Source organism: Mustelus asterias, chromosome 10 (genome assembly GCF_964213995.1).
Source record: "Mustelus asterias chromosome 10, sMusAst1.hap1.1, whole genome shotgun sequence".
NCBI lineage: Eukaryota > Metazoa > Chordata > Chondrichthyes > Carcharhiniformes > Triakidae > Mustelus > Mustelus asterias.
Window position 1 is genome coordinate 122,492,892 of NC_135810.1, and position 115,090 is coordinate 122,607,981.

The 115,090-nt window shown below is 47.0% G+C and overlaps 1 protein-coding gene across 2 annotated transcripts; it reads left to right on the top strand.

Moving 5' to 3' along the window:
* Positions 1-13,255: 13,255 nt before the first annotated feature.
* On the top strand, positions 13,256-108,910 carry slco2b1 (solute carrier organic anion transporter family, member 2B1). Of its 2 annotated transcripts, none has more exons than XM_078222656.1 (15): positions 13,256-13,323; positions 61,168-61,280; positions 62,205-62,342; positions 65,185-65,347; positions 67,876-68,097; positions 68,929-69,027; positions 71,409-71,539; positions 77,287-77,395; positions 80,405-80,569; positions 85,311-85,515; positions 86,831-86,981; positions 90,362-90,522; positions 98,341-98,405; positions 99,863-99,983; positions 101,682-108,910. In XM_078222656.1, exons 2-15 carry the CDS (start codon positions 61,191-61,193, stop codon positions 101,887-101,889), a joined length of 2,028 nt encoding a protein of 675 aa, XP_078078782.1. In that variant the 5' UTR covers positions 13,256-13,323; positions 61,168-61,190; the 3' UTR covers positions 101,890-108,910. The 2 variants fall into 2 exon arrangements, with proteins under 2 accessions (XP_078078782.1, XP_078078781.1); XM_078222655.1 differs by having other exon boundaries at positions 13,268-13,323; positions 61,173-61,280.
* Positions 108,911-115,090: the final 6,180 nt, after the last annotated feature.

Sequence of the window (115,090 nt, forward strand, 5' to 3'; positions counted from 1 at the left end):
AGAAATACCCCGATTTTCAATCGAAACCTAACACTTCGCCATTATTTTGGTCAATTCTACCCATTCCTCCAGACCCTGTGGGAAAAGGAGATGGTGGATCCTGTTGGATGGTTCCCTGAGGAAACTGTCAAAATTATTTGGTAGAATGTCTCATTGACGGAAACCATTGAACAAGCACCAAGTTGTAGCTTGGCTGGTGATGAGATAGGCCCTCCCTCCCTGTCATGTCCTTGCGCACACTTGGAAGTCTCACCTCCCCCGCACTTTGCCCTTGAGGCAGCATTGTGGGAAAGAGACATTCGCCCACAACTCTCTGGAATGTTCCTTTGCGATAAAGGCCTGGAGGGAGCTGCAACCGTTTTTGTTGAGTTACATCCCCAGCAGTTCTGTGACACAGCTCTGTGTTCTATGGGCTGTTCCCAGGGAGGGGGACTCTGTGCTCTACGGGCTGTTCCCGGGGAGGGGGACTCTGTGCTCTACGGGCTGTTCCCAGGGACGGGGACTCTGTGCTCTACGGGTTGCTCCCAGGGACGGGGACTCTGTGCTCTATGGGCTGTTCCCAGGGACGGGGACTCTGTGCTCTATGGGCTGTTCCCAGGGATGGGGACTCTGCTCTATGGGCTGTTCCCAGGGACGGGGACTCTGTGCTCTATGGGTTGCTCCCAGGGACGGGGACTCTGTGCTCTATGGGTTGCTCCCAGGGACGGGGACTCTGTGCTCTACAGGCTGTTCCCAGGGACGGGGACTCTGTGCTCTACGGGCTGTTCCCAGGGACAGGGACTCTGTGCTCTACGGGCTGTTCCCAGGGACAGGGACTCTGTGCTCTATGGGTTGCTCCCAGGGACGGGGACTCTGTGCTCCATGGGCTGTTCCCAGGGACGGGGACTCTGTGCTCTATGGGCTGTTCCCAGGGACGGGGACTCTGTGCTGTACGGGTTGTCCCCAGGGACGGGGACACCGTGCTCTATGAGCTGTTCCTGGGGACGGGGACTCTGTGCTGTACGGGCTGTTCCCAGGGATGGGGACTCTGTGCTGTACGGGCTGTTCCCAGGGTTGCACTCTGAGGCTTTTCCCACTCCGAGGCAAGCATACTTGTGACGAATAAATAAACTTTAACTTTAACCTCCTCTGTGATTATCCTCAACACCAGTGCCCCACAAGACTGCGTCCTCAGCCCCTTACTATACTCCTTATACACCTATGACTGTGTGGCCAAATTCCGCTCCAACTCGATTTTCAAGTTTGTTGATGACACCACCATAGTGGGTTGGATCTCGAACAATGACGGGACAGAGTACAGGAATGAAATAGAGAATCTGGTGTGATGACAACAATCTCTCCCTCAATGCCAACAAAACGAAGGAGATTGTCATCAGCTTCAGGAAGCAGAAAGGAGAACATGCCCCTGTCTACATCAATGGGGATGAAGTGGAAATGGTCGAGAGGAATGTGCTTATCCTGAACCCTGGTTAACACACTTTTGAAAGCCTCCCACTTACCAGACATCCCTTTGCCTTCGCACAGACTCCCCCAATTAACTTTTTAAAGTCCCTGCCTGATACCATCAAAATTGGCCTTGCCCCAATTTAGAATATTAACTTTTGGACCAGACCGATCATTCTCCATAGCTATCTTGAAACTAATGGAATTATGGTCACTGGTCCCAAAGTGATCCCTCACTACCACTTCTGTCACCTGCCCCTCCTTATTTCCCAAGAGGAGGTCAAGTTTTGTCCTCTCTCTAGTCGGGCCATCCACAGACTGAATGAGTTTCGTAGGAATAATGGTGTTGAAGGTTGAGCTGCAGTCAATAAATAGGAGTCTGACATATGTGTCTTTGTTATCTAACAAATGGAGGCGCAATGGGGGAAGGTCGCTGAGTAAGACCCTCCTGTTAAAGGCTGGAAATCTTCTAAAACCGCTTAGGCTGTACATACCAGAGGACCTTTGACACAAAATCTAACTGTGCACTGTAAATATAGCTTGCAAGGTCGTGAATGTAGCCCAATCCATCGTGCGAACCAACCTCCCATTCATTGATCTGTCTACACTTCCCGCTGCCTCGGCAAAGCAGCCAGCATAATTAAGGACCCCAGGCGTCCCGGACATTCTCTTTTCCAACTTCTTCCGTCGGGAAAAAGATACAAAAGTCTGAGGTCACGTACCAACTGACTCAAGAACACCCTGCTGCCGACAGACGTTTGAATGGACCTACCTTGCATTAAGTTGATCTTTCTCTACACCCTAGCTATGACTGTGACACTACATTCTGCACTCTCTCCTTTCCTTCTTTATGAACGGTATGCTTTGTCTGTATAGCGCGCAAGAAACAATAATAAATCAAATCAAAATCAAATCAAAAGGAGGTGCAATGGGGGAAGGTCACTGAGTAAGACCCTCCTGTTAAAGGCTGGAAACCTTCTAAAACCGCTTAGGCTGTGTATACCAGGGACACAAAATCTAACTGTGCTCTGTAAATATAACCTGCAATGGAAATGAAATGAGGCCCCGCGTGTGCTGCATTGAAAGAAACTGCTCCAGTGTTGCAGTTCAGGTCATGTCAAATTTGAACTGTTATGTTTAACCTTACAAACTTCATGAATAAAGTATATTTTTGGGGAAAAAATCAGAGGGGCATTAAAATAAATAGTTTTTTACTTTCTTTAAACAAATTTGTCTGTTAGTTATAGAGCTAATGGAGATGGGAATCGAGCCCATTTGGCTGACACTCAAGCTTCATTCAATTTTGTCTCGAAGAGTTCATTTGTTTGCCGACTGGCATCGGGTAACCTCGGCTGGCCAAAGGCAGGGGGCATGGGGTGAGGCAGTCGGTGGCGAGAGATCACGTGATTTCTCAGTAACTTCATTGCAGTGTTAATGTAAGCCTTATTTGTGACTAATAAATAAACTTTGCTTTATATCGGCTCTTGGAATAGACTCAACCGTTGTTGGAATTTTATTCATCTCTCTCTGTAAGATTGCCGTATTCCCTAAAGACTTTGTTAAAGAAGAGGCTCTCATCTGTGCAACAATGACCTTATCTCAACTTGGTTTCAGCACTTGGAATGCCTCATAAATGAACTGCAGTCATTATCACCCTCTGAGCCCAGCCACTTCTGTTATGTGGGGGATTTCCAGGCACTATGTTCAGGGTCAGTGCAGGTTCTGAGACATACCATCATATTTTGAGACCCAAACATGGAACGTAATAAATTCTTAGTAGTTAACAGTTTATAAAGCGATACATGGGGTTTAGTCGAGTGCCCCATTGTTTTTTTAAGGCTAAAGTAACAGGAGGGGAAGCATTCTTATGTGGCGAATGATTAAGATCTGGAATACATTGATTGAGGGTGTTGGGGCAAAAGGCAGGTGAGTTGCTCTTGCAGAGAGCCAGAATGGATATGGCAGGCCGAGGGGAATTTCACAGTAACTTCATTGCAGTGTTAATGTAAGCCTTACTTGGGACTAATAAATAAACTTGAAACTTTACCCTTTCCTGTGCTGTAACCATCCTACGCTTCTGTGATTCTAGTCACATGGTGTGGAGAAGAGAGAATTGAAAGGAATCCCCATGTAGAATCATTGAACCATAGAATCCCACAGTGCAGAAGGAGGCCATTTGGCCCATTGAATCTGCACCGACAACAATCCCATCTATCCCCATAACCCCACATATTCACCCTGCTAATCCCCCTGACACTAAGGGGCAATTTATCATGGCCAGTCCACCTAACCCACACATCTTTGGACCATGGGAGGAAACCGGAGGAAACTCGCTCAGACGTGGGGAGAATGTGCAGACTCCACACAGACAGTGACCCGAGGCCGGAATTGAACCCGAATCCCTGGCGTTGTGAGGCAGCAGTGCCACCCTTTGTAGGTTCACAAGTGACCGACAGTGCTAGAATTGAGATCAAAGCAGGAAGGAAACCACTCGAAATCCACTGATGTTTGGGTGTGGGGGCACATTCTAGGCTGAGGTCAATGCATTCCCGGAAGCTAAAGAGATTCAAGGTGTATGGGGAGTGGGAGGGAATGTGGCGTTGAGACTGAAGATTGGCATGCTGTTATTGAATGGCAGAACAGGTCTGATGTGTCGAATGGTCTACTCCTGCTCCTATGTCTTAATGCTTATAATAGTGCTTTTAAAAAATATAGTCTTTCGCGGGATGTGGGTGTTGCTGGCTAGGCCAGCCTCCATTGCCCATCCTTAATTGCCCCTTGAGAAGGTGGTGGTGAGCTGCCACCTTCTTAAACCGCTGCAGTTCTCGTGGTGGAGGTTTCCAAATTTTCCAGCAATGTGAAAAATTGTTCAGTTATCGGGCTGCGTTTTATGGTTCCATCAAGGAGGGAGTGGGGCTGGAAAATGCAGCGAGCCACTCAGAACTCCATTGACTTCAGCGGGAGTGGAAAATCCCACGGACGGAAAATTCTACCCTTCCTGTCCACGAAAATCAAAACAAATCCAACCAGGCCAATCAGTCTACTCTCGATCATCGGTAAAGTGACGGAAGGGGTTATCGACAGTGCTATCAAGCGGCACCTGTTCAGCAATAACCTGCTCACTGGCACTCAGTTTGGGCTTCACCAGGATCACTCAGCTCCTAATCTTATTACAGTCTTGGTTCAAACATGGACAAAAGAGCTGAATTCAAGAGCTGAGGGGAGAGTAACTACCCTTGACACCAAGGCAGCATTTCACCGAGTGTGGCATCAAGGAGCCTTAACAAAGTAAATGGGAATCGGGGGGAAAACCCTCTGCTGGTTGGGGTCATTTCTGGCAAAGGAAGACAGTTGTGGTGGTTTGGAGGTCAATCATCTCAATCGCAGTGATATTCACTGCAGGAGTTCTTCAGGGTTTATCGACATCACATGGACTGCAGCAGTTCCAGAAGGCAGCTCACCGCCACCCTCTCAAGGGGCAATTAGGGATGGGCAATAAATGCTGGTCTGGCCTGCGATCCCATGAATGAATATAAAAGAAGTTACATCCACAGTGCTGTTAGGGCGGGAGTTCCAGGATTTTGACCCAATGACAGTGAAAGAACGGCGATACATTTCCAAATCAGGATGGTGTGTGACTTGGAGGGGATCTTGAAGGTGGTGGTGTTCCCATGTATCTGTTGCCCTTGACCTTTTAGGTGTTGATGTTGCTGGCATGGAAGGTGTTTTTTAAGGGGCCTTGGTGAGTTGCTGCAGTGCATTTTGTAGATGGTACACACGGCTGCCACCGTGTGCCAGTGGTGAAGGGAATGGATGTTGAAGGTGGTGGATGGAGTGCCAATCAAGCGGGCTGCTTTATCCTGGATGGTGTGGAGCTTCTTGAGTGTTGTTGGAGCTGCACCCATCCAGGCAAGTGGGGAGTATTCCATCACACTCCTGACTTGTGCCTTGTAGATGGTAGACAGGTTTTGGGGAGTCAGGAGGTGAGTTACTCGCCGCAGTATTCCTAGCCTCTGACCTTCTCTGGTAGCCACAGTATTTATATGGCTGGGTCCAGTTCAGTTTCTGGTCAATGGTAACTCCCAGAATGTTGATAGTGGGGGATTCAGCGATGGTAATGCCATTGAATGTCAAGAAGTGATAAGTCATATAACCCAGAGCAGTATGGGAATGATGGGAGAAGTGAGGCTTGAAGAACAACCATCATATTGGGCATCAAATTGGACAGGATTATTGGACATTGGAAAGGTAACACTGGAAATTCAACTGAATAACATTGGGTCTTAAAGAGCTGGAATGTGAAGCTAGGTTACAGGAACTTTGCTGGTATTTATTGCTAAAGTTCTTATCCCCACTTTGAAATTCTTTCATGATCTCAATCCTCTATATTTCTGTAACCTTAAGCTGGAAAATCCTTCGGGATAACTGTGCTCATCTAAATTCTGGCCTCACTACAGGCCAGTAAGCCTCATATCTGTGGTGGATAAATTGTTGGAAGGTATTTTGAGAGACAGGATCTACAGGCATTTAGAGACGCAAGGACTGATTAGGGACAGTCAGCATGGCTTTGTGAGTGGAAAATCATGCCTCACAAATTTGATTGAGTTTTTTGAAGGGGTAACCAAGAAGGTAGATGAGGGCAGTGCAGTTGATGTTGTCTACATGGACCTTAGCAAGGCCTTTGACAAGGTACCGCATGGTAGGTTGTTGCATAAGGTTAAATCTCACTGTATCCAGGGTGAAGTATCTAAATGGATATAAAATTGGCCAGAGGGTGGTTGTAGAGAATTGCTTTTCAAACTGGAGGCCTGTGACCAGCGGTGTGCCTCAGGGATCAGTGCTGGGTCCACTGTTATTTGTCATTTATATTAATGATTTGGATGAGAATATAGGAGGCATGGCTAGTAAGTTTGCAGATGATACTAAGATTGGTGGCATAGTGGACAGTGAAGAAAGTTATCTCCAATTGCAACGGGATCTTGATCAATTGGGCCAGTGGGCTGACGAATGGCAGATGGAGTTTAATTTAGACAAATGCGGGGTGGTGCATTTTGGTAGATTGAACCAGGGCAGGACTTACTCAGTTAATGGTAGGGCGTTGGGGAGAGTTACAGAACAAAGAGATCTATGGGTACATGTTCATAACTCCTTGAAAGTGGAGTCACAGGTGGACAGAGTGGTGAAGAAGGCATTCAGCATGCTTGGTTTCATTGAACATTGAATACAGGAATTGGAATGTCTTGTTAAAGTTCCACAAGACATTGGGAAGGCCACACTTGGAATACTATGTGCAATTCTGGTCACCCTATTATAGAAAGGATATTATTAAACTAGAAAGAGTGCAGAAAAGATTTACTAGGATGCTACCGGGACTTGATGGATTGAGTTATAAGGAGAGGCTTGATAGACTGGGACTTTTTTCTCAAGCGTAGGAGGTTGAGGGGTGACCTTATAGAGGTCTATAAAATAATGAGGGGCATAGATCAGCTAGATAGTCAATATCTTTTCCCAAGGGTAGGGGAGTCTAAAACTAGAGGGCATAGGTTTAAGGTGAGAGGGGAGAGATACAAAAGTGTCCAGAGGGACAATTTTTTCACACAGAGGGTGGTGAGTGCCTGGAACAAGCTGCCAGAGGTAGTAGTAGAGGCGGGTACAATTTTGTCTTTTAAAAAGCATTTAGATAGTTACATGGATACGATGGGTATAGAGGGATATGGGCCAAATGCGGGCAATTGGGACTAGCTTCGGGGTTTTTAAAAAAAAAGGGTGGCATGGACAAGTTGGGCCGAAGGGCCTGTTTCCATGTTGTAAACCTCTATGACTCTATGACCCTGTGACTCATGAACCTCCCTGATCTGATGTGACTGGGACATAGCACCTACTGGATGCACAGCAGCAACTCACTGAGGTTCCTCCTACAGCACCTTCGAAACTTGCGACCTCTACCACTGAGAAGGACAAGGGCAGCAGATACATGGGAATGCCATCACCTGCAAGTTCCCCTCCAAGTCACTCACCGTCCCAAATTGGAAATATATCGGCCATTCCTTCTCTGTTGCTGGATCAAATTCCTGGAACTCCCTCCCTAACAGCACTGTGGGTGCACCTACACCACATGGACTGCAGTGGTTCACGAAGGCAGCTCACCACCACCTTCTCAAGGGACAATTAGGGATGGGCAATAAATTTTGGGCCCAGCCAGTAATGCCCACATTCCATGAAAGAGTAAGACAAAAATGGATATCTCTATTTGAAGGAGCCAGCAGTTTCCCATTGGGCTGAATGGCCTCCTTCTGCATTGTATAATGAACTTGGAACATAGAACGGTACAGCACAGGAACAGGCCCTTTAGCCCATGGTGATGTGCCGAACCTGACACTAAATTAAACTAATCCCTTCTGCCTGACCTTGGTCCATATCCCTCTATTCCTTGCATGTTCATGTCCTTATCTAAAAGCCCCTTAAATGCCCCTATCATATCTGCTTGCACCACCACCCCTGGCAGCATGTTCCAGAATGGGTGTCAGAATAATTTAAAAGTTACTTTCCAACTCAAGAACTCAAGAGCATCTTGTGTTGTTGACGTTGGTCTCAGAATCAAAGAATTGCAGAAGGAGGCCCATCGAGTTGGCATTGGCTCTCTGAAAGAGCATTCTACTTTATCACACTTCCCTGCCTTATCCTGATGATCTTACACGGTCTTTTCAGATAATCCAATTCCCTTTCCAATACCTCGATCAAACCTGCCTCCACCACACTCACAAAATTGTTCCAGACTCCAACCACCCTTTAGGTGAAAATTCTTTTCACATGTCTTCAGCTCCTTGTGCCCATTATTTGAATCTGTGCCCTTCAGTTCTTGGTGCCTTCTTTGAGTTCATGAATTACTTTGCCCATACCCCTCAGAATGTTAAATATCTCTGTCAAGTCTTTTATCAGACTACTTTTCTTCAAGGAAAACAAACCCAACTGCCACCCCGACCGCCCCCCCCCCCCCTCCCCACACACACACAATCTATCCTCACAGCGACAGTTCTTCATTCCTGTGAATTTCGTCTGTATTCTCCCCAATGCCTTCACAACCTTTCTCGAGTACTGTGCCCAGAACTGGACTCAGTATTCCAGATAAGACTTATTTAGTGTCTTATACAAGTTCAACATGGCCTCCTTACTCCATGCCCCTATTAATAAAACAAAGGATACCATATCCTTTGTCCAAAGATGTGCGGGTTAGGTTGATTGGCCAAGCTAAATTGCCCCTTAGTGTCCCGGGATGCGTAGATTAGAGGGATTAGTGGGTAAATATGAGGGTTAGAGGGATTAGCAGGTAAATATGTAGGGATACGGGGATAAGGCCTGGGATTGTTGTCGGTGCAGACTCGATGGGCCGAATGGCCTCTTTCTGCACTGTAGGGTTTCTATTTCTATTTCTATTTCATATGCTCTATTAACTATTCTTTCATAAGACCATAAGACATGGGAGCAGAATTAGTCCACTTGGCCCATCAAGTCTGTTCCGCCATTCAATCATGGTTGATTTTTTTCTCATCCCCATTTGATATGCCCAGCCACCTTCAATGACTTGTATATATACACCGAGGTCGTTTTCTCTCTGCACCTCCCTTTACTATGCACTGTCTCTCCATATTCTTCCTGCCAAAATGAATCAGCTCACACTTGACATAGAAACCCTACAGGAAACCCATTCAGCCCATCAGGTCTGCACTGACCACAATCCCACACAGGCCCTATCCTCATTTAGTTACCATGCTAATCCTTCTATCCTATCACACCCTGGGACACTAAGGATTAATTTAGCATGTCCAACCAGCCTAACCTGCACATCTTTGGACTGTGGGAGGAAACGGGAGCACTCGAAGGAAACCCACACAAACACGGGGAGAATGTGCAAACTCCACACAGACTGTGACCCAAGTTGGAAATCGAATCCGGGTCTCTGGCGCTGTGAGGCAGCAGTGCTAACCACTGTGCCACCGTGCCGCCCCATTCTCTGCATTGAACTTCATCTGCCAGTTGTTCGCCCTTTCCACCAATATGTTGGTGACCTTTTGAAGTTCAAGGCTATTCTCATCATAGTTGACAGCATGTCCAATCTTCAGATCATCTGCAAATTTTGAAATGATCCCCTGCACACCACAGCCTGAATTACTAATGTATATCTGGAAGGGCAAGGTTCCCAACACTGAACCCTGGAGAACTCCACTGCAAACCTTCCGCCCATCTGAAAAACATCTGCTCTCTGTTTCCTATTACTCTGTAAATCTCTCAGCCAAGGGCGTCATTTCCCTTTTTATTCCACGAATTAGAATTTTGCTCTCAAGTCTGTCGTGTGGCTCTGTGTCAACTGCCTTATGGAAATCCATCAACAGCATTGTCCTCACTCACCCTAGCAAGCGGAGAATATTCCATCATGGTGCTGACTTCTACCTTAGAATCATAGAATCGACGGCACGGAGACAGGCACTTCGGCCCAAACTGGTCCATGCTGATCAAAAAGCCCATCTAAAGCTAACCCCATTTGCCTGCATTTGGCCCATATCCCTCTAAACCTTTCCTATCCATGTATCTGTCCAAATGCCTTTTAAATGCGATCAATGTCCCTGCCTCACCCACTTCCTCCGGCAGCTCATTCCACACACGTACCACCCTCTGTGGAAAAAGGTTGCTCCTCAGGTTCCCATTAATTCTTTCCCCTCTTACTAATTTGATTTGATTTATTATTGCCACTTCTTTTCGCATACAGTGAAAAGTATTGTTTCTTGCGAGCTATACAGACAAAGCATACCGTTCATACAGAAGAAAACGAGAGAGTGCAGAATGTAGTGTTACAGTCGTAGCTCGGGTGCAGAGAAAGATCAACTTAATGCAAGGTAGGTCCATTCAAAATTCTGACAGCAGCAGGGAAGAAGCTGTTCTTGAGTCGGTTGGTACGTGACCTCAGCCTTTTGTATCTTTTTCCCAACGGAAGAAGGTGGAAGAGAGAATGTCTGGGGTGCGTGGGGCCCTTAATTATGCTGGCTGCTTTTCCCCGAGGCAGCGGGAAGTGTAGACAGAGTCAATGGATGGGAGGCTGGTTTGCGTGATGGATTGGGCTTCATTCACGACCTTTTGTAGTTACTTGCGGTCTTGGGCAGAGCAGGAGCCATACCAAGCTGTGATACAACCAGAAAGAATGCTTTCTATGGTGCATCTGTAAAAATTAACTTAAACCTATGCCCTCTAGTTCTTGATTCCCCAACCCAGGGAAAAAGACTGAATGCATTCACCCTATCCATGCCTCTTATACACCTTTATAAGATCATCCCTCAGCCTCTTACACTCCAAAGAAAAAAGTCCTGCCTTGTAGATGATGACTTATTCGATGCAGGATTCTCCTGCTGAGCGCCAAATTCTCCGTCCACTCTTGCAGAGGCAGCGAGGCGTGAGCGGCCAGAGAATTCTGGCCCATGCCTCTGCCCTGTCTTTGGAGCCACTGTGATTATTTACGGGTGCAGTTCAGTTTCTAGGACATTGAGGGCAGGGGGATTAAGTGATGGTAATGCGGTTCCAGGATCAAGGGTTATGGGGAGAAGGCAGGAGAATGAGGATGAGAATCATATCAGCTATGAGTGGGGCGGCACGGTGGCACAGTGGTTAGAACTGCTGCCTCACAGCGCCAGGGACCTGGGTTCGATTCCCAGCTTGGGGCACTGTCTGTGTGAAGTTTGCACATTCTCCCCATGTCTGCGTGGGTTTTCTCTGGATGCTCTGGTTTCCTCCCACATTATAGAGTCATAGAGGTCTACAGCATGGAAACAGGCCCTTCAACCAACTTGTCCATGCCACCCTTTTTTTTAAACCCCTAAGCTTATCCCAATTGCCTGCATTTGGCCCATATCCCTCTATACCCATCTTACTCATGTAACTGTCTAAATGCTTTTTAAAATACAAAATTGTACCTGCTCAACTACTATCTCTGGCAGCTTGTTCCAGACACTCACCACCCTCTGTGTGAAAAAATTGCCCCTCTGGACACTTTTGTATCTCTCCCCTCTCACCTTAAACTATGCCCTTTGGTTTTAGACTCCCCTACCTTTGGGAAAAGATATTGACTATCCAGCTGATCTATGCCCCTCATTATTTTATAGATCTCTATAAGGTCACCCCTCAGCCTTCTACGGTCCAGAGTCAACGGATGGGAGGCTGGTTTGAGTGATGGACTGGGCTTCATTCACGACCTTTTGTAGTTCCTTGCAGTCTTGGGCAGAGCAGGAGCCATACGACGCTGTTATACAGCCAGAAATAATGTTTTCTATGGTGCATCTGTAAATATTTCTCCTTATAAACCCAGTCTATCCAACCTCCTCTTATAACTCAAACCATCAAGTCCCGGTAGCATCCTCGTAAATCTTTTCTGCACTCTTTCTCGTTTAATAATATCTTTTCTATAATAGGGTGACCAGAACTGTATGCAGTATTCCAAGTGTGGCCTTACCAATGTCTTGTACAACTTCAACAAGACGTCCCAACTCCTGTATTCAATGTTCTGACCGATGAAACCAAGCATGCCGAATGCCTTCTTCACCACTCTGTCCACCTGTGACTCCACTTTCAAGGAGCTATGAACATGTACCCTTCGATCTCTTTGTTCTGTAACTCTCCCCAATGCCCTACCATTAACCAGATGTGCTGGTTAGGTGCATTGGCCATGCTAAGATCTCCCTTGGTGTACCTGAACAGGCACTGGAGTGTGGCGACTAGGGGAATTTCACAGTAACTTCATTGCAGTGCTAATGTAAGCCTACTTGTGACTAATAAATAAACTTTATGATTGAATGGTGGAGCAGACTCGATGGGCCGAATGGCCTAATTCTGCTCCTATATCTTATGGTTTTATACCCAGGGTGATGGCTAAAAGTTTAACGTTTATTTATTTGTCACAAGTAAGGCTTACATTAACACTGCAATGAAGTTACTGTGAAATTCCCCTAGTCGCCACAGTCCAGCGCCTGTTCGGGTCAATGCACCCTAACCAGCACATCTTTCAGAATGTGGGAGGAAACCAGAGCACCCGGAGGAAACCCACGCAGACACGGGGAGAATGTGCAAACTTCACCAATTACCCAAGCTGGGAATTGAACCTGGGTACCTGGCGCTGTGAGGTAGCAGTGCTAACCATTGTGCCACCGTGCCATAGCCAAGACTTTCTCTTGCTGATCATTGCCTGGCATTTGAGTGAAGCACTGACCATTCCCTCACCGCAACAGCTCAGTAGACATGCCATTTCTGTTTGAGATGACCAAAATGAGTGAGCACATTGTCCAGTGACTGAAGTGTTAGCAATGTCCCTGTAAGTAGACAGTAATGGGTTCTTGTATTTTAAATTGTTAACCTGGCTATTATCACAGTCATGATGTGGAGATGCCGGCGTTGGACTGGGGTGAACACAGTAAGAAGTCTCACAACACCAGGTTAAAGTACAACAGGTTTATTTGGTAGCAAATACCATAAGCTTTCAGAGTGCTGCTCCTTCGTCAGATGGAGTGGAAATGTGCCACTCCATCTGACGAAGGAGCAGCGCTCCGAAAGCTTATGGTATTTGCTACCAAATAAACCTGTCGGACTTTAACCTGGTGTTGTGAGACTTCTTACCGTATTATCACAGTACCAAACATCTGTTTAAGTGTTTTGACAATAATATCCCGAAATCAATTTTCACATTCCTTGTGATTTTTTCCCTTCCTTGCCTCTTGTTCTCTGAATGGACAGAGTTTCTTTCACACACCCCTGACCCTCCTCCTGGGAATTTACAAACAAACCCGCAGTTCCTCCAGCCTGGCCATAACTCCGCAAGGTTCAGGGTAAAGCCGACTGGGAACCGTGAGTAAAAACTTTTACTAGAATTTGTGGAACTTGGGCTGGGCTCCTGGTGAGAAACTTTCGAACTTTCTTTCCAAAGTCTAAGGAAAGGAGAGAGAGAGAGAGGTGTGTGTGTGAGAGAAAGAAAGCACTCCGATCTGAATCCTACATTTCAATATCCAACTCTTCCGCTTTCCTTTAGAAGGTGGACTTTGATCTGTTCTGAGGAGTGAAGTGAGTTACGGGTTGACGCACTGTCTAAAATCCAACAACTCTCTCAAGACAGACAACGTGTCTCTTTAATTCTACCCTGAGACAATTTGCTCTCTTAAATTTAACAACAGATCCCCCAACAAGCTTAAATAATACGACAAGATTCTGTCAAATTCCTGCTTCTGAATCTGGCGGCTGCCTTTCTGCAGTTTGACATTTACTTAAATAACAAGCAAATAATAAGTCTTAAAAAAGAACTTGCAAAAGTTAGGGAAGTTTTTCCCCTGTGTGGTTTTAACAGATGATCTTATTCTAGCAGCACTACTTATGCAGGAAGCGTCGCGGCCAATAAGTTGCCAAACCCGTTTCCAAACAACTTTGGAGGCAAATATGCTTTCCTTTTAAAAAGTCCCCCTCCCCCACCCGCCGTCAAATATTGTTTCTGGGGCTTTTGTGAAGGTTTCCGATCCCAATCTGTGACCCCCCCCCCCCCCCATTCACTAAAAGATGCTTCAAAGTCGACACAAGGGTTTCCTGTAAGGGAGAGGACAATTCTTCCTTTCATTATCATTCGATTTATTATTGTCACATGTATTGGAATAAGGTGAAAAGTATTGTTTCTTGCACGCTATACAGACAAAGCATACCGTTCATAGAGTACATAGGGGAGAAGACAAGGAGAGGGGTGCAGAATGTAGTGTTACCATCATCGCTAGGGTGCAGAGAAAGATCAACTTAATGCAAGGTAGGTCCATTCAAAAGTCTGACAGCAGCAGGGAAGAAGCTGTTCTTGAGTCGGTTGGTACGTGACCTCAGACTTTTGTATCTTTTTCCCAACGGAAGAAGGTGGAAGAGAGAATGTCCGGGGTGCGTGGGTCCTTGATTATGCTGGCTGCTTTGCCGAGGCAGTAGGAAGTGTAGACAGACTCGATCCATGGGAGGCTGGTTTGAGTGATGGATTGGGCTACGTTAACAACCCTTTGTAGTTTCTTGTGGTCTTGGTTAGAGCAGGAGCCATACCAAGCTCTGATACATCCAGAAAGGATGCTTTCTATGGTGTATCTGTAAAAGTTGGTGTGAGTTGTAGCGGACATGCCAAATTTCTTTGGAGAAAGTAGAGGCATTGGTGGGCTTTCTTAACCATAGCATTGGTGTGGAGGGAAAAGGACAGGCTGTTGGTGATCTGGGCACCTTGAAACTTGAAGCTCTCGACCATTTCCACTTCATCACTGTTGATGTAGACAGGGGCATGTCCTCCACTACGCTTCCTGAAGCCGATGACAATCTCCTTCGTTTTATTGACATCGAGTGAGAGATTATTGTCCTCGCACCAGTTCATAAAGCCACACTTAATGACTGCCAGAGGTTCTAAACCAAATGGGTGCTTGCGGAATGTTGTCGCTGTTGCATCGGTTTCCTCCCACAGTCCAAAGATGTGCAGGTTAGGTTGACTGGCGATGCTAAATTGCCCCTTAGTGTCAGGGGGACTAGCAGAGTAAATACGTGGGGTTATGGGGATAGGACCTGGGTGGTATCGTTGTCAGTGCAGGCTCGATGGCCTGAATGGCCTCCTTGTGCACTAGGGATTCTATGAACCCACCAGAGGTGAATATTAGCCAGGGCACCAGGAAGGAGTTCCACTTCCTGTTCTTCTCCAAAATAATGGCAGTGGAATATTTTACATTTATCAGAGCAGCCAAATGTCGCCAGGGTTTCATATCCCACCTGAAAAACGGCACCTCTGACAGTGCAGCACTTCTCTCAATGGGTAGTGAATCTGTGGAATTCTTTAGCATAGAGAGCGGTCGGGGCTGTTCAAGGCTGATTGTTAATCAGTAAAGGAATCAAGGGTTACGGGGGTGAGACGGGAAAGTGGAGTTGAGGATTATTATATCAGTTCACTCATGATCTCATTGAATGGCAGAGCAGACTCGATGGACCGAATGGCCTATTTCTGCTCCTATGCTTTCTGGTCTTATGAAAGGGTGGTGGAGACAGAAACTGTTAATGAGTTTTTAAAAAGTTATTGGATATGCAGTTGAGGTGCCACAACCTATGGAGCTGGGAAGTGGGATTAGGCTGAATGGCTTGTTTCGGGCAGCACACACACGATGGGCTGAATGGCTGCCTGCTTCTGTGCTGTACATTTTCTCAGTGTCTATGTTTCCAACATCACTAAAAGCCAGACTCTCCATTAGTTGTCTCATTGCGGTTTGTGTGGGAACTCACTGCCATTGCATTGGCTATCACATTTCTTACATATACACTTCAATAAGTACTTCATTGGCTGGAGAACACTCATGGGGGCGATACAGTACCAGAATTCATAGGATTGTGGAATGGTTATAGTACAGAAAGAGAACAGTCAACCCATCAGGGTGGCACAGTGGTTAGCACTGCTGCCTCAGAGTGCCAGGGACCTGGGTTCGATTCCAGACTTGGGTCACTGTCTGTGTGGAGTTTGCATGTTCTCCCCGTGTCTGCGAGGGTTTCCTCCGGGTGCTCCGGTTTCCTCCCACACTCCAAAGATGGGTTAGATTGATTGGCCATGCTAAATTGAACCGAGTGTCAGGGGGATTAGCAGGGTAAATGTATGGGATTACGGGAATAGGGCCTGGGTGGAATTGTGGTCGGTACAGGTTCGATGGGCCGAATGGCCTCGTTCTGTACTGTAGGGATTCTACGATTCTATCATGTTCATGTTCAGGGAGTCCCATTCTCCACTGTCTCCCAGTAGCCCTGCAATCTTCAAATAACTCTCAATTCCCCTTTGAATGCTACAATTGAATCTGTCTCCACCACAGTCTCGGGCGGTGAATTCCAGATCCCTCACCACTCGCTGTGTTCAAGGAATTATGGACTGTTTAATGTTAAAATGATAGTGAGCCAGCATGTGGATGATTTTTTTTGCAGTTGATATATCTGTGGATCTATGAAATGTAATCTGTCCATCATTTGAATCAACATCTCAAATCAGATCGGCGATTCTTCTCACAGCTGAATGCAAACCCAGCAGCTGTTCTCAACATCATAGAATCATAGAATCCCTACAGTGCAGAAGGAGGCCATTCGGTTCATCGAGTCTGCACCAACCACAATCCCACCCAAGCCCTATCCCCATAACCCCATGCACTTACCCTAGTTAGTCCCCCTGATACTAAGGGGCAATTTAGCATGGCCAATCCACCTAACCTGCACATCTTTGGAGTGTGGGAGGAAACCGGAGCACCCAGAGGAAACCCACATGGGGAGAACGTGCAAACTTCACACAGACAGTGACTCAAGCCGGGAATCGAATCCAGGTCCCTGGCGCTATGAGGCAGCAGTGCTAACCACTGTGCCATCCCATCCTGATTTCAATTCCCACCAGGACATTTGGATAATATCAATTCAGTTGAAAACAAGTTGGGAATAAACTTGGGAGTAAAGGTGATCAAAGAACAGTTTGATTGTTGTTAAAACAAAACTGGTTCACCAGTCTTCCTTTAGGTAAGGCAGTCTGTCATCCCTATCTGGGTCTAGACCCTATGTGACTCAATGGGTGACACTGGTGCTGCTAGGTCTAAAGATTGTGAATTCAAGTCTGACTCAAGGCTGAAACCCCCAGGGCCAATCCACCTAACCCGCACATCTTTGGACTGTGGGAGGAAACTGGAGCACCCGGAGGAAACCCACACAGGGAGAATGTGCAAACTCCACACAGACAGTGACCCAAGCCGGGAATCGAAACTGGGTCCCTGGCGCTGTGAAGCAGCAATGCTAACCACTGTGCCACTGTGGATGGAACAGCAGTTAGGGATGAGGAATAAATGGTGGTCCACTGTCGTTCATGTCCCATAAAATTAATTTTTTAAAAATTGCCAATTAGTTTGATTTGATCTACCCAGCGAATCAACTGCGGTCTTTAGATGATGGCATTTAACTCTAAGATAGACAGTGTCATGTGGCTTTAACTTGATCTCAGGCTAACATTGATAAGCCTGTGAGACCTTCGCCATTGTCCACCACTGGAATGTATATAGGAAAGATGTAAAAAAACCTGTTCCAGGAACCATGTGGCAGCAGACAAAGAGAGAAGCTGATTGGTCAATGGAAGGAGTGCTACAGCCGAGGGAACTGTGATCATTGAAGGAGAAAGGCAGCCAAACGTGACTCACGCTCCGAACAACATCTGCTCTGTGCTCAGAATGGGATGATTGAAAGGGGATCTGACTCATCATTGGAAGAATCTTGAAGGAAGTCTGACCAATAGAAGGATATCTACAATCAAAAGGAGATTGACACTTTTTTGACCCTTTGCAGACGCTTGGTATCCTCCTCACAACTTGCTTTCCTTTTTATTTTTGTATCATGAACAAATTTGGCTACAATACAGTCAGTCCCTTCATCGTTAATATAGATTGTAAATAGTTAAGGCCCCAGCACTGATTCCTTTGGCACTCCACTAGTGACATGTTTGCCAAGTTAAAAATGGCCTATTTATCTTGATTCTGTTTCTTGTCAGTTCGCCAATCCTACATCCGTAGATTCCCTACAGTGCAGAAGGAGACTATTTCGCCCATTGAGCCTGAACCGACCACAATCCCACCCAGACCCTATCCCTGTAACCCCACGTATTTACCTGCTAGTCCCCCTGACACTGAGGGGCAATTTAGCACAGCCAATCAACCTAACCCGCGCATCTTTGGACTGTGGGAGGAGACCGGAGCACCTGGAGGAAACCCATGCAGACACAGGGAGAATGTGCAGTCACCCAAGGCAGTAATTGAACCCGGGTCCCTGGTGCTGTGAGGCAGCAGTACTAATCACGGTGCCACCGTTCCACCCATGCTAATGGATCATCACCAACAACATGAGCTCTTACCTTGTGCAGTAACTTATTATGTGGAACCTGATCAAATGCCTTTTGGAAATCTAAATACACCACATCTACAGGTTCCCCTTTATCCACCCTGCTTGTTACATCCTCAAAGAACTCTAATCAATTTGTCAGACAGGATTTCCCTTTCACAGAACGATGTTGACTCTGCCCGATTCTATTATGATTGTCTAAATATCCTGCTACTACCTCTTTAATAATGGATTTTAGAATTTTCCCAGTGACTGGTATTAGACTAACTGGCCTATATTTTCCTTTTTTCTGTCTCCCTCCTTTCCTGAATAGAGCTGTGACATTTGCACGGTGTTCCTTTGGGTAAGGCAGTCTGTCATCCCTATCTGGGTCAGGACCCTATGTGACTCAATGGGTGACGCTGGTGCTGCTAGGTCTAAAGATTGCGAGTTCAAGTCTGACTCAAGGCTAAAACCCCCAGGGCAGTACTGACAAAGTGTTGGAAATCTGTCTCTCAGTTTCTTCAGTCACCCTTTGATAGTTTCCAAATATTTCCCAATTGTAGCTGGGATTGTTCTGGAATCTAAGGTGTTTTGGAAGATTACCACAAATGCATCTGCTGTCTCCTCAGCCACTTGTTTCAAGGCCCGAGGACACAGGCCATCATGTCCCTGGGGGGGGGTTGTCAGCCTTTTGTCCAATTAGTTTTCCCAATAATCTTTCTGTCGGATTGTGATTGTTGAAAGTTCCTTCCTCCCTTTTGCCTCTTGGTTTTCCAATATTCCAGGCTCGTGTTTTGCATCTTCTATCAATTCTTCAATCTCTCCTAAGGGGCCAGCACTTATGATAACTACTCTTTTTCATTTTATAAGTCTGTAGAAGCGTCTGCAGTTATTTTCTATATTTCTTGCTAATGGTCTCTCAGTTTCTTCAGTCACCCTTTGATAGTTTCCAAATATTTCCCAATTGTCTGACCTACAGGGCAGCATGGTAGCACAGTGGTTAGCACTGCTGCCTCACGGCACCAGGATCTGAGTTCGATTCTCGGCTTGGGTCACTGTCTGTGCAGAGTCTGCACATTCTCCCCGTGTCTGCGTGGGTTTCCTCCGGGTGCTCCGGTTTCCTCCCACAGTCTGAAAGACGTGCTGGTTAGGTGCATTGGCCGTGCTAAATTCTCCACCAGTGTACCCGAGCAGGCGCCGGAGTGTGGCGACTGGGGGATTTTCACAGTAACTTCTTTGCATTGTTAATGTAAGCCTACTTGTGACACTAATAAATAAACTTAAAACTTTAACACTAAATGATGAACCATTGTTAACCTTTTCTTTCAATTTAATACCTTCCTTAACTTCCTTAGCCATGGACATTGTATCCTTCTTGTAGAGTCTATCATTTTCAATGGAATGCATCTTTGGGAGAGTTGGGAGATATCTCCTTAAATATCTGCACTTCTTCTCCTCTGTCTTACCCTTTTAACCTGTTTTCCTATTCCATCTTAGCCAACTGTGTCTTCATACCCTTGTAATTTAAGTTTAAGACACTAGTTTTAGACCCACATTTCTCACCCTCAGCCTGAATGTGAATTTCTGTCATGGTAGGATCCCTCTTGCCTCGAGGATCCTTTATTGGGTCATTAATTAAACCTGTCTCATTACACATTACCAGATCTAATGTACCCGGCTTCCTTGTTGCTTCCAAAAAGTATTATTCTAAGAATGAAAACAGTGAAAAAGTATAAGGAAGTGAAAGATGTTGCAGAAAACAGAGCAAAAAAGGGGAATTGGAACTCATAGAAACCCTACAGTGCAGAAGGAGGCCATTCGGCCCATCGGGTCTGCACCGACCACAATCCCACCCAGGCCCTACCCCCACACATTTTACCCACTAATCCCTCTAACCTACACATCTCAGGACTCTAAGGGGCAATTTTTAACCTGGCCAATCAACCTAACCGCACATCTTTGGACTGTGGGAGGAAACCGGAGCACCCAGAGGAAACCCACGCAGACACGAGGAGAATGTGCAAACTCCACACAGACAGTGATCCGAGCCGGGAATCGAACCCGGGACCCTGGAGCTGTGAAGCAGCAGTGCTAACCACTGCTCAATTTCTCTGTAGACCATGTGCAACAAGCTACCTTAAACCAAGTCCAGGTTTGTGTTATAACTCTCATCCTTGTTTTCAAGTCCCTCCACAGCCTCACCTCACTCACTGCTCTGTAACCTCCCCCAGCCCCATAATCCCACTGAGATCTCTGCGATGCTCCAATTATGGCCTCCTGTTCAGCCCCATTTTTCCACCATTGGTGGTAATGTCTTCAGTTTAAGAATATTCTCCCTTTAGCCTCTCTCTACCTTTCTCTCTCTCTCTCACACACACACACACTCTCACTCCTTTTCTCTCTCTGTGTCACTCTTTCTGTCTCACACACTCTGTCTCTCTCACACTCTCTCTCTTTCTCTCCCTCTCTCTCTCCCATGACCCACACACTGACCAAAGTGAAAAACCTCATTGGACGCACCTATACCCTTAATACCTCATACTGCTCTCACCGTCTTCTAGGCCTGAAAAGAAGCAGGCACTCCTGGAAGCGCAGGAAACGTGCAGGCCTGCAGGTGTGAGTGAAACAACGTGGTCCCAAGGCCCCCTCTCCCTGGCTTACTCCTGGCAAGTGTCCAATCCCTAGAAAACAAGCTAGACAAACTTAAAGGCAGACTCACTTTTAAAAGAGAACTGAGGGAGTGCTGTGCACTCTGTTACATGGAGACGTGGCTCACTCCGGCTTCACTGAACAGTGCCCTACACCCATAGGGCTTCTCAATCCATTGAATGGACCGTACAGCGGCCTCAAGCAAGGCTAGGAGAGGTGGGGTCTGCTTCCTAATCAACACCTCGTGGTACTAAGATGTAGCAACACTGGTGAGTTTTTGCTCCCCGGACCTAGAATACCTGACGCTAAAATGCCGCCCCTACTATCTTCCATGAGACTTCACCTCCGTTATCCTGACTGCAGTTTACATCCCACCCCACACAGACATGAAGACGTGCTGGACGAAATATACACCACTACGAATAGCCTTGAGATGAAACATCCCGAGGCCTTGTTCATCGTGGCCGGGGACTTCAATCAGACCAAGCTCAAGAGCGTCCGACCAAGTTACCACCAACATGTCTTCTGTTCCACCAGAGGCCCAAACATCCTAGACCACTGCTACACAAATATTAAACATGCCGACCGCTCTATCGCCCGCCCACACTTTGGCAAATCAGGCCACAAGGCTGTGCTCCCGCTCCCGGCTTACAAGCAAAAACTGAAGCAGGAGAATCCATCAAAGAGAGTCGTGCAATGTTGGTCTGAGGAATCGGATGATCTCCTACGGGGCTGCCAGGAGTCAGTGGACTGGTCAGTATTTAAAAACTCTGCGACCAGCCTGAACAAGTACGCCACTACAGTAACTGACTTCATTAGTAAGTTGTGGTGAACCATCATTGGTTCCCACTGGATAGTGCTGAGCCAGGGTCTGGCCGGTACTACAGGATGTACATATGTTACTGTTGGGTTGTGCTACTTGTTGCTGTTGGGGTTAGGGTGGGGTTGTTACACCTTTGTACTGTAGTGTTGTGGTACATCCCAGTCGGGCTCCGCCTCCTGGGAGAGGTATAAAAGTCCCTGCTCTGGCCTGGACCCCTTCTGTCTGGGATAGTGTATATAATTACTGGCTGCTTCATTACAGTAAATAAAAGCCTTTTATTTCCCGAGCATCTGGCCTCGTGTTTGAGTAGCGCATCATAAGTGTGTAGAAGGCTGTGAGCCAAAGAAGCAAATCCGTGTATTTCCCATACGGGAACCATGGATGAACAGGGATACCCACTGCTTGCTGAAGTCCAGGTCTGAGGCATTCAAGTAAGGCGACACTGACCTGTACAAGGAAGCCAGATACGATCTAAGGAGATCCATCAAAGATGCCAAAAGACAGTACTGGACCAAGCTAGAGTTCCAGGCTAGCCACACAGACCCCCGCTGACAGTGGCAAAGTCTGCAAGACATAACAGGCTACAATATGCAGGCATGTAAAATCTCCAGCTCCAACGCACCCCTCCCTGATGAGCTCAATGCATTCCACGCCCGGTTTGAGCAAGAAGTCAGTGAGAGCACGCCCTCCATCCCGGAGGACTCAGACGAACCTGTGTCTGAGGTCACCATTCCACATGTCAGAACAGCCTTCTCGAAGGTCAACCCACAGAAAGCGACTGGCCCGGATGCGGTACCTGGACGAGCACTCAGATCCTGCGCGGATCAGCTGGCGGGAGTATTCACAGACATCTTCAACCATTACAACAATCTGAGGTCCCTATCTGCTTCAAGAAGATGACCATCAGCCCAGTATCAAAGATAATGACTATCATCCGACGGCTCTGACATCCATCATTATGAAGTGCTTTGAGAGGTTACTCATGGCACGAATCAATTCCAGCCTCCCAGATTGCCTGGATCCACTACAGTTCACCTATCGTCGCAACAGGTCTACAGAAACGCTATCTCCCTGGCCCTACACGCAACCCTAGAACACCTAGATAACAAAGGCACTTATGTCAGACTTCTATTTATTGACTACAGCTCAGCCTTCAACACCATTATTCCTACAAAACTCATCTCCAAACTCCGTGGCCTCGACTCCGGCACCTCTCTCTGCGACTGGATCCTGAACTTCCTAACCCATAGACCACAATCAGTAAGGATAGGCAACAACACCTCCTCCATGATCATCCTCAACACTGGTGCCCCACAAGGCTGTGTTCTCAGCCCCCTACTATACTCCTTATACACCTATGACTGTGCGGCCAAATTCCCCTCTAACTCGATTTTCAAGTTTGCTGACGACACCACCATTGTGGCTTGGATCTCAAACAATGACAAGACAAGAATACAGGAATGAGATAGAGAATCTGGTGAACTGGTGCGGTGATAATAATCTCTCCCTCAATGTCAACAAAACAAAGGAGATCATCATCGACTTCAGGAAGCGTAGTGGAGAACACGCCCTTGGGTCAATGAGGACAAAGTAGAAATGGTCGAGAGCTTCAAGTGTTTAGGTGTCCAGATCACCAACAACCTGTCCTGGTCCCCCCATGCTGACACTATAGTTAAGAAAGCCCACCAACGCCGCTACTTTCTCAGAAGACTAAGAAAACTTGGCATGTCAGCTACGACTCTCACCAAATTTTACAGATGCACCATAGAAAGCATTCTTTCTGGTTGTATCACAGCTTGGTATGGCTCCTGCTCTGACCAAGACTGCAAGAAATTACAAAAGGTGGTGAATATAGCCCAATCCATCACGCAAACCAGCCTCCCATCCATTGACTCTGTCTACACTTCCTGCTGCCTCGGAAAAGCAGCCAGCAAAATTAAGGACCCCACGCACTCCGGAAATTCTCTCTTCCACCTTTTTCCGTTGGGAAACAGATACAACATTCTGAGGATACATACCAAACGACTCAAGAACCGATCCTTCCCTGCTGCCATCAGACTTTTGAATGGACCTACCTTGCATTAAGTTGATCTTTGACTGCACCCTAGCTATGACTGTGACACTGCATTCTGCACTCTCTCGTTTCCTTCTCGATGAATGGTATGCTTTGTCTGTATAGCATGCAAGAAACAATACTTTTCACTGTATACTAATACATGTAACAATAATAAATCAAATCAAATCCAATCGCTCACTCTCTCTCTTTCTCTTTCACTTTCTCTCTCACTGTTTCTTTCTCTTTCACTCTTCGTCTCTCTCACTCTCTCTCTATCACTCTTTCTCTCCCTCTCGCTCTCTCACTCACTTTCCCGCACACTCTCTCTCCCTCTTTCTCACTCTTTTTTTTCTCTCTCACACTCTGTCACTCTTTTTAACATAAGAACATAAGAAATAGGAGCAGGAGTAGGCCATCTAGCCCCTCGAGCCTGCCCCGACATTCAATAAGATCATGGCTGATCTGAAGTGGATCAGTTCCACTTACCCGCCTGATCCCTATAACCCCTAATTCCCTTACTTTTCTCTCACGCTGTCTTACTTTTTCTCTCACTCTCTCATTCACCCTCTCTCTCGCTCTCCCCTTCTCTCGTTCACTCTCTCTCTTCACATTTAAAATGCTCCTTAAAATCAACCTCTTCATCCAAGTTTTAGGTCACCTCTCCTCGCCTCTGCTTATGTCACTCAGTTTGAGAATCGCTTCTGTGATGTATTTTGGGACTGATCACTGTTTTACAGGTGCAATATAAATGTGAATTTCTTTTTCTGCATGGAAAGCCCTTTGTCAAATGACTCTCGATCGAAAATCATAAACTGGAGATTTGATGTTGACCTTTCACACTTGGAACAGTCAAACAACTGCAGACAAGCGATTGTTTGGGTTTCCTCACATTCTGTGTGTTATGGGGAAGATGCAAACACTACTTCCGGCCCTAAAAGCCAAGTGAGGAAGTTAACTATTTACAAAATAACTGGTCTGACCTCAGGCTGAAGTTTGGTGTCTAATCTTGACCACCGCACTTTTGGAAGGATGTCAAGGCCTTGATTTGATTTGAGTTGATTTATTATTGCCACGTGTATCGGGATACAGTGAAATGCATTGTTTCTTGCGCACTATACAGACAAAGCATACTGTTCATAGAAAACATAGAGGAGAAGGAAACGGGAGAGTACAGAATGTAGTGTCACCGTCATAGCTAGGCTGTAGAGAAAGATCAGCTTAAGATAAAGTAATTAGAGCATTTTTAGAGAGTAAAACAAATTATGAGCCTGCGCGTGTTAGGAAGATGCTCTGGCACATTGCAACATACTCAGCAGGAGTGATGAGGGTGCTGGTTGAAAGTAATTTGATGGTGTCCATGCGGACTAGATTATTCCGAGCGGCAATGGAAACAACAAGGAGGTGTCTCTAATCCTGAGGGTATGAATCTGATCCTTTAAGTAAAGGTGACTGAAAAATGTTTGAACTTGTGAAACATCTACTCCTCAATTCCACAGCCACCTCCGTTACCGAGGGAGCATATTTCATTTTCTAGACTAATGTATTATTAAGGTGTAGATTTTAGCGTTCACAGCTGAGCAAATACAGACACTAACAATGTAAAGTAACAACAAAAAGTGCTGGAAAATCTCCGCAGCTCTGGCAGGCTCTGTGGAGAGAGAGATACAGAGTTAACATTCCGAGCCTGGATGACAGTTCTCTGGAGCTCAGTCTGTACATAATCCTGTTTCATACGCAATCAAAACATTCGCCGGCAACCTCCGACCTCGCCCGTGGCTGGGATTTTCCGGTCCCGCTGCAGTGAATGGAGTTTTTGGCTGAGTGCCTAATTCTCCATTCTCACTGGCAGCCAGGCGGGAGCGTGCAAGATCGGAGAATCCTGCCCTGGAACTGTTTCAAGTTTAAGTTTATTTTATTTGTGTCACAAGTAAGGCTTACATTAACACTGCAATGAAGTTACTGTGAAAATCTCCTCGTCGCCACACTCCAATGCCTGTTCGGGTACACTGAGGAGAATTTAGCATGGCCAACGCACCCTAACCAGCACGTCTTTCGGACTGTGGGAGGAAACCGGAGCATCCGGAGGAAACCCACGCAGACACGGGGAGAACGTGGAAACTCCACACAGACAGTGACCCAAGCCGGGAATCAAACCCGGGTCCCTGGTGCTGTGAGGAAGCAGTGCTAACCACTGTGCCACCGTGATGCCCCTAGGAGCAGGAGTAGGCAATGCAGCCCCCTGAGCTTGCTCTGCCATTCAGTGCGATCATGGCTGATCTTGTATCGACCTCAACTCCACTTGCCTGCCCGTTCTCCATAATCCTTCAACCCAATTACTAATTAATTTCTCTTTTAATCCTTTGCATCCTCCCTGCAATGTTCTCCTGGGTGTTGCCTTCCTTTCAGCTGTTAGTAACCTCACCCAATACCAAATCTCCGCACTGACATTCTTCACATTCAGCCTGAGGTTTGAGGGATGCGACATACTTAAAATAAGCCAAGAAATGTGTTAAAAATATCACTGCATCCCGGGTTTGTGAACTGACTGAGTTACAAAGGAGATGGAGAGAGCTGAGATATAACAACAACTTGTATTCATATAGCACCTTTAATGCAATAAAATGTCCCAAGATGCTTCAGAGGAGCCCAATCAAACAAAATTAGTCACTGAGCCCCGTAAGGAGATAGTAAGCAAGTCAGGTGACCAATAGTTTGGCCAAGGTTGTAGGTTTTAAAGAGTGTCTTAAAGTAGGAAAGGGAGTTAGACGCTGCAAAGCTCCAGCCTCGCCTCGCCCATGGCTGTGATTCTCCAGTCCCGCTGCAGTGAATGGAGGTTTGGTTGGAGAATGGAGAGTGCCAAATTCTCCGTTCCCGCTGACAGCGGAGCTGGAATAGGCGAGGTGAATCGCAGAAAGTCGGTATGCAGGTGCAGCATGTGATTAAAAAAGGGCAAATGGGATGTTGGCAATTATTGCAAAGGGACTGGAGGATAAAAGTAGAGCAGGCAAGGGGTGGGCCATGGAAAGGTTCTGTTGACCTCGGGCGAGATTTTATGGTTTCGGGACGAGTGAGGCCTTAAAACCTGCCCCACATCTAGAGTATTGTGTCCAGTTTTGGTCTCCTTACTTGAGGAAGGATGTGGTGGCACTGGAGGCAGTTCAGAGGAGGTTCACCAGATTGATTCTGGGGATGAAAGAGTTGACGTATGAGGAGAGATTAAACAGTTTGGGTTTACAGAACATAGAACATAGAACATTACAGCGCAGTACAGGCCCTTCGGCCCTCGATGTTGCGCCGACCTGTGAAACCAATCTAAAGCCCATCTAACCTACTATTCCAATATCATCTATATGTTTATCCAATGACCATTTAAATGCCCTTAATGTTGGCGAGTCCACTACTGTTGCAGGCAGGGCATTCCAAGCCCTTACTACTCTCTGAGTAAAGAACCTACCTCTAACATCTGTCCTATATCCCTCACCCCTCAATTTAAAGCTATGTCCCCTCGTGCTAGCCATCACCATCCGAGGAAAAAGGCTCTCACTGTCCACCCTATCTAATCCTCTGATCATCTTATATGCCTCTATTAAGTCACCTCTTAACCTTCTTCTCTCTAACGAAAACAACCTCAAGCCCCTCAGCCTTTCCTCATAAGACCTTCCCACCATACCAGGCAACATCCTGGTAAATCTCCTCTGCACCCTTTCCAATACTTCCACATCCTTCCTATAATGCTTACTCGCTGGAGTTCAGAAGGATGAGAGGGGACCTGATCGAGGTATATAAAATTTTAAAAGGGAATGATAAAGTAAATGTAGACCAAGTGTTTCCCTTTATGGGACAATCTCGAACAAGAGGTCACAGGTATAGGGTGAGAGGCGGGAGATTTAAAACTGAGATGAGGAGAAACTACTTCTCGCAGAGGGTGGTGAACTTGTGGGACTCGCTGTCCCATAGCGCGGTGGAGTCTGAATCATTGAATGGTTTCAAGAAGGAGATAGATCTATTTCTAATAAAAAAGGGATAAGGGGATACGGGGAACAGGAGGGGAGGTGGATTTAAGACCAGGGAGAGATCAGCCATGATCTGACTGAATGGCGGAGCAGGCTCGAAGGGCTGAATTTGCCGACTTTTGCTCCTAACTCCTCTGTTCCTATGATATTGGAGAATCCCGCCCCAGAGGTGCAGAGGTTTAGGAAGGGAATTCCAGAGCTTGGGAACCAGGCAAAAAAGACAAAGCAATTGAAAGCAGGAATGAGCAGGAGGTCAGGTGTGGAAGAGCACAGATATCACGGAGCATGGTAGGGTTCCAGAAATGAGAAGGTTAAGGGATGATTCGATTGAAGTTTTTTAAGAGATTAAGGAGGATTGAGAAAGTAGATGGAGAGAAACGATTCCTGCCAGTTGGGGGAGTCCAGGACCGGGGGCAGAGTCTAAAGGCAGGACTTTCCTCCCCTCGCGTGTTTTGCGGCGGGAGGCAGTCTCGCTGGCGGTGGGATCCTATGGCCGTTGTCAACGGGGTCTCCCATTGAGCGCACCCCTTGCCGCCGGGAAGCCCATGGTGGGGGTGTGTCATTGGCAGGACCGTATGATCCTGCTGGCATAGACATCAGCAAGATTCCGTTGTAAGGCAATTTCAAGAGTAAAATTAATCAAAGAAACAAAGGGTGATGCAAATTTTGAATTCTCTTGTGCAAATATTAATTGATGCCCCATAACGATTTTAATCAGGTGATTGAGGTGGGCCTGCTTGAATATGAACTCCCTGATTAAGGGCCAAATTGATGGTCCAATCAGGGAGCCCCATGCTCTGCACTTAAACAGGAGTGGCAGTTCCTCTGGCACTCCGGGTGTAGACTGCAGACTGGGAGCACTCTGGATAGTATTGTTGCATCTTATAAATAAAGACATTTTGGTGAAGGGACTTCCGCTTTGGGGATTTATTACAGGCTCAATCAATTATTAATTTTCAATCTGAAATTGATAGATTTTTATTAACTCACATTATGAATGGATTTGGGGACTGCATGAAACTAGATAATAGAGCAGCCATGATCTGATTGACTGAAGGGGCTGAATAGCCTGCTCCTTCCCTATGTTCCTAGGGTTGAATGCTGAGTATGAGGGCAAGTTATGTGTGGAAAAATAAATTGCTGTTTACTGCTGTGTCCTTCTTAGAATCAGGTCTGTATTTATAGCTAAATGTGATGTTGCTACTAATTTCTAGTGTGTATAAGGCCTCATTTCATCTCGTGCCCTGTCATTTTAAAGCGGCTTCACATCCTCGGTTTAGTAGCCTGGTAATTCTATAACATTTTGACACCAGTTCTGACGATGTCAGCTCCCTGGCCCCATTCTTGCAACGTAGTCACTGATATAATGTACAAAACAAAAGCAAACAGTTTGGGTGGGATTTTCCACGTGTTTTGCCATGGCGGAGGCTGCCCGCCATTGGCCACAGGCGGAACATTCCGGTCCCACCATTGTCAACTGGTTTTCCCGATGAATGCACCGCTCATCATCGTGAAACATGTGGCAGTTGTGCGCCTTCGGCTGGGATCGGAAGATCCCACCAGTGTGAATGGCGGAAAGTTCCGGCCTTTGAAGTCCCGATAAATAGCAATGAGGTAAATGACCAGCCTTTGAATATCTTTAAGGCGGAGGTAGATAGATTCCTGATAAGCAAGGAGGTGGAAGGTTATCGGGGAGTCGGCAGGAATTTGGGATTGAGGTTAAAATGAGATCAGCTGTGATTTTTTATTTATTCATTCATGGGACATGGGCGTCGCTGGCTGGCCAGCATTTATTGCCCATCCCTAGTTGCCCTTGAGAAGGTGGTGGTGAGCTGCCTTCTTGAATCGCTGCAGTCCACGTGCTGTGGGTTGACCCACAATGCCGTTAGGGAGGGAATTCCAGGATTTTGACCCAGCGACAGTGAAGGAATAGCGATATATTTCCAAGTCAGGATTGTGAGTGGCTTGGAGGGGAACTTGCAGATGCTGGTGCTCCCAGGTCTCTGCTGCTCTTGCCCATGGGTTTGGACGGTGCTGTCTAAGGATCTTTGGTGAACTGTTGCAGTGCATCTTGTAGACAGTACACACTGCCACTGCTGAGCGTCAGTGGTGGAGGGATTGAATGTTTGTAGATATGGTGCCAATCAAGTGGGGCTGCTTTGTCTTGGATGGGGTCAAGCTTCTTGAGTGTTGTTGGAGCTGCACCCATCCAGACAAGTGGGGAGTATTCCATCACACTCCTGACTTGTGCCTTGTAGATGGTGGAGGCTTTGGGGAGTCAGGAGGTGAGTTACTCGCCGCAGTATTCTTAGCCTCTGACCTGCTCTTGTAGCCATGATGTGGCTTTTGCTACCAAATAAACCTGTTGGACTTTAACCTGGTGTTGTCAAACTTCTTACTCTGCTCTTGTAGCCACAGTGTTAATGTGGTGAGTCCAGTTGAATTTCTGGTCAATGGTAACCCCCAGGATGTTGATAGTGGGGGATTCAGTGATGGTAACACCCTTGAATGTCAAGGGGTGGTGGTTGTGGTTTATTTTATTTATTAGTCACAAGTAGGCTTACATTAACACTGTAATCATAATTCTATCTCCTTCACGATAGCATTGGAAAGAGATAGGATCAGGCAGGCTAGGAAAGTGTTTCTCTGGAGTAAAGGGAAATACAGTGTCATCAGGGAGGAAATTAGACGGGTAAATTGGAAGGAGGCATTCTTGGGGAAAAGTACCGAAGGAAAGTGGAGGATTTTCAAGGAATGTTTGTCGGGAGCTCTGCATGACAACGTTCCGATGAGACAGGGGGGTGTTGGTAGGGTACGGGAACCGTGGTGCACGAAGGTTGTGATGAACCTGGTGAATAAGAAAAGAGAGGCGTACAGAAGGTTCAGAGAGCTAGGAGGTGTTAAGGATTTAGAGGAGTATACGGGATGTAGGAAGGAGCTTAAGAAGGAAATTAGGAGAGCGAGAAGGGGTCATGAGAAGGCCTTGGCGGGTAAGATTAAGGAGAATCCCAAGGCTTTCTACAAATATGTCAAGAGTAAAAGGATGAGATGTGAAGGCATAGGACCCTTAAAAGGTGAAGGGGGAAAAGTTTGTGCGGAACCGTTAGAAATGGCGGAGCTGCTTAATGAATACTTTACCTCGGTATTCACGGTGGAAAGGGATCTGGGTGGTTGTACTGCTGGTTTGCGGTGGACAGAAAGGATCGAGCATGTGGACATAAAGAAAGAGGATGTGTTGGAACTATTGAATGGCATCAAGGTTGGTAAGTCGCCGGGACCGGATGGGATGTACCCCAGGTTACTGTGGGAGACGAGGGAGGAGATTGCGGAGCCTTTGGCGATGATCTTTGCATCGTCGATGGAGACGGGAGAGGTTCCGGAGGATTGGAGGATTGCAGATGTGGTCCCTATATTCAAGAAAGGGAACAGGGACAGCCCGGGAAATTACCGACCGGTGAGTCTAACCTCAGTGGTTGGTAAGTTGATGGAGAGGATCCTGAGAGACAGGATTTATGATCATCTAGAGAAGTTTAGTATGATCAAAAGTAGTCAGCACGGCTTTGTCAAGGGCAGGTCGTGCCTTACGAGCCTGGTTGAGTTCTTTGAAAATGTGACCAAACACATTGACGAAGGAAGAGCGGTGGATGTGGTCTATATGGACTTCAGCAAGGCGTTCGATAAGGTCCCCCATGCAAGACTTCTTGAGAAAGTGAGAGGGCATGGGATCCAAGGGGCTGTTGCCTTGTGGATCCAGAACTGGCTTGCCTGCAGAAGGCAGAGAGTGGCTGTGGAGGGGTCTTTCTCTGCATGGAGGTCAGTGACCAGTGGAGTGCCCCAGGGATCTGTTCTGGGACCCTTGCTGTTTGTCATTTTCATAAATGACCTGGATGAGGAAGTGGAGGGATGGGTTGGTAAGTTTGCTGACGACACCAAGGTAGGTGGTGTTGTGGATAGTTTGGAGGGATGTCAGAAGTTGCAGCGAGACATAGATAGAATGCAAGACTGGGCGGAGAAGTGGCAGATGGACTTCAACCCGGATAAGTGTGTGGTGATCCATTTTGGCAGATCCAATGGGATGAAGCAGCAGTATAATATGAAGGGTACCATTCTTAGCAGTGTAGAGGATCAGAAGGACCTTGGGGTCCGGGTCCATAGGACTCTTAAATCGGCCTCGCAGGTGGAGGATGCGGTCAAGAAGGCGTACGGCGTACTGGCCTTCATTAATCGAGGGATTGAGTTTAGGAGTCGGGAGATAATGCTGCAGCTTTATAGGACCCTGGTTAGACCCCACTTGGAGTACTGCGCGCAGTTCTGGTCACCTCATTACAGGAAAGATGTTGAAGCCATTGAAAGGGTGCAGCGGAGATTTACAAGGATGTTGCCTGGATTGGGGGGCATGCCTTATGAGGATAGGTTGAGGGAGCTTGGTCTCTTCTCCCTGGAGAGACGAAGGATGAGAGGTGACCTGATAGAGGTTTACAAGATGTTGAGAGGTCTGGATAGGGTAGACTCTCAGAGGCTATTTCCAAGGGCTGAAATGGTTGCTACGAGAGGACACAGGTTTAAGGTGCTGGGGGGTAGATACAGAGGAGATGTCAGGGGTAAGTTTTTCACTCAGAGGGTGGTGGGTGAGTGGAATCGGCTGACGTCGGTGGTGGTGGAGGCAAACTCGTTGGGGTCTTTTAAGAGACTTCTGGATGAGTACATGGGATTTAATGGGATTGAGGGCTATAGATAGGCCTAGAGGTGGGGATGTGATCGGCGCAACTTGTGGGCCGAAGGGCCTGTTTGTGCTGTGGCTTTCTATGTTCTATGTTCTATGTAATGAAGTTACTGTGAAAATCCCCGAGTCGCCACACTCCGGCGCCTGTTCGGGTACACTGAGGGAGAATTTAGCGTGGCCAATGCACCTAACCTGCGCATCTTTGGACTCTGGGAGGAAACCGGAGCACCCGGAGGAAACCCACGCAGACACGGGGAGAATGTGCAGACTAAACACAGACAGTGACCCAAGCCGGGAATCGAACCCGGGTCCCTGGTGCCGTGAGGCAGCAGTGCTAACCACTATGCCACCCTGCTGCCCCAATGAGAGTGTCTCTTATTGGTGATGGTCATTGTGTGGCGCGAATCTCACTTGCCACTTGTCAGCCCAAGCCTGGATATTGTCCAGATCTTGCTGCATTTGAACATGGACTGCTTCAGTATCTGAGGAGTCGCGAATGGTGCTGAACATTGTGTAATCATTGGCAAACATCCCCACTTCTGACTTTATGATGGAGGGAAGGTCATTGATGAAGCAGCTGAAGGTTGTTGGGCCAAGGACACTGCATCTTATTGAATGATGGGGCAGATTAGAGAGACTGAGTGGCTTGCTCCTGCTCCTAATTCGTATGCCCATATATAAGCTGCTTTCGGTGATGTTGTGTGAGGGATAAGCATTGACTCAGGGACAACTGCCTGGCCATTCTACAAAATAGTTGCTACATGATCAGAGTCTCATTCAAAACAAACCACCCCCCAGCACCATTGACAGCGTGGCACTCCCTCAGTACTGCACTGGGGACGTCAGCCTGAATTCTGGATGCTTGAGTCTCTAATGGGGGCTTGAACCTGTGACTCCCTGACCAAGAGGCAAGAGTACTAGCCGCTGAGCTACTGCTTCGGGTTGAGGAAACTGATGGCTGAGTCACCAGCGGGGGAAATCGGGAGACCGCGGCAAGGGGGCCAGAATCAGAGGGGTGCAGAGACCACTGCAACCTCACGGTGGGGAAGCACTCAACGTGGAGGCTGAGTGATCCTCGCAGCAAAGGGAGATTTTTCCTTCACTGGTGTTCCCTAACGCTCCTGATCTCCGTCAGGATCGCTGACCCTCGGCCGTGCAACTTCTCCACGCAACAGGCAACCTCACATCTGTATGTCAGCACAAGGTCATTAGCCTGAGGCTGATGCTTAAAGTCGGTGCTCAGCACCCCCACCCCCCAGTCCCCTCTTGTGGAGCTGACTAAAGACTGTTGTCTCAATGCAGCTTTGATCTGGCCTGACTCACACATGGAATCTGCAGCTGGGCGTGCCCCCTTTCCCAGATTACCATTGTTTACCATTGTCATTTACTCTAGCTTCAGCAAGACCACCCATGAAGAGACTGGTGTGATCTGTTAGCCTTCCATAGAATCCCTACAGTGCAGAAGGAGGCCATTCAATCCATCAAGTCTGCACCGACCACACTCCCACCCTGGCCCTATCCTCATAACCCCATGCATTTACCCTAGAAACATAGAAGATAAGAGCAGGAGGAGGCCATTCGGCCCTTCGAGCCTGCTCCACCATTCATCACGATCATCCAACTCAATAGCCTAATCCCACTTTCTCCCCATAACTTTTAATCCCATTTGCCCCAAGTGCTATATCCAGCCGCCTCTTGAATACATTCAGTGTTTTGGCATCAACTACTTCCTGTGGTAATGAATTCCACAGGCTCACCACTCTTTGGGGGAAGAAATATCTCCTCATCTCCGTCCTAAATGGTCTACCCTGAATTCTCAGACTCTGACCTCTGGTTCTGGACTCCCCCACCATCGGGAACATCCTCCCTGCATCTACCCTGTCTAGTCCTGTTAGAGTTTTATAAGTCTCTATGAGATCCCCCCCTCATTCATCTGAACTCCAGCGAAAACAATCCTAACCTAGTCAATCTCTCCTCATACATCAGTCCCGCCATCCCCGGAATCAGCCTGGTAGTCCCCCTGACACTAAGGGGCAATTTACCATGGCCAACCCACCTAACCCGCACATCTTTCAGACTGTGGGAGGAAACCGGAGCACCCGGAGGAAACCCATGCAGACACGGGGAGAATGTGTAGACTCCACACAGATAGTGACCCAAGCCGGGAATCGAACCCAGGTCCCTGGCACTGTGAAGCAGCAGTGCTAACCACTGTGCCACTGTGCCTACTAAACAAATTGGTATTTAGTACCCTTCTGCTCCAGATGTGAATCCCCAATTCCCTCCGGTTGTGCATGTCAATCTGGAGTCATTGAAGAGGAAGTTGATTGCTTTAGTTTAAGGCAGCTTGCCTTAATGGGCTCACTCATTCTTTATCTCTGAATAACATAGATTGCATTTATATTGCACCTTTAACACAATAAAATATCCTAAAGCATGGAGCAATCAGGAGCGATGGTCAAATAGAATTTGATACCAAGCCACCTGACGCGATCTAGTTTTCTCTTCAGTCCAAAGATGTCGGGTTAGGAGGATTGGCCATGGTAAATTGACCCTAGTATCAGGGGGAATAGCAGGGTAAATATGTGGGGTGACGGGAATAGGGCCTGGGTGGGATTGTGGTCGGTGCAGACTTGATGGGCCGAATGGTCTCTTTCTGCATTGTAGGGATTCTATGATTCACCTATGTCATTGTCCTCAACAACCCCAACTGACAACAAAGCTGCTTTTTCATGATTAGATGCAGATGTAGATGTCCAGACTATTAATCCAGAAATTTACCTAATGTTCTGGGGACCTGGGTTCGAATCCCGCCACAGCAGATGGTAGAATTTGAATTCAATAAAAAAAATATCTGGAATTAAGAATCTACTGATGACCATGAAACCATTGTCGATTGTCAGAAAAACCCATCTGGTTCACTAATGTCCTTTAGGGAAGGAAATCTACCGTCCTTACCTGGTCTGGCCTACATGGGGTGGCACGGTGGCACAGTGGTTAATGCTGCTTCCTCACAGCGCCAGGGACCTGGGTTCGATCCCTAGCTTGGGTCACTGTCTGTGTGGAGTTTGCACGTTCTCCCCATGTCTGCATGGGTTTCCTCCTGGTGCTCTGGTTTCCTCCCATATTCTGAAAGACGTGCTGGTTAGGGTGCATTGACCCGAACAGGTGCCAGAGTGTGGTGACTAGGGGAATTTCACAGTAACTTCATTGCAGTGTTAATGTAAACCTTACTTCTGACTAATAAATAAACTTTACTTTTTACATGTGACTCCAGAGCCACAGCAATGTGGTTGACTGTCAACTGCCCTCCAAGGGCAACTAGGGATGGGCAATAAATGCTGGCCCAGCCAGCGACACCCATGTCCCGCAAATGAATAAAACGTCTATATTAGAGGGGCAGCAGAGCAGATTTATGAGAATGGGACCAGTCGTGTTATAGGGAGTGACTTTGATTGTTACCCTTCGAACAGAGAAGGTCAAGAGGAGATTTACAGGACGGAATTTTCCAGCTGTTCACATCCCGCCACCGCTGCAAGTGAGGATGGGGAATTTGGCACTCAGCCAAATCTCCATTCACTGCAGCGGGACTGGAGAATCCCATTGGCATGAACGGCCAGAAAATTCCGTCCATAGAGTCCAAAGATGTGCGCGTTCGGCTAAATTGCCCCTTTAGTGTCAGGGAGACTAGCTAAGGTAAATGTATGGGGTTATGGGGATAGGGCTTGGGTGGGATTGTGCTCAGTGCAGACTCGATGGGCCGAATGGCCTCCTTCTGCACTGTATGGATTCTATGATTCTATGAGTCAAAATGTTCCTTCTTTTTCTTTAATCCTTTGCAGGATGTGGGTGTCGCTGGCTGGGCCAGCATTTGTTGCCTCTCCCTAATTGCCCCTTGATCTGAGTGGCTGGTTAGGCCATTCCAGAGCGGCAGTTGCGAGTCAACCACATTATTGTGGATAAAAGCAAATTACTGCGGATGCCGGAATCTGAAACCAAAAGAGAAAATGCTGGAAAATCTCAGCAGGTCTTGACAAAGGGTCACCTGGACCCGAAACGTCAGCTCTTTTCTCTCTTTACAGATGCCGCCAGACCTGCTCTCATTACTGTGGATCTGAAGTCACATGTGGGCCAGACCGGGAAAGAACAAAGAACAAAGAAAATTACAGCACAGGAACAGGCCCTTCGGTCCTCCAAACCTGCACTGACCATGCTGCTTGTCTGAACTTAAACCCTCTACCCTTCCGGGGACCATATCCCTCTATTTCCATCCTGTTCATACATTTGTCAAGGTGCCCCTTAAAAGTCACTATTGTATCTGCTTCCACTACCTCCCCCGGCAGCGAGTTCCAGGCACCCACCACCCTCTGTGTGAAAAGAATTGCCTCGTACATCTCCTTTAAACCTTGCCCCTCGCACCTTAAACCTAAGGATGGCAGATTTCTTTCCCAGAGAAAGGACTTTACAACAATCAATGATAACATCATGGCACCATTAATAAGACTAGCTTTACATTCCCGATTTATGTTTTGCTAATGAATTATTAACTGAATTCAGATTCTACTAAGTGCTGGAGTTTGAACCCACTGTATTAACCTGGGCCTCTGGGTGACTAATGCAGTGATGTTATCACGACGTTACCATCTCCCCCACAATTGGCCAAGAAGGAAAGTTTTCAGGAATATCTTGAAGTAGGAGAGAGTAAGACAGAGGGGTTTTTGGAAGGAAAGGCAGAGCCTAGGGCTCAGTAGGCTGAAGGCATGGCCGCCAATGATGGAGCGATTAAAGCAGGGTGGAGCAAGAGACCAGAATTAGAGGAACGCAGAGATCACCAAATCACAGAATTGTTACAACTCAGAAGGAGGCCATTTGGCCCATCATGTCTGTACTGGTTCTCTGAATGGGCCATTCCCCTTGCCTTCTCCCAGTAGCCCTGCAGATTTCAAATTGGATCTTGGAGGGTTGGAGGTCTGGAGGAGGTTACAGGTTGGTCAGTGCAGGCTTGGAGGGCCGAAGGGCCTGTTCCTGTGCTGTAATTTTCTTTGTCCTTTGTTACAGAGATGGGGCGTTGCTGGACCAGGGGCCATTTGTATGCTTGTGAACCCTGGGATGGTGGGTGAACAGAATTTGGTGCGTGCTAGGGTGCGGTAGCAGAGCTTTGGATGAGGCAAAGCTTATGCAGGAGAGAAGATAGGAGTCCGGCCAGGAGAGCAGCAGAATGGTCAATTCTTGTAGCAGTAAAGGCATAGGTAGTGTCAGAGGCAGAGTCACAGCAGAGATGGGGGAATGTTATAGTGGGGGTTGGGTTTGTAGCTGCTCGTGGTGATGGCATGGCATTGACGAAGACCATCTCGGGATCAAATTTTTTTAAACTCATTGGACATGGGCATCACTGGCTGGCCAGCATTTGTTGCCCACCCTTAGGTGCCCGATGGCAATTAAGGGTCAACCACATTTCTGTGGCTCTGGAGCCACATGTAGGTCAGACCGGTAAGGATGGCAGATTTCCTTCCCTAAAGGCAATTGAATTCTGAATGACACCCTGCAGACGTCTTGGCCCTTAGTCGATTAAAATTATTAAGTGGATTCCTCAAGTCTGGCACCATTCTTGTAAATCTCCTCGACACCCTCTCCACGATCTTGACATTAGCATCATTAATCTTAAATTGTGTAAAAAAAAGCGGTGAGAGATTGAACTTGGAAAACTACTTTCCCTGCTACGAGCAGTGGCTGAGGTAAAGATAGAAATGCATTTAAGGAGAAGCTAGGGACATGAAGGAGAAAGGAATAGAATGACATGTTGATGGACTAAGATGATGTCGAGATCCTGGCGTTGGACTGGGGTAAACACAGTAAGAAGTCTCACAACACCAGGTTAAAGTCCACCAGGTTTATTTGGAATCATGAGCTTTCGGAGCGCTGCTCCTTCATCAGGTGACTGCTTAGGCGGGGAATAGGCTCAGGACTCACCTAATGAAGGAGCAGCGCTCCGAAAGTTCGTGATTCCAAATAAAGCTGTTGGACTTTAACCTGGTGTTGTGGGACTTCTTACTGGGCTAAGATGAGGCAGAGATAGTTTAAGTTTAAATATTAGTGTCACTAGCAGTCTTACATTAACACTACAATGAAGTTACTGTGAAAATCCCCCAATTGCCACACTCCGGCGCCTGTTCGGGTACACTGAGGGAGAATTTAGCACGGCCAATCCACCTAACCAGCATGTCTTTCAGACTGTGGGAGGAAACCGGAGCACCCGGAGGAAACCCACGCAGACACGGGGTGAATGTGCAGACTCCGCACAGTCACCCAAGCCGAGAATTGAACCCAGGTCCCTGGCGCTGTGAGGCAGCAGTGTTAACCACTGTGCCACCGTGCCACCCACAGAGATGGGAGAAGGCTGGTAAGGAACATAAATATATAAATACAAGTTAGCACAAATGGCCTCTTGCTATGCTGTGGACTCAATATAAGGCATGATTAGCGGCTTGGTGCTGTGGAATGTTTTCTGTACACATTCGGTTAGAAAAAATATTTTGCAAGATATAAATGAAGCTGCCTCAGGAATTTTCCAAGGAAGAAAATGTATTCCATGTTAAAATTTCCTCTTGGCAGTGAGGTTTGGAACTTTTCCAGTTTTGGCTCAATGAAACATTCCCTTTTCCAGAGTTATTTAATTAGATGGTATGGAAATAGGAAGGGTTGGAAACGATGTTCTTTGAACTTCAAGATTGGAAACATAGATTTCAGTCATGAACCAAAATGTTTGTCAGAGAATTATACATTTTGGACTTTGTAGGTTCTGTCTGCACAACATGACTTGAGTTATTTAAATACCTTGTAGAGGGCAGCATGGTGGCACAGTGGTTAACGCTGCTGCCTCACAGCGCCAGAGACCCGGGTTCGATTCCCGGCTTGGGTCACTGTCTGTGCAGAGTCTGCACATTCTCCCCATGTCTGCGTGGGTTTCCTCTGGGTGCTCCAGTTTCCTCCCACAGTCTGTAAGTAGTCTCACAACACTAAGTTAAAGTCCAACAGGTTTATTTGGTAGCATGAGCTTTCGGAGCGCTGCCCCTTCATCAGGTGAGCCTGAAAGACATGCTGGTTAGGTGCATTGGCCATGCTAAATTCTCCCTCAGTGTACCCGAACAGGCGCTGGAGTGTGGCGACTGGGGGATTTTCACAGTAACTTCATTGCAGTGTTAATGTAAGCCTACCTGTATTAATAAATAATCTTTAAAAACTTTAACCTCAGTTAGCTAGCTGGATCATGTGGGATTCAGAATACCAACTGTGTACGGTTTGAACCCCATTCTGGCTGAGATAGTCTCAGGTCCTATCTCTTTGCCTTGCAGTATAATCAGGGAATAGGCGATGGTCTGGTTGCCCTCACATATGGGGGATGCTATCTGGAGACAATGAAGAAGTATCCGACTTGACTCATCTGAGGTCTAAATTGATATGTTCTGGGGGAATTTCTATCCCATTTGGTGCTTAGCAGTTTCTTTCCTCTGTACCCCCATCTGTGCCCATCTCTGGCTGAGGGAAGATGATGGCGGAGTGGTATTGCCACTGGACTACTAATCAAGAGACCCAGGGTAATGCTCTGGGGTCCTGGGTTCAAATCCCACCACCGCAGATGAAGAAACTTGAATCAATAAAAATCTAGAATTAAAACTCTACTGATGACCATGAAACCATTGTCAATTGTCATAAAAATCCATCTGGTTCATTAATGTCCTTCAGGGAAGGAAATCTGCCGTCCTTACCTGGTCTGGCCTACATGTGACTCCAGAGCCACAGCAATGTGGTTGATTCTTAACTGTCGCTTCAAGGGCATCTGGAGATGGGATGCCCACATCTCATGAAGAATAAAAAACATACACTTCCACATCCAGTACAACATCGATTAGTTCATATTAGATCTTTATTCATTTTTTAAAATTTATTCGTCAGTGTGAGGTGGGTGGCTGGCCAGCATTTATTACCCATGACTAATTGCCCCTTATGAAGGTGGTAGTGAGCTGCCTCCCTGAACCACTGCATTCCATGTGGTGTAGGTACATCCACACTGCTGTTAGGGAGGGTGTTCCAGGATTTTGACCCAGCGACAATGAAGGGACGGCGATATATTTCCAAGTCAGGATCGTGAGTGGCTTGGAGGGGAATCTCCAGGTGGTGGTGTTCCCATGTGTCTGCTGCCTTTGTCCTTCGAGGTGGTAGAGGTCGTGGGTTTGGAAGGTGCTGTCAAAGAAGCCTTGATGAGTTGCTGAAGTGTATCTTGTAGATGGTACACACTGCTGCCTCCTACTCACTGATCTATGGCTGACATTCCCAAAGGCTTCCAGGTCTTCTGTAACAGTTCTATTGAGCATGGAGATAATGCATTCCCTACTCTGCTGCACTGAAAGTTCCCAGGTCCAGAAAGCCCATAGATTGCATGCAGCATTTATCTTCATAGAACCATAGAATCCCCACAGTGCAGAAGGAAGCCATTCAGCCCATCGAGTCTGCACCGACTCTTTGAAAGAACATCTTACCCAGGCCCAACACCCTGCCCTATCCGCATAACCCTGCACATTTACCATGGCCAATCCATCTAACCTACATGTCTTTGGAGTGTGGGAGGAAACCGGTGCACCCAGAGGAAACCCACGCAGGCACGGGGAGAACGTGCAAACTTCTCATAGACAGTGACCCAAGCCGATAATCGAACCCGGGTCCCTTGGGCTGTGAGGCAGCAGTGTTAACCATTGTGCCACCGTGCCACCCTTACTCCGCATCACTCGCTCAGTTAGCTTGCTGTACTTGAATGGCTGTGTTGCTGGGCTGGTAGGAATGGATTTAACGGTGTGAGAAGAAGGGGGATAAAAGGCTGGAGGAACGGGAGGCCACAGAGAGTGAGAGTCCAATCAGAACTTGTGTTTGACACTGAGCGGGTCTGATATCTACAACATTAACCAGGTAGATGAGAATTAGTTTGATTACCAGGTTGGAATCATTCAGATTTGGAATGCACTGCGTAATGGTGTGGTCGAAAATGATTTAATAATGTCCTTCAAAGGGAATTAATCATCGAGTCATAGAGTCTAGCAGAAAAGGCCCTTTGGCCCATCGCTCCTGCATCAACAATGGCTACCACTGAAGTCACACTAATCCCATTTTCCAGACTTGTCCCATATCCTTGAATCTTATGTTTCAACATAGGAACAGAGGAATTAGGAACAGAAGTCGGCAAATTCAGTCCTTCGAGCCTGCTCCGCCATTCAATCAGATCATGGCTGATCTCCCCCTGGTCTCAAATCCACCTCCCCTCCTGTTCCCCATATCCCCTGAGCCCTTTTTTTATTAGAAATATATCTGCCTCCTTCTTGAAACCATTTAATGATTTAGACTCCACCGCGCTATCCCCATAACCCCACATATTTACCCTACTAATCCCCTGACACTAGGGTCAATTTAGCATGGCCAGTCAACCTAACCCACACATCCCTGGACTGTAGGAGGAAACTGGAGCGTCCGGAGGAAACCACACAGACACGGGGAGAATGTGCAGACTCCACACAGACAGTGACCCGAGGCCGGAATCGAACCCGGGTCCCTAGCGCTGTGAGGCAGCAGTGCTACCCACTGTGCCACCGTGCCGCCCTGAAAAAATGTCCCAACCTTCAGCCTTCTCTGCTGTAGAGAAAACAATCCCAGCCTGTCCAGTCTCTCCTTATGGCTCATATACTCCATCGCAGGCAACATCCTGATGAGTGTCCTCTGTACCCTCGCCAGTGCAATCACATCCTTCCTGTAGTGAGGTGAAGTGATGTGAGGTGAGGGGATTGGATAAATATTTGAAGGAGAAAAATAATAAACGGATCTGGGAAAAGAGTGAGGGGAGTGGGACTAACTGAAGGAAAGATACATTAAAAAAACACACACTGGGTGGGCCGAACAGTCTCTCTCTGTGCTATACTATCCAACGAAGGAGCCGTGCTCTGAAAGCTTATGGTATTTGCTACCAAATAAACCTGTTGGACTTTAACCTGGTGTTGTGAGACTTCTTACTGTGCTATACTATTCTATAACTGTAGTAACACAACCCCTTGCAGTATTGGTGCAGCAGTTCATGAATCTGCTTTGGCAATGTAATATGGAATGATCAGAAGATATAAATTCTAACGGGTGAGTGCGCACAAACACTGAAGACTTGTGATGCTTAAACAAAGGTATGCTGAGATTTGGTGTCCAGTTGGCTTCACTCCACAGTGCACATGAGGAGGCAAGTCTTAAGATGTGTTCTGTAAGAAAACCATCCCCAGTAACAGGAACATGGGGGCTGAAGGGGTGGGGGTCATTTCACCCGACTAGTATTCCAGAAGACCGGGCTAAAGGTCTGGGAATGTGGGCTTGAATCCCACCATGGATTTAATTTCAGTTAATAAGTCTGGAGTTTTTATATAAACAGCTTGTCTTGATAATGGAGCTTTGTCAATTGTTGTAACAGCCCAAGCCCTTTAGGGAAGGAAATCTGCCATCTTTACCTGGCCTATATGTGACATATAAATGACACAGATGACTATGTGGGGGGTAGGATCAGTAAGTTTGCCGATGACACAAAGATTGACCTGGTGGCTAACAGTGAGGTTGAGTGTCTTGGGTTATAGGATGATATAAAAGAGATGGTCAAATGGATGGATAAGTGGCAGGTGGAAATTAACCCTGAAAAGTGTGAGGTGATGCACTTTGAAAGGAGTAATTTGACAAGGAAGTATACAGTGAAAGGTCTGACACTGGGAAGTTCCAAAGAACAAAGGGACCTTGGCGTGTTTGTCCATAGGTCTCTGAAGGTGGAAGGGCAGGTTAATAGGGTGGTGAAAAAGGCATGTGGCACACTCACCTTTATCAATCGGGGTATAGATTACAAAAGCAGAGAGTTCATGATGGAGTTGTATAGAACTTTGGTGAGGCCACAGCTGGAGCACTGAGTGCAGTTCTGGTTGCCACATTATAGGAAGGATGTGATTGCACTGGAGGGGGTGCAGAGGAGATTCACCAGGATGCTGCCTGGGATGGAACATTTAACTTATAGAGAGGTTGGGTAGGCTTGGGTTGTTTTCTGTGGAGCAGAGAAGACTGAGGGGTGACCTGATTGAGGTGTTCAAGATTATGAGGGGCATGGACAGGGTGGATAGGGAGCAGCTGTTCCCCTTAGTTGAAGGGTCAGTTACGAGGGGGACACAAGTTAAAAGTGAGAGGTGGGAGATTTAGGGGGGATTTGAGGAAAAACTTTTTTACCCAGAGAGTGGTGAGGGTCTGGAATGCACTGCGTGGGAGGGTGGTGGAGGCGGGATGCCTCACATCCTTTAAAAAGTACCTGGATGAGTACTTGGCACATCATAACATTCAAGGCCAAGTGCTGGCAAGTGGGATTAGGTGGGCAGATCAGGCTCTTTCGTGCATCGGTGCAGACTCGATGGGCTGAAGGGCCTCTTCTGCACTGTAGAATTCTGTGATTCTGTGCCTACAGACCACCAGCAATGTGATGACTCTGAAGTGGCCTAGCAAGCCACTCAGGTGTGCCAAAAACCGCGACAAAACCTACAAAAAAGAAATGAAACCGGACGGATCGACCCAGGCTCTGCAAACGACAATGGCAAATCCAGCCCTGTCGACACTGTACAGTCCTCCAGCATCTGGGGGCTTGTGGCAAAATTTGGAGAGTTGCCTCGCAAATTAGTCAAGCAGCAGCCTGACATAGTCCCACTCACAGAATCATACCTTACAGGTAACGTCCCAGACACTACCATCACCATCCCTGGGTACATCATGTCCCACCAACGGGACAGTCCAAGCAGATAAGGCTGAAACATTCGCAACAATCTTCAGCCAGAAGTGCTAAGTGGATGATCCATCTCGGCCTCCTCCAGTGGTCCCCAGCATCTCAGATGCCAGTCTCCAGCCAATTCGATTCACTCCACGCGGTATCAAGAAACGGTTGGAGGCGTTGGATACTGCAAAGGCAATGGGCCCTGATAACATTCCGGCAATAGCATTGAAAACGTGTGCTCCAGAACTTGCTGCTCCCCTAGCCAAGCTCTTCCAGTACAGCTACAACACTGGCATCTACCCGACAATGTGGGAAATTGCCCAGGTGTGTCCTGTACACAAAAAGCAGGACAAATCCAACCCGGCCAATTACCGCCCAAAGGGGAAATGCTGGAAAATCTCAGCAGGTCTGGCAGCATCTGTAAGGAGAGAAAAGAGCTGATGTTTCTAGTCCAGACGATCCTTTGTCAAAGCCTCTCTGGGTCATCTGGACTCAAAACGTCAGCTCTTTTCTCTCCTTACTGATGCTGCCAGACCTGCTGAGATTTTCCAGCATTTTCTCTTTTGGTTTCAGATTCCAGCATCCGCAGTAATTTGCTTTTATCCAATTACCGCCCAATCAGTCTCCCCTCGAGCATCAGTAAAGAGATGGAAGGAGTCATCGACAGCACTGAGCCTGTTCAGTGACGCCCAGTTTGGGTTTCGCCAGGGTCACTCAGCTCCTGATCTCTTTACAGCCTTGGTTCAAACATGGACAAAAGAGCTGAACTCCAGAGATGAGGTGGGAGTGACTGCCCTTGACATCAAGGCCACATTTGACTCCTCAACTCCTCAGATACTGAAGCAATCCATATCCAAATGCAGCAAGACCTGGACAATATCCAGGGTTGGGCTGACAAGTGGCAAATAACATTCATGCCACATAAGTGCCAGGCAAAGACTATCTCCAACAAGAGAGAATCTAACCATCACCCCTTGAGATTCAATGGCATTACCGTCACTGAATCCCCCACTGTCAGCAGCTTGGGAGTTACCATTGACCAGAAACTGAACTGGACCCAGCCATATAAAGACTGTGGCTACCAGAGAAGGTCAAAGGCTGGAAATCCTGCAGTAAGTAACTCCTGGGTGGAACTTTCCTGTCCTATCCACCACGGGAATCGTAGCAGGCAGGACCAGGTCATGCAAACATCCGTTGACCTCTGGCAGGATTTTCCGGTCTTGGGGCGAATGAGACCGGAAAATCCCACCCATTGACTTCCCAAAGTCTGTCCACCATCTACACGGCACAAGTCAGGAGTGTGATGGAATACTCTCCACTTGCCTGGTTGAGTGCAGCTCCAACAACACTCAAGAAACTTAACACCATCCAGGAAAAAGCAGCCCCGCTTGATTGGCACCCCATCCACAAACATTCACTCCCTCCACCACTGACGCTCAGTAGCAGCAATGTGTACCATCTACAAGATGCACTGCAGCAACTCACCAAGGCTTAGACTGCACCTTCCAAACTCACGAGCTCTACAATCTAGAAGGACAAGGGCAGCAGATACCTGGGAGCACCACCACCTGGAGGTTCCCCTCCAAGTCACTCACCATCCTGGATTGGAAATATATTGGCTGTTCCTTCACTGTCACTGGGTCAAAATCCGGGCACTCCCTCTCTAACTGCACTGTGGGTGTACCTACACCACACGGACTGCAGTGATTCAAGAAGGCGGCTCACCACCACCTTCTCAAGAGGTAATTAGGGATGGGCAATAAATGCTGCCCTAGCCAGCGACACCCATATCCCGTGAATGAATTTTTTTTTAAAGTTGAATTACTCCATCTTTTTTCATTATTCGCTCGTTGGATGTGGGTGTCGCCGGCAAGGCCCACACCTGTGGCCCATCCTTGATTGCTCCTGGGAAGGTGGTGAGTACAGAAGGTGTAGGTACGAGGTTAGAAGAAATCTCTGAGTCAAACAGAAAATGCAGGAAGCTTTGGGATACCTGTCAAAGGTGGTGGAGGAAAGTTTGTGAAGTCAGTCGAAGGGGGGTGGGGGTGTGGGGGGGTGGGGGGGGTGGGGGGTGGGGAGGCAGGACCTCAGCTTGATTAAAATCACCCGCATTCTTGAGGTGTTTTCGATCGCTGGTTGCCTGATGGCTGGACTCTTGTCAGTACACGATAAAATATGTGTTACTGGAAGGCAGATAAACATTTTACATCTGCATACACAGCAATATATACAAACAATCTTCAACGGGGAGCTCACATTCAGCAAATAGTATCCAAAAAGGGTTCCTCAATCTCTAAGAAGAAACCTTTGCTGTTGCAACAAAAAAACTATTAGAGTTGTAGCTTACCAGATATTTGTTTGTCTGATTTGATTTTTGTTTTGATTTATTATTGTCACATGCATTAGCATACAGTGAAAAGTATTGTTTCTTGCACGCTATACAGACAAAGCATACCATTCATAGAGAAGGAAACGAGAGAGTGCAGAATGCAGTGTTATAGTCATAGCTAGGGTGTAGAGAAAGATCAACTCGACGCGAGGTAGGTCCATTCAAAAGTCTGATGGCCGCAGGGAAGAAGCTGTTCTCGAGTCGATTGGTACGTGTCCTCAGACTTTTGTATCTTTTTCCCCCACGGACGAAAGTGGAAGAGAGAATGTCCGGGGTGTATGGGGTCCTTAATTATGCTGGTTGCTTTTCCGAGGCAGTGGGAAATGTGGACAGAATCAATGGATGGGAGGCTGGTTTGCGTGATGGATTGGGCTACATTCACAAACTTTTGTAGCTCCTTGCGGTCTTGGGCAGAGCAGGAGCCCCATACCAAGCTGTGATACAACCAGAAAGAATGCTTTCTATGGTGCATCTGTAACAATTGGTGAGAGTCGTAGCTAACATGCCAAATTTCCTTAGTCTTCTGAGAAAGTAGAGGCGTTGGTGGGCTTTCTTAACTAAAGTGTTGGCATGGGGGGACCGGGACAGGTTGTTGGTGATCTGGACTACCTAAAAACTTGAAGCTCTCGACCCTTTCTACTTCACCCTCGTCGATGTAGACAGGGGCATGTTCTCCTCTACGCTTCCTGAAGTCGATGACAATCTCCTTTGTTTTGTTGACATTGAGGGAGAGATTATTGTTGCCGCACCAGTTCACCGGATTCTCTTTCTCATTCCTGTACTCTATCTCGTCATTGTTTGAGATCCAACATGTTTGAGAATGGAGCCAATGTTTTGAGTCTGAGATGACCCTTTGACAGAGCTGTGATGAAGGGTCATCCAGTCTCGAAACGTTGGCTCCATTCTCTCCCCACAGATGCTGCCAGTCCTGCTGAGACTTTCCAGCATTTTCTGTTTTTGTGTGCAAGTAAGTAAGATTGAAGTGCTCTAAAGACAAGATTCTGCATAATCCAACATGGGAAATAGATCAGTGTTTCATCCCTGATGAAAGATTTGGAATGGGAATGGCTACAGGAAAGGAGAGGGGGAAACGGACTGAGTGTGATCTATAAAATATGGAATGGACTACTGGGAATTGACCCAAACAAGTAGCTGGTTCCCCACAGAATTAACAAAGCATGAAGTGACTGTCCACAGAAATTACAAATTCCATCTCTTTCCAAGACAGTAGCCGGAATTCTCCAGCCTCGCATACTGCCAGCGAGAACGGAGAATTTGGCGCTCAGCCAAATCCCTGTTCGCTGCAGCGGGCCTGGAGAATCCAAGCCACGGGCGAGGTCGGAGAACCCAGCCAATGCATCAATGATCTATCTTCCCAAGGAAAATCCCACAGTGGAACAGGCTACCAAAGGAAACCAGTGCCATCATTGTAAATCTCCAAGACCCACCTTTAGTTTATTTCCATTTTATTATCATTATCAGGTCTACCATTTCGCAGGAGGTGCCTGATTTAGCTAACGCTACCCTGGTAAATGTTGGTGGAACACGGATATGAATCTGTGACACTGACACAACTGAAACAGGAGTGGGACGAAATGAATTTTTAAAAAATTCATTCGCGGGACATGGGCGTCATTGGCTGGGCCAACATTTATTGCCCATTCCTAGTTGCCCTTGGAAGGCAATTAAGAGGCAACCACATTGCTGTGGCTCTGGAGTCACATGTAGGCCAGACCAGGTAAGGACGGCAGATTTCCTTCCCTAAAGGACATTAGTGAACCAGATGGGTTTTTCTGACAATCGACAATGGTTTCATGGTCATCAGTAGATTCTTAAGTCCAGATAGTTCTTTTATTGAATTCAAATTCCACCATCTGCCGTGGCGGGATTCGAACCCGGGTCCCCAGAATATTAGGTGAATTTCTGGATTAATTGTCTCGCAATAATACCATTAGACCATCGCCTCCCCTATAACTCTGTAGCAGAGCTGCAGAGGCCCGATGGGCCGAGTGGCCCCCCACTTGTGTAATATTCTGTGATTCCCCGATAGTCTATGATATCACAGGGGTTGTTAACACCTGTGAAAGTTGACACTGGCAACACTTTTACAGAGCAGAGGCAACTAACTGGGGAAATGTGAGAACTTAAATCATTTCTCATTGAATAATGGAATACTCCTCACTTGCCTGGACAGCTGCAACAACACTCAGGAAGCTCGACACCATCCAGGACTAAACAGCCTGCTTGATTGGCACCCCACTTTAATATTCACTCTCCCCCCGCTACCAGCGCTCAGTGGTAGCAAGTGCAGCCTCTACAAGATGCACTGCAGCAACTTACCAAATCTTATTCAATAGCACCCCCCAAACCCATGACCTCCACCACCTAGAAAGATAAGGGCAGCAGATGCATGAGAAGACCACCCAAGTACTCCTGCCAGTGACTCATTGTTTTATATCAGTATTCCGTTATTATTGCCGAATGCTCTCTCCCTATCAGCACTGTGGGTGTAACTAAACCACACGGACTGCAGCGGTTCAAGGAGGCAGCTCACCACCATCCTCTTAAGAGCAATTAGGCCTGGGCAATAAATGCTGGCCCAGCCAGTGACGCCCACACCCCATAAACAAATGAGAACATATTTACCAGAGGTCTGAATCAGTGGAATGCTAAACTATATATTTACACATTTTTTAAGAGCTGATTTATTCCACAATCATAGAACCCTGCTGTGCAGAAGGAGGCCATTCGGCCCATTGAGTCTTCACCGACCACAATCCCACCCAGGCCCTATCCCCATAACCCCATGCATTTATCCTAGCTAGTCCCCCCGACACTAAGGGGCAATTTAGCATGGCCAATCAACCTAACCCACACATCTTTGGACTGTGGGAGGAAACCAGAGCATCCGGAGGAAACCCACATCGACACGGGGAGAACTCCACACAGGCAGTGACCCAAGCCGGGAATCGAACCCGGGTCCCTGGCGCTATGAGGCAGCAGTGCTAACCACTGTGCCACCGTGCTACCCTTCACTTATTGCAATGTGATTCATCTCAATGACAATTCATTCCAAACTACAGTTTTCTTACTGGGGAACTGAATGTCCAGATTTGTAAACTACTCAAAGCTATTGGACAGGTTAAAAAAAGTAATCAAAAGACTAATGGCCATTTTATCTTAATTTATTCATTCATGGGATGTGGGTCTTACTGGCTGGTCCAGCATTTATTGCCCATTGTTAATTGCCCCTTAAGAAGGTGGTGGTGAAGAAGGTGGCCTTCTTGAACTGCTGCAGTCCATGAGGTGCAGGTATACCCACAGTGCTGTTAGAGAGGAAGTATTCAGTGACAGTGATGGAACGGTGGTATATTTTCCAAGGTGATATGAGGAATGGAGTTAGTCTTTATCTCAAGAGGGTTGGCATACAAAAAGGGAGAATTGATTCTGTAGATCCCAAATGGTGCGTTGCGTTCGTAGAGCCATAGAATCTTGAAAGTGCAGTAGGAGGCCATTCGGTCCATCGGGTCTGCGCCCACTCTCCGAAAGAGCATCTTACCCAGGCCCACTCCCCCACCCAATCCCCGTAACCCTGTGCATTTACCATGGCCAATCCATCTAACCCGCACACCTTTGGACTGTGGGAGGAGACCACAGCACAGGCAAATTTTGAAAGAATTAAACCAGGGTTTAAAGGGTTAAATTATAAACTTGACTCTTAATTTCCATGAGTTTTGAATGTTGACGTGAGATCTTAAATGAGACACTTGAGATGATAAAGGAGTTGGACCATAAGGTATAGGAACAGATGTAGGCCATTTGGCCCATCGAATCTGCTCCGCCATTCAATGAGATCATGACCGATCTGATATAATCCTCATCTCCACATTCCTGCTTTACCCTCATAGCCCTCAATTCCCTTACTGATTAAAAATTGACTAGCAACACTGCAGATAAATTATTCCCACTGGTGGGAGAGTGTAGAACAGGACATAATCTCAGAAATGAGTGAAATTAGGGAGCTCTGTTTCATGCAGATGATAGAAGTAGGCCATTCTACCCATTGTTCTCGTGCCAGCTCTTCATTAGAGTTATTTAATTAATCCCACTGCCTCTGCCGATGCCCCGCCCAAACCCCGCTCCAACACCATTCTTTGCCAACAGCCCTTCAGGTATTTATCCAATTTCGATCTGGAATTCTCACTCCCCTGCCTCCTCCCTCCCACTGCCCCCTCGCTCCCCGACCCGCAACCCCTCCCAAAAAGGATGTGAATGTTGGGGAGGGCCAGTTGAAGTTTTGAAGCTTTGAGGATGGTAGAAGTTGTTACAGTGAGGGATATGGAGCAAGGGCAGGTAAGTGGAGTTACAAGGCAGACCATATCTGAATTCAGTCGGGCAGCATGGTCGGTGCAGGCTTGGAGGGCCAAAGGGCCTGTTCCTATCCTTTAATTTTCTTTGGCCTTTGTTCTTTGAACTGACGGGCCGAATCAGTTGGAGAGGCTGAATGGCCTCCTCATCATTGGCTAAATACTATTGGCAAAGAGTGGAGTTGGAGTAGGGGTTGGGAGGGACAGGCGGCAGAAGGCGGCACGGTGGCACAGTGGTTAGCACTGCTGCCTCACAGCGCCAGGGACCCGGGTTCGATTCCCGGCTTGGGCCACTGTCTGTGTGGAGTCTGCACGTTCTCCCCGTGTCTGCGTGGGTTTCCACCGGATGCACCGGTTTCCTCCCCCAGTCCGAAAGATGTGTGGGTTAGGTGGGTTGGCTATGCTAAATTCTCCCTCAGTGTCAGGGGGACTAGCTAGGGTAAATGCATGGGATTATGGGGAAAGGGACTGGTTGGGATTGTGGTCGGTGCAGACTCAATGGGCTGAATGGCCTCCTTCTGCACTGTAGGGATTCTATGATCTATGTACCCGAACAGGGGCCAGAATGTAGCGACTAGGGGATTTTCACAGTAACTTCATTGTTAATGAAGTTAACAATTGTAACTTCATTGTTAATGAAGTTACTTTGTTAATGAAGTTACTTTGTTAATGTAAGCCTTACTTGTGACACTAATAAATAAACTTTAAAAAACCCCTCCTGTTCCTAAGAGGGATATTCCCTCCCACACCAGCTGGAGGGCCTCGATTGGAAAGAAATGTTTTCCTGCAAACTTGCCAAGAGTGAGTGATAAGCTTTCATTTGGGTTCAAAGTTGCCATTTAATTGAATACATTGTTTGTCTAACGATAAAAAAATATTTACAGTCTGTGGCACTCAACCCGATTGTTAATCTCACTTCTGCATTCTTGACAGTTCTGGCCTCAGTTCCTGCTGAGTGCAAGTCTAAAAACATGAGATTAAACATATACCCCTGACAAGCAAAGCGGTCAGAGAAATGGCTGCTGTAGGGAAAAGGACACTGCTGCTTTTTTATTATCGGATTGTGACACATCATTGGAATATTAGACAGAATTTACAGCGACGACAGCCCATTTCGTTGTTTCTGCTCCACGCAAGCCCCTCCCAGTCTCTCTTCGTTCAACACCAGCAATATATCCTCCAAGTCCTTTCTCCTTCCTGTGTTTATCCAGACTCCACTCCAATACATTTGTTATTTGCCTCAGCCACTCTGTGTTGTAGCAAGTATCCACATTTTCACCAAAGACGTGGGATTTATTAGCGGTTCCTGCAAAGAGACCTGATTTCCTATTTTTTTGCTGTTGCTAAAGCAATTCTAATCTCTGAGACAGGGTGGAGTTAACGAAACTTTACAATACAACTAACCTGTGCTCAGAACACTTAATGTGATGAGAGATTTACTCTGTATCCAACCCCGTGCTGTGCCTGTCCTGGAAGTGTTTGTTGGGGACAGTGTAGAGGGAGCTTTACTCTGTATCCAACCCCGTGCTGTGCCTGTCCTGGGAGTGTTTGATGGGGACAGTGTATACGGAGCTTTACTCTGTATCTAACCCTGTGCTGTGCCTGTCCTGGAAGTGTTTGATGGGGGACAGTGTAGAGGGAGCTTTACTCTGTATCCAACCCCGTGCTGTGCCTGTCCTGGGAGTGTTTGATGGGGACAGTGTATACGGAGCTTTACTCTGTATCTAACCCTGTGCTGTGCCTGTCCTGGGAGTGTTTGATGGGGACAGTGTAGAGGGAGCTTTACTCTGTATCTAACCCCATGCTGCACCTGTCCTGGGAGTGTTTGATGGGTGACAGCGTCGAGGGAGCTTTACTCTGTATCTAACCCTGTGCTGTGCCTGTCCTGGGAGTGTTTGATGGGTGACAGCGTCGAGGGAGCTTTACTCTGTATCTAACCCATGTTGTACCAGTCCTGGGAATGTTTGATGGGGGACAGTGTAGAGAGAGCTTTACTCTGTATCTAACCCTGTGTTGCACCTGAGCTGGGAGTGTTTGATGGGATTATGGGGACATGGCGGACAGAGTACCCATCATCGTCCAGTACTTCCTGGAGCGGAGAAGCTACGACATCTTCTCCAGAGCCTTCAACGTGTCATCAATGAAGACGAACATCTCGCCAAGGCCATCCCCACACTCCCACTTCTTACCTTCAAACAACCGCACAACCTCAAACAGACCATTGGCCGCAGCAAACTACCCAGCCTTCAGGAGAACAGTGACCACGACACCACACAACCCTGCCACAGCAACCTCTGCTAGACGTGCCGGGTCATCGACATGGATGCCATTATCTCACGTGAGAACACCATCTACCAGGTACACGGTACATACTCTTGCAACAACATTGTTACCTGATACACTGCAGGAAAGAATGTCCCGAGGCATGGTATATTGGGGAGACCACGCAGACGCTACAACAATGGATGAATGAACACTGCTCGACAATCACCAGGCAGGAGGGTTCTCTTCCTGTTGGGGAACACTTCAGCAGTCACGGCATTCGGCCTCTGATCTTCGGGTAGGCGTTCTCCAAGGCAGCCTTCACGACACACGACAACGTAGAATCGCTGAGCAGAAACTGATAGCCAAGTTCCACACACATGAGGACGGCCTCAACCGGGATCTTGGGTTCATGTCACACTACCTGTAACTCCCACGACTTGCCTGGGCTTGCAAAATCTCACTAACTGTTCTGGCTGGAAACAATACACACCTCTTTAATCTGTGCTTGACACTCTCTCCACTCACATTGTCTCATAGAAATCATCATAGAAACCTACAGTACAGAAAGAGGCCATTCGGCCTATCGAGTCTGCACCGACCACAATCCCACCCAGGCCCTACCCCCATATCCCTACATATTTCCCACTAATTCCCCTAACCTACACATCTCAGGACACTAAGGGCAATTTTTAGCATGGCCAATCAACCTAACCCGCACATCTTTGGACTATGGGAGGAAACCGGAGCACCCGGAGGAAGCCCACGCAGACACGGGGAGAATGTGCAAACTCCACACAGCCAGTGACCCAAGCCGGGAATCGAACTCAGGTCCCTGGAGCTGTGAAGCAGCAGTGCTAACCACTGTGCCACCGTGCCGCCCTGTACCTTGTCTGTACCTTGAAGACTTGATTACCTGTAAAGACTCGCATTCCAACCATTATCGTGTAAATTGAGTTTGTGACTGTATATGACCTGTTTGTGAACACAACTCCTCACTCACCTGAAGAAGGAGTGACACTCCGAAAGCTCGTGCTGCCAAATAAACCTGTTGTTGTGAGACTTCTTACTGTGCTTACCCCAGTCCAACGCCGGCATCTCCACATCAGTGTTTGGTGGGGACAGTGCAGAGGGAGCTTTACTCTGTTCTAACCCTGTGTTGTACCTGTCCTCGGAGTGTTTGATGGGGACAGTGTAGAGGGAGCTTTACTCTGTATCTAACCCCATGCTGTACCTGTCCTGGGAGTGTTTGATGGGGACAGTGTAGAAGGAGCTTTACTCTGTATCTAACCCCGTGCTGTACCTGTCCTGGGAGTATTTGATGGGGACAGTGTAGAAGGAGCTTTACTCTGTATCTAACCCCGTGCTGTACCTGTCCTGGGAGTGTTTGATGGGGACAGTGTAGAAGGCGCTTTACTCTGTATCTACCCCCGTGCTGTGGAGTGTTTGATGGAGCCATTGCTGTTCAATGTCCAACATCTGTCACTAGATGGTGATATGGAACAGGAAATAAGGCTGCCATTTTTTTCTCTCGGTTTGTTTTGAAAGCAATGTATCAGCCAATGAATTGGAGCAAGGGGTGGGACTTACACGGAAACGTGTATTATACATTGCATTTTACAGTAAAACTTATTTAGTCAGCAAACTGTATCTATTTGAATATCAGGCAGTCTACAGAGTCTATATAAAATGGAACGGATAGGGGAGACAGGCAGAAACTGTCTCCAATAATCGCGGAGTTCCAGGCTAGGAGATACAGCCTAAAAATTAGAGCCAGAGCTTCCAGGAGTGAAATTAGGAAATGCGTCGCCACACAAAGAAGGTTAGGTTGATTGGCCATGCTAAACTATCCCTTAGTGTCAGGGGGATTATCAGGGCAAATACATAGGGTGATGGGGTGGAAGTGCTGTCAGTGCAGGCTTGATGGGCCGAATGGCCTTTTTCCGCACTGTAAGGATTCTATGATTGCCCAAATGGCAATTAATGCTCGATCAGTTGTTAATTTTAATCTGCGATTGATAATTTTTTGTTTGCTAGCAGTTTTAAGGGATGGGGGGGAAAGGGAGGTATATGGAGATAGGTCACACATCGGCTAAAAATCAAGGAGGGCTTTGATATTTCCAATCGGTAGTCATGATGTGGAGATGCCGGAATTCCCACTCACCTGAAGAAGGGGCTCAGAGCCTCGAAAGCTTGTGTGGCTTTTGCTACCAAATAAACCTGTTGGACTTTAACCTGGTGTTGTTAAACTTCTTACTGTATTTCCAATCGGGTCAGAGCTTCAACATTTATTTTGGGGAAAGTGTCTCAGGTTGCTGTTAAAGTGAGGAAGATCTTCTTTATGTCACCCCTGAGTGACCTGCCTCTAATTCTAAAGATTCTGTGTCCCTTGTTTCAGACTCTGGCACTGCCCCGAGGAAGGAATTTCTCTCAATCCGTTCTCTCTCAGACCATTTGATTCTCTTAAATGGCTCGATTAGATCATCCCTTAACCTTGTCCAGTTGATGCAAGCTATCCTCGGGATTTACGACCCAAGTGGTCGTTCAGATGAACCCAAACTGCCCCCTCTCCAAGGCCACGATATCCTTCCCGTGGTACGGTGTCCAGAATGGAGCAGCATGAGTTACAAGGAAAACCCCAACATATCTACAAGTTAATTAGTACCTAATTTATTCATTCATACAAAGGGCTCATTATTCTCCTGATAATGCAATCTCAGCTCAGCTTAGAGTTAAGGGCACACATTCAACGCAATTGGCAAAAGAAGTAAAAGTGATATGAGATCAATCTTTCCAACGCAGTGACTGGTGTGGGTCTGGAAAGAGAGTGAGGTGGAGGCAGGTTCAATCGAGGCATTCAGAAGAGGATTAGACTGTTACCTGGAAAGGGAGAATGTGCAGGGTGACGGGGAGAAGGCGGGGGGGGAATGGTTCACTCGGAGAGCCGCTGCAGACACAATGGGCCGAATGGCCTCCTTCTGTGCTGTAACAATTCTGTGATTTTTTTTTTATTAAATGAGGAAGTTGTTAAAAATCAACCTAATGGCTCCACACTTTTCCAATACAATTTAAATGAATGGGCTTTGAGTAAACAGTCTGAAAGACGTGCTGGTTAGATGCATTGACCCGAACAGGCGCCGGAGTGTGGCGACTGGGGGAATTTCACAGTAACTTCATTGCACTGTTAATGTGAGCCTTACTTGTGAACTAATAAATAAACTTTACTTTTACTTTTACTGAAATGGCACTGACAGACTGCCAGGGTGGCACGGAGGCACAGTGGGTTAGCACTGCTGCCTCACAGCACCAGGGACCTGGGTTCAATTCCTGGCTTGGGTCACTGTCTGTGTGGAGTCTGCACGTTCTCCCCGTGTCTGCGTGGGTTTCCTCTGGGTGCTCCGGTTTCCTCCCACAGTCCAAAGATGTGCGGGTTTGGTGGATTGGCCGTGCTAAATTGCTCCTTAGTGTCAGGGGGACTCGCTAGGGTAAATGCATGGGGTTATGGGGATAGGGCCTGGATGGGATTGTGGTCGATGCAGACTTGATGGGCCAAATGGCCTCCCTCTGCACTGTAGGGATTCTATGATTCTGGTAACTTTAATTGAACATTTGTGAGTTATTTCAGAGACGAGTTTTACTTCATTGATTAACAAAGTGAAAGTCCAACACTCAGATCAACAATTGGAAAACTGAGGCTCCAAGTGCCTGTTAATGAACAGGATCAGGTGACCCTTCACCGGGCCTACTTTTAAACAAAGCCTGAATGCAGATTGAAGCTGATTTGATTGAGGTTGTTCAGACTGTGAAAGGAATTGTTATGGCAGACAGAGAGAAACTTGTTGTGGTGGTCAGGGGGAGTCTTGGATAAGGTGACATAAGCTTAAAATCAGAGTCAGCCTGTTCAGGAGAGAAGCCAGGAAACATTTCTTCACACAAAGGGTGGCTGAAGTATCTACCACAAATGGCAGAAGATGTTAACTTGAGTAACAATTCAAGATCTGGAGATGCCGGCGTTGGACTGGGGAAAACACAAGTCTCACAACATCAGGTTAACTCAGCTGACGAAGGAGCAGCAAGCGCTCCAAAAGCTAGTGGCTTTTGCTACCAAATAAACCTGTTGGACTTTAACCTGATGTTTTGAGACCTCTAACAATTCAAACCAGACATCACTGCTGTGATATGCTGGCATGTGCCTTTAAGGCAATAGTAACTGTCAATCATAACACAACACTTGTGCTCTCGCACTTGGAGGAGCAACCCTCCCCCACCACTGTAAAACTGGGGGAAGCCCCCCTCCCGAACCAGCACACATAAGGGAACTCCCCTCCCACCCCCCCAATGAAGCTAAACAGAGGGCCACCCATGACACTGAAATATTTCAAAGATTAATTTGATTTGATTTGATTTATTATTGTCACATATATTAACATACAGTGAAAAGGATTGTTTCTTGCATGTTATACAGACAAAGCATACCATTCATAGAGAAGGAAACGAGAGAGTGCAGAATGTAGTGTCACAGTCATAGCTAGGGTGCAGTCAAAGATCAACTTAATACGAGGTAGGTCCATTCAAAAGTCTGACAGCAGCAGGGAAGAAGCTGTTCTTGAGTCGATTGGTACGTGACCTCAGACATTTGTATCTGTTTCCCGATGGAAGAAGGTGGAAGAGAGAATGTCCGGGGTGCGCGGGGTCATTAATTATGCTGGCTGCTTTGCCAAGGCTGTGGGAAGTGTAGACAGAGTCAATGGATGGGAGGCTGGTTTGCGTGATGGATTGGGCTACATTCACAACCTTTTGTAGTTCCTTGCGGTCTTGGGCAAAGCAGGAACCATACCAAGCTGTGATACAACCAGAAAGAATGCTTTCTATGGTGCATCTGTAAAGGTTGGTGAGAGTCGTAGCTGACATGCCAAATTTCCTTAGTCTTCTGAGAAAGTAGAGGCGTTGGTGGGCTTTCTTAACTATAGTGTCAGCATGGGGGGACCAGGACAGGTTGTTGGTGATCTGGACACCTAAAAACTTGAAGCTCTTGACCCTTTCTACTTCGTCCCCGTTGATGTAGACAGGGGCATGTTCTCCACTACGCTTCCTGAAGTCGATGACAATCTCCTTTGTTTTGTTGACATTGAGGGAGAGATTATTGTTGCCGCACCAGTTCACCAGATTCTCTATCTCATTCCTGTGTTATTTATTAGTGTCACAAGTAGGTTTACATTAACACTGCAATGAAGTTACTGTGAAAATCCCCTAGTCGCCACACTCCGGCGCCTGTTTGGGTACACTGAGGGAGAATTTAGCACGGCCAATGCACCCTAACCAGCACGTCTTTCAGACTGTGGGAGGAAACCGGAGCACCCAGCAGAAACCTGGCACTGCTGCCTCACAGCGCCAGGGACCTGGGTTCGATTCCCGGCTTGGGTCACTGTCTGTGTGGAGTTTGCACGTTCTCTCTGTGTCTGCGTGGGTTTCCTCCGGGTGCTCCCATTTCCTCCCACAGTCTGAAAGACGTGCTGGTTGGGTGCATTGGTCAGGGCGGCACGGTAGCACAGTGGTTAGCACTGCTGCTTCACAGCTCCAGGGACCTGGGTTCGATTCCTGGCTTGGGTCACTGTCTGTGTGGAGTTTGCACATTCTCCTCGTGTCTGCGTGGGTTTCCTCCGGGTGGTCCGGTTTCCTCCCACAGTCCAAAGATGTGCGGGTTAGGTTGATTGGCCGAGCTAAAATTGCCCTTAGTGTCCTGAGATGCGTAGCTTAGAGGGATTAGTGGGTAAAATATCTAAGGATATGGGGGTAGGGCCTGGGTGGGATTGTGGTCGGTGCAGACTCGATGGGCCGAATGGCCTCTTTCTGTGCTGTAGGGATTCTAAGATTCTAAGATGCTAAGTTCTCCCTCAGTGTACCCAAACAGGCACAAGGTTCAGCACCATTAATGACTCCTCAGATACTGAAGCAGTTCATGTTCAAATGCAACAAGATCTGGACAATATCCAGGCTTGGGTTGACAAGGGGCAAGTAACATTGGCGCCACACAAATGCCAAGCAATGACCATCACCAAGAAGAGACACTCCAACCACTGCCCCTTAACATTCAATGGTATAACCATCACTGGGGTTATCATTGACCAGAAACTCAATTGGACTCACCACATAAAGTAAGAAGTCTCACAACACCAGGTTAAAGTCCAAAGTTTTATTTGGTCGCAAAATCCACTAGCTTTCAGAGCGCTGCTCCTTCGTCAGTAACCCCCATGACTTGCCTGGGCTTGCAAAATCTCACTAACTGTCCTGTCTGGAGACAATACACATCTCTTTAACCTGTGCTTAATGCTCTCTCCACTCACATTGTCTGTACCTTTGAGACTTGATTACCTGTAAAGACTTGCATTCCAACCATTATTTTGTAAATTGAGTTGTGTCTTTATATGCCCTGTTTGTGAACAGAACTCCCACTTACCTGACGAAGGGGCAGCGCTCCGAAAGCTAGTGGCTTTTGCTACCAAATAAACCTGTGGGACTTTAACCTGGTGTTGTGAGACGTCTTGCTGTGTTTACCCCAGTCCAAAGCTGGCATCTCCACATCATGCTCACCACATAAACACAGTGGCTACAAGAGCAGGTCAGAGGCTAGGAATACTGCGGCAAGTAACTCACCTCCTGACTCCCCAGACCCTATCCACCATCTACAAGGCACAAGTCAGGAGTGTGATGGAATACTCCCCACTTGCCTGGATGGGTGCAGCTCCAGCAACACTCAAGAAGCTTGACACCATCCAGGACAAAGCAGCTCGCTTGATTGGCACCACATCTACAAACATTCAATCCCTCCACCACTGATGCACAGTGGCAGCAGTGTGTACTATCTACAAGATGCACTGCAGCAATTCACCAAAGATCCTTAGGCAGCACCTTCCAAACTCACGACCACTTCCATCTAGAAGGACAAGAGCAGCAGATAAATGGGAACACCACCACCTGCAAGTTCCCCTCCAAACCACTCACAATCCTGACTTGGAAATATATTGCTGTTCCTTCGCAGTCGCTGGGTCAAAATCCTGGAATTCCCTCCCTAGCGGCATTGTGGGTCAACCCACAGAACATGGACTGCAGCGATTCAAGAAGTCAGCTCACCACCACCTTCTCAAGGGCAACTGGGGATGGGCAATAAATGCTGACCAGCCAGCGATGCTCATGTCCCATGAATTGAATTTAAAAAAAACTTCATTGCAATGTTAATGTAAGCCTACTTGTGACTAATAAATAAACTTTTGCCTCACAACGCCAGAGTCCTGGGTTCGATTCCTGGCTTGGGTCATTGTCTGTGTGGAGTCTACATGTTCTCCCCGTGTCTGCGTGGGTTTCCTCCGAGTGCTCTGGTTTCCTCCCACAGTCCAAAGATGTAGGGGTTAAGTGGATTGGCCATGCTAAATTGCTCCTTAGTGTCAGGGGAACTAGCTGGGGAAAGCGAATGGGGTTATGGGGATAGGGCCTGGGTGGGATTGTGGTCGGTGCAGACTCAATGGGCCGAATGGCCTCCTTCTGCACTGTAGGGATTCAGTATGATTCTATATCAGTCTGGATAGGGAGGGAAGAAATTAAAAGAGATCATTTCTGTTAATAAAACATCCTCTGAGATGGGCAATGCACCATTGTGATTGCAAGCAAATACTGCAAGCTCAAACATGTTAACCCACGTTGCATGTGTGTGTGGCTTTCTCTCAGAACAGATCTACACAACTGTCAAGATGGGGGTGACTGGGTCTCCAACAACAAAGCACAGCCATGGTGAAGAAAAACGCAGATGGTGTAAGATCAACCCATTCCATAGCATAAAGGTGAGTGCAGGAGTCAAAGGCTATCATTGCCTTCCAATCCTTAACACAGTAATAGCTTCTGCCAACATTCATTTATTCAAGACTCTGCTGCCTGTATCTGAAATCTCACCGATTTTTAAGTTTGATTTGTTATTGTCACACTTTATTTGATTTGATTTGATTTGATTTGATTTATTATTGTCACATGTATTGGGATACAGTGAAAAGTATTGTTTCTTGCACGCTATGCAGTCAAAGCTTACCATTTATAGAGTACATTGTGGAGAAGGAAAGCAGAGAGGGCAGAATGTAGTGTTACAGTCATATCTAGGGTGTAGAGAAAGATCAACTTAATATGAGGTAGGTCCATTCAAAAGTCTGATGGCAGCAGAGAAGAAGCTGTTCTTGAGTTGGTTGGTACGTGACCTCAGACTTTTGTATCTTTTTCCCGACGGAAGAAGGTGGAAAAGAGAATCTCCGGGGTACGTGGGGTCCTTAATTATGCTGGCTGCTTTGCCGAGGCAGTGGAAAGTGTAGACGGAGTCAATGGATGGGAGTCTGGTTTGCGTGATGGACTGGGCTTAATTCACAGCCCTTTGTAGTTTCTTGTGGTTCTTGAGTCAGTTGGTATGTGATTTCAGATTTTTGCATCTTTTTCTCAATGGAAGAAGGTGGAAGAGAGAATGTCTGGGGATTTTCATTCACCCCTGTGCCCATTGACCAACACTCAGTGGTTAGCACTGCTGCCTCACAGCGCCAGGGACTCGGGTTCGATTCCCGGCTTGAGTCACTGTCTGTGTGCAGTCTGCTCGTTCTCCCTGTGTCTGCGTGGGTTCCCACCGGATGCTCAGGTTTCCAGTGGGGGTTAGGAAGATTAAGGGAGAGAGTCACTTTGAAAACTGGTTCCAACTCACACCAAACCTTTTATGTTCTTTCCTTCCTCAGTTTTTTGTGCTCTGTCACGGACTGTTACAGCTCTCCCAACTCATGGTGTCCGGGTATATGAAAAGCATCATTTCCACCATTGAGAAGCGATTTGGTCTTTCCAGCCAGACCTCAGGGATGTTGTCCTCTCTGAATGAGGTAGGTGCAGGAGGATGCCTGACGAAACCAAGAGATTATAAGAAATATGAGCTGGATAGGCCATTCAGCCCCTCGATCCTTCTCTTCTAACTCATCCTCCCCCTCCCCCTCTATCCCCACATTGTTAATTCCCAAAAATCTGTCAATGTTAGTCCTGTAAAAAAAACTCAATGTCTGAACATATATTGGGGGGGAGAATTCCAAAGAATTGCAAATGCTGTGGTAGGGAATTGGGGGAAGAGAGGGAACAGAGACTAAAGAGATGGCTGTTTGAAAAGAGGTGTGATGCTAATTATAATGCTAATGTAATGCTAATTGTCTCTTTGTCTCCAGAGATGTGTAGGTTAGAGGGATTAGCCATGGTAAATGTGTGGGGCTATGGGTTAGGGTGGGGGAGAAGGCCTGGGTCAGGTACTCTTGTCAGAGAGTCGGTGCAGACTCGATGGGCCAAATGGCCTCCTTCTGCACTGTAGGGATTCTATGATTCTCTGATAATTCTCTCGAAGAATCTAGATGGCTCTTCCTCCTAAATAGCCTCTGGTCTCCTAGTTCGTCACCTCTTATGCGAAATTATATGGCTTTGGGAAGGGGTAGAGGGTGTCCAGTCAGGATTCCCCAAGCACCTCGAATCATAGCATCTCACAGCACAGAAGAGGCCATTCAGCCCATCGTGCCTATGCCAGCACTTTGAAAGAGACATCCAATTAGTTCCACTCCACCTGCTTTTCCCACTTACAATTCTACTTTCTCCTTCAAGTATTTATCCAATTCCCTTTCGAAAATTGCCATTGAATTTGCTGGGGTGTTTTATCTCGAGATGTGAATGTTACCGGTAAGTGTTACCCATCCCTAATTGCTTTGAATCAGTGGTGGACAACCACTTACAACTGAGTGTCTCGCTCGGCCATTTCAGTGGGCAGTTGAGAGTCAACCACATTGCTGTGGATCTGGAGTCACATGTAGGCCAGACCGGGTAAGAGTGGCAGATTTCCTTCCTTAAAGGGACATTAGTGAACCAGGTGGGTTTTTATAACAATTGAATAGTTTACAGATCAGTATTAATGAGTTCAGCATTTTAATTCCAGACCATTAATTAGAACATAGAACAGTACAGCACAGAACAGGCCCTTCGGCCCACGATGTTGTGCCGAGCTTTATCTGAAACCAAGATCAAGCTATCCCACTCCCTATCATCCTGGTGTGCTCCATGTGCCTATCCAATAACCGCTTAAATGTTCCTAAAGTGTCTGACTCCACTATCACTGCAGGCAGTCCATTCCACACCCCAACCACTCTGCGTAAAGAACCTACCTCTGATATCCTTCCTATATCTCCCACCATGAACCCTATAGTTATGCCCCCTTGTAATAGCTCCATCCACCCGAGGAAATAGTCTTTGAACGTTCACTCTATCTATCCCCTTCATCATTTTATAAACCTCTATTAAGTCTCCCCTCAGCCTCCTCTGCTCCAGAGGGAACAGCCCTAGCTCCCTCAACCTTTCCTCATAAGATCTACCCTCCAAACCAGGCAGCATCCTGGTAAATCTCCTTTGCACTCTTTCCAGCGCTTCCACATCCTTCTTATAGTGAGGTGACCAGAACTGCACACAATATTCCAAATGTGGTCTCACCAAGGTCCTGTACAGTTGCAGCATAACCCCACGGCTCTTAAACGCCAACCCCCTGTTAATAAAAGCTAACACACTATAGGCCTTCTTCACAGCTCTATCCACTTGAGTGGCAACCTTTAGAGATCTGTGGATTGAATTAATTGAATATTGCTGAAAAGAGGGACATATTGTCGAAGCTTTTCACCTGGTACCCTCCAGGACAAATTTCAAACAATCACAACAATCTATACTGCAGGAGCAAAGGGTGCTGATTGGTTGGCAAGTTGACTCTGATTGGTCAAAGCATTGCCACAGGTCCCTGTGTCTGAATGTATGTTGCCTCCAGCAAGTGTAGATGGGCCACATTACGAACTCTACTGATGATAATTTTAAATTGGTTGTTTTTTTTATTCATTTGTGGGACATGGGCATCGCTGGCTGGCCAGAGTTTATTGCCCATCCCTAGTTGCCTTTGTTCAGAGCGTACAAAGAACAAAGAACAAAGAAAATGACAGCACAGGAATAGGCCCTTTGGCCCTCCAAGCCTGCACCGACCGTGCTGCCCGACTGAACTAAAACCCCCTACCCTTCCGGGGAGCATATCCCTCTATTCCCATCCTATTCATGTACTTGTCAAGACGCCCCTTAAAAGTCACTACCGTATCCGCTTCCACTACCGAGTTCCACGCACCCACTACTCTCTTTGTAAAAAACCTGCCTCGTACATCTCCTTTAAACCTTGCCCCTCTCACCTTAAACCTGTGCCCCCTAGTAATTAACTCTTCCACCCTGGGGAAAAGCTTCTGATTATCCACTCTGTCCATGCCCCTCATAATCTTGTAGACTTCTATCAGGTCGACCCTCAACCTCCGTCGTTCTAGTGAGAATAAACCAAGTTTCTCCAACTTCTCCTCATAGCTAATGCCCCCAGAAGCGTAGCTGAGAGTCAACCACTTTGCTGTGGCTCTGGAGTCACATGTAGGCCAGACCGGGTAAGGACGGTATATTTCCTTTCCTAAAGGACATTATTGAACCAGATGGGTTTTTGCGACAATCGACGTGGTTTCATGGTCATCAGTAGATTCTTAATTTCAGATATATTTGTTTATTATTGAATTCAAATTCCACCATCTACCGTGGACTGTTTGTGATGGATTGGATCCTCCGGCTACCGGTGCCAGGATTTTAACTCGTGGCTCCTCATCTTTCAATCTAATCCTGTCATTTCAGATTGGAAGCACGGTGTTCATAGTCTTTGTCAGTTACTTTGGCAGTCGGGTTCACCGCCCTCGTCTAATTGGTTGTGGGGGTATTCTCGTCAGTGTGGCTGCGTTCACAATGGCAATTCCCCACTTCATCATGGGACCGTACCAGTTCGATAAGACCACTACAAGTGAGTATTTCCTTTCTTTACACAGTTTTTAAGGAGGGGATTCTAATGGCTTAAAGGTTAATGGGCAGAACATAAGAGCATAAGAACTAGGAGCAGGAGTTGGCCACCTGGCCCCTCGAGCCTGCTCCGCCATTCAATAAGATCATGGCTGATCTTTTCGTGGACTCAGCTCCACTTACCTGCCCGCTCACCATAACCCTTAATTCCTTTACTGTTCAAACATTTATCTATCCTTGCCTTAAAAACATTCAGTGAGGTAGCCTCAACTGCTTCACTGGGCAGGGAATTCCACAGATTCACAACCCTTTGGTCAAGAAATTCCTCCTCAACTCAGTCCTAAATCTGTTCCCCCTTATTTTGAAGCCATACCCCCTCGTTCTAGTTTCACCCGCCAGTGGTAACAACATCTATCTTATCTATTCCCTTCGTAATCATATATGTTTTTATAAGATCTCCCCTCATTCTTCTGAATTCCAATGAGTATAGCCCCAGTCTACTCAGTCTCTCCTCATAAGCCAACCCTCTCAACTCCGGAATCAACCTGGTGAATCTTCCAGATAATGTTCTAACTAAAGGACTGCTGGACAGAAATAGATAGGACCAGGAAATCAGGTGGAAGGGTGGAGTTTTGAAATGCGGATTTATAGATCCACCCCTTCCTCCACCGACACACAGTGGCAGCCGTGTGTACTATCTACAAGATGCACTGCAGGAACTCACCAAGGGTCCTTCAACAGCACCTTCCAAACTCCTAACCTCTATCACCTAGAAGGACAAGAGGAACGGACACATGGAGGGAAATTTTCCTGTCCCACTCGCCAGGTAGTGCGCGGGGGTGGGGGTGGGGAGGGGGGAGGGTTGGTGGAGGGGGAAGGCAGGGGGTGGTGGGTGGACCATGCAACGGTCCATTTAGCTTCGGCAAGATTTTCCAGCTTTGGGGTGAGCATGGCCGGAATATCCCACCCATGGGAAGTTCCCCTCCAAGTTCATCACCTTGGAAATACATCACTGACCCATCACTGTCGCTGGGTCAAAATCCTGGAACTCCCTCTCTAACAGCACTGTGGGTGCACCTACACCACGTGGACTGCAGTGGTTCAAGAAGGCAGTGGAGGAGATTTACAAGATTAGTCCCAGGCAGCGGGAGTTCAGTTAATGTGGGGAAACTGGAGAAGCTGGCACTGTTTTCCTTATAGTAGAGAAGACCGAGGGGAGATTTGATTGAGTGTTGAAAACTGTTTTGACTCCCAGGAGGTCAGGAACCAGAGGGCAGATTTAAAGTCACTGGCAAAACAATCAGAGTGCAGCTGACGCAGTGAGTTGTTGTGATCTGGAATGCACCATCTGCAAGGCTGGTGAGAGGGGAAGAATGAAAAAGGCATGTACTTGAAGAGGACAATTTACAAAGTTATAGGGAAAGAGCAGGGAATTAATTAATTAATGCCCCTTCAAAGAGCAAGCACAGGTTCAATGGGCTGAATTGGCCTTCTTCTGTGCTCTTTGATTGTGAGCTGTTACTGCTATTGTAAATTCAAAATCATACCATTTCTTAAGCTTGTTTTTAACATACTCATTCTTATTCTCAAATCCCTCCATGGCCCCGCCTCCTCCCTATCTCTGTAACCTCCTCCAATCTTAGAACTTTCTGATGTCGATGTTCCTCTTGTCCACCTTGGAATTGAATCACTGCACCATTGGTGGTGGTGCCTTCAGCTGTCACAGTGCTAAGCTCTGCCATCCTGTCTCTAAACCTCTCCACCTCCCTCTCCTCACTCTCTCTCCTGTTTTCAGACACCCCTTTGATTCAAACTTTGGTCATCTGTCAAGATGTCTCCCTTGGTGACATGTTGCCCACTTTTATCATGCCACATTAGACAAGACATTAGTAAGGCCACACTTGGAATACTGCGTACAGCTCTGGTCACCCTATTGTAGAAAGGATATTATTAAACTAGAAAGAGTGCAGAAAAGATTTACTAGGATGCTACTGGGACTTGATGGATTGAGTTATAAGGAGAGGCTGGATAGACTGGGATTGTTTTCCCTGGAGCTTAGGAGGTGAGGGGTGATCTTATTGAGGTCTATAAAATAACAATGGGCATAGTTCAGCTAGATAGTCAATATATTTTCCCAAAGGTAGGGGAGTCTAAAACTAGAGGGCATAGGTTTAAGGTGAGAGGAGAGAGATACAAAAGTGTCCAGAGGGTGGTGAGTGTCTGGAACAAGCTGCCAGAGGTAGTAGTAGAGGCGGGTACAATTTTGTCTTTTAAAAAAAACATTTAGACAGTTACATGGGTAAGATGGGTATAGAGGGATATGGGCCAAACGCGGGCAGTTGGGATTAGCTTAGTGATAAAAAACTGGACAGCATGGACAAGTTGGGCCGAAGGGCCTTTTGCCATGCTGTAAACCTGTATGACTCCATGACATTTCCGTGAAGCCCTCTGGGAGATTTTACTGCCTGACATGAACTTTATTATTGCAATTTGCTGTCTTTCAATTCAATAAAACTATTTTTCTTCTTACAGACAGTGTGGGCAATGTCTCTGATATCTGCCACATGATGCACGAGGGCCAGAGCCTAGACAGTGGGAGTTGCAGCATAGACAGAGTCAACAATGATTACCAGATGCTTTCGTTGCTGATAGTTGGACAGTTATTGTTGGGAATCGGTGGTGTTCCCATTCAGCCCTTCGGGATATCATATGTTGATGACTTTGCCAGCAATAGGAACTCACCTTTGTATCTTGGTATGTTCATAAAGCTTTCACTCCGAATATGTGTTCACTGTGTAAAAGACGCTTCAATAAAACCCTCTCCTGAAAGAAAATAGCCTTAAAATTATTTTTGATGGGATGCGTTTCCCTTCCTTAAATACCCAAATTCGAATGTGGGCCAGATCAGGTAAGGATGGCAGATTTCCTTCCCTAAAGTTAACCAGACACATTTTTTAATCACAATCGCTGATAGTTATGGGGAGGTGATGGCCTAGTGGTATTATCGCTTGACTATTAATCCAGAAACTCAGCTCATGTTCTGGGGACCCGGGTTCAAATCCCACCACAGATGGTGGAATTTGAATTCAATAGAAAAAAATCTAGAATTAAGAATCAACTGATGGCCCATAGCCGATTGTCAGAAAAACCCATCTGGTTCACTAATGTCCTTCAGGGAAGGAAATCTGTTGTCCTTACCTGGTCTGGCCTCCATGTGACTCCAGAGCCACAGCAATGTGGTTGACTCTCAACTGCCCTCCAAGAGTAATGCGAAGAATGTGCAAACTCCACACAGACAGTGACCCAAGCCGGGAATCAAACCCAAGTCCCTGACGCTGTGAGGCGGCAGTGCTAACCACTGTACCACTGTGCCGCCCCGATTCTAAGTTGGGACTGTTTTCCTGAGAAAAGAAAAGGCTAAGAGGAGATTTGATGGAGGTATTCAAAATCCAGAAGGTTCTGGACAGAGCAGATCAGAGAAACCTTTCCGCTGGGAGGCTGAATAGCCTCTTTCTGTGTTGTAACCATTACTCTGATTCTTATGTTGAAAATTCACTCCCTAATTTGTTGTGCTTTTCCCTCCAGGGATTCTATTTGCGGTCAGTGTTCTGGGCCCAGCTTTTGGCTTCGTTTTGGGCTTTGCTGTTCTCCGACTCTATGTTGATGTTGATAAACTCTCAGCAGGTGAGTGTTACTGTGGGAAGCCCATGCTCCCTACACGGTCAGGATGTGTTCAGCTGTGTAAAATGGATAGTTCGGTCACCACTTAGATCTGGGATGCAATATTGGGGCCCAGTGCCTTAACAAGTGATTGATTCAGTATGGCTACCACTGTGTATTGTGAGGGATTCAGCAATTATAAGAACAGGAGAAGGCCATTCAGCCCCTCAAGATTGAACCAACTGGTTCATGGCTGATCTGCATTGTGACTCCATCTGCCTTCCTTGGTTCCCCAGCATTTAATAATCCTGCCGAACCAAAGTCTATCAATCTCAATTGTGAAATTTTCAGTTGACTCCCAGCTTTAGCAACTCCCTCATGGGAGCGAGTTCCAGATTTCCTCTCCCCTTTGTGCGAAGAAGTGTTTCCTGATGTCACCTCTGAATGGCCTGGCTCTCATTTTAATTCAGTGTCACTTTGGTTTGAACTCCCCCACCAGAGGAAATAATTTCTCTCCATCTGTCCTGCCAACTCCTCCAATCATCTGAATGACCACAACTATGTCACCACTTCATCTTCTGTATTCAATGGAATACAAGCTGAATCCATGCAAACTGTCTGAATAATATTACCGCAGCGATACTCCAGCCCTGGAGCAGGCGGTGTCCGAGGGTACCGTCGTGGCCTGCCATACACGTTGGGTACCACAGGGGCTGCGGTATATTATCGACTCCTTCCTTTTTGGGGGCTGCCCTTCTTGCTTTGTCCTTGAGTTTGTTTAATTTAGTTTATTTGATTTGGCCAAAAAGAAATATCCTAATAACGTATGCTTTTTAACCCAGGTATTCAAAGGGATTTTTGAAGACTAGAAGTGAGAAACAGGACACATTCCTAATTCGCTGTCAATAGCAGACACTTCAGAGGTCTCTCTCAATCTGCACTTGCTGGTGCACCAGTCAGACTTACACAGACAAACAAAGGGGGAATTTAGCACGGCCAATCCACCTAACCAACACATCTTTGGACTGTGGGAGGAAACCGGAGCACCCGGAGGAAACCCACGCAGATATGGGGAGAATGTGCAAACTCCACACAGACCCGAGGCCAGAATTGAACCCGGGTCCCTGACGCTGTGAGGCAGCAGTGCTAACCACTGAGCCACCCTGCCGCCATACTCCCAGAGTCCAAGATTCCTGCATCCGCAGTAATTTGCTTTAATCTAGAGTCCTAAATTGTTTCATTTACATGCCATCAAGAAAGGTTGAACTGGTTGGGACTTATTGCTTTAGTAAGAAAGAAGACATTATGATGACCTAATCGAAGTCTGTAAATGTGTGAATGGTTTGGACAGAGTAGATGTGGAATGAGTGTTTTCACTTGCAGGAGGATCTGAAAGTACAGGTACAGAAAGATGGTTACTAATGAACCAGAGAGGGTGCAGAATATATTCACGAGAATGGTTCCAGGAATGAGGAATTCAGTTGTGTAGACACACTGGAGAAGCTTGGAGTGTTTTCCCTGGAGAAGAGAAAGTTCGGAGGAGATTTGATAGAAGTGTTCAAAATAATGACAGGTCTGGACAAAGTAGATAGAGAGAAACCATTCCCATTGGTGGAAGAATCGAGAATCAAAGAGCACAGATTTAAAGTAATTGGTTAAAGAAGTAATGGAGACAAGAAGAGAAACTATTCACACAGCGAGTGGTTAGGATCTGGAATGTACTGTCTGAGAGTGTGGTGGAGACAGATTCACACAGTGAGTGGTTAGGATCTGGAATGTACTGTCTGAGAGTGTGGTGGAGACAGATTCACACAGTGAGTGGTTAGGATCTGGAATGTACTGTCTGAGAGTGTGGTGGAGACAGATTCACACAGTGAGTGGTTAGGATCTGGAATGTACTGTCTGAGAGTGTGGTGGAGACAGATTCACACAGTGAGTGGTTAGGATCTGGAATGTACTGTCTGCGAGTGTGGTGGAGGCAGATTCACACAGCGAGTGGTTAGGAGATGGAATTTGTTGTCTGAGAGTGTGGTGGGGACAGATTCACACAGAGGGTGGGTGAGTGTCTGGGATGAGCTGCCAGAGGTAGTAGTAGAGGCGGGTATAATTTTGTCTTTTAAAAAGCATTTAGACAGTTACATGGGTAAGATGGGTATAGAGGAATATGGGCCAAATGTGGGCAATTGGGACTAGCCTGGGGGTTAAAAAAAAAAGGGCAGCATGAACAAGTTGGGCCAAAGGGCCTGTTTCCATGCTGTAAACCTCTATGTCTATGACTCTAAGTGCCTTCCATTACATAACGGTCAGCTGGCCTATGGCAATGTCTTTTGTTTTTGGTGTTCTGACTTGTATTCTGTGATTTGATTTGATGTTTTGCTGATTTGTTTTTCTTTCCCCTGTTGTAGATGAGATTGATTTGCAGTTTGCAGACCCCCGTTGGGTGGGAGCCTGGTGGCTGGGATTCCTCATGGCAGCCAGCTGCGTTTTGTTGGTCTCTATCCCATACTTCTTCTTCCCAAGGGAGATGCCCAAGGAGGTAGGTCCATAGGCAGACTCGCTAACCTGAAGGAATATGCATCAGGCAGAAGCCATTCAGCCCCTTGAACCTGCTCCGCCAATCACTGACCCACCTTAACTCCACATCCTTTTATACCACAGGCTGGTAAAAATCTAACCAGTGAGTCAAACAAAACTGATCTCAGTTCTAAAGATGATTAATGTTAGAGAGGGTGTCACACTTTCACCACACATGGCCTGAAGACATGTTTCCGAATTTATCTCTTGGATGGTCTGTCTCTGGTTCTGTCTCTTTGTCCGAGGTTCCCGCAGCAGCAGGAAAAAGTTTCTCTCTATCTGCCCAGCAATTCCTTTCTGGGTTGATGTATCAGCTGAGGCTGTACTGTTTACAGTCTCCACTGAGTCACAGGATCAGGTATGGAATCTTGTTTCAATGTACCTTTAAAATGAAGGCAGCAAGATATCACTAACAAGGAAATGTGTCATACAATCCAATCTTCCTTTCACTTTTGCTTTTGAGCACGCACACACTCTCACTCACACACACACATATACACACTCTCACTCACACACTCTCACTCACACACATTCACACACACACATACACACACTCACACATACACACACACATACACACTCATTCACACACACACACACACACACACATACACACACTCTCATTCACACACACACACACACACATACACACACATACACACATACACACACACACACATACACACATATACACACTCTCACTCACACACTCTCACACACACACACACATACATACATATACACACTCTCACTCACTAACACACACACTCTCACACACACACACACACACTCTCACTCACACACACACACACACACTCTCGCGCATACACACACACACACTCTCACGCATACACACACACACACATACACACTCTCACACACACATATACACATACACACACACACACTCTAATTCACACACACACATTCTCACTCACACACACACACACACACTCACGCACACACACACACACACACACACTCTCGCGCATACACACACTTACACGCTCTCATGCACACACACCCACACACACTCTCACACACACACTCTCATTCACACACACAGACACACACACACCTCACACACTCTCACGCACACACACACTCTCACGCACACACACGGACACACACTCTCACGCACACACTCTAACACACACACACACACTCACGCACACACACTCACGCACGCACACACACACTCTCATGTGCACACACAGACACACACACACACACTCTCACGCGCACACACTCATACACACACTCTCACGCACACACTCTCACACGCACTCACACTCTCATGCGCACACATACACACACGCACACACGCACACACATGCACACACGCACACACATGCACACACGCACACACATGCACACACGCACACACATGCACTCACACACACACACACCTCAAGCTTTCTACTTCTGTATAAATGTTGCCATGCTCCTAGTCTAAAGAAATAACACCAAAACATGTTTACACAATCCTTTATGAGTGATTGGTGTCTCTATCATCATAACAACATCACAAGTCCCACTCCAAGACTTGAGCACAAAACTCATAGTTGGTATTTCAGTAGAGTACTGAGGGAATGCTGTTCTGTCAGAGCTATTCACATGTAGATCAATGATTTACCAATAGTACCACAGAAAGGTTACAGTGCAGAAAGAGGTCATTTCGCTTTGTGTGTTTGTACAGGCCAAAAAAGAGAAAAAAGAAACTAGCCGCTCATTTTAATCCCACTTTCCAGCACCTGATCCGTATTCTTGAAGGTTCCAGCTCTTCAGATAAAGATCCAGGTTCCTGTTAAGTGAGCTGAGTGTTTCTGCCAGAACCATCAACTGAGGCAGTGAATTCCAGACACCAACCACCCTCTGGGTGAAAAACATCTTTCCTCAAGTCCCCTCCAATCCTTCTACCAATCACCTTCAATCATTACCCCCTGGTAATTGACCAATCTACTAGGGGGAAACAAGTCTTTTCTGTCCACCCTGTCTAGGCTCCTCATAATTTTGCACACCTCAATTAGGTCACCCCTTCGCCCCCTCCGTTCTAAGGAAAACAATCCCAGCCTATCCAATCTCCCCTCATAGCTACAATTTTCAAATCAGGCAACATTCTTGTGAATCTCCTCTGCACTCTCTCCTGAGTGATTAAGTAATGTGCCGACCAGAACTATGCATAAAACTCCAGTTGTGGCCTAACCAGCGTTTTGTACAGTTTCAGCATTGCATCCCTGTTTTTGTATTCAATACCTCGCCCAATAAAGGAGCACATTCCATATGCCTTCTTGACCAACTTGCCCACCTGTCCTGCCAGCTTCAGGGACCTGTGGCCATGCACTCCAAGCTCTCTCACTTCCTCAGCCCCTCCCAATTATCTTCCCAATTATTGAGCATTCTCCTGCTTTGGTTCCCTCCCCAAATGCATTACCCCTCACCTTACCAGATTGAATTCCACTTTCCACTTCTCTGCCCATTTGACCAAACCATTGCTATCATTCTGGAGTCGACAGCTACCCTCTTCACTATCAACTACACAGCCAATTTTTGTGTCACCTGCAAATTTCCCGATCGTGCCACCCACATTTAAGTCTAAATCATTCATATACACAGCAATCAGCAAGAGCCCCAAGACGGAGCCTTGTGGTAGCTTCTCACCCTTGTGGGATATTGACTAAGCAGTCCATGCTCAAATGCAGCAAGACCTGGACAATATCCAGGCTTTGGCTGACAAGTGGCAAGTAACATTCACATCACAAAGTGCCAGGCAATGACCTTTTCAAACAAGAGAGAATCTAACCATCGTCCCTGGACATTCAGTGTCATTATCATTGCCGAATCCCCCATTATCAACAACGTGGGAGTTACCATTGACCAGAAACTGAACTGGACCAGCTATATAAATACTGTGGCTACCAGAGCAGATCAGAGGCTAGGAATTCTGCAGAGAATAACTCATCTCCTGACTTCCCAAAGCCTGTCCACCATCTACAAGGCACAAGTAAGGAGTGTGATGGAATACTCCCCACTTGCCTGGATGGGTGCAGCTCCAACAACACTCAAGAAACTCCACACCATCCAGGACAAAGCATCCCATTTGATTGGCACCACATCCACAAACATCCACTCCCTCCACCACAGACGCACAGTGGCAGCCGTGTGTACCATCTACAAGATACACTGCAGCAACTCACCAAGGCTCCTTTGGCAGCACCTTCCAAACCAATGACCACTTCCATCTAGAAGGACAAGAGCAGCAGATACCTGGGAACACCACCACCTGCAGGCTCCCCTCCAAAAGTCACTCACCATCCTGACTTGGAAATATATCGCTGTTCCTTCACTGTCGCTGGGTCAAAATCCTGGAACTCCCTCCCTAACAGCACTGTGGGTGTACCTACACCTTAGGGACTGCAGTGGTTCAAGAGGCAGCTCACCACCACCTTCTCAAGGGGCAATTAGGGATGGGTAATAAATGCCGGGCCTAGCCAGCGATGCCCACATCCTGTAAATTAATTTTTAAAAATATTATCTCTAACACCATGAGTTCTTATCTTGGGCAGTAATGTTTTGTGTGGTACTTAATCAAAATTATCTTCAGGATTGCAATTTTCATCATGTCGAACTTTGAAGATCTGTTAATTTTTGGATCATATCCAGATACTCTTTGTTTGAGCAGTTTCAGTAGAACATTTATAGTTAATCACAACAGTGGAACTCTTAGAACAAGATGAACTCTGAACTTTACCTCACGTAATGTTGCTTTACTAACAACCTGCATGTTTACATTTCTGACACAGTAAAACTTCACATGGCAACTCCTAGAAGCTTATCAAAAATAAATCTGACAACAAACCACTAGAGGAGATATTAGACATCAAAAGCTTGTTCAAAGAGGTTTTAAGGTGTGTCTTAAAGAAGGAGAGAGGAGCAGACGAGGTGCAGGGAGGGAATTCCTGAACGTCTGACCCAGGCAACTGAAGGCACGGCTACCAAAGGTGGGGCGATTAAAATCGGGGATTCCCAAGAGGCCAGACTTGGAGAGGGTGGAGGGGGAATGCAGTGATCGCCAAGGGTTGTCGGGCCGGAGGAGATTACAGAGATAGGGAGGAATGAGAGGAGGTTTAGAATACAAGAGCAGGGATGTACTTCTGAGGCTGTATAAGGCTCTGGTCTGACCCTATTTGGAGTATTGTGAGCAGTTTTGGGCCCCATATCTAAGGAAGGATGTGCTGGCCTTGGAAAGGGTCCAGAGGATGTTCACAAGAATGATCCCTGGAACGAAGAGCTTGTCGGTTGAGGACTCTGGGTCTGTACTCGTTGGAGTTTAGAAGGATGAGGGGGGATCTTATTGAAACTTACAGGATACTGCGAGGCCTGGATAGAGTGGACGTGAAGAGGATGTTTCCACTAGTAGGAAAAACTAGAACTACAGAACTAAAGGGACGGTCCTTTAAAACAGAGATGAGGAGGAATTTTTTCAGCCAGAGAGTGGTGAATCTGTGGAACTCTTTGTCGCAGAAGGCTGTGGAGGCCAGGTCATTGAGTGTCTTTAAGACAGAGATAGATAGGTTCTTGATTAAAAAGAGGATCAAGGATTATGGGGAAAAGGCAGGAGAACGGGGATGAGAAAAATATCAGCCATGATTGAATGGCGGAGCAGACTCGATGGGCTGAGTGGCCTAATTCTGCTCCTATGTCTTATGGTCTATGGTTTGTGAACAAGGATGGGATTCTGGAAATTGGTGTGGCTCAATCAGGGTCCCTTCTGAGTAAGTCATGGAGCACAAGAGTGATGAGTGTATGGGAATAAGAGAGTTTGTAGGAGGCCCCTTGTACCTTAGAGAAGGCAGCTGCCCTCTCTATATCCTCTACAAAGCCTGGCTGAGAATTCCAGCCACAGCCTCTCACCTCTACCCTGTCTTCCCACCCACCCAGCCCTGGTGGGTCCATCTTGAATGCTGCAGAAAGCTGTGTCCAGTTTCTTGTTGTCTGGGTCATTTGGGAGTTCTGGATGACAAGGCATGGTGGCACAGTGGTTAGCACTATAGCCTCACAGCGCCAGGGACCTGGGTTCAATTCCCGGCTTGGGTCACTGTCTGTGCGGAGTCTGCACGTTCTCCCCGTGTCTGCGTGGGTTTCCTCCGGGTGCTCCGGTTTCCTCCCATAGTCCGAAAGACGTGCTGGTTAGGGTGCATTGGCCGTGCTAAATTCTCCCTCAGTGTACCCGAACCAGCGCCGGAGTGTGGCGACTGGGGAATTTTCACAGTAGCTGCATTGCAGTGTTAATGTCAGCCTACTTGTGACACTGATAAATAAACTTTAAACTTTACTCTTCAGCCTGGGATTTACCATGGAGCCAAGGTTTGATTCAATAGATATTTTCAGTAAATATTTAGAACATCTTTTCACTCGAATTAAGTTATCTTTATACAAGAAGCATTTCAGTACAAGTTTAGTCTGTGATTGGAATAGGCCCTGGCTCCACTGCTTATCTCAGTTTGGGGAACAGTGGGGGAGGGGATGGGATGTTTTAGAACTGCACCTGCAACCCCAGTTATAGTGAATGGGTTGGAGGGGAACCTCCAGGGGTGTTGATGTTCCCAGGTATCTGCTACTCTTGTCCTTCTCGATGGTGGAGGCTGTGGGTTTGGAAGGTGCTGCAAACCTCCATCGATGTGACGCTAATTCTCTTTTTTTCCCCAGCACTCCGGGGATCCTGAAGGTGAAAGCAAATCAGAAAAGCAGTTGGACCAATTAAAATCCAAACTAAAGGAAACCACACAAGATCTTTCATTGCTTCAGTTTATAAAAAGTAGGTTTCGAATCACTTCGTTACGGCTTGTTGCGTATTGACTGCAGAATCTTATCTCATTGAAGGAAGATATTTGACCTATTGTCCCTCTGTTGGTTCTTTGAAGGAATTGTTCAACTGCACATCATCGTGGGCCGAAGGGCCTGTTCTGTGCTGTACTGTTCGAATTCTAATTCTAATTCTAATCCACTGCTGCCTCAGAGCACCAGGGTCCCAGGTTCGATTCCAGACTTGGATGACTGTCAGTGTGGAGTTTGCACGTTCTCCCCGTGTCTGCGTGGGTTTCCTCCGAGTGCTCCGGTTTCCTCCCACAGTCCAAAGATGTGCAGCTTAGAGGAATTGGCCATGCTAAATTGCCCCTTAGTGTCCAAAGATGTGTAGGTTAGGTGGACTAGCCATGGTATATACATGGGGTTACTGGGATAGTGCAGAGGGGTGGGCCTGGGTAAGATGCTGTGTCGGAAAGTCAGTGCAGACTCGATGGGCCGAATAACCTCCTTCTGCGCTGTCGGGATTTTACGGTCCTATGGTTAATCCACACTCTTCACAGGACCCAATAGGCTGACAAAAATTTAACAAAGAAACACATAATGAAATGTGAGGAGAGATGTCCAAAAGCTTGGGCAAGGAACTGTCTTTTTAAGGAGTGGTTTAAAGGAGAAATGCAAGGTGGAGAGGTTTAGGGAGGGAATTCCAGAGCTTGAGGCCCAGGCAGCTGAAGGCACGGCCGCCAATGGTGGAGCGATTAAAATCGAGGATGAACGAGAGATGAGAATTTCGAGGAGCGCCGAGATCTCGGAGGGTAGGAGGTGATTACGGAGGAAGGGAGCTGTCGAGGTCAGGGAGGGTTTTGGACACAAAGATAAGAGTTTCTCATTGGGGGTGCAGTTACATCAGGAGGTCAGTGAGGGACACACTGCCGGGACCAGATGTCCTTCTATATCGGAAGACACCAGGTTTTCTGTTCTTTTACCCTGCAAGTTCTCAGTGACCATTTCAAAAAAGACTGGATGAGCCGCCAAGCCTAGGAAGCCCCATCCACGGGAAAACCAGTAATCGCACAGGTTTTATTCCTGAAGTATTGGATGTGCAAAGGATTCCTTCATCTGGAAACAGAAAACAGGAAAGCTCGAGAGACAAAGCCCAAGTGTTGATAAGAGAAAGTTAAAGTTTCACTTCTATGACATTGGGAAGAACAGCCATTTACCCCAGGGAAAGTATTTGAGGCCCTTTTGTTTCACTTCGTTTGAAGTTGCAATGGCACAAGAGGAGGCCATTCAGCCCATCCATGCCGAATAGTACAGCTTCGAAGGGATAGGTGGAGGCTGGCAAAGGTGCAGGAAGGAGAGGAATCTAACATTTTTATGACAATCCACGATGGTTTCATGGTCACTATTACCCAGACTAGATTCTAAGCTTTTTATTATTTCTTGAATTTAAATTCCACCAGCTGCCATGGTGGGATTTGAACCCACACCCCCCCTGGGCCTCTGTCCATTAGCATCATCAATGTACCATTGACTCTCAAGTCAGAGGAATAATTTCCTTTCGCCAGAGGCGATAGATGTAAAATAATCATAGAGTCCTACAGTGCAGAAGGAGGCCACTCGGCCCATCTTGCTGCCGGAGGAAGTGGTTGAGGCAGGGACATTGACCACATTTAAAAGTCGTTTGGACAGATGCATGGATACAGTGGTTAGCACTGCTGCTTCACAGCGCCAGAGACCCGGGTTCGATTCCCGGCGTGGGTCACTGGAGTTTGCACGTTCTCCCCGCGTCTGCGTGGGTTTCCTCTGGGTGCTCCAGTTTCCTCCCACATTTGGAAAGACGTGCTGGTTAGGTACATTGACCTGAACAGGCGCTGAACTGTGGTGACTCGGGGAATTTCAGAGTAACTTCATTGCAGTGTTAATGTAAGCCTTACTTGTGACTAATAAATGAACTTTATGGGCCAAATGCAGGCAAATGGGGGTCGACATGGGCCATTTTGGGCCAAAGATCCTGTCTCCGTGCTGTAGATTCTATGATTGCACTGACAGCAATCCCACTCAGGCCCTATGCCCAGAACCCCACACATTTACCGTAATATTAACCCTAATCCCACTGACACTGAGGGGTAATTTAGCATGGCCAATCAACCTAACCTGCACATCTTTGGAGTGTGGGAGGAAACCAGAGCATCCGGAGGAAACCCACGCAGACACGGGGAGAACGTGCAAACTCCACACAGACAATGACCCAAGGCCGGAATTGAACCCGGGTCCTTGGAGCTGTGAGGCAGCAATGCTAACCATTGTGCCACTGTGCTGCCCAATTAACAACTGGAGAGAAAAAGTTTAGGGGAGGTGATGGTGCAGTAGACCCAGGGTAATGCTCTGCGCACCCGGGTTACCCAGTACTGGGTTCAAATCCCACCACGGCAGATGGTGAAATTTGAATTCAATATTTAAAAAGAAATCTGGAATTAAGAATCTAATGATGACCATGAAACTATTGTCGATTGTCGTAAAAATAAACCCATCTGGGTCACTAATGTCCTTCAGGGAAGGAAATCTGCCATCCTTACCCAGTCTGGCCTACATGTGACTCCAGAGCCACAGCAATGTGGTTGACTCTTAACTGCCCTCTGAAATGACCGAGCGAGATACTCAGTTTAAGGCAAATTAAGGATGGGTAATAAACGCTGACCTCGCCAACAACACCCACATCCCATGAAAGAATAAAGAAAAATTAAATTTCTTCAGATAGAGGGACGTTAAGGTTTGGACCACACTACCTAAAAGAGAAGTGGATCCGAATCCATATAAATTTTCCAAAGGCAATCAGACGTCTACTTGAAGAGGATGAGTTTGCAGGGTTGTAGGGAAAAAACTCGGGATGTGGGACTAGTTGGGTACATCCTTCATAGAGTCAGCATAGTTATGATGGACTGAATAGCCTCCTGTATCTGATTCTACTCTACGAATCAGCAATGCTCTGCTCTGAAAGTCCTGTTTCTCTTTTCCACAGGTTTTCCTCATATTTTGCTGCGGACTTTAAGGAGCTCAGTTTATCTCCTGGTTGTGTTGGCGCAGGTGTGCATGTCAGCTCTCATGTCTGGCTTAACGGTTTTCATTGGCAAGTTTCTGGAGCAACAGTTTACCGTGACTGCCTCGTTTGCAAACCTACTGATCGGTGAGAATGTCAAATTAAAAAAATACATGCATTCTTCGTAACGTTCAATCCCTTCCCTCAGGATTCCTCTTGTTTGTGTCTGATGTTTCAGTGCTGACACGCACTGGGAGGTGTGAAGGGATAGGCATAATGACCTCCACCTCAGTGACTCACTCGAGTTTCATTGTTCATTTAGTGTGAGCGCTGCCGTGTTTCAATTTGATTTATTATTGTCATATGTATTAGTATACACTGAAAAGTATTGTTTCTTGCGCACTATACAGACAAAGCATACCGTTCATAGGGAAGGACAAAAGAGAGTGTAGAATGTAGTGTTACAGTCATAGCTAGGGTGTAGAGAAAGATCAACTTAATGCAAGAAGAATGTTCTGAAGAAGCTGTTCTTGAGTTGGTTGGTACATGACCTCAGACTTTTGTATCTTTTTCCCGACGGAAGAAGGTGGAAGAGAGAATGCCCGGGGTGCGTGGCGTCCTTAATTATGCTGGCTGCTTTTCCAAGGCAGCAGGAAGTTTAGACAGAGTCCACGGATGGGAGGCTGATTTAGAACATAAGAACATAAGAAATAGGAGCAGGAGTAGGCCATCTAGCCCCTCGAGCCTGCCCCGCCATTCAATAAGATCATGGCTGATCTGACGTGGATCAGTACCACTTACCCGCCTGATCCCCATAACCCTTAATTCCCTTACCGATCAGGAATCCATCCATCCGCGCTTTAAACATATTCAGCGAGGTAGCCTCCACCACCTCAGTGGGCAGAGAATTCCAGAGATTCACCACCCTCTGGGAGAAGAAGTTCCTCCTCAACTCTGTCTTAAACCCACCCCCCTTTATTTTGAGGCTGTGTCCTCTAGTTTTAACTTCCTTACTAAGTGGAAAGAATCTCTCTGCCTCCACCCTATCCAGCCCCCGCATTATCTTATAAGTCTCCATAAGATCCCCCCTCATCCTTCTAAACTCCAACGAGTACAAACCCAATCTCCTCAGCCTCTCCTCATAATCCAAACCCCTCATCTCCGGTATCAACCTGGTGAACCTTCTCTGCACTCCCTCCAATGCCAATATATCCTTCCTCATATAAGGGGACCAATACTGCACACAGTATTCCAGCTGCGGCCTCACCAATGCCCTGTACAGGTGCATCAAGACATCCCTGCTTTTATATTCTATCCCCCTCGCAATATAGGCCAACATCCCATTTGCCTTCTTGATCACCTGTTGTACCTGCAGACTGGGCTTTTGCGTCTCATGCACAAGGACCCCCAGGTCCCTTTGCACGGTAGCATGTTTTAATTTGTTTCCATTGAGATAGTAATCCCATTTGTTATTATTTCCTCCAAAGTGTATAACCTCGCATTTCTCAACGTTATACTCCATTTGCCATATCCTCGCCCACTCACTCAGCCTGTCCAAATCTCTCTGCAGATCTTCTCCGTCCTCCACACGATTCACTTTTCCACTTATCTTTGTGTCGTCTGCAAACTTCGTTACCCTACACTCCGTCCCCTCCTCCAGATCATCTATATAAATGGTAAACAGTTGCGGCCCGAGTACCGATCCCTGTGGCACGCCACTAGTTACCTTCCTCCAACCGGAAAAACACCCATTTATTCCGACTCTTTGCTTCCTGTCGGATAGCCAGTCCCCAATCCACTTTAACACACTACCCCCAACTCCGTGTGCCCTAATCTTCTTCAGCATGATGGACTGGGCTTCGTTCACGACCCTTTGTAGTTTCTTGGACAGAGCAGGAGCCATACCAAGCTGTGATACAACCAGAAAGAATGCTTTCTATGGTGCATCTATAAAAGTTGGTGAGAGTCGTAGCGGACCTGCCAAATTTCCTTAGACTTCTGAGAAAGTCTGATGCCACCATCCCAAGACTGAATAGTAAAGAGACTAGACTCACTCAATGTTCATGTTTGGGAAGTGTAATAACTCAATGTGGCAAACAGTTAACTGAAGGGTTTATTGATAAGAAGAACTATGTACACAAAGGTTTCAACAGCACAACACACGGGTCTACTCCTAATGACACCCTGACTCCAACTGAAGCCCTCCAGCCCCAGGACTGCTCACACTCATTTCCTATTGGTCCAGGGTCGCATGCTTGTGTCCCATTGGCTACAGTCCGATTACATGACCCGCGAGGAATCATTCCTTCAAAGGACCACACGACCAGAAGAGTCTTGGTGGATTTTCTTACTCCTGGTGTCAACCGTGATTCAATAATTCTCTGAGTCAGTAGTTTGTGGGTTTAATTCCCACTCCAGAGACTTGAGCACAAAATTCCAGGTTGACACTCCTACTGAGAGAGTGCTACACAGTTGGAGGTGTGGCTTTTCAGATGAGGTGTTCAGCTGAGGGCCCGTCTGCCCTCTCACATAGAGAAATAAGGCTGCCATAGCTGTATTATTTGGCTACTAATTCAAACCGTTTCCAAGCATTCCAGTTTAATGTGACAAACAAGTACAGGAATCAACTCCTAATACATTCAACAATCTTCCTTTATTGAACACTTTAGGTACCAACTCAAACTGAAAACAGTTGCAACACTTTAACTCTTTCTAAACATTAACTCTTGACTCAACATTAACTCTAATTCTTTAACTGAAAATAGATACTACCCGGTTTAGAATGAACTTGCCAGGTCCATCCTGATGTAGAATCTATCCTCATGGTCTTCTCTAATTTTCCTCAGGGCACACTCCTGCGATGGTTGATTTCTAAAATAAGCCATATCTGGTCCAAATAGCCCATATCTGGTCATCAGTGGCACAGTGGTTAAGGTCCCCCATGCACGACTTCTTGAGAAAGTGAGAGGGCATGGGATCCAAGGGGCTGTTGCCTTGTGGATCCAGAACTGGCTTGCCTGCAGAAGGCAGAGAGTGGCTGTGGAGGGGTCTTTCTCTGCATGGAGGTCAGTGACCAGTGGAGTGCCCCAGGGATCTGTTCTGGGACCCTTGCTGTTTGTCATTTTCATAAATGACCTGGATGAGGAAGTGGAGGGATGGGTTGGTAAGTTTGCTGACGACACCAAGGTAGGTGGTGTTGTGGATAGTTTGGAGGGATGTCAGAAGTTGCAGCGAGACATAGATAGAATGCAAGACTGGGCGGAGAAGTGGCAGATGGACTTCAACCCGGATAAGTGTGTGGTGATCCATTTTGGCAGATCCAATGGGATGAAGCAGCAGTATAATATGAAGGGTACCATTCTTAGCAGTGTAGAGGATCAGAAGGACCTTGGGGTCCGGGTCCATAGGACTCTTAAATCGGCCTCGCAGGTGGAGGATGCGGTCAAGAAGGCGTACGGCGTACTGGCCTTCATTAATCGAGGGATTGAGTTTAGGAGTCGGGAGATAATGCTGCAGCTTTATAGGACCCTGGTTAGACCCCACTTGGAGTACTGCGCGCAGTTCTGGTCACCTCATTACAGGAAAGATGTTGAAGCCATTGAAAGGGTGCAGAGGAGATTTACAAGGACGTTGCCTGGATTGGGGGGCATGCCTTATGAGGATAGGTTGAGGGAGCTTGGTCTCTTCTCCCTGGAGAGACGAAGGATGAGAGGTGACCTGATAGAGGTTTACAAGATGTTGAGAGGTCTGGATAGGGTAGACTCTCAGAGGCTATTTCCAAGGGCTGAAATGGTTGCTACGAGAGGACACAGGTTTAAGGTGCTGGGGGGTAGGTACAGAGGAGATGTCAGGGGTAAGTTTTTCACTCAGAGGGTGGTGGGTGAGTGGAATCGGCTGACGTCGGTGGTGGTGGAGGCAAACTCGTTGGGGTCTTTTAAGAGACTTCTGGATGAGTACATGGGATTTAATGGGATTGAGGGCTATAGATAGGCCTAGAGGTGGGGATGTGATCGGCGCAACTTGTGGGCCGAAGGGCCTGTTTGTGCTGTGGCTTTCTATGTTCTATGTTCTACTGCTGCCTCACAGCACCAGGGACCCGGGTTCAATTTTGACCGTGGGTCACTGTCTGTGTGGAGTTTGCACGTTTCTGCGTGAGTTTCCTCTGGATGCTCCGGTTTCCTCCCACAGTCCAAAGACGTGTTGGTTAGCCGCATTAGCCATGCTAAATTCTCCCTCAGTGTACCCGAACAGGCGCCGGAGTGTGGCGACTGGGGGATTTTCACAGTAACTTCATCACCGTGTGAATGTAAGCCTACTTGTGACACTAATACATTATCAAGTTTAAACTTTCGAAAGTTATAAAGTTTATTTATTAGTCACAAGTAGGCTTACATTAACACTGCAATGACGTTACTGTGAAATTCCCTAGTCGTCACACGCCGCCGCCTGTTCAGGTACACTGTGGGAGAATTTAGCACGGCCAATGCACCCTAACCAGCACGTCTTTCGGACTGTGGGAAGAAACTGGAGCACCCGGAGGAAACCCACGCAGGCACGGGGAGAACGTGCAGACTCCGCACAGACAGTGACCCGAGGCTGGAATTGAACCCGGGTCCCTGGCGCTGTGAGGCAGCACTGCTAACCACTGTGCCACCGTGCCTGTTTGTGGACATCCTCTGTGTGTAGCTTGGCTACGGTGCTTCCAATATGATAAAAGTGGATTTTGTTCGGGTCAAACTGGAGGTGTCTAGTTGAGACACATACCGCTAAATCTGGACCTAAAAACTCACCTGGATAACTGCTTACTCCCATGTTTGTATTTGTTTGTTTACTGCTGTGAATTAATTGGATTATTCTATTTTAACTCTTCCATTTCCTCTAACTCAAGGAAGCATCCATGTCCCTGGAGCTGTTTTTGGCATCCTCATTGGCGGCGCCATTTTGAGGAAGTTTCAGATAAATCTCAGGGGTTCTGCTGTCATGTGCTTCATGGCAATCTTCGTGTCCATTTGTGCCACAGCACCGCTCTTGTTCCTCGGCTGCTCAACGCAAGACGTTGCTGGAATAAACTACAACCACAGTTCCTTGAACAGGTCAGGCACATCCCATGTTGAGGTGTTGTTTTCTGAATAAGTCTCTCCAGGATTGATAATTAACGCTTGTCTCTAGCCTGATGGACACAAGTCAGGAGTGTGATGGAATACCCTCCACTTGCCTGGATGGGTGTGGCTCCAACAACACTCAAGAAGATTGGGGGTGGCACAGTGGTTAACACTGCTGTCTCACAGCACCAGGGACCCGGGTTCAATTCCAGCCTCGGATCACTACCTGTGTGGTGTTTGCACATTCTCTCCGTACCTGTGTAGGTTTCTTTCGGGTGCTCCAGTTTTCTCCCACAGTCCAAAGATGTGCGAGTTAGGTGGATTCGCCATGCTAAATTAACCCTAGTGTCAGGGGGATTAGCAGTGTAAATATGAGGGGTTACGGGGATAGGGCCTGGGTGGGATTGTGGTCGGTGCAGATTCGATGGCCTCTTTCTGCACTGTAGGGACTCTATCTCCCATCCAGGGTAAAGCAGCTCGCTTAAGTGGCACTCCATCCACCATCTTAAACATTCCTTCCAGCACTGATGGACAGTGATAGCAGTATGTACCGTCTAGAAGATGCACTGCAGGAATTCACCAAACTGTGACCTCTAACACCATCACTTATAAATTCACCTCCATGAGGAACATGCATTGGTCCTTCAGCCCCTCAAGTCTGCTCCACCTTTCGATAAGAACATGGTTGTCTGATTGTGGCCTCAACTCTACTTTGCCATCTATCCATATAACCTTTGACCCCCCCGTCAATCAAAACTCTGTCTAACTGGGCCTTGAATATATTCAGTGACCCACAGCCCCCACAAATACATTTCTCAAGGCACAGTTTCGCCCCACTCTCAGTAAATATGTTTTGTCTCTTTCATGTTTAAATCTACTATTCTTAAATCTGATGTAAGACCCTCCCAAAATATAAAAATCTTTCATGCTACTTTTTATGGTTACTAATTTTGGGTAAACCGAAACTTAATACATCGCTTTATTTCATTTATGATCTCCTCCAATTGTGTATTTTGAAATACAACTTCAAATCACCCTCCTGATCTTCCCAATGCAAATATTCAGTCATGTTACTCACTGTCCCTATCTTAGCCCTGATCAGTTTCCAATTCGAAGTACGTGCTTACACACCTAACTTTTTCTTCAATGTTCTTAACCTTGCAGACTAACTGCTTTCAGTGCAAGTTAATCGTACACACACCAGCCTGTTTCACAGTAATATTAAGAAAATATTGATGTATTGATTGAAATAATGATGTTTTCATCACAATATTTGTTTAAAACCATTTTTCTCTTCACTTTTCAGCTCATTGGTCACTGATTTGAGCTGTAGTCAAGGATGTTCCTGCAGGGCTCAGGCCTACAATCCAGTTTGTACGCCAGATGGTATTGAATTTGTTTCGCCCTGCCACGCTGGATGCAAGACTGCCTCCTTTGAACCTGGGGGCAAGGTTGCTGTAAGTAGTGCCAAATCCCACAATGTGATTGGTATGGCTCTTATACCTTTTTATAATTTATTCTTCTAAGGAGGTCGGGCGATGGGAGATGTGGGTGTCGCTGGCTGGGCCAACATCGCTTCCCATCCCTAACTGAGTTGAACTGAGTGTCTCGCTCGGCCATTTCAGAGGGCAATTAGGAGTTAACCACATTGCTGTGGCTCTGGAATCACATGTAGGCCAGACTGGGTAAGGAAGGCAAGTTTCCTTCCCTAAAGGATACTAGTGAACCAGATGGGTTTTCCGAGAATCATAGAGTCTACAGTACAGAAGGAGGCCATTTGGCCCATTGAGCCTGTACCAACTACCCAGGCCCTATCCCCGTAACCCTACATATTTACCCTCCTGATCCCCCTGACACTAAGGGACAATTTGTCATGGCCAATCAACCTAACCAGCACATCTTTGGACTGTGGGAGGAAACCGGAGGACCCGAAGGAAATCCACGCAGACACGGGGAGAATGTGCAAACTCCACACAGACCCGAGGCCAGAATCGAACCCGGGTCCCTGGCGCTTTGAGGCAGCAGTGCCAACCACTGTACTACCTTGCCGCCCCAATTCTTTAACTTGTTTCACCATTACCATTCCTGAGACTAGTTTCCAATTCCAGATTGTGTTATCTGAATTTAAATTCTGCCATGTTCTCAGAGCATTGGTCTGGGCCTAGGGATTGGTAGCCCAGTGACGTTATCACTACACCAGCACCTCCCGTGATGGTCGGGTGACAGCAGCTGTGGCTCAGTGGGTAGCATCCTTGTTTTTGAAGCAGGGGTTGTGGATTCAAATCTCACTCTAAAGATTCACCCAGTGTCATGCTGAGGGAGTGCCACACTGTTGGAAGTGTTTCTCTTTGCAAATCCCTGTCTGCCCTTTTGGGGGAGTTGGGGGGGAGGGGGGAGCATGAAAGGACCATATGACAAAGTAACGGAGGAACAAGGGAGTTATCCCTGATGTCAGACAGATGATTGGCTCACTGCCATGTTGCTGTGTGTGGGAGCTTGCTGAGTACAAATTGACTGGTGAATTTTCTGCGCTGCATCACAAGTATCAGGCCCTGTCCATCTCCAACAACAGGTCATCCAGCCACCGGCCCTTGACATTCAATGGCATTACCATCGCTGAATCCCCCACTGTCCCCGGAGTGTGGCGACTAGGGGATTTTCCGCAGTAACTTCATTGCAGTGTTAATGTAAGTCTACTTGTGACACTAATACATAAACTTTATCAACATCCTGGGGGTTACCATTAACCAGAAACTCAACTGGACCAGCCACATAAAAACTGTGGCTACAACAGCACGTCTGCGGCTAGGAATCCTGTGTCGAGTAACTCACCTAGCTATGACTGTAACAATGCATTCTGCACCCTCTCCTTTCCTTCTCCATGAATGGTATGCTTTGTCTGTATAGCGCGCATCAAAGAATACTTTTAACTGCATACTAATACATGTGACAATAAATCAAAATAAATCAAATCAAAACCTCTTAACCGCACCCCCCCCCCCCGCGCCCCCCTGCCCCCCCCCCCCCCCCCCCCCCCCCCCACTTGCCTGGATGGGTGCAGCTCCAACAACACTCAAGAAGCTCAACACCATCCAGGACAAAGCTTGATTGGCATCCCATCCATAAATATTCAAATGCTTTACCACCGATGCACAGTAGTAACAGTGTGTACCATCTACATGATGCACTGCTGGAACTCACCAACACTCCTTCGACAGCATCTTCCAAACCCACAATCACTATCAACTAGAAGGACAAGGGCAGCAGACACATGGGAACACCACCACCTGGAAGTTCCCCTCCAAGCCACACACCTTCCCAACTTGGAAATATATCGCCGTTCCTTCACTGTCGCTGGGTCAAAATCCTGGAGCTCCCTAAATAGCACTGTGGATGTACCTACATCACATGGACTGCAGCGGTTCAGGAAGGCAACTCACCACCACCTCCTCAAGGGGCAGTTAGGTATGGGCAGTAAATGCTGGTCTGGCCAGGGATACCCGCATCCCATCAATGAAGAAACAAAAAGTCATCACGCCTCAAAAGTGCTGCATTGGCTGTAAAATACTTTGGAACATGCTAAGGTTATGAAGAGCTCAATGTAAATCTTTATAAGACTTCATAAATCTTTATGTCCATCTAATTTTACCACTACTCTAAGTTAAGATTTGTTAACCCAGCACAGGCCATGAATTTTCTGGTTTAAAGGGCTGACTTCGACGGAATATCATGTTTTGCGGCTGCTTTCTCTGTGATCAAACAGTACAAGTCCCGACAGGTTGATGAAAGTACTTAAAGAAATAGCCAAACCGGTCCACCCACACAGTGTTTCAACACAGCAGCTATGCAGTGTTGTTAACCCATTATCTTGACTTTCTTTGGAAAATTATTAATTTAAAAAGAGGCATTTGCTAAAAGTTGACACAGGACAGAAATTATCGATAATTAAGGAATATGATCAGGAGCCACATTGTCAATAATGTGAGTGCTACCTCTTACTGAACTGGGGAGGAGGTTGTTGCTTTATGGTAACATCACTGGACCAGTAATCCAGAGACCCAGGCTACTGCTAATACCCCACAGGTTCAAAGCCTGCCACGTCACCTGGAGGAATTTAAATTCAGTTAATAAATCTGGAATATAAAGTTAGTCTCTGTAATGGAGACCATGAAACTATCATCGATTCTTGTAAAAACCCATCTGGTTCACCAATGTTCTTTAGGGAAGGAAACATAGAAGATAGGACGAGGCCATTCAGCCCTTCGAGCCTGCTCCCCCATTCATCACGATCATGGCTGATCATCCAACTCAATAGCCTAATCCTGCTTTCTCCCTATAACCTTTGATCCCATTCGCCCCAAGTGCTATATCCAGCCGCCTCTGGAATACGTTCAATGTTTTGGCATCAACTACTTCCTGTGGTAATGAATTCCACAGGCTCACCACTCTTTGGGTGAAGAAATGTCTCCTCATCTCCGTCCTAAATAGTCTACCCTGAATCCTCAGACTGTCACCCCCTGGTTCTGGACTCCCCCACCATCGGGAACATCCTCCCTGCATCTACCCTGTCTATTCCTGTTAGAATTTTATAAGTGTCTATGAGATCCCCCCTCATTCATCTGAACTCCAGTGAAAACAATCCTAACCTAGTCAATCTCTCCTCATACACCAGTCCCGCCATCCCCGGAATCAGCCAGGTAACAGCCATGTGACGCGGATGTGAGAGTGTGACTCCCTGACCCACCCACTGACACTCGCCCACAGCCCCAGGAATGAACATTTTAAACAAACACTTTGAGAATTTAACTTGCTTCTCTTTGTCTTTCTCCCTTCATAGAACTATACTGACTGTTCCTGTGTTTCTGCCCAAGGCCTGGTCAAACCTGGCACGTGTGGCAGTGGATGCTATAAACTCCTCCTACCATTTATGTTCTTCCTAACCTTGGCTGGCTTTGTAGCCACACTTTGCCAAACCCCGTCATTCATGTTGGTTCTGAGGTAAGATTATTTCACTCATCTGTCTCTTTTTTTTCTCCCTTGGAGGCTTCTAAAGGACATCACAAGCCAGATCATTTGCCCCTTTAAGGTACATTGGCACATATGTTTGACACAGTAAGAGTTTTAACAACACCAGGTTAAAGTCCAACAGGTTTATTTGGTAGCAAATGCCATTAGCTTTCGGAGCGCTGCTCCTTCGTCAGATGGAGTGGATATCTGCTCTCAAACAGGGCATACAGAGACACAAAATCAAGTTACAGAATACTGATTAGAATGCGGATCTCTACAGCCAACCAGGTCTTAAAGATACAGACAATGTGAGTGGAGGGAGCATTAAGCACAGGTTAAAGAGATGTGTATTGTCTTCAGACAGGACAGCCAGTGAGATTCTGCAAGTCCAGGAGGCAAGCTGTGGGGGTTACTGATAGTGTGACATAAACCCAGGATCCTGGTTTAGACCGTCCTCATGTGTGTGGAACTTGGCTATCAGTTTCTGCTCAGCGACTCTGCGCTGTCGTTTGTCGTGAAGGCCACCTTGGAGAACGCTTACCCGAAGATCAGAGGCTGATTGCCCGTGACCGCTGAAGTGCTCCCCCACAGGAAGAGAACAGTCTTGCCTGGTGATTGTTGAGCGGTGTTCATTCATCCGCTGTCGTAGCGTCTGCATGGTCTCCCCAATGTACCATGCCTCGGGGCATCCTTTCCTGCAGCAGATGTCCCAAGGCATGGTACATTGGAGAAACCATGCAGACGCTACAACAACGGATGAATGAACACCGCTTGACAATCACCAGGCAAGACTGTTCTCTTCCTGTGGGGGAGCACTTCAGCGGTCACGGGCATTCAGCCTCTGATCTTCGGGTAAGCATTCTCCAAGGCGGCCTTCACGACACACGACAGCGCAGAGTCGCTGAGCAGAAACTGATAGCCAAGTTCCACACACATGAGGACGGCCTAAACCGGGATCTTGGGTTTATGTCACACTATCAGTAACCCCCACAGCTTGCCTCCTGGACTTGCAGAATCTCACTGGCTGTCCTGTCTGGAGACAATACACATCTCTTTAACCTGTGCTTAATGCTCCCTCCACTCACATTGTCTGTATCTTTAAGACACGGTTGGCTGTAGAGATCCGCATTCCAATCAGTATTCTGTAACTTGATTTTGTGTCTCTGTGCCCTGTTTGAGAGCAGATATCCACTCCATCTGATGAAGGAGCAGCGCTCCGAAAGCTAATGGCATTTGCTACCAGATAAACCTGTTGGACTTTAACCTGGTGTTGTTAAAACTCTTACTGTGTTCACCCCAGTCCAACGCCGGCATTTCCACATCATGACATATGTTTGACACCATTTAGGTGTCTCACAACACCAGGTCAAAGTCCAACAGGTTTATTTGGAAGCTTTTGGAGCGCTGCTCCTTCATCAGGTGAGTGGAGAGTTGCGTTCACAAACACGGCATATATATAGACAAAGACACAATTGCAAGATAATGCTTGGAATGCGAGTCTTTACAGCAAATCAAGTCTTTACAGGTTACAGAGAGTGCGAGTCGAGAGAAGGATAATCACAGGTTAAAGAGGTGTGAGTTGTCTCAAGCCAGGAACAGTTAGTAGGATTTTGCAAGCCCAGGCCAAATGGTGGGGGTTACATGTAATGTGACATGAACCCAAGTGTCTCGCTTGTTAGGGTTCCTTTGGACTTTAAGCTGGTGTTGTGAAACTTCTTACTGTGCCCACCCCAGTCCAATGCCGGCATCTCCACATCATCACCATTTAGGTGGATTGGCCGTGCTAAATTGGTCCTTAGTGTCCAAAGATGTGCAGGTTAGATTAGGGAGCTTAGATTAGGGAGCTTGTCTACAGAGGCCCTGTGGGTGGAGCTGAGAAACAGGAAAGGTATGACCACATTAATGGGGTTGTATTATAGACCGCCCAATAGTCAGCGAGAATTGGAGGAGCAAATCAGCAGAGAGATAGCTGACAACTGCAAGAAACACAAAGTTGTGATAGTGGGGGATTTTAATTTTCCACATATAGATTGGGACTCGCATACTGTTAAAGGTTTAGACGGGGTAGAGTTTGTAAAATGTGTTCAGGAAAATTTTCTACATCAGTATATAGAGGTGCCAACTAGAGAGGATGCGATATTGGACCTCCTATTGGGAAATGAGTTAGGGCAGGTGATGGATGTGAGTGTGAGGGAACACTTTGGATCCAGTGATCATAATGCCATTAGTTTCAACCTGATCATGGATAAGGATAGATCTGGCCCTCGGGTTGAAGTTCTGAACTGGAAAAAGGCCAAATTTGATGAAATGAGAAGGGATCTGGGAAGTGTGGATTGGCACAGGCTGTTCTCTGGTAAGGATGTAAATGGAAAGTGGGAGGCCTTCAAAGGAGAAATTTTGAGAGTGCAGAGTTTGTATGTTCCTGTCAAGATTAAAGGCAAAGTAAATAGGAATAAAGAACCTTGGTTCTCGAGGGAGATTGTAACACAGATTAAGAGGAAGAGAGAGTTGTATGAAATGTACAGGTAGCAAGGAACAGATCAGATGCTCAAGGAGTATAAAAAGTGCAAGAAGCTACTTAAGAGGGAAATCAGGAGGGCTAAAAGAAGACATGAGGTTGCTTTGGCAGACAGAGTGAAGGAAAATCCAAAGAGCTTCTATAGGTATGTTAGGAGCAAAAGGATAGTGAGGGATAAAATTGGTCCTCTTGAAGACCAGAGTGGTAGACTGTATATGGAACCAAAAGAGATGGGGGAGATACCAAATGGTTTTTTTGCATCCGTATTTACTGAGGAAACGGGCATGGAGTCTACGGAAATAGGGCAAACTGGTAAGGAGGTCATGGAACCTTTACAGATTAAAGGGAAGGAGGTGCTTGCTGTCTTGAGGCAAATCAGAGTGGATAAATCCCCAGGACCGGACAGGGTATTCCCACAGACCTTGAGGGAAGCTCGTGTTGAACTTGCAGGGGCCCTGGCAGACATATTTAAAATGTCAGTATTCACGGGGGAGGTGCCAGATGATTGGAGGGTGGCTCATGTTGTTCCGTTGTTTAAAAAAAGTTCCAAAAGAAATCCGGGAAATTATAGGCCAGTAAGTTTGACGTCGGTGGTGGGCAAGTTATTGGAAGGTGTGATAAGGGATAGGATCTACAAATATTTGGATAGACAGGGACTTATTAGGGAGAGTCAACATGGCTTTGTGCGTGGTAGGTCATGTTTGACCAATCTATTAGAGTTTTTCGAGGAGGTTACCAGGAAAGTGGATGAAGGGAAGGCGGTGGATGTTGTCTATCTGGATTTCAGCAAGGCCTTTGACAAGTTCCCTCAAAGAACAAAGAACAATACAGCACAGGAACAGGCCCTTCGGCCCTCCAAGCCCGCGCCGCTCCCCGGTCCAGGATTGAATCCTGAATCCAGGATCCCCGCCCAATTTTCCAGCCTATCTACAGACCAATATCCTATCCACCGAGCTGTCCCTCACAGCTACGATGCTTTGTTCATTACAACCTATTAACTCACCCCCACCCCCCCATTCCAGACCATGTGATCTCCAGGGAGAGGCGAAAACCCAGAGTGAAAAACCCCAGGGCCAATATGGGGAAAAAAAATCTGGGAAATTCCTCTCCGACCCCCTGAGGCGATCGAAACGAGTCCAGGAGATCACAATGGCCCTGATCGGAAAATGCTTCCCAACCCTAGTCATTTCCACTTCCACGAACACCATATGAATTCCCTGCCCCCGAGACAGGTTCCCAACTATCCGCAGTCTCGCTCTGTACTGGCACCAGCAAGATGATCATAGAATGAAGCCTTGAAACGAGAAACAAGGAACAATTAGCCCGCGCCGCTCCCTGGTCCAAACTAGACCACTCTTTTGTATCCCTCCATTCCCACTCCGTTCATATAGCTGTCTAGATAAGTCTTAAACGTTCCCAGTGTGTCCGCCTCCACCACCTTGCCTGGCAACACATTCCAGGCCCCCACGACCCTCTGTGTGAAATATGTCCTTCTGATATCTGTGTTAAACCTCCCCCCCTTCACCTTGAACCTATGACCCCTCGTGAACGTCACCACTGACCCGGGGAAAAGCTTCCCACCGTTCACCCTATCTATGCCTTTCATAATTTTATACACCTCTATTAAGTCTCCCCTCATCCTCCGTCTTTCCAAGGAGAACAACCCCAGTTTCCCCAATCTCTCCTCATAACCAAGCCCCTCCATACCAGGCAACATCCTGGTAAACCTCCTCTGTACTCTCTCCAAAGCCTCCACGTCCTTCTGGTAGTGTGGCGACCAGAACTGGACGCAGTATTCCAAATGCGGCCGAACCAACGTTCTATACATCTGCAACATCAGACCCCAACTCTTATACTCTATGCCCCGTCCTATAAAGGCAAGCATGCCATATGCCTTCTTCACCACCTTCTCCACCTGTGACGTCACCTTCAAAGATCTGTGGACTTGCACACCCAGGTCCCTCTGCGTCTCTACACCCTTTATGGTTCTTCCATTTATCGTGTAGCTCCTCCCTACATTATTCCCACCAAAATGCATCACTTCGCATTTATCAGGATTGAACTCCATCTGCCATTTCCTTGCCCAAATTTCCAGCCTATCTATATCCTTCTGTAGCCTCTGACAATGTTCCTCACTATCTGCAAGTCCTGCCAGTTTTGTGTCGTCCGCAAACTTACTGATCACCCCAGTTACTCCTTCTTCCAGATCATTTGTATAAATCACAAACAGCAGAGGTCCCAATACAGAGCCCTGCGGTACACCACTAGTCACAGGCCTCCAGCCGGAAAAAGACCCTTCCACTACCACCCTCTGTCTTCTATGACCAAGCCAGTTCTCCACCCATCTAGCCACCTCCCCCTTTATCCCATGGGATCCAACCTTTTTCACTAGCCTACCATGAGGGACTTTGTCAAACGCTTTACTAAAGTCCATATAGACAACATCCATGGGAGGTTAGTTAGGAAGGTTCAGTCGCTAGGTATACATGGGGAGGTAGTAAATTGGATTAGACACTGGCTCAATGGAAGAACACAGTAAGAAGTTTAACAACACCAGGTTAAAGTCCAACAGGTTTATTTGGTAGCAAAAGCCACACAAGCTTTCGGAGCTGCAAGCCCCTTCTTCAGGTGAGTGGGAATTCTGTTCACAAACAGAGCATATAAAGACACAAACTCAATTTACATGAATAATGGTTGGAATGCGAATACTTACAACTAATCAAGTCTTTAAGAAACAAAACAGCATGATGAGTGGAGAGAGCATCAAGACAGGCTAAAAAGATGTGTATTGTCTCCAGACAAGACAGCCAGTGAAACTCTGTGGGGGTTACAAATAGTGGGACATGAACCCAATATCCCGGTTGAGGAAGCCAAAGAGTGGTTGTGGAGGATTGCTTCTCTGAGTGGAGGCCTGTGACTAGTGGTGTGCCGCAGGGATCGGTGTTGGGTCCATTGTTGTTTGTCATCTATATCAATGATCTGGATGATAATGTGGTAAATTGGATCAGCAAATTTGCTGATGATACAAAGATTGGAGGTGTAGTGGACAGTGAGGAAGGTTTTCAAAGCTTGCAGAGGGATTTGGACCAACTAGAAAAATGGGCTGAAAAATGGCAAATGGAATTTAACACAGACAAGTGTGAGATATTGCACTTTGGAAGGACAAACCAAAGTAGAATGTACAGGGTAAATGGTAGGACTCTGAAGAGTGCAGTTGAACAGAGGGATCTGGGAATACAGGTACAGAATTCCCTAAAAGTGTCGTCACAGGTGGATAGGGTCGTAAAGAGTGCCTTTGGTACATTGGCCTTTATAAATCGGAGTATCGAGTATAAAAGTTGGAGTGTTATGGTAAGGTTATATAAGACATTGGTGAGGCCGAATTTAGAGTATTGTGTACAGTTTTGGTCACCTAATTACAGGAAGGATGTAAATAAGGTTGAAAGAGTGCAGAGAAGGTTCATAAGGATGTTGCCGGGATTTGAGAAGCTGAGTTACAGCGAGAGATTGAATAGGTTGGGACTTTATTCCCTGGAGCGTAGAAGATTGAGGGGAGATTTGATAGAGGTGTATAAGATTTTGATGGGTATAGATAGAGTGAATGCAAGCAGGCTTTTTCCGCTGAGGCTAGGGGAGAAAAAAACCAGAGGGCATGGGTTAAGGGTGAAAGGAGAAAAGTTTAAAGGGAATATTAGAGGGGGCTTCTTCACGCAGAGAGTGGTGGGAGTGTGGAATGAGCTGCCGGATAAAGTGGTAAACATTTAACATTTAAGAAAAACTTGGATGAGTTCATGGATGAGAGGGGTGTGGAGGGATATGGTCCAAGTGCAGGTCAGTGGGACTAGGCAAAAAATGGTTTGGCACAGACAAGAAGAGCCAAAAGGCCTGTTTCTGAGCTGTAATTTTCTATGGTTCTATGGTTTCGCTGGATTGGCCATGGTAAATGCATAGGGTTACGGGGATAAGGTGGTGTGGTGGGCATGGGTGGAGAGTCAGTTCAGACCCAATGGGCTGAATGGTCTCCTTCTGCACTGATGGGATTCTACGATTTAGTAGTTGGATTTTTCGCTCACTGTTTCCTCTCCACTGCAGCGTTACCCTGGGCAGAACCTCCTGGCTCAGAACCAGATGATGGGGCTGCTCAAGAGGCCAGAATTAGAGGATCGCAGAGATCTCCGAGGGTTGTAGGGTCTGGGGGGAGAGGAATACAAAAATGGGGACAATGGTTTCATGGTCTTCAGTAGATTCTTAATTCCAGATATTTTTTATTGAATTCAAACTCTACCATCTGCCGTGGCAGGATTCGATCCCGGGTCCCCAGAACATTAGCTGAGTTTCTGGATTAATAGTCTATAATACCACTGGGCCATCGTCTATCCTTTGATCCCCTTCAGCCCAAGTGCTATATCTCACTCCTTCTTGGATTCAAAATATACAATGTTTTGGCCTCAACTTGGTAACGAATTCCACAGGCCCAGCACTCTCTGGGTGAAGAAATTTCTCCTCATCTCAGTCCTAAAAGGTTCATCCTGCATCCTTAGACTGTGACCACTGGTTCTGGACTCCCCCACCATCGGGAACATCTTTCATGCATCTACCTTGTCTTGACCTGTTAGAATTTTATAGGTTTCTGTGAGAACCCCCCTCATCTTTCTGAACTCCAGCCAATACAATCTAAGGTGGTGACAGTCTGGAATGTGCTTCCTGGGAGGGTAGTGGAGGCGGGACTCCTCACATCCTTTAAAAAGTACCTGGATGAGCACTTGCCACATCACAACACTTAGGGCTATGGGCCAAGTGTTGGTAGGTGGGATTAGGTAGGGGTTCAGGTGTTTCTCGCATGTGGGTATGGACTCAATGGGCCAAACGGCCTCTTCTGCGCTGTCTGATTCTATGAGAGATGATGGTGTGGTAGAGCAGGGGATCTCCAGTGTACATGTGTAAACTAACGCTGAGGGACTGCCCGTAGGTGAGATATCAGCAGCAGTTAAGGATAAATCCATGGGGAATAGCAGAGGTCATGGGTGTGCTGGGAAGAGAAGCTATTGACGGTGCTAATACACAGAGATACTGTGGAGTATTAATACCAGCAGAGACTGGTTGGGCCCAATGGCTTGTTTCTTGATTGTATGTCGATGTGATCTTCAGAATGAATGAGCTGCTGACAGGGCAAACCTGTTGCGCCATCCCATTCTTGGACATCCCCTTAAAATTTTCCTATTTGCCATTTTAGATGTAAAAATGCATAGCTAACATCTCATTTGTAACTGATTCGTATTTGTTGATTCCAGGTCAGTGAAGCCTGAAGATAAATCTTTCGCAATAGGGATTCAGTTCATGCTATTCCGTGTTCTGGGTAAGTACAAGGACAACTTGATCTAACTCCCAGCTAAAGCTCTCTGCCCACTAATTCACTGACTAGTCCAATTCAGTAAGCATTGCTGAACTCTTCAGAAACCTGAACGTGGGGGAGTTGGTAGTGTCGTGGTAATAGATTCAGTGAGTTGTACAGCGGGAGAGTGTACATGGGGGTGAGAGGGGGAATGGGTGGGTAGAGTCAGTGATGGGGGAGAGTGTACATGGGGGTGAGAGGGGGAATGGGTGGGTAGAGTCAGTGATGGGGGAGAGTGTACATGGGGGTGAGAGGGGGAATGGGTGGGTAGAGTCAGTGATGGGGGAGAGTGTAGATGGGGTGTGGCAGGGGGAATGGGGGGGTAGAGTCAGTGATAGGGGGAGAGTGTAGATGGGGTGTGGCAGGGGGAATGGGGGGGTAGAGTCAGTGATAGGGGAGAGTGGGGGTGTGGGACGGGGAATGAGGGGTAGAGTCAGTGATGGGGAGAGTGGGGGTGTGGGAGGGGGAATGAGGGGTAGAGTCAGTGATGGGGAGAGTGGGGGTGTGGGACCTGTGTGATTATAGGGCAGTAAGAAGTCTCACAACACCAGGTTAAAGTCCCAACAGGTTTATTTGGTAGCAAAAGCCACTAGCTTTCGGAGCGCTGCTCCTTCGTTAGGTAACAACAGGTTTATTTTACTAAATAAACCTGTTGGACTTTAACCTGGTGTTGTGAGACTTCTTACTGTGTTTACTCCAGTCCAACACCGGCATCTCCACATCATGGCTACCATCGATTATAGGGCTGTCAGAGATCCTGGGTACCAGCAATCTTAGTCTATTTGACTGCAAACAGCAGTGGACATTGTGCATAATCTGATGCGAGGCCATTAATGACTTGTGCACAAGGAGAACCACTTACAGCTGTCCTGGAAGTGTTTCTGAAGTTACAGAAAAACAACTTAGCCGTTATGGTCAATTACAGCAAATCAAAAACGCACAATGTTTCTAATACCTCATTTGCATTTAATTTGCCAATTAAATCCTAGCTTTTCGCCCTTTCTCATTCGATGTAAAACTGACCTGCTAATCCTTCATTTGTACAGCATATCCTCATATCTTGCCTTGCGTTATTTGTTACGGAAAAACCCGGTCTTGCTCACCCTCTGGTGAAGGCCAAAGAACAGAATGTTATGAGGCCGACGCAGATGAGGATTAGCCTGTTCATGCTGAAATAGCAGACACTGACTCCTTTGAAGGTCTGCAAGCTGATAAACATTTTAAAAACTGTACAGAGAAAGCACGAAACTTTAATTTGAACAGTTTAGCTTTGCACAATTTAGTTTCCAAACTATGAAACTTCAATCTGAGCATTTTAACCTCCACTGGGTCATGATCAAAGCTGTATATTTTTGTCGGGAGCATTTGAGAGAGTGCTGCGACTCATATCCAAGATACTCATGTCTGCTGTTCTTTCACAGCCTGGTTGCCGGGGCCGATACTTTATGGAACTACCATTGACACTACATGTATCCGCTGGGAAAAGAAGTGTAACAAAAAGGCAGCCTGCAGATACTATAACCTGGATCTCTTCCGGGTCAGGTATGTTTACTTCACTTCCCCAATCCTTCCTGGAAAAGATGTTCACAAAGGCTTTTTCAACAGCATTCCCCAAACCACTCACTACCGCCTGTAGGGATAAGGGCAGCACACGGACAGGGACATCATCATCATCACCACCAAGCCACTCACCTTCCTGACTTGGAAATATATCACCGTTCCTTCACTGTCGCTGGGTCAAAATCCTGGAACTCCCTCCCTAACAGCACTGTGGGTGTACCTGCACATCACATGGACCTCATCAGTTCAAGATGGCAGCTCACCATCACCTTCTCAAGGGCATGATGTGGAATTGCCGGCGTTGGACTGGGGTGGGCACAGTAAGTAGTCTCACAACACCAGGTTAAAGTCCAACAGGTTTATTTGGTAGCACGAGCTTTCGGAGCGCTGCTCCTTCATCAGGTGAGAGATGCCCCTCTCTTGTGCTACCAAATAAACCTGTTGGACTTTAACCTGGTGTTGTGAGACTACTTACTGTTCTCAAAGGCAGTTAGGGATGGGCAATGAATGCTGCCCAGCCGGCGATGCCCATATCCTGTGAATAATTTGAAAATAATACCATGTTGGGGATTTTTGGAGACTGGTTAGGGGTTGATGTGTATTCCTGGTCACTGTACTCCTTTTTGATTTGATTTATTATACAGTGTTTATACAGTATTTTTTCTTGCGCACTATGTGGGCAAAACATACCTTAAATAGAGAAAGAAAGGAGAGTGTGCAGAATGTAGTGTGACAGTCATAGCTAGGGTGTGGAGAAAGATCAACTTAATATGAGGTAGTTCCATTCAAAAGTCTGACAGCAGCAGGGAAGAAGCTGTTCTTGAGTCGGTTGGTACGTGACCTCAGACTTCTGTATCTTTTTCCCAACAGAAGGTGGAAGAGAGAATGTCCGGGGTGCGTGGGGTCCTTAATTATGCTGGTTGTTTTTCCGAGGCAGCGGGAAGTGAAGACGGAGTCAGTGGATGAGAGGCTGGTTTGAGTGATGGACTGGGCTTCGTTCACGACTCTTTGTAGTTTCTTGCAGTCTTGGACAGAGCAGGAATCAAACTGTGATACAACCAGAAAGAATGCTTGTGTCCTTTTATTCCAGTAAGAAGTCTCACAACACCAGGTTAAAGTCCAACAGGTTTATTTGGTAGCAAATACCATAAGCTTTCGGAGCAATGCTCCTTTGTCAGATGGAGTGGTCCATCTCACTCCATCTGACAAAGGAGCATTGCTCCGAAAGCTTATGGTATTTGCTACCAAATAAACCTGTTGGACTTTAACCTGGTGTTGTGAGACTTCTTACTGTGCTTACCCCAGTCCAACGCCGGCATCTCCACATCCTTTTATTCCCCCAGAGTTATCAGGGTGACTCAGAATATTATGTCCATATGTGTGAAAGGCTAGGAGTAAGGATATACAAATAACGATGTTTTGGCACTGTTTATTACTTGCAAGACCTGAGTCCCGCCTGCGTGCTATTGCTGTGTCCAGTACCACAATGTCTCGAGTCAAACAGAGAGAATAAAACAAACAGAAAGATAAAAGAGCGAAATAGATTAAAAGTAATGGAGTGGACAATTGACAGAAAGATGATGTTAATCTTTACTTTGTGAGCAAGATTGCAGGGTAATCAGTCAGCATTGTAATAAGTTATTAATAACATTATTCTTCCTGGCCTCTGTTTTTCCTCAGGTACATTGGGCTGCAGATGTTGTTTGAGTGTGGAGCTTTCCTACTCTTCCTGATGGCCTACTATTTCCTGGTGAAAGACTCGTTGAGGAGGGCGCAGCAGGATGGAGTGAAAAGCAAGATCCCACAAGAGCCCGAGGTTGGGGAAGAGAGGAAAATACTGACGGAGGCCGGGGAGGGAGGGGACACCCAGCCCGAATCGAAAGTGTGAGAGGTTGTTGGTGGGGGGGGGGGGGGGGGGGGGGGGGGGGGGGGGAAGGGGGGGAGGGGAGGCGGGTGGAATCTGTTCACAGTGGAAATCTGGCCACAGGACAGGGCAGAGGCGATACTGTGCCAATGATGGCAATCTGCGGAGAACTCATCCTTTCCATTCCTGTGTACATTCCGTGGCATTCCCCCCCTCACTCTCCCACCACTCCCAATTACCTTGGACATTTCCTTGCTCTGCTCCCCCTCCCCTCTCTGTCGTGAAGTGGCGCGCCAGTCTGTGAAAGGAGCGCCCGTTTTAACGTTCGGTGCTGTGAGACACATGTCAGCTCCCAGAATCCCAGGAGATGGGGTTGGGATGGGGGGGGGCTCCTCTTATTCCTGTGTCCAGTGCTGAAGTTTCTCTTTCTCGCTCGTTCTCTGTCCCGAGCCCTCCTTCGTTCTCCGAGTGGGTTTTAAGTGGGATGAGGGGGCAGCACAACAGAATTCATATCAAGCTAAAAGACTGGAGGCTATGCATAAAAAGCTGAAGGCAGTTAGCACTGCTTATTGGATGAAAGCCGCGTGTGACATTTCTCCCATTTGTTTTAAGGCAACGATCAGTGCTGCCTTAATTTCAGCCAATCAAAGTCTCCCCCAGATGATGTCACATTGAGTGACACTGATGACGTCACTTCCGGGTCAGTATTGCCGACGTGTTACAGTTCACTCAGCGCGCCTGAGTTGCTATGGCAGCGTGCACATTTCCGAAATACGGGGCGGGATTCTCCGGCCCTCTAGCCGCGTGTTTCCCGCCGGGGGGAGGTGGCGCGTTGTTTGCTAGCGACGGGATTCTCTGGTTCCCCCCGCTGTCAATGGGAATTCCCTTTGACGTCATCCCATGCCAATGGGAAACTCGTGGGCAAGGTGCGCTGCCGGCGGGACTGGAGAATCCCGATCGCGTGAACGGTGGGAGAATTACGGCCAAAGTTTCTAACTCTGGCTGGACAAATTCCGGGATATGTTAGGGGAAGTGGCGTGGCGTGAGTGAGTCTGGGAACGCCTGCAATTGTGGCCATTTGAGTAAAGGAGTGAAACCTTTTTTTCTGTTGAAATGAAACCTTTGCAATTCCAGCATCAGTTTCAGACGTGAAGCCTAAATCGTATGACCGGTCAGTTGGTGTCACCGGTGTATATCTCCTTTGAATCTCCAGAGTCACCACCTGTCCTGCAGAAATACCTCCCTGCCCCAAGAAGTGACCAAGCTGGAAGTGCACGTTATTCTGTGGTCAAGCCTCTTCCCCTGGTTCCGGGTTGTCCCGCGTGGCGGAGGACCCTGTACACCCCAGCTCCCACTCCTGCCACCCCTGGGTCTTTGCTAGGTCCTGGGCCGGAGCTGCTGTGACCAAATCAGAGCCACGGCACTACAATGTGGCACATTCCACTTAGAGGCCATGTCCAGTCAGCAGCCGGCTGGACTATCGGAATGTGCCACTGGGTTGCCGCTGTTGGCATGGCAAACCCCCCCCACTGAGGGAATAGGAGCAGGTCCCACACACGCACAGCTGCTGTGTCAGCCACCCCACATTAAGGATGGTGCAGATTAATCACAGAAGTGATAAAAACCTCCCCCATGGCAGAGCCCAGGCTGTTCACCGGCTCTTGTTACCTCTGCTTGCTGTTTAAAACCTGCAGGAAAATTTCTTTGGGCACAGGGAGATTGATATCCAATTCCCAACCATTCCAGGCGGACTGGCAACCCTATTCTAGAGCCATGGATAGTGATGGTAGAGGCCCCAACACTCTTCCCATCACCAGAAATCTCTGCCACTCTTACCGCCAGCCACTGACTCACATTGGAAGGATTTTCAGGTTGACACTCAACCAGATTGGCTGAGATATGAACCCCCCCTCCTTGGCCATCAGGCTTTGGGCATGGGACCCGAACCTTGACACGGGGGCGGCACGGTAGCACAGTGGTTAGCACTGTTGCCTCACAGAGCCAGGGACTCGGGTTCGATTCCCGGCTTGGGTCACTGTCTGTGTGAAGTTTGCACGTTCTCCCCGTGCCTGCGTGGGTTTCCTCCGGGTGCTCCGGTTTCCTTCCACAGTCCGACAGACATGCCGGTTAGGTGCATTGGCCTGAACAGGCGCCAGACTGTGGCGACTAGGGGATTTTCACAGTAACTTCAATGCAGTGTGAATGTAAGCCTTACTTGTGACTAATAAATAAACTTAACTCGAGCTTCTGGTCCAGAGGCAGGGAAGCAACCCAGTGTGCCACAAGACTGCACGGTCGTGGGGGCGGCACGGTGGCTCAGTGGTTAGCACTGCTGCCTCACAGCGCCAGGGACTTGGGTTCGATTCCCGACTTGGGCCACTGTCTGTGTGGAGTTTGCACGTTCTCCCCGTGTCTGCGTGGGTTTCCTCCGGGTGCTCCGGTTTCCTCCCACAGTCAGAAAGATGTGCAGGTTAGGTGCATTGGCCGTGCTAAATTACCCCTTAGTGTCCCGGGATGTGTAGGTTAGAGGGATTAGTGGGGTAAATATGTCGGGATGGGGTCTAGGTGGGATTGTTGTCGGTGCAAACTCGATGGGCCGAATGCACTGTAGGGATTCTATGATTCTACCCCCTTAGTATTGTTCACAGCACAATCTTCTCCCACAAGATTCAAACTTCCAGAAGTTCAGTGGCTTCCACCTTGCTGCTTGTAAGGGTGGGTGAGGCCTTTGTAAGGATCGTAAGAATGATGGGTGAGCAGTACCCAGATCTGTATAAACCTGGTAGGTATGAGTTCAAATCCCCACCCTGCCCTCTGTACCCACTGCAGCTAGGAAATTAAAATTCAGTTGAATTAAAGAAAAAAGCTAACACCTGTAATGGTGACCCATGATGTGACTGGGGGGTTTTGAACCCATCTGGTTCACTAATGTCCTTTAGGGAAGGAAATCTGCCGTCCTTACCCAGTCTGGCCTATATGTGATTCCAGACCCACAGCAATGTGGTCTCAACTGCCCTCCCCAGCTGTACCTTCAGGCTGAGGTGACGTCAGGAGATTGTGCTTGTCCTGGAAATTGAGTTGTGTTAAGCAGTCACTGGCTCCATTGATGAGTTGTTACTGCCTACTGCATCACACTAGAATATTTCTACGTGATGTTTTAATACTGTGAGTTGGAAGAATTGTCAAAACATGTATTGCTTTGTAAATAGTGAACATCGCCTGAGGCTCCATCTCCCTGATGGGGCCTAGTGAATGGAACATGATGATTATGTGAGTTTTAGCAATATATTAAATTGTGTATCAGAGCAATTTACTTCATATTAACTTTTATTTACAAATATATTTTTGCACACTTATCCCTCAACTGTGAAGTTTGAAACATTTAATCAAGGTTGAATTTTATCGTTGTCTGTTGGAATCAGGTTTGAGATCGGAGAGAGATTTACTAGGATGCTACTGGGACTTGATGGTTTGAGTTATAAGGAGAGGCTGCACAGACTGGGACTTTTTTCTCTGGAGCGTAGGAGGCTTAGGGGTGATCTTGTAGGGGTTTATAAAATAATGAGGGACATAGATCGGCTCGTTAGTCAACATCTTTTCTCAAAGGTAGGGGAGTCGAAAACTAGAGGGCATAGGCTTAAGGTGAGAGGGGAGTGATACAAAAGGGTCCAGAGGGGCATATTTTTCACACAGAGGATGATGAGTGTCTGGAACGAGCTGCCAGAGGTAGTAGTAGAGACGGGTACAACTTTGTCATTTAAAAAACATTTAGACAGTTGCATGGGTAAGATGGATATAAAGGGATAGAGTCATAAGAGTCATAGAGGTTTACAGCATGGAAACAGGCCCTTCGGCCCAACTCGTCCATGCCGCCCTTTTTTTAACCACTAAGCTAGTCCCAATTGCCGTGTTTGGTCCATATCCCTCTATACCCATATGGCTTATAGCCTAGTGGTTTTAAAAAAAGAGGCGGCATGGACAAGTTGGGCCAAAGGGCCTGTTTCCATGCTGTAAACCTCTATGACTCTGTAAAGGATTTGCATTTTGCATTGTCTACTTCTAAACACCTGGCTCTGATTTGAGATAGGAAAATCCCGTCCTTTGTTCCTCCTTGTCTCTGATTTTCTCTGGCAGAGGGGGAGGTTTCTCTATAACGGTCCAACTGTGCCTCATAATCATGTAAACACCTGAGTTAGATTAACACCGCTAACCAAATGAATAATTGAAAATCGATAGAAAGATGAATGGATCTGGAGGGATTTGGATGCAAGGGTTAAGGTATGGATCAGCTGTGATCACATTAAATGGTGGAACAGGTTTGAGGGTCTGAATGGCCTTCTTCTGCTCCTAACCCCTGACTTATTACGCGTCAAGTTCATGCATGCACTCTTTATCATTTAACCCATTTAATCCCGGCATAATTCCAATGAATAAAAGCAAAATACTGTAGATCCTGGAATCTGAAACAAAAACAGAAAATACTGGAAAATCCCGAATCCCACCACGGCAGATGGTGGAATTTGAATTGAATAAAAAATATCTGGAATTAAGAATCGACTGATGACCATGAATCCATTGTCAATTGTCAGAAAAACCCATCTGGTTCACTAATGTCCTTCAGGGAAGGAAATCTGACATCCTTACTGGGTCTGGCCTACATGTGACTCCAGGGCAATCTGATTGACTCTTAACTGCCCTCTGAAATCATCATAGAATGATAGAATCCCTACAATGCAGAAAGAGGCCATTCTATGATATCAAGCCTGCAACAACAATCCCATCCCTATCCCAGTAACACCAGCTATTTACCCTGCTAATCTCCCTGACACAAAGGGGCAATTTAGCATGGCCAATCCACCTAACCCGCATATCTTTGGAGTGTGGGAGGAAACCGGAGCACCCGGAGGAAACCCACGCAGATACGGGGAGAACGTGCAGTCTCTGCATAGTCACCCAAGGCCGGAATTGAACCGGGTCCCTGGCACTGTGAGGCAGCATTGCGCCACTGTGCCGCCCACAGTATAGCGTCTTTAACACAGTCAAACATCCCAAGGTGTGCCGCAGGTGCATCATCAGCGACAGATTTGGCACTCATTCCATGTGACAAGATAGGACAGACTCGGCCAAAGTGATGGCTTTTCAAACATTGATGTGAAAGTTCGAGTAAGAGAGAGAGTCAGGATAGTTACTGTAGGCAATTGAGCTGTTCTGGGTTAAAGTTTTAGATATCAGGAGGAGGATCTCATGGTTGTTGTGTAAGACTTGTCAGTGATTGATGCTGGTGCCAGTTACAAAACACTTAATAGTGTAACAAATCCATCGCTGCCCAGAAGCTGACACCAACTGCAACAGGTTAAGTCACAACATGTCTGGGTTCCAAGCAAACTTGAGAAGGATCAAACCTGCACACCAAGCCCTGTGGATATTCACATCATGTTTGGGTTTCGCAATCTTTAGAGATAGAAAGACTTGTCCCAACAACGTCAGCAACTTGCAAAACTCCTCACACCAAATTAAACACTTCTTTACAAGTGGGTGAGATTTTTCAGTCCTGCCAGTCCATTGACAGTTGGACACTTCCCAATCCCCCCCCCCCCGCCCCCCCACCACCCGCGATGATGCCAACCAGAAAACTCCCACTTATGGTCACTGTTGTGATGCGGCCAGTTTGCGCACAATAAGATCCCACAAACAGCAATGTGATCATGACCCAGATCAATCTGTTGTTTGAGGGCTGAATCTTGGCCAGGACACGAGGATACACTCCAGTGTTTTTCTCCATCCACCGATTAGGGGGACCCGGTTTAAAGTCTCATCCTAAAGACAAACGTCTCCGACACTGGGGCTGCCGTGAGGACAGTCTGGACTTTGTGTTCAAGCCTCTGGACAGGGATTCAGACTCACAGCCTGCTGACCACAGGTTAGGGAGGTGTCCGCTTCATTTCATGTCCAAAGATGTGTAGGGTAGGTGCATTGGCCATGCCAAATTGCCCTTTAGTGTCCAAAGATGCACAGGTTAGGTGGATTGGCCATGCTAAATTGCTCCTTAGTGTCCATAGATATAAACGTTGGTTGGATTGGCCATACTGACTTGCTCCTTAGTTCACCAAGATGTGTAGATTAGGGGGATGAGTCATGGTAAATTGCCCCTTAGTATCTAAAGATATGTAGGTTAGGTAAATTGGCCATGCTAAATTGCCCCTCAGTGTCCAAAAATGCGCAGGTTAGGTGGATTGGCCATGCTGAATTGCTCCTTAGTGCACCAAGATGTGTAGGTTAGGGGGGTGAGTCATGGTAAATTGCCCCTTAGTGTCCAAAGATATGTAGGTTGGTTGGATTGGCCATGCTAAACTGCTCCTTAGTGTCCAAAGATGTGTAGTTTGGTTGGATTGGCTATGCTAAATTGTCCCTTACTGTCCAAAAATATGTAGATTGGTTGGATTGGCCATGCTAAATTGGCCCTTAATGTCCATAGATGTGTAGGTTGGTTGGAGTGGCCATGCTAAGTTGCCCCTTAGTGCACCAAGATGTGTAGGTTAGGAGGATTAGTCATGGTAAATTGCCCCTTAGTGTCCATAAGATGCATAGGTTGGGTGGATTGGCCATGCTGAATTGTCCCTTAGTGCACCAAGATGTGTAGGTTAGGGAGATTAGCCATGGTAAATGTATGGGGTTGCAGGGACAGAGTGGGGGAAAGGGCCTGGGTAATGGCCTCTTTCTGGACTGTAGGATTGTTTGTTGGGTTGAGGGCAGTGGAGGAGAGAGAAGCTGAGGCTGGGAGGAGAGAGGAAGTCCACAGGTTTACTGATGATGCCTGTGGTAGGCGTTGTGTTTGACTGACAGGGTAGACATGCAAACTGTGACCTACAAACCAAAATACGGGCAAAAATCCAAGATCAACCAAATAATCACACTGGTGAAATCGTCTAAAATGTGAAGGGAGATGATATAATTTAACTCCAATTGTATCTGTTGTGGAAACAATGATTATTTGTGTGTATACAATGATTTTTATATACCAATTAAATAAAGAACATTTTGTTTGAATGATAGGATGTGTTTTTCTATTTCTGTTTCTAACACTTTATTCTCAAAGCGTATCTTACAATTCAACTTGAATGTTTAGGGTTATGGGGGATTTTTAAAATTCATTTATGGGACATGGGCGTTGCTGGCTGGACCAGCGTTTATTGCCCATCCCTAATTGCCCCTTGAGAAGGTGGGGTGGGGGGAAGGTTACCTGCTTGAACCATTCCAGTTCGTGTGGTGTAGGTACATCCACAGTGTGGGTTTGGAAGGTGCTGTTGAAGGAGCTTGGTGAGTTGCTGCAGTGCATCTTGTAGGTGGTACACACTGTTGCCACTGTGCGTCGGTTGGTGAGGGAGTGAATGTTTAAGAATTGGGTAAGAATTAAGCAAGCTGTTTTATTTTGGATGATGTCCAGCTTCTTGAGTGTTGTTGGAGCAAGTCCAGGGTATTCCACCACACTCCTGGGTTTGACCTGTCAAGGGTGGACAGGCTTAGGGGAGTCAGGAGTTAGGGGTGGCATGGTGGCACAGTGGTTAGCACTGCTGCCTCACATGCTAGGGACCCGGGTTCGATTCCCAGCTTGGATCACTGGCTGTGTGGAGTTTGCACATTCTCCCCATGTCTGCGTGGGTTTCCTCCCACAGTCGGAAAGATGTGCTGGTTAGGTGCATTGACCTGAACATGTGCCAAAATGTGGCGACTAGGGCATTTTCACAGTAACTTAATTGCAGTGTTAATGTAAGCTTTATTTGTGACTAATAAATAAACTTTACTTTTACTTTGAAGTGAGTTACTCACCACAGAATTAGAATCATAGAATCCTTACAGTGCAGAAGGAGGCCATTCGGCCTATCAACTCTGCACTGCCAACAATCCCACCCAGGCCCTATCCCCTTAACCCCACATATTTACCCTGCTGGTCCCCCGAACACTAAGGGACAATTTATCACGGCCAGTGGACCTAACCCGCACATCTTTGGACTGTGGGAGGAAACTGGAGCATCCGGAGGAAACCCACGCAGACACGGGGAGAACGTGCAAACTTCACACAGACAGTGACCCAAGCCGGGAATCGAACCCGGGTCCCAGGTACTGTGAGGCAGCAGTGCTAACCACTGTGCCGCTGATCCCACAATCATTCCAGGGATGATCCAACCACATTCCTACTCGACTGCAGAAAAGCAGGAAGTGAATAATAGAACTTGAGCCTCATCGCGACACACTCATAAGATTTCATTTACAGAGACACACAATACAAACATACACCTCCGAACCCAATAACTACACTTTCAATCTATTCCAATATATCGGGGCACAAGTGAATCGCCAGTCGGTGGAGCAGAGGTGGGGTAATGTCAATGTCACTCGCAGCATGAGCTCCTTCATCAGGTGAATGAAGGAGCAGTGCTCCGAAAGCTCGTGCTACCAAATAAATCTGTTGGACTTTAACCTGGTGTTGTGAGACTTCTTACTGTGCCCACCCCACTCCAATGCCGGCATCTCCACATCAATGTCACTGGGCTGGTAATCCAGAGGCCCAGTCTAATGCTCTGGAGCAGGGGTTCAAATCCCATCACAGCAGCTGGTGGTTGGCAGATTTCCTTACCTAGAGGGACATTAGGAAACCCAGATGGGTCTTGAAAACAATCAGTGATAGTTCCCATGGTCAGCATTATTGAGGTTAGCGTTCAAGTCCAGTTTTTAATTAATTGAATTCAAATTTCTTTGAACCTATGTTCATGAGTATTAGCCTGGGGCTCTGGATTACAAGCCCAGTGACATTGCCACTATGTCTGACATGGCCTAAAAAGCCACTCATGTTGTATCAAATTAAAGATAGTTACAGAGATAGGGAGGATCAGGGCAGGACACCTGGGAAAACTTTGCTTCTCCTCTTCCAAGGGTGGCATGGTGGCAGAGTGGTTAGCACTGCTGCCTCACAGCGCCAGAGACCCGGGTTCAATTCCAGCCTCCGGCCACTGTCTGTGTGCGGTTTGCACGTTCTCCCCGTGTCTGCGTGGGTTTCCTCCGGGTGCTCCGGTTTCCTCCCACATTCCGAAAGTTGCGCTGGTTAGGGTGCATTGGCCATGCTAAATTACCCCTTAGTGTCGGGGGGGGGGGGGGGGTTAGCAGGGTAAATATGTCGGGTTACAGGGATATGGCTATGATGGGTTTGTTGTCAGTATAAGCTTGATGGGTCGAATAGCCTCCTTCTGCACTGTACTGATTCTATGAGTGAAGCGCCATGGAAGGATTTAAAAATAGGCTTGATGATTTTAAGATTATGATGAAAGTAAGGAGGTGTGGGATAGAGGGAAAGTTGGCCAATTGGATAGGTAACTGGCTGTCTGATCGAAGACAGAGGGTGGTGGTGGATGGAAAATATTTGGACTGGAGGCAGGTTGCTAGCGGAGTGCCACAGGGATCAGTGCTTGGTCCTCTGCTCTTTGTGATTTTTATTAATGACTTAGAGGAGGGGGCTGAAGGGTGGATCCGTAAATTTGCTGATGACACCAAGATTGGTGGAGTAGTGGATGAGGTGGAGGGCTGTTGTAGGCTGCAAAGAGACATAGATAGGATACAAAGCTGGGCTGAAAAATGGCAAATGGAGTTTAACCCTAATAAATGTGAGGTGATTCATTTTGGTAGGACTAATTTAAATGTGGATTGCAGGATCAAAGGTAGGGTTCTGAAGACTGTGGAGGAACAGAGAGATCTTGGGGTCCATATCCACAGACCTCTAAAGGTTGCCACTCAAGTGGATAGAGCTGTGAAGAAGGCCTATAGTGTGTTAGCTTTTATTAACAGGGGGTTGGAGTTTAAGAGCCGTGGGGTTATGCTGCAACTGTACAGGATCTTGGTGAGACCACATTTGGAATATTGTGTGCAGTTCTGGTCACCTCACTATAAGAAGGATGTGGAAGCGCTGGAAAGAGTGCAGAGGAGATTTACCAGGATGCTGCCTGGTTTGGAGGGTAGGTCTTATGAGGAAAGGTTGAGGGAGCTAGGGCTGTTCTCTCTGGAGCGGAGGAGGCTGAGGGGAGACTTAATAGAGGTTTATAAAATGATGAAGGGGATAGATAGAGTGAACGTTCAAAGACTATTTCCTTGGGTGGATGCAGTTATTACAAGGGGGCATAACTATAGGGTTCATGGTGGGAGATATAGGAAGGATATCAGAGGTAGGTTCTTTACACAGAGAGTGGTTGGGGTGTGGAATGGACTGCCTGCAGTGATAGTGGAGTCAGACACTTTAGGAACATTTAAGCGGTTATTGGATAGGCACATGGAGCACACCAGGATGATAGGGAGTGGGATAGCTTGATCTTGGTTTCAGATAAAGCTCGGCACAACATCGTGGGCTGAAGGGCCTGTTCTGTGCTGTACTGTTCTATGTTCTATGTTCTATTACTGACTGGAATTTTGGCCGTGGCTATTCGAGTATTTCTGTTTCACAAGCATTAATCGTTGAAGTACCTGACAAAGTATGGGGCAAGAAATTCTAGGGAAATGAGTAAGGAATAAAGCAGAATTCACTGACACAGTTTAGTCATTACTCATCACTGAATGCAGCAATGTAATCAACTTGTTCCAGTGCCTTGCAGTGACGTCCACATCCTGAGAATTAAACTTGAAAAAGGAACATCTCTATTATCTTTTGTCACTCGCATTTTGTCCCTCAGATTATCATTAAATTCACTGTAGATCCAATCAATCCTATCCTACTGGGGTAGCACGGTGGCACAGTGGTTAGCACCGCTGCCTCACAACGCCAGGGACCCGGGTTCGATTCCCGGAGTCTGCACGTTCTCCCCGTGTCTGCGTGGGTTTCCTCCGGGTGCTCCGGTTTCCTCCCACAATCTGAAAGATGTGCTGGTGAGGTGCATTGGCCGTGCTAAATTTCCCCTGAGTGTATCTACACAGGCGCCAGAGTGTGGCGACTAGGGGATTTTCACAGTAACTTCATTGCAGTGTTAATGTAAGCCTATTTGTGATACTAATAAATAAACTTTAAACTTATCACTGGCAAATTTTAAACATAAAAGAAATACTCTTTTCTGAATCCCTTGGTTGAGCAAGGACCAATACTTTCAAAACGGATATCTTTAGGGTTAACAATTTGGCTACAAGAGCAGGTTAGATGTTGGGAATTCCAGAGGTTGGAATGCGTAGCCTACCTCCTGACTCCCCCAGAGACAAAGGCAGCGGTGCTAACCATTGGTGAATAGGAAGCAGTTGTTCCCCTTGTTTGAGGGGTCAATCACGAGGGGGCATAGTTTTAGGGTGAGGGGCAGGAGATTCAGGGGAGATTTGAGAAAAGGAATTATCACTCAGAGGCTGATGGGAATCTGGAATTCTCTGCATGGACAGGTAGTGGATGCTGGGAGCCTTATAACTTCTAAAAAATATTTGGATCAGTAATGAATTGTCATAACATTGAAGGATATGGGACAAGAGTTGAAAAATAGGATTAGCACAACTTTAGTGGTAGTTGCTGTTGGTGTCGACTTGATGGGCCAAAGGGCCTTTTCTGCACTGTATGACTCTGTGACTGTACAACTCTATAACCACTGACGTACAGTGGCAGCCGTGTGTACCATCTACAAGATGCACTGCAGCAATTCACCAAGATTCCTTCGGCAGCACCTTACAAAGCCACAACCTCTACCATCTAGCTGGACAAGGGCAGCAGATACATGGGAACACCCCGACCTGCAAGTTCCCCTCCAAGCCACTCACCATCCTGACTTGGAAATATATCGCCATTCCTTCACTGTCGCTGGGTCACAATCCTCTCTAACAGCATTGTGGGTTTACCTACACCACAGGGACTGCAACGGATCAAGAAGGCAGCTCGCCACCACCTTCTCAAGGGGCAATTGGGGATGCGCAATAGATGCTGGGCCAGCCAGCGACGCCCACATCCCAGGAAAGAATAACAATGTAAAAAGGAAAGACCTCGGTCTGTTGTTGCCTGTTGGGACGGACACATTGGGGGCTATCTTGAGTCCACGCTCGCTGTCCGTGTGAATGCTGCCGGGGGGCTCAAGATCCGGAAAGCGCAGTTCTCGTTGGTTTTCAGGTACATGCCCATAACGAGCGCACATCTGCTTTTTATTCCTTTGAGTAGATTTGTTAAAAGTTAAAAATATATATTTATTGGTCACAAGTAAGGCTTACATTAACAGTGCAATGAAGTTACTGTGAAAATCCCCGAGTCGCCACACTCCGGCGCCTGTTTGGGTACACTGAGGGAGAATTTAGGGAAGCCTGAAGCCCAGTCCATCACTCAAACCAGCCTCCCATCCATTGACTCTGTCTACACTTCCCGCTGCCTCGGCAAAGCAGCCGGCATAATCAACGACCACATGCACCCCAGACATTCTCTCTTCCACCTTCTTCCTTCGGGAAAAAGATACAAAAGTCTGAGATCACGTACCAACCGACTCAAAAACAACTTCTTCCATGCAGCCATCAGACTTTTGAATGGACCTACTGTGGTGAACCATAGATGGTTACCACTATGGGTACTGAACCATAGATGGTTACCACTATGGGTACTTGTACATATGTTACTCTTGTTACTGTTGGGGTTAGGGTTGGGGTGTTCCACCTGTTAGCATTGTTCTGTGGTACACTCCGGTTGGCTCCGACTTCCTATAGGAGTATAAAGGTCACTGCACTTCCTAGTGACCCTTTAGTCTGGGATTGTATTGTTAAGCAGTATGCTCTATTCTTGTTGCTAATAAAAGCCTTTATTTCCCGGGTACGATCCAACCTCCCGAGTGAATTAATCGCGCATCACCTACCTCGCACAAAAGTTGATCTTTCTCTACACCCTAGCTGTGACTGTAAAGTTTTAAAGTTTGTTTATTAGTCACAGGTAAGGCTTACATTAACACTGCAATGAAGTTACTGTGTAATTCCCTACATTCTGTATTCTCTGCTTCCCTTCCCTATGTACGGTATGCTTTGTCTGTAGAGCGTGCAAGAAAGAATAAATTTCACTGTATACCAATAGTAAATCAAATCAAATCACAAGGTAAGGCAAGGTAAAGGTCGGGTGCAGTTGACAAGGTTTATGTCATCTCGGGTCAGACTTCCTGTGCGAAATATATTCAGTTTTTGGACTTATTTGGTTTTGGGATGTGTGGCTAAAGGATTCTCGAGCTGTATTGTGAAGAAGATTGATGAT

Bases quoted from the DNA above. Each gene is read 5' to 3' on its own strand.
- slco2b1 (XM_078222656.1), top strand. From the start codon at position 61,191: ATGGGGGTGACTGGGTCTCCAACAACAAAGCACAGCCATGGTGAAGAA. The intron at 62,343-65,184 runs GTAGGTGCAGGA...CTGTCATTTCAG, and splicing joins TGTTGTCCTCTCTGAATGAG to ATTGGAAGCACGGTGTTCAT. The intron at 99,984-101,681 runs GTATGTTTACTT...GTTTTTCCTCAG, and splicing joins CTGGATCTCTTCCGGGTCAG to GTACATTGGGCTGCAGATGT.